Source organism: Wolffia australiana, chromosome 2 (genome assembly GCF_029677425.1).
Source record: "Wolffia australiana isolate 7733 chromosome 2, ASM2967742v1".
Taxonomy (NCBI): domain Eukaryota; kingdom Viridiplantae; phylum Streptophyta; class Magnoliopsida; order Alismatales; family Araceae; genus Wolffia; species Wolffia australiana.
The window spans coordinates 23413755-23556843 of record NC_135836.1 but is presented as its reverse complement, the minus strand read 5'-3'; the positions used below and the strand labels follow the sequence as shown (position 1 = coordinate 23556843).

General features: G+C 40.1%; 9 protein-coding genes and 1 long non-coding RNA gene across 15 annotated transcripts; 3 read left to right on the top strand and 7 right to left on the bottom strand.

Moving 5' to 3' along the window:
- Window positions 1-5412: 5412 nt before the first annotated feature.
- LOC144700156 (uncharacterized) lies at window positions 5413-7947 on the bottom strand. 2 transcript variants are annotated; one of them, XR_013580677.1, is made up of 4 exons: window positions 7740-7947; window positions 6044-6408; window positions 5718-5948; window positions 5413-5624 (listed from the first exon to the last, which is right to left on the bottom strand). It is a non-coding gene; the product is annotated as an uncharacterized LOC144700156 (long non-coding RNA). The 2 variants fall into 2 exon arrangements; XR_013580676.1 differs by having other exon boundaries at window positions 5413-5948; window positions 7740-7938.
- A 484-nt stretch (window positions 7948-8431) lies between these two features.
- Window positions 8432-12621, top strand: LOC144700154 (RNA-binding KH domain-containing protein). The gene is made up of 12 exons (XM_078571570.1): window positions 8432-8677; window positions 8854-8930; window positions 9559-9669; window positions 9985-10053; window positions 10795-10851; window positions 10953-10991; window positions 11079-11183; window positions 11277-11359; window positions 11463-11544; window positions 11640-11783; window positions 11878-11952; window positions 12346-12621. The coding sequence occupies exons 1-12, from the start codon at window positions 8476-8478 to the stop codon at window positions 12460-12462; spliced, it is 1161 nt and encodes a 386-aa protein (XP_078427696.1). The 5' UTR covers window positions 8432-8475; the 3' UTR covers window positions 12463-12621.
- A 301-nt stretch (window positions 12622-12922) lies between these two features.
- LOC144700155 (Heavy metal transport/detoxification superfamily protein) lies at window positions 12923-14664 on the bottom strand. The gene is made up of 4 exons (XM_078571571.1): window positions 14345-14664; window positions 14170-14223; window positions 14024-14083; window positions 12923-13178 (listed from the first exon to the last, which is right to left on the bottom strand). The coding sequence occupies exons 1-4, from the start codon at window positions 14588-14590 to the stop codon at window positions 13053-13055; spliced, it is 486 nt and encodes a 161-aa protein (XP_078427697.1). The 5' UTR covers window positions 14591-14664; the 3' UTR covers window positions 12923-13052.
- Window positions 14665-19096: 4432 nt separating this feature from the next.
- LOC144700152 (uncharacterized) lies at window positions 19097-28323 on the bottom strand. 2 transcript variants are annotated; one of them, XM_078571568.1, is made up of 9 exons: window positions 27861-28323; window positions 26721-26879; window positions 24686-24733; window positions 23261-23350; window positions 20625-20717; window positions 20406-20549; window positions 19663-19770; window positions 19354-19405; window positions 19097-19273 (listed from the first exon to the last, which is right to left on the bottom strand). In XM_078571568.1, exons 1-9 carry the CDS (start codon window positions 27954-27956, stop codon window positions 19239-19241), a joined length of 825 nt encoding a protein of 274 aa, XP_078427694.1. In that variant the 5' UTR covers window positions 27957-28323; the 3' UTR covers window positions 19097-19238. The 2 variants fall into 2 exon arrangements, with proteins under 2 accessions (XP_078427694.1, XP_078427695.1); XM_078571569.1 differs by having other exon boundaries at window positions 24686-24730.
- An 11145-nt stretch (window positions 28324-39468) lies between these two features.
- Window positions 39469-42936, bottom strand: LOC144700151 (pentatricopeptide repeat-containing protein At3g57430, chloroplastic-like). Its single transcript, XM_078571567.1, has one exon. It carries the CDS (start codon window positions 42155-42157, stop codon window positions 40613-40615), a length of 1545 nt encoding a protein of 514 aa, XP_078427693.1. The 5' UTR covers window positions 42158-42936; the 3' UTR covers window positions 39469-40612.
- Window positions 42937-47649: 4713 nt separating this feature from the next.
- LOC144700150 (uncharacterized) lies at window positions 47650-50443 on the top strand. Its single transcript, XM_078571566.1, has 4 exons — window positions 47650-47812; window positions 47949-48028; window positions 48415-48559; window positions 50247-50443. The coding sequence occupies exons 1-4, from the start codon at window positions 47680-47682 to the stop codon at window positions 50303-50305; spliced, it is 417 nt and encodes a 138-aa protein (XP_078427692.1). The 5' UTR covers window positions 47650-47679; the 3' UTR covers window positions 50306-50443.
- On the bottom strand, window positions 50119-89230 carry LOC144700149 (DENN (AEX-3) domain-containing protein). 4 transcript variants are annotated; one of them, XM_078571563.1, is made up of 20 exons: window positions 89015-89230; window positions 88503-88829; window positions 86891-87088; window positions 57880-57963; window positions 57664-57723; window positions 57405-57449; window positions 55656-55852; window positions 55074-55568; window positions 54860-54956; window positions 54584-54778; window positions 54398-54487; window positions 52594-52656; window positions 52420-52494; window positions 51762-51812; window positions 51559-51636; window positions 51322-51456; window positions 51097-51204; window positions 50964-51029; window positions 50636-50761; window positions 50119-50445 (listed from the first exon to the last, which is right to left on the bottom strand). In XM_078571563.1, the coding sequence occupies exons 2-19, from the start codon at window positions 88731-88733 to the stop codon at window positions 50687-50689; spliced, it is 2343 nt and encodes a 780-aa protein (XP_078427689.1). In that variant the 5' UTR covers window positions 88734-88829; window positions 89015-89230; the 3' UTR covers window positions 50119-50445; window positions 50636-50686. The 4 variants fall into 4 exon arrangements, with proteins under 4 accessions (XP_078427689.1, XP_078427691.1, XP_078427690.1 ...); XM_078571565.1 differs by lacking the exon at window positions 57405-57449; XM_078571564.1 differs by lacking the exon at window positions 89015-89230 and having other exon boundaries at window positions 88503-88981.
- A 476-nt stretch (window positions 89231-89706) lies between these two features.
- On the top strand, window positions 89707-106415 carry LOC144700147 (myosin-6-like). The gene is made up of 39 exons (XM_078571559.1): window positions 89707-90147; window positions 90708-90836; window positions 91092-91235; window positions 91372-91517; window positions 91600-91756; window positions 91841-91899; window positions 91988-92147; window positions 93365-93514; window positions 93622-93758; window positions 93843-93989; window positions 94082-94183; window positions 94981-95038; window positions 95131-95232; window positions 96268-96305; window positions 96384-96510; window positions 96604-96771; window positions 96864-96995; window positions 97080-97189; window positions 97311-97371; window positions 97712-97889; window positions 97991-98196; window positions 98450-98569; window positions 99211-99309; window positions 99758-99970; window positions 100144-100283; window positions 100367-100490; window positions 100562-100600; window positions 100906-100989; window positions 101080-101250; window positions 104021-104176; window positions 104435-104623; window positions 104706-104837; window positions 104937-105007; window positions 105075-105174; window positions 105261-105317; window positions 105421-105477; window positions 105620-105700; window positions 105842-105927; window positions 106027-106415. The coding sequence occupies exons 1-39, from the start codon at window positions 90145-90147 to the stop codon at window positions 106139-106141; spliced, it is 4548 nt and encodes a 1515-aa protein (XP_078427685.1). The 5' UTR covers window positions 89707-90144; the 3' UTR covers window positions 106142-106415.
- A 143-nt stretch (window positions 106416-106558) lies between these two features.
- On the bottom strand, window positions 106559-111065 carry LOC144700148 (3'-5' exonuclease-like). The gene is made up of 6 exons (XM_078571561.1): window positions 110633-111065; window positions 109791-109970; window positions 109393-109523; window positions 108922-109083; window positions 106912-107022; window positions 106559-106714 (listed from the first exon to the last, which is right to left on the bottom strand). The coding sequence occupies exons 1-6, from the start codon at window positions 110940-110942 to the stop codon at window positions 106655-106657; spliced, it is 954 nt and encodes a 317-aa protein (XP_078427687.1). The 5' UTR covers window positions 110943-111065; the 3' UTR covers window positions 106559-106654.
- Window positions 111066-114803: 3738 nt separating this feature from the next.
- LOC144700146 (peroxisomal OPC-8:0-CoA ligase 1-like) lies at window positions 114804-118619 on the bottom strand. The gene is made up of 5 exons (XM_078571558.1): window positions 117603-118619; window positions 117182-117514; window positions 115698-115765; window positions 115534-115636; window positions 114804-115409 (listed from the first exon to the last, which is right to left on the bottom strand). The coding sequence occupies exons 1-5, from the start codon at window positions 118554-118556 to the stop codon at window positions 115272-115274; spliced, it is 1596 nt and encodes a 531-aa protein (XP_078427684.1). The 5' UTR covers window positions 118557-118619; the 3' UTR covers window positions 114804-115271.
- Between the last annotated feature and the right edge of the window lie 24470 nt (window positions 118620-143089).

Below are 143089 nucleotides of genomic sequence, written 5' to 3'. Positions count from 1 at the left end.
GAGAAAGGTACCCCTCCCAAAACCAAAGATTATGTTCTTGAAAGTAGTTTCCTTTTTATGATCGTTGCCCATGCATCCCACAAACGTATCATAGAGATTTTCTCGTTTGGGAAATACACGTCAGAGACCTAAGTGGTCAGTTTGGTCAAGATAAGACTATGGCATCAGTCGAGTATCAGTTCTGTTAGCCTACCTTGAAGCAGGATGTAGCAAATATTGTATCTCAATGTCAAGTGTGTGCATTAGCCAAGCAGGTGAAACAGAATACTGGACTGTATACTCCTCTCCCTGTCCCTCATAGATCGTGGGATGACATGAGCATCGACTTTCTTTGGGGCTTCTCCGCACTCTTAGGCATCATGATTCCATCATGGTTGATGTAGATCATCTTTATAAAATGGCCCATTTCATTCCATGCTCTAAAACTTCTGACACTTGTGTTGCCCAACTTAGTTGTCCATCTTCATGGTTTTTCAAAGAGTATAGTATCAGACAGAGATGTTCACTTCACTAGTTATTTTTGGAGAACTCTTTGGCATCTTTTCGGGACTAAAATCAAGTTTTATGCTGCTTTTCACCCACAAACTGACAGTCAAACTGAGGTTGTCAATAGGAGTGTAGGCAATTTTTTATGATCTTTGGTTGGGGATAACCTCAAATCTTGAGGAAGTATCATTCCACACGCCGAGTTTGCCTACAACGCATCTATCAATCATACCACCGGCATGAGTCATTTTGAAATTATACATGGTCATTCCCCGCGAAACCTACGGATTTGATCCCCATGTCACCGCATGCTAGAGTCTCAGACGATGCAAAGCATATTAGACATCTGCATGTGGAAATTCATCATCGCATCATGAGTATTAATGCATCATATAAACAGATCGTAGGTTTGCACTGCTTTTTTGAGAATTTAATGACGGTGATATGGTGATGGTGAGGGTAAGGCCGGAGAGATTCTCTCTCAAGGGGGATACTAAGCTTCATGCTCGTAGTGCCGGGCCATTCCCGATCCTCAAACAAGTAGGAGAAAATGCCTATAGCGTTGGCATACCCTCTTTTCATCAGGGATAAGCTCCATTTTCAATATTTTGAATTTGGTTCTTTACAAAGCCCCACCTCTCTCATCTAATGACCTGTCCTTACCCATAGCCTTTCTGGTGAGCGAGTCTAAGTTGTCCACTCCCCCCGCATTACCTTCCGACTAACATGAAAACATCGAGGACATACTAGATGAAGTAATCAATTGGTAGGCCAAACCATCAACAAACGATTCATGGATCATGCAAGAAGAATTGGTGAGACTACACCCAGATTTTCTAATTCCACTCAAACTCCCTAATGCCAACTCATCAGAATCGAGTTCTTCTGTTCCTGGGGGAATTGGTGGCGCACACGACAACACACCCTCACCTAACATGACATCACTACCACAAGACACGTCCGGTGTCATGACACACCGCCAACACCAACTTCGAACCTGGGATCCGATCGTTAGTTAAAATTAGATTTGATTTTTGTAGTCAATTTATATTTATATTTCCTCCGAGGCCTATAAATACGATGCTTATAATGAAGTCCACGAATACATGATCAGACTTAGTGAATTATGATGACACTGTAATGCGGAGATCACTAGTCTTTAAACATTCATTCATAATACTCCTTTTCAAAGGATTCAACATATCGAGGATCGCGTGCACACATGAGCAGCTCGACTTGTCTTGGTCACGGATCTAAGAAGTCATGGATGCAATCTGTGCACATATGCTTCGTTTCATATTTTTGTTGATGTTGTTATAATTCCATTTTAATTCTTCTTCTGCATGGAATCCTTGTGTTTATCCAAATCAAGGCCTCCAAGACCCAACATGTATAAGATCATGTAATATATTATTCCTTACAGTCCACATTTTAGGTTTAGAATACATGAATAGGAGTTCATACTAACATCATTTTTTTTTATGTATTCAACCATTTGAAGAGGCTATTTTAATCCTTTAAAATCACCTTTTAGTTTATTTCGAGGAGCAAAACTCCATTTTTGGCTTTAAAAAAGTCCTTTGTCATGCACATCAATATTAATCTTGATGACTCATTGAATGTTTGATTATGGTCATTGATTTATATTTTGGGAAATGAAAATACAAAGGAAGAAATCAATTTGGATCAACGTGGATGGAAATAAAACCTAGAGTTGTATTGAGGTACTGCAAAGAAACTATCTTTATTATATGAAGATATTTTACCTTTCACCAAATGGAAATTAAATTAAAGAATTACAATTTTATGCTGTTCATCTGTCAATTTTTTTATCAATCAAGCTTTATTTGACCAGTCAAAATGTCAATGTCAATAATTTGATTCATCTTCAAAATCAGTTTTATAGATTCACAGGGCGAAGTAAAAATTATGGTATTTACAGAGTTCTATATGAATATTTTGAATTCATTCCAAAGGAAATAAATGTTAATTCCATGATTTTGAATGTTATTTTGGGGTGGTTCAATGTTTTAAAATATGAAGTAAAACAATATGTCATTATGTTTGGCTACCAAATACAAAGATCCATCTATTTTGTTTAGTCAGCAAAGAGAAAGATACCAAAATGGGCATGTCAGTTAAATCTAGAGGGGTAAATATGTCATTATGATTGGGGGATATGAAAGGGGTAAAAGGATAATGCTTGGGCGATTGAGATTAATCTTCATTGCCAATGAGACAATGGATGGGCATCAACTTTCACTGACTTTGCTGAGTTATCAAAGTTTTATTGATTTGAAAAACCATTAAATTGGAGAAGAAGGGAAACCAACTCTTGTCATTTATCTCTCTCTCTCTCTCTCTCTCTCTCTCTCTCTCTCTCTCTCTCTCTCTCTCTCTCTCTCTCTCTCTCTCTCTCTCTCTCTCTCTCTCTCTCTCTCTCTCTCTCTCTCTCTCTCTCTCTCTCTCTCTCTCTCTCTCTCTCCCTCCCTCCCTCCCTCTCTCTCTCTCTCTCTCTCTCCCTCTCTCTCTCTCTCCCTCCCTCTCTCTCTCTCTCTCTCCTCCTCGTTTTCTTAATACCAGGCACTCTCTCTCCCACCAAGTGCAAGCTGCCACAAAATACTTTCTGAATATCCATTTCTATAGAACAAATTATTAGAGTCCTAGATTGCATCAAACAAAGATAAAAAGAACTTATATTCTTATTTTTAAGTGGATATTTTTTTAGCATTTGGGAGCAGAGATCATGAACATACAATGAAAATTGTGATTTCCTTAAAAATACTGGATCATCATATATTTTGATTATGTTCCTCCTGTTCTGTCCCATTTCATCTCTCTGTCCCATTCCGTCCCTTCCCATCTCGGATGAGGAGAGGAAAGGCTAATTTTTTAGAATACTCTTGGGAACAGATCCTATGGAGATCGGGTGGCGCTATGAATCACGGTGTCGGGGGTTTGAATCTCTCCTCGCCCACAACTGGTCCAAAAGCATAGAAACCTTTCCAGTCCCATTCAATTTTGTCTTGTCCCCTCTTGTGCCGTCACATTCCATTCCAACCCACAATAATATCAGAAGTAAATGAAAATTCAATAAATATAACAGTAAATGAAAGAATACTATATAGTGTTACACTTAATTAGGACTAACAAATCTCACTAACACATTACAACATCTATATTTTCACCCTTTTCTGTCATGTCCCGTCCCGTCCCGCGATCTACTCTAGGTTATAGTGCAGGGATGCAGACGGGACGGTTTTTTTGTCACAGCATGAAAAAATCATCCCATCCACGAGAATAGACAAAAACCAGGATGGAAATTCATCCTCGAAAGAACAGATGCGATGATTTTCCTATTGTTGGACAAAAAAACTGTCCCGTATGGATGTCTCAAACCATGAACAGTAAGGGATGGACGAAAATCCGTCAGATTTGCTTCTGACGGTTAAGATCTTGCCACGTGGTATCACTTAATAAATTCACTGACATTTTGCATCAAAGTCCTTACTTTTTTGCACGCGCCAACTGACGTTATTGAAAAGTAATTGTACATACTAGTGGGGCCCGCTCGCAATGCTTGCTTCCAGTGGAGAGAGAGAAGATAGAAAGCCGGGCCGCACTCATTCTGGGAGATAAGAAAAAATCCCATCTTCAGCAACTCAAACGATCCACACAGATCTAAAGCTCGTAGACAGATGAATGAGAGGGAAAAAAACGAAGGCTCTTTCGTCTGGATTACATGCTGGGGTAGCATAGACGACGGGTGGCAGAGCAGACCTCACCTGGTCCCTATGTGACAACTTCGCCCATTCCTTCTTTGCATCGACACTTCTCGCCTCTGCAGCCACCAATGAAATTCTGTAATTCGGATCTCCCGAGATAATTATCCGGCTGTTACGATAAGAAAAATAATTCGAAATAAAGTAGAGTATAATATTACGTTTTGTATCATGTGTAATTAGTGTCTTAATTTAGCAAATGTTTCTCACTCGTGGTCGTGAGGTTTCCTTGGCTGCAGGTGGAGGAAGGCGGGGCGAGAGAGGATCTCGGTACTTAAATATCAAGATGCATGTCGCATCTTGGCAGCGACACAGTTGCACAGCCGCTCATCTCTGGTGGCTTCACTGGATGACAAATGGCAGAGGACGAAGCAGAAGCTCTTTTTCTGAAGGAAGAATGTAACGGAGATGGTGCCCTGGTAGGGAAAGATCAGATTATATATATAGAGAGAGAGGATGAGGGGGAAAAGGTAAGGGAGGAGTTGCTTGCCTCGTTGCCCATGAAGTCCATGGTGCTGCATTGGGACGGTGGAGAAGCTTAGATGGCGGAGATAATTTTGCAGGCTTCCTCTCAGCCACACAACCAGGAGGATTCCACCATCTGTTGGCTCACCACGATGCAATCCCTAAATTTTTCTTGGAAATTCTGATAGTGATTCAGAAGTTGTTATCCATACAGTTTGACGTCGTTTGCTCCAAGATTGAAGCTACACAATTGCTGAAATTCCAAGGTTTGACGTCATTGACATTGTACATTTAGTTTTCCACTATTCTGGTCATTTCTCTCTTTCTAATTTAGTCTTCGTTGTTACTCCACACCCGAAGTCAACGGTTGGCACGCATTATTATATTGCTCCTGAGGTATTAAAGAAGTGATAGTAGGACGGGAAGGTAAATTTATATTTTCCAGAATAAAATATTGTAAATTGCCGTAAAAAGTACGAATTATTTTTAATATGTCCTTCTACACCTCTATTGTATGAGTAATGAAATTTTATATCCCCCATATTATTTTTGACTTATTTTAAGTATTGAATATGCCCTTCGTCGCCGCCAAGATGTTGGTGCATCTCGATATTAACGCCTACCGTCTCTGGTACACCCTCAATCTTCCCATCTCTCTTCTCATCGCAAAAATACCCCAAAACTAACATCCCTTTAATTTCAGCTTCCAGGGAGCCGTTCTAACAACCGCGCTGCACTTAACTAATCATCATCATCATTGTCGACATCGTCATCATCATCGTCGTCGGGGCAGAAGATCCACCCCGTGAAAGAGGGCCAGGCCAAGGCGTTCTTCATCATCGTGAGCCAACAGATGGTGGAATCCTCCTGGTTGTGTGGCTGAGAGGAAGCCTGCAAAATTATCTCCGCCATCTAAGCTTCTCCACCGTCCCAATGCAGCACCATGGACTTCATGGGCAACGAGGCAAGCAACTCCTCCCTTACCTTTTCCCCCTCATCCTCTCTCTCTATATATATAATCTGATCTTTCCCTACCAGGGCACCATCTCCGTTACATTCTTCCTTCAGAAAAAGAGCTTCTGCTTCGTCCTCTGCCATTTGTCATCCAGTGAAGCCACCAGAGATGAGCGGCTGTGCAACTGTGTCGCTGCCAAGATGCGACATGCATCTTGATATTTAAGTACCAAGATCCTCTCTCGCCCCGCCTTCCTCCACCTGCAGCCAAGGAAACCTCACGACCACGAGTGAGAAACATTTGCTAAATTAAGACACTAATTACACATGATACAAAACGTAATATTATACTCTACTTTATTTCGAATTATTTTTCTTATCGTAACAGCCGGATAATTATCTCGAGAGATCCGAATTACAGAATTTCATTGGTGGCTGCAGAGGCGAGAAGTGTCGATGCAAAGAAGGAATGGGCGAAGTTGTCACATAGGGACCAGGTGAGGTCTGCTCTGCCACCCGTCGTCTATGCTACCCCAGCATGTAATCCAGACGAAAGAGCCTTCGTTTTTTTCCCTCTCATTCATCTGTCTACGAGCTTTAGATCTGTGTGGATCGTTTGAGTTGCTGAAGATGGGATTTTTTCTTATCTCCCAGAATGAGTGCGGCCCGGCTTTCTATCTCCTCTCTCTCCACTGGAAGCAAGCATTGCAAGCGGGCCCCACTAGTCATTAATAAATACACGAATCAACAATGCAGACATCCGTCGCTAGAACCCTCAAAAATCGAAAAACTGAAATCTTAATTAACAATTATTGGACAGATAGTGTGACCAATCGACCCACGAATTAGATCGGAGACTATGAGATAGATAGTTTACTCCATTTGAAAAACAACGTGTAAGAAAATCATAATTGATCGATACTGCGTGAGAAAGAAAAAGGATCTTGATCGCAGATATGGATAATAACGATGAAAGTGGAATTTATTTCCCATCTACAGACAACAGAAAAAAAATTCTAGAATATCGTTCTAAAACGAATCATTAGTTAATACACGAATCAACAATGCAGACGTCCGTCGCTAGAACCCTCAGAAATCGAAAAACTGAAGGTGCATTGCATTTTTCGCAGAAATCGAGCCACAGAACATCTCCATGAAAGCAATCGATCTCGAACAAAAAATTCAACGGATACCTTAATCCGACAGATATAGATTATATATATATTATAGTCTAAACTCCAGACAGATCAAGGAGAGAAACCGTAGCGATGGGAAGGAAATGAGAAAAAGAAAATGCAGCGAAAAAACACACAGATCGCAACGTGTCCGATCATAATTGATCACAACGTGTAAAAAAAATCATAATTGATCAGATACTGCGTGAGAAAAAAAAAACGCAGATATGGATAATCTAAGTTCTTGATCGCAGATATGGATAATATCGATGAAGCAACATCCATAAAAAAATCAAAGAACTCAAAAAATTCAGATTTAGTAAACTCGGATTCCTTTTCAACGGCTGATGTCGACGGAGCCTATGCAGGCCCTCCCCGCTCGTTTAACTCGGTAACGAACAGGGAGATCAGAGATAAAGAAAACTCAAAGAACTCACAGATTTGAAGCGAGTAAAAAAAAGCGAGTAATTGATCGCAACGTGTAAAACGGAAAAATGAGCATTGATTGGATACTGCGTGAGAAAAAAATAAATCTTGATCGCAGTTATGGATAATAACGATAAAGCACAGATTTGAACCGATCAATTACTCACAAATATGGATACCCAGGATATTGATCGCAGATAATAATCCATATCTGCAATCAATATCAAATATCAGGTATGGATAATATCGCAGATAATAATAAAAATTTGCGCTGATCGCAGCGTGTCCGATCGCAACGCGTAAAAAGGAAAAATGAGCATTGATTGGATACTGCGTGAGAAAAAAAGATCTTGATCGTAGATATGGATACCTAGGATATTGATCGCAGATATTGATCACAGATTATAAGAGAGAGATGTCATGAGACAGATAAAAAACTCAAAGAACTCACAGATTTGAACCGAGGAGAGTGAGATAAGAACTCATAGATTCACTGGCAGCATCGCCATCCTATCCGCATTCTACAGCTGGTCCGTCTATGTAACCGTTTTCTGTAAAACAGTTTTCTGTAATCGGGTGCTGCTTCTCTCTCTCCGCTCTCTCATTCTCTCTCTTCTCTCACACTCTCTCTCTTCTCTCTCACTCTCTTTTCAGCCAATCAGAGGCCAGAAGGGTACACCAATTCCTATTATAGTATTATTCTTATTATTATAGAAGAATAGATGTCCCTCCGCTTTCTCTCTCCTCCTTATTTCCCTAAAAACATAGAAAAGTATATTAAAAATTTTAAACGTGATATTTTTTCATCCGGGACGAGGGACTGAACCGTTTTTCTCCGGACAGAATGAAACTGGCAAAGTCGGGACGCGGACGATTTTTTTCTTCAATGGACAAAGTTGAAATATCCGGACGTCGGACGGGATGATTTTCGTCCCGTCCCGTCAATCGTCCACGTCCCAGGCGATCCGGAACTATACTCTTTGTTTCCCGTTCCGTTCTGTCCCGTTCCGTCCCGTTACGTCCCGTGATTTACTCTAGGTGTCCGATTTGTTTGATATATTTCTTTATAGATTATATTACTTGGGGTTTTTAGTTAATTGAAGAAAAAAAATTGTTATCTTATAAGAGACCTAGAACTCGCAGATTTCATAATTCTGGAAGAAGTTGCAGACGAAGCTCAGCGGCAAATGGAGACGTCGGGCTCGGGCGATGGAGGCGCAGTGGAGGAGAAGAAGAAGGGGAAGCACAAAGGGAAGCACGACAAGCCCAAGCCCTGGGACGACGACCCGAACATCGACCACTGGAAGGTTGAAAAGTTCGATCCCTCCTGGAACGAAGGCGGGATGCTCGAAGTCAGCTCCTTCTCCACCCTTTTCCCCCAATACCGAGGTTACTAGTTTTTTTCTCTCTTTTTTTCTGTTCTTGGCTTAGTTTTCTTCCACAATTTTTGGTCTTTTTGTGCCCCGAATTTCAAACTATCTTTCTAATCGGTGTTGAAATTATTTTTTGTGGTATTCGTATTCGTCGGTTCAATGGGTTGCTGACTGGGCGCTGATTTTGTGCAGAAAAGTACTTACAGGAAGTTTGGCCCAACGTCAAGCGTGCTCTTAGCGAATATGGAATTTCCGGTGAACTTAATTTGGTATGTGGTTGGAGGTTTTGAGTTCAGCTACTTATTGGCACCGCATACTGATTTGCATTCTTTGGAGAATTATCCTAAACATATTTGGCTTCCTCTCGCCATTTTCGTTTTTTGATCAGCTATTTCAAAAAGTTTCTTTTCCGTCGCCTTCCCTTCTCTTAAAGAGGTGATCCCGGGAGGTATTTCTTTCAAATTTTATGGAATGCCACTTCACGACGCTCGAAATTACTGAAGACGCTCGGGAAAAAAAAGACAAGACGATGCTTGTCATTTTAAAGTAAAGAGGAGAGAAAATGTCATCTTTTAACTTAATTTTGGTTCAGTATTCCACATATTTTCTTACATCAATCGAGTCCATTCACAATGATGCGTCTGTAATGTATCCGTGTTCCAGTATTTGCATTAACTCTTATGTCTAAGGGTCAGGTGACTTCCCAGGGAAATATTCACCAATAAGGTTAATGATTTTGTTCCTAGGGATCATATGAAAAGTCTTATTTGTCTGTTCTGTTATCATTCATATGTTTGATTTGTTTAAAAAATGTGTTTTTGCAATTATGTTTTATGGCAAATATACATATTTGGCGCATTGGTCATAGTCTGATGATTTTGCAAATCTCTGCCTCAGGTCGAGGGGTCGATGACGGTTTCAACGACAAGGAAAACACGCGATCCATTTATTATCGTTAAAGCAAGAGATCTCATAAAACTTCTCTCAAGAAGCGTTCCTGCACCTCAGGTAGCTAATTTCGTGCTTCAAGTAATGCATCGACTTCTAGAAAGTCGTCGAAATCATGCAAGAAGCTGTGAAAGCACTTATTTCTATCGGTTACTCTCTAGTATCTAAACATGGCTCAATGTCATCTGAATTGAATAATGAGTTTTTGCTTTGAATCTATATTTCACGACCTAACTAATTATGTTCTCTGAGGAAAAACAATTCAAGACTCTGGAACCTATTGCTCATATGATTATTTGTAACGTGCACAGTGTATTTCGCTTAGCTTGTGAAATTTCTATGCTCAAATCACTCACAAGGAAATGATGTTTGCAGGCGTTGAAGATATTGAATGATGAGATGCAATGCGATGTGATAAAGATTGGTAACCTGACCCGTAATAAGGTAGTTTTTAATGCTTTATCCGGTTCTCTCCTAATACGTTCTGAATTCTCGACTCTGTCGTCGGTTATGTATAAGCCTTTCATGGCACGAATCTGATCTTTCGTTTGTCAAAACATAGCAGTTATTGTGAGGTTCTAATTGCATGGGTGGCCATTTTGTTGAACCATGAAATATCGTATGAGATGAATATTTACTTGAATAATAACTTCATGGTTCGTTTTTTGGATGCCATTCTTTGTTGGATAGAAACTTTGCAACATTTTTATCGTCTGTATTATTCTAGTTCTGCCAGCAATACTAGCTTTTTGAATCAATCTCTGGTGTGTTTTCTTGAACTCTTCAATAGACATCCTTGGGAAATATATTAATGTTAGGTGCGTTAATTTTTTTATTGTTTCTCTTTGCAATTTATTTTGTGGACGTAAATTATTCATTATGTCAATGTGCGTCTAGCCCCTTGGAATCCTTTGATCAAAGGATCGAGAGGAAGAAATCCAAGGTAGAAGAAAAGAAAACGGCTAGGGTTTTCAGACGAGCTTAGAAAACACGAGTTATATGTCATATTGGGCCGGATTAATGATGGCTGTTTGCCTAGGGATATATTACCCATTAAGTGTGTGCAAATACGTGCTGGCATGTACCACGCCATAACACATTCGTTTGGGCATCAAATATGCCTTCTGCTTGACTATTCTTATCTCATATTCGTATCTCATATTCTTCAAATGCTATTTCATGCAGGAGAGATTTGTTAAACGGAGGCAACGACTCATAGGTCCCAATTCCTCCACACTTAAGGTGAATAATACGTTTAAAAATTAATTCGTCTGTTCTAGTTTTCTTCTATGTTTTGAAGGCATGCTTGACTTCTTACTAATTTTTTCCTGAGCGCTTCACAGGCAATTGAAATTTTGACTGGCTGCTATGTCCTAGTCCAGGTAACAGATGACCTGCTTTAGTGGCTTATTTTTTTTCTTTATTTTCTATGATAATCGGTCAGCTGATTTTTTTTTTTACTTCTCTAGGGAAATACAGTAGCCGCCATGGGTTCATTCAAAGGTTTGAAGCAGGTTCGGAGAATTGTTGAAGATTGCATTCAGAACGTCCAGCACCCAATTTATCATATCAAGGTGGAATTATCCATACTAATTTTAAATGCATTTACGTTTTTTTTATCATGTCATTTTTCAACGGCTCCACACTAACCGCGGTTCTTGCTGCAGACCCTGCTCATGAAACGTGAGTTGGCCAAGAATCCAGCCCTTGCAAACGAGAGCTGGGATAGATTTCTTCCGAACTTTAAAAAGTAAATCCCAACGTTCATTATTTTTTAAAAAAATATTTTTTGTGCTTAGTTTGGGTAAAGAGAAATTTTTTTACAATGTTTGGACGCTGTTTCGCGTTTGCAGGAAAAATGTCAAACAAAAGAAGGCAGCGCCAAAGGAGAAGAAGCCATATACGCCTTTCCCACCTCCTCAGCAGCCTAGTAAGGTAAAGTTAAAACAGAAGTTATAATATTTAATTGTTTCGATGATTTTTGGGATTTCTAAATAGTTATAATATTTAATTGTTTTGCAAATTTTTAGATTGACCTTCAGTTAGAAAGCGGAGAATACTTTTTAAGCGAACAGAAGAAATCGGCAAAGACTTGGCGAGAGAAGCAGGAGAAGCAAGCAGAAAAGGCGGCGGAAAACAAGAGGAAGAGGGATGCTGCGTTTGTTCCACCGAAGGTCATATATTTTTAACTGTGATTGGTGGCAATCTTTGATTTTTGAAAAACCCCATCTCACCTGTTTTTGTTCATCTTTTGGAAATTTATTGCAGGAGACTCTAAAAGATACTCCTGAATCTAGTAAGGCGCAAGGTGAAGATGTGATTGCATTGGCGAAGTCATTAAAGGTACTTTATATACTGTCATTACATGTTCTTTCAAACTCATATATAGAGAATTATGTTGGTACATGTTTGCACGCAATGAAAAAATTTGGTCTTCATTTATTGTTATTTATTTGGATCGGTATTAAATTTCTTCCAGGACTTAAAACAAATTTGATCTCCACAATATCCAGTAGATAGAAGATTTTCAGGAACAAATAAATCATAGTAAATTTTATCTTCACTCGCGAGCACCCTGAAATGGATCGTAACGGTTTAAGCTTCTGCTATATTACTCATTATGCCCCTTTTAATTTATGATTTGAGATTTTTATTTTCTTTTAAAGGTCTTTCATTTGACAAATGTTATGAAAATGGCAACTTCCATGCGTTCTAAAGATTTTCGTGTAATTGCAGAAAAAAACGAAGGAATTCGGCAGTCATAGTGAGAGCAAGAACATCAATCCAGAATCATATATTGCAGAATCTGGGGAGAAGCCAGCCAAAAAGAAATCCAAGAAAAACCGAACTTGATTTGCGGCGAGGCTCTCAGCTTGCTTTGAAGGGTGTCTTTTTCTTGACCTAAAACCAGTCTCAGGGCTGCATCTCTTCCATTTGGATGATTTCCCTCTAATTTCCAAATCAGGAAATGAATGCTCTAATCTAAGTCTAAGGTATTTGGCATCCTATAAAGCTTAGGGTTGGCAATATTCATCATCATCAACCATGGACATTGCTAAAGTTGTTGCCAAGAAACATTCATCATCGTCTTCGGCAATTCACTAACCCTACTCTGAAAAATCTCTTCTGTGGGATGAGCAACAAATGTTGCGATGTGATCGATTAACGACGAGGACGACGATTTCATCATCCACAGATGGACGACCATGACAAATCATCATCATCATTGCCCACTCGTCGCTGCCATTGCCGGCGTTAACGAGCTGTGGACGAGGACATGTATACACAAGATGTCATGATAAAGAGGAGCAGAGGAAAAAAAGGCAAGAGCAATGCAAATATCATTTGATGAATCGTTCCAAGCAATTCCCCATTTTCTTCTCAGATAAAAACAGATACAAAAACATGGACCCTCACCCTCTCCAAGCCAAGGGGGTTTCCATTTATACCGCATCTTCTTCATCTTCAAAGCTCAAATGTAGTGTCTGCAGCTTAAACCCAGAACCCTGGATGATCTCTACCAGGTTGGAAGCCACTCCAGTGGCCTGAACTGTAGTTTGCTTGGCCAGCTGCAAAAACCCAATAAAAATCAGTGAATGTAAACATTAATGAGGCAAAAACCAGTATTGAATGAAAAAATTTAACTCTAACATACTTGAGAGATGTTGGAAAATTGTGTAAATTAATTCAATAATTTGCCATTTAATTAAACAGGGATAGAGTTAATTTTTACTAATCTTTGAACCAGCTTATTTCTAAAAAAAATGGCAATCGATGTACAAATCTCCAGAGTTCAAGCCAAAGGCTCGGAACATTCGGACTACGAAATATGTCAGTATTGTTTTAGGATGAAGAATTAAGCATTTTAGATGCGAGGGATAGAAGATGAAAAACAGTAAATTTCCTTGAGTCCCATTTCTTATTTAGATTTTAGGTCAAGCGTATGATTTAAATCTCATCCATGAAAACCATTTAATCAGGATAATGGATTAATTACCAAGTAAACCTTGGATAGAAAGGAGTCCTTAATGATGAAAGAAACATGGAAGAAAAAACATTAAAATGGGCTGAAACATCCTTTCTTAAAACTAGGTTTGTAGTCCAATCATCTGACTAAAAACTCATCCATGACAATATTTAATAGGATAATTACGATCAATTCAAGCAAGAGACAACCAAGTAATCCATTTGTTACTGAACAACCACCACAAAAGGAAAAATTCCTTAACAACACCGATATTTTGGCTTTGGCAAATCCTTATCTATTCAGAAACCGTAGCTCAACAATTGGTTAAAAAAAATCAAAGAAACCTTTAGTCTCTACTTAAGTGCATCATACGACAACTAATATCTACACATTCTCAATAATGTTAATTATGTGAGTGCATTCATTCTATCTAGGAAATATGTGTACCTCAACGCTGGCAATGCCTTCAAGAACACGGACTTTCAAGTCGCTGACGCCCTCCAAACCCTGCGGCCCAATCCAGAGAAATGTTCACAATTTCGTTTCATAACATAAACAAAACAAATACACGAGAAACTAAAAGAGAAACCCACCACCAGATTACTAGTCACATTCCCGATCGCCGACTCCTCCATGGTCCCTTCGGCCTTCAAATTCCAAAAAAAAAACCATCAAACTCGTGAAATCAAACCCCCCAAAAAATCAAACCGGCAGATTTAGAAACCGGGTTTTAAAGAACAATTCAGGGACGGATTCGAGAGGCCTCGCCTTGAAGAACATGGTGAGGACGTCGGAAGGGGAGACGGGAACGGAGACGGGCTGCTCCGCCTCAGCTGCTTCTTCTGCGACGGCTCCGATGCGAATTCCCCTCTTCTCCAACGATGGGAAGCCTCTCTTCTGTGAATTGAGAAGAGGGATTGCAAAACTAGAGCGAGATTGGAGTCCCGCAGAAGAGCTTCTTCTACAGACGCGGCATGAGAGTGGGGATTGGAGAGCGGAGATTGACGAGGCCATTGCTGAGCTTCCTCTTCACCGCCCCTCGCTAAGTCTCTCTTCCTTTCTCTGCTGTGGGGGATTGGGATATAACGCTGGGAGCTACTTCTAAAGATAAGTTGGGGTACCGTCACTCGACGGTGAGCTTAACCGCCGTTCAGTTATATTTCCGGATCGTCCCGGACGTGGACGACGGACGGGATGGGACGTTTTTCGTCCCGTCCTACATCCGATGCTAGCTCAGTGACGAAGGACGGGACGGTTTTTTGTCCACCGACAAAAAACCGTCCCGTCCAATAATCTTGAGACGGTTTTTCATCCCGTCCAGTCCTCCGATGACAAATTTTCGTCCCGAAACTCGTCCTGGACAAAAACAACATTTTATATCTTTAATATATTATAATAGATTATAATATATTATAAATTGTCCTAGCGAGGCCACGTGGCAACATCTCAACCGTCGGATGTGAATCCGGTGGTTTTCCGTCCAGATTCGTCCGTCCATTTTCCGGAGACCTCCAGATGGACAATTTTTTCATCCTATGTGACGAAAACCGTCCCGTCCGGTGGTCCCCCGACGAATTTTCGTCCCGAAATTCATCTGTATCCTCGGAGGGGATGATTTTTTTGTCCCGGACAATAAAATCGTCCTGTCCGCGTCCCTGCATTATAAGTTCAGTTGTGAAGATTGGGGAGAGATGTATTTGGGCATTTTATGTGCTTTAATAGGTTGATGAAACCATCAGTCTTATCTGGAGTTCCCTATCAGAAGTCCTTGCCAGGATGACGATGACGATGAAGATGATGAAATCATTAGTGTTAACAATTTTCTATTGGTAAGACAACAGATGATATGCAAGTGCTTGTTTCACCAGGATGACAATGACGACGATGATGATGAAATCATCATTATTGTCAGTTTATTTATTTTTCAGACAAATGATGAAATGCAGGAGTTTGTTTTGCCAGGATGACGATGACAATGATGATGAAATCGTCCTTAGTGTCAATTGTGTACTGTTACATCCACAAACAAAAAGCAAGAGTTTGTCTTTCCAGGAGGATGATGACAATGAAGATGAAGATGATGATGATGATGAAAAAATCATCATTATTGTCAATTGTCTATTGTTAGAAGAACAGATGAAATCCGAGAGCTTGTTTTGCCACGATGAAGATGCGAGATATGATGATGGCTTTTGTCTCATCATAAGCCTTCATTATCATTTCTTTGATGTCTCACTGGGAACAGGAGTGACAATGGGGAAATTAAATACATCTTTTGTTGATAGTGGGACGGTGACAATGAAACTGATATCATCATTTAACCTGAGAATTATGGTGATGGCATGTTTTTTTTATGGCAATGATGATTTTTGTAAATTGAAACTCAAAAATAATCACATGACATTTAAGTTTATTTTCATGCAATTGAGAAAGTGAAAATCCAATTTTCCTGTTACAAAGTGGATAATATTGGAGTGTTGATCTTATACTAGCAAAGATATGATTCATGATATCAAATCTAATGAGATGGACATATAAGTAATGATACTATATTTTTCAGTAAACTTATCAATCAACTAAAGTCAACAACCCTATAAATGAGGGATTATACCATCATTTGGTATTTTTATTTTTTTCTCAAATAGAAGGGTAAAACCTTCATTAGCTAAAGGATCTCATCACCATCTGGATTTTGAGAGATAAAGAGAAGAAAAGAGAGGGAACCCATGTATGTTTTGCATGGGAATTAAAAAAGGTGCCCCTTATTTATACTCCCTAAATTTTTTTCATAAAAGAACCTAAAATTTTGAGTATATTCATCAACATCAAGAAACATTGTGTGTGGACCTATAGGTTCCTTTAACAATCTAAGAAAAGGCTCTAATGGATCAATAACCTTTATTGGTCAAACTTATTAATTAACTATTTCAACATAGGGGTTAATTAATCAAGGATCAATCTAACCTAAGAATTACACTGAGTGTGCAAACTGTGACTTGCAAAGCCAAACCTTGTTCTCTGTATTATACAAATGGAGTGAGTTAAATCCATTGAGAAACATTTACCATCATCAGTTGTGTATGTGTACTTCATATGCGTGAGACTTGAGAATGACTTAAAAGTATGGTTACATATCAAACTCTAATTGCACATCCTATTTTTTTATTGATGCACGGTGAAAATCATTGGAAAACACCTCTGATATTTTGACTACTTTCGCCTAGGATTGGACTGCATAATGTTCCTTTATTCTATATCCTCTTCCACCAAGGGGAGACAATTCCATCTTAACCTCACAATCCCCTTTGTAGACTTATTACCGTATCTGAGCTAATATAGTTTAGAATTATGCAATATTTTATTCAAAAAACAACCATCCATCCACAAGGTGTATTTTGTTTCTCAGATCTAAGGATGACTTACACAAATGTGATATAAATCAACCTTATTGAAGTTATGTAAAAAAACATTCAGGAATTCATACAGATCAATTCAGTATATTATTTCCCCAAACACAACCCCACTACCTGTCCTTATAATCTCCACATTAATGGCTAAGAAATCAACCATATTCATAATATGAGAGGGACTAGATAGTGTTATTCTATCTGGATATTTTGATGTCCATCTTTAAGTATCCCTCAACTAGGAATATTTAGAAAAACAATTAAAGACCGGTGATCATTGTAATGTGATTTCATTACAATTAACTCTATTCATTATTTGTATTCAAGGGATTCATTAAAAACATCACAAAAGAATAATAATGAATATTTTTATGTTGGTGAACATAAATGAGATTGGCTTGAATGCCACATAAATGAGACATTTTCTACTCATGTTTTCCATCACAGTCTAACAAGAAAAAAGGGACAGAACTAGTGTTGATCTATGGATCTCCTTCATATGTCTCGTGAGCCAAACAATACAAAGTTGATGTCTCTTAGAAAAAATTATATGATTGCCCAGCCTGGATGGCTAGTATTCATCCTAACAGCATAGTAACATTGACATAATGCTTTATTTGAATCTAGTGTAAATATTATTCGACATCTTTTTGATTTTGGCCAGCTGATTGAAAATAGTAGAACTTTTCTATCAAACTCAACTTTCTTCATAATCATGACAATAGATAATTATAATTGCATTTTTTGTTATTGTTCATTTATAAGTTATAATACATTATAAGACAGTCTATAAAGATTTTTCCTAATCCATGGTTGACCTTGTTCATACTTCATCAGCAGATGAACACTCCTTGTCGGACACTAGATAATAAAGCATAACTTGAATATTCATTGTGAAATTAATTATGTATTGTAAGTTCAATTCCTGTGCTTCAATATTCAAACTCAATAATTTTGAAATTTTATATTTTTTTATTGAGGACTATATAAATGCAGGTAGCATTGAATCTAACAGATATTTTTGTCCTTTGAAAAAACATCGAATGATAATGGTTCCCCCTCAATATGGTCACCAAAACCTGAGAAATCTTCCGTCTCACATACCCATAATTGACCTAACAGTGTTTAATCATCTTAGGGGAATACATCTGATTGTTTTTCATGTGTGCCATTATGTTGTTTAGGTCTATTATGGCATCATCAATTTTCTTAGGCTCTATATGAGATGTGAAGACCACATCTACTAAGCTCTAAGATGTGCACTATAACTATCTCAAAGATCATGTATTATATCCTAAATAGCAAATTTACTCAATAATGTTCTCAATTTCATGATTTTCTATGTATTTATCTTCAGATGTACTAGATTCTCACAATCATTATTATGGTCTTAGGGATTATCTCGAAACGATCATCAAAGTCATCTCTATCATCATTAAATACGACAGATCTCACAAAAGCTGATTATCTATCATCTTTTTTAGAGACCTTATCGTATGATCTAGAAATCTCTGCATATCCCATCATAAGTTTTGCATAGTTTGATGAATCAAATTCTCCTAGATTTTGCCAAACGACATTTAAGATGTAGATTTAAAAAATCCTAAGTACCCTATAATGTGTTTCGTCCCCTTAGAATCTTAAATGGTGTCTTTTTCGTGCAGAGCCTAATTGGAACTCTATGATGAATACCGAAATACATTGATATAAAAATGTATTTTTTTATGTACCACATAAATTTTGCTTCCAATATAGGTATCACCCATAGATAAAATCTCTAGACTGGCAATGCAATATCTCAATTTAATATTTAGATTTACAATATAATTTATTTTAAATATTAATCTAAAGAGATAAGAAAAATTGTCTATCAACTAAAAATTGAACTTCAAGTTACGCTAAGATAAAAGTTTTGAGCGGTCAAAGTTTTTTGATTACCTGACCCAAACAAATATCTTACGAGAGGAGATTTAGGACCAAAATAACATTTCATTCAAAACTACTTAAATAATTTATTTTTTTAAGGCCTTGATCATCAAGATATTCAAATTATCAGCTGTCAACAGTTAATCCAAGATCTCTAATTGATCTATTGACAACAATTTAGCCAAGATGCATTGACAATAATTTTGTAAAAGTATCACCACCATACAACTTCGGCTCATGTATGGTTACAACAGACATGCATGGAGAATTTGTTATGAACCTTCCCAAAAAAAACAAAATAGGGTATAAGCCAAATGCGAGGTCCGAACCTAGCCTGCGGAGTGCGAGTCATAAACTTCACCAACTGAAATAAAAGTATTTTCATTGTATCATCATCATTAGTTGAACCAATGAAAAATAAGTCACATGATGACCATAACATACTGGCAAGATGAATGGCTAGGTTTGCCTCCCTATCGGCATCAGAATTGAACTCCTGCACAATAGAAGCAGAGACAACAATTTCTGCTAAGAACAATGACATCCAAGAAATTCCTAGTCATGGAGCATCATGTTTATATTAGTATAGAACTGATCAAATGCAATAAATAAATAAAATAAGTCAAGAATGTTAATTTATAAATCATAAAACCATCTGATATTTGTCTTCCCCGGTCAATAGTAGATGGGAAATTAATGAAATTCATTTGAAAAGAGGATTTGATGTTCCAAGTGATAGGGTTGAGAGCTTACCCTTTCAACATGACAGATCATACAGCTATCAAACCTATCTTTCAGCTCTTTTGCTTCTTTGCACAGACTTAGAAGGTTAGGATGCTTCGTTTGCCATCGGCCTAATACCTATTCCGTTTCAAACAGAAGTTTTCATCAGCCATATCTTACTCAAAGGAGCTGGTAAATGATAAGAAAATATCAACAACAAACCTGCATTTTGATGTATCCTATTCGTAGAAAAAGAAATAATGAAGCAAAAAATAGACGCAGAATACAGATGTTTTCATATTATTGAAAGTTTATTTTTATTCATAAAAGAACATCAAAATTAGAGCCGTTAAAAGAAACTCGCTCCATTCGCAAAATGAAATACATGAGCTGGACAGTGTGGCTGTCTGGTTCGAGAAGCTCATTATCATTTGAGTTAATACTAGTGGAAATGATACTAGTTGAGGAATGATATCTGGATTTACTAATTTTTGTGTTTTTTTCTGGGTCAAGATATTTGAAATTTAGAGTAATTAGGAAGGGACAGTAATAAGAAAAATGTCTTCGCAAGTGAATTGCTACATTTTAGCACCAGCGAAAATGTGATAATACTCTGGAAGTTACCGAGAGATGATAAATAAGAAACGTCAAGTCAGGCTACAGTCAATAACTTAAAGAAGAAAAATCGAAATCAATTGAATTGATCGTACAAAAAATTTTCCAGGAAGCATATAATCAAAACAAGACGTAAATTATCTTTGAAGTACTCCAACCTGGTTGCACACAAGTTGGGAGTCTCCTACCACACGAATGTGCGTGAAGCCCTTCTGAAGGGCAAGCCGCATTCCTAATATTATAGCTCTGTATTCAGCGACGTTATTTGTTGCCACGCCTAAGCCTTCACGCAATCTAGCGAGCTTCATAAATTTTCTGAATAAATTAAAATATAGATAGGGAATTTAACGCAATGGCGAATTCAGATAAATACACACTATAGTTCCATCCTCCAGTCGGATGATTGCTCCAGCACCCGCTTTTCCAGGGTTTCCTTTTGAAGCCCCATCAAACTCCACGATACAAGATACCTGTGAGCATGTGTTACAGAAAAGTATACTTTCAGAAGGCCAATATGCAACCGCATTGTAGAAATAATCCATCATAATCAGGCGTTCAAAATCACTTTCACAAAAAAGATTTGTTGATGCTGGAAATCTAAGAATCCAATCCATCAAATATGAGAGTGTCACAGTGAAGATTATTTTGGACGATAGGGTTTGAGGTATTCATTGAATTTCTAAGTTTTGCTCATGGAATTATCATTGCTAAAATTTAACATCAGAGTATTAGTTTTTTTTTTCAAGTCTCCTTTCAATTTATAACACATGTGCTTACTATGCATGATCAATTGACGATCACCAGTCTATGTCATGTTATTTCTGCTTTGTAGTTGGATAAGTGATTAGAGAGAGTAGTTGCTTGATCCAGCGCTGAAACCATAGCTATGGCCCTTTATATAAGTAAAGCGCATTGGATAAAGATCATCATGAATAACTTAAGGATTCCTTGGAAAGGATCGATCGCACTCTTCTATGGTAATCAAGAACCCATTAGCACAGAACATGATCAAGTCCATAATGATAAGACAAAACATAAATAATTTTTTATTAAGGAGAAGTTGGGTTCATGCATTTTTTACATAAATAATGTTGTCGGAAGATGATACGATCCTCCACCCCAAAAGGGTATCTTAGGAATTTTAGCCCACTAGGGCATTTTAGTCATTTCATGTTTAGGGTAGATTGCTTCCTTTTCTTATAAATATGTGTAGCCCTTCCTTGAGGAGGGCAGTCAAGACTAATGGTAAGATAGGCCTCTTGGCTCACTGTCTCGATTCCTCCCTGTCTCGGTCCCGTCCCCTTGACCCTCCAGCAATCCCCAATCCCCGTGGTCGTCTCACCGGATCTTCAGCCGGCTCCCCTCCAATCCGATCCCTACCCTTGCCGTTCGGTTCTTGTTAGGTCATGGAGGATACTTAGTAGGGTTTAAGCTAACTAATGGGCCCGAGGCCTTGTACTCTGTAATAGCCTAACCCTAGGAGATATTAATAAAAATAACTACTTCAGGCCCAACATGGGCACTAACTTCCACTAAGGGCCCATTAAGGGCCCATTAGTGTAGGCCCCGTGGGGCCCATATATTAGGCCCAGTAGGGCCTATATATGTTGGGCCTGACCACAGTCAGGCCCAACTCTCCAACGGCTGAAACCCAGCCGTTGGAGAGTCCAGCTGCTTTAAAAGCAGCTGGACCTCTCTGTTTCAAACAGTCATATATTCAAAATATATGACCGTTGGAAACAGGGAATATTCCTTAGGAATATTCCCTTTCTAACAAGTGAAGTTTTTCTTCTATAAAAGGGGGCCCAGTTCAGCAATAAAAATTATTCCTTCTTGCCCCAAATTCTTCTCTCTTCTTTTTTCTCTTTCCATTAATCACAGTTCTCTTCTAGTCTCCAACGATCCCCGTCCCCACGATCATCAACCCTTCACCGCGTCATCAGCCGGCTCGTCCTCAGCCGATCCCTACCCCCTCTTCTCGGCCTCCTCCTGATCCTTCCCATTTCACCTCTCCACCAGGACGTCTACCTCGCCTCGCCCTCTACCCTCCATCAGATACAAACCTAGACTGAGGTTCTTATCAATATGAACCCAGTCAGGGTTCATATTGGAACCTTGATAAGACTGAGGTTCTTATCAATAGGGAATTCCGATATGAACCTCAGCTTGCCATCATTCTGGCCCAAAGTGTCTTTGGAACTGTTTTTTTTTCAAACTATTGCTGAAATGCACTCTCCATCTTTAGGGTGAGTGTTGTGCTAGGATTCTCTCTAATGCTTATGTATTTCCTTCAGTTCCAACAACTGGACTTCGCATATTCATCCCCTATTGAGCCTAATTCTGTAAGTCAGTACTTACCTGGCTGTAAACCAGGCCGTAAGCTATGAAGTCTATTGATGTTTCTTGATCTTCTCTAGGTCTCCAGCAGGCTCATGTATAAACTGTCCTTGACATTGTTGGCAAGACCCGAGACTGTATAAGTGTGGGTGGCTGCAGCAGAGACAACATGGCAGCGGCAGAGATAGTTGTCAATATTTTCACGAAATTGTCCAAAATAGAGGCACTCTTGATGGCTAAAAGTTGGATTCGGACAACAAGTCATCTCTTGTGAGTGCCAAAAAAAGACTAGCCCAGATTTCATCTTCGTAAGAACCCATATGTAGAGCACAAGTTTTAAAATTTTATTATTTTTCATTTAAAACTGTAATGGATAGAGGATGGAAAGTTCACTGGATGGTAGACTCTATGTCAAGAAAGAAAATATCAGCTAATCGAGTGTGCCTTGAATCAAAAATTTTAGTAAATTCTTTTGAAATTGCTTACACATGAGCATCGGAAATGAATTTCACTAACAAGACAGTGTTTAAATTTCTAGTTCATAAAAGGCAATGTTATCACATATGAAATGAGTCATCTCATGCGCAAACTGAACATAATTTTGAAAAACTTGTGCTCTCCAGCCAGAAAAGAATTTAAATTTCACATACTAATCAGTAGGAATCAGATAACTTACACGGCTCAAACTCAAGGACTTTCCTTTGACAGGATCTTCCAACTTAACTAGTTTTTTTGGAATGTCTTCTGTTTGCCGCCCCATTGCTTCCTGTGATGACAGAAAAAATGAAAGAAAACCTCAGATATCATTTTTTTCCTGTTGCGCACGGAATTCAGTATATAGAACGCAGATTACTTTTCAAAATACAGGTTAATTTAGAATTTTTTAATGTCCCACTGGTTGTCCTGTGATGGCAACTGTTCTTCTCCAACCTTTTGGAACAGCCACCCAGAGTCGAGATATAAGGGGGAGGACACCCGTTGCCACCAGTATAGAGTGCAGGTTATCCTGTCTCTGCAGGCATTTACTGAGACTGTGCTGAGGATTCTACTATGTGATGAATATCCGCCCCCAACAAGCCATTCCTTGAATGCTGAAAACTAGCTGTCATGTACGATTTCAGAGCTTCATGAGGCTCAGGGTTTAAACTTAAGTAGAAAATTGAAATGGAGGAGACGGATGTTCACAGTCATCATTCAAATTCTTCCCAATACTTGTGTTTTTCCCTGCCACAATGTTGACCATGGATCTGACTTTGGTCTGGGGTAGACTGTATCAGCCAAGGAGGGTATTTGTGCGTTCTATGTTATTTTGTTTATTTTCCCTATATTTGTGCGTTCTATGTTATATAAGTGCCTTAATGCGGCTCACGTGTTAGGGTCCCTTTAATAATTCAGTAAGGACTATTCAATATGGGTGGCCCACATTGTAACACGACGTAATTGTGCAGGGGACCCTTTTCAATGAATGAAAAAGTATATCGTTGTTTTTCTACCTCTCCAGCAAGGGTTTCTGCAGGTGGCACCAATAGAACCAGTACCAGCGGTGCTGCTGCCAACAAATTGGCTGGGTTGAAACAATCTTAGGCCGTCTTAAATGGGTAACCAGCCAAGCTGACCTGAGTGGATCAGACAGTTGACTAAGTTTGATCCATTGGATTGATGCCAGGCTAGGGCAACCCAGCGGACTGAACAGCATGGGTTGAATTTCCACTTGACGAAGGTTTTTCAATAGACCTATCAATGTACAAAACCTCTAATCTCACAATGCACTGATAGATCCTTAATGATATTTCTCGTGGCCTCATATCCGCTGTACTCACAGGAACAATCATTTTTTTTTTCCAGAATTAATTCAAAAAAATATTTTTTCCAGAAACATTGATGGGAGAAAGTGGGAAAGTATCATACTGCCAGATTATCAAGGGCTTCTGAAACTCATCTCGCAAAAGAAAAGGGCCTAATCGGAAAGTCTCTAAGTAACAGTACATTTAATGGTAGTGATATCTCCCTTATAACTCTTAATTCACATAAGGTAAAAATCATAGTGAAAGAAGTATGAAGCTTTCAAATACTGACATCAAATGAGAAGTCAAGGTTTTACCTCATTAAATGGCCTTTTTCGTGAGGCAGAAATTCTCTCATCTGGCTGCTGGAAATGGAGAAAATAGAATCGCTTATTTGTCAGGGATATAATAATGCACATTATTGTGATTCCATAAAAATGTTTAACCAATTTTTAAATCATAAAGACGATGAAGAAGTCATCGGAAGTAAGCACATTCTTTTCAACATCACCAAAATTCAGGTATCCAACAATACAGTTCAAAGCTTGCGATTTCCTGATACCAAACCTGAGCGTCTCAGGGTATTATTTTATTAAATTTCTCAGGTTTTCCCCTGAAACTCTTGGAGCACTTCCTTGGGAGGGCATCCTGAACCAATATGGGATGTACCTCTATGTAGTGTTCCATGAATTAATACCCCAACCCCCCCCCAAACGAAGTTCATGCCACCAGCATCCTCTCCTCTCTGTGTGATGTCCACTCTGCCTTCACCACCTCCGGACAACGTCCACTTTGCCCTCACCTCTACGACAATGTCCAATCCACTGACTCTCTCTTCTCTCATCACCTTCTCATTCCTCTTTCACCCAAATAAGAATGGAGGATATTATTATTTCCCCAAATGTAAACTAATTAATGGATAAATCTCTCAGCAAAAAAATATGACCAGATACAACAATAGAACAAAAATAATCCAATAATTTCTTGAATAAATAACAGATAAGGCCACCAAGTTAAGCAAATAATTGAGAGCAACAATTGATGCCCAAGTTTTCAAACAACATTGACGATAAAAACGTTGGCACAGGATGGAATATGGCAAGTTAATATTACAAAAAGGATGAGTATTCACCACCTCACAAAAAGGAAAATTACCCTATAGCTTATCCTATAACTACCAAAAAACGATCCCAATAAAAGATTATCACACGATGCCTTGTCCAACACAAGGAAGAACAAGAGACACAGACGGTAATGATCCCCCTTCGAGCATGTATCCACAAGAAGAATAAGAAGAGGACAGGTGCCACATAAACGGTAATGGTCACACTGGCCACATCACAATATATATGAGGGAGAGCTGCCACAAGAAATGGTTGGGAAGAAGTATTGAAGTCGGTGGCTTGCCTGGGTACCAGAGTTAGTGATTTGGTCCAATGACTTGTTTCTGGGTTTTATAAGTTCTCTTGATTTCCCTTCTTTTTTAATCGCTCTCCCTCTATACTATTCCGTTGGAATTTTTTTTTGAGTATACCATTGGCGAGATCATGTTATCGACCCACATGAAACAATAATAACGCACATGGCGATATGGCAACAAATATAGAAGAACTAAAGAGAACAGAAACGTCACTAGTTTTCTCAGAGATTCTCTTTTAGTATGTTGCAATCTGATCTAACCCTCACATTTCCGTTTTCTCGTAAAATTAGTTATCTGCTAAAGTAGTACCAATCTAGGGTGAGCATTTTTGACTGAGCCATTTGTCAGTGTCAGATCTTTTTCTCCTCCAGCAGGTGGACGACCTGGTAGCAGAATGCTGCACAGCTAGGGTTTTTCAACAAAACGAGTAACCACTTAACTAAATGGTCGGCCCCATCTTTTATGGGGTTACAAAGTGGGCCCAATATAGTGGGCCAAGTGTACAAACAAAAGAAGGGTTCCCAACCCAATAAAGTAATAAATATATAACATGGTGTTGAGGCTGCGTCTGACAATCAGAACAGTTGGTCATTTTGTATTCATAGTTGCATCAATGCTACACAGCTCCAGCTCAACATCGGTAGAGTACACCATTCTCCAGTCGATGCACAACTTGACAAATTCCTGCCACTGCATAGCTAATTCGTGCCTCTATAACGCAATCGTAAAAAAGAATTTGTTACAACGAACATCCAGATGCCCACTACAAATTCACATGGAATTTCAGTACTTAAAATCCACGCTGCAACAAAAGCGAAATTTATCTTATTTTCAAGAAGCAATAGAAAAAAAGACACTAAAATGTGAACAAAAATCCTGGCATCTGAGAATTTTTATGGCTTTATATTTAGCACAGTGGCTTTCAAATTTACCTCGACAGAACATGGAACAAGCTCTCCAAATAAATCATCCTTGAGATCTGCAGCATTAATGACGTAGGATGGATTCCTTAATCCACGAGCAGAAAGATAAACTTCTGTCTCCTTATGTAAAGAGTGACCTTTGTAAATGCTCACGGCAGGATCAGACACCTATAAATGGAGATCAAATGTGGAAGAAGAATGATGGACCCTATCATCGATTTGCTTTTACAGACAACAGATCTCAGTGACAAAAGATCGTACGAGCTAGTATAATTTTCTAAAGTGCAATGGTAGACATGAATGGAGAAATTAACTAAAAACTGAAATGCAAATTTTACCCGTTCAAGACAAACACAAGTTATGATCTCCAAGTCCATAGGGAAAATGATAATCGGCCGGCAAGAAAAAATAAAATTGTATAAAAACCGATGTGAACTGAAAAAGGAATCTGCTTTTCTAGGATCGTCGCCTTGACATTCACAGAGAAATAGAAGGTGGGGTAAATACAAGTGACAACGTTAATAACTCACTGGTGAATAACATCACCCATAACTACAAACGATTCTCGAGGACAGGGGGAGGCATGGATGTGATCTAATGTACAGTATATTATTCAAAGTAAATAACCCAAGGGAAAATGCAGAATCAGCAATTAATTAGCAAATCGTCGGTTGCATGTCGCCTGTGCGGAAATTTATCCCGGAAGTTCTCCCATCAGATCTCCTACAGCAAATCGGCTTCCATAATTTTCATCGCAGAGATTTCCCTATGGATCTCTGGTAGACCGATCCGATCTTGACGGTTTTAGTGGTTGAATAACATCAGGTCTCTACCGATTATTTCCGCGAACTGTGAAATTGGTTGTCCAATTAGGGCCCAAGTTAAGGAATACGTGATGGAGATGACTGATGGAGGCCTTAAAAAAATGATCCTTCCAGCGAAAAAACGTCGGAGAATAACCAAAATAGGAATTTTTGTATAATCGCCCAGACGGAAAGTTGAGTATAACCGGTGTTACTGAGTCCAAAAAATGCCCATCCAGCAACATTTTAGATGAAGCAAACGATCACGGACCATGAACAAAGGAATAGTCGCGTTGTGAAACTGGTAGCAAAATACTAGCAGCGCAACAAAAAGCAAAAGATTTACCGAAGTACTAAGTTGATCCTGGCAGTCACTGAAATTCTTGTAAACACCAACAATGTCTCCCTTCCGCACAACATAAAAAGCGTTATTCTCCTCCATCGATCGCTTCGTCTCCACTCTTCGTTAAAAAAAATCACGACATTCCTCAAGTAAAGTTTTTTCCGCAACTTTGAATCAACCAAAACAAAATGTGTTCCTCGTTTAGCAACGTAAACGAAAATCACCACAATCCAACAGCTGAAAAACCAAGCGTCCCCAGTGTTGTCAAACTTGAAGCTTAAATGATCATGCACAGGAGCATTTCCAAAAACAGTTGCTGATCAGAAAAGAAGGCGATACAGATCCAAAACACCAGTGCATCACGGAAAACGAAAATCTGCAATTCTGAAGATGATCTCGAGCAGAACAGTCTTAATCCCCTCCAAATATGTTTAAAAAAGATCTGACGGAAGACAGACAGTGAAAAAGAGAGAATTGCTTGTTTAAATAGCCCGCTCACGGAAGAGGTCTGTTTCTTGATGGGCCTCCTACCAGATCCGATAAGAAAACCCGGCCCATTATCCAACGCGTGGTCAACGAAGTCAACGGGTAGAAGGTTCGCACAGATCGTTGACTGTGATTCGGCTGTGACCAGTTGACTTGGTCAACGACATTTCTCTCGCATCTTCTCCCTCAAATCCCCCCACCCAGATCTAATTAGAAATCCGTGACATTGACCAACGGCTAGTCAACGAGGTCAACAAATGGAAAGTCCATTGAGATCATTGACTGAGAAGAATTGGTTTGGTCAACGACCTTACCCTCAGGTCCACCTAGGGATCTAATTGAACTAGGGAATGACGGTGTCGGTCTCAGTATCTTTTTTTGCAAAAACCTAAACTTTGGTACGGTCTCGGTTTGGTTTGGTAAAACCTGTAGTTCGGTCATGAGTACCACCTAAAAATCAAGATCAAAGTTAAAAAATTAAAATCAAAATTTAGGTAAAATGATTAATTAAAAAAGTGAATCAATCACTTTATGTAATTAAAACATTTTCACTATTGATTCACCACATGACCAAAGAAAATTCATGTAAGAGTTTTCTATTTCAAAACTTCGTAAGGAAAAAAGTACAACAGAAAGATAAGTTATTGAGTTGTTAAATATGCTAAGTTTTTTTTCTAAGAGATCCCACAACATGTGGCTCCTTATCTTTGCTTGCTCCTACATTTTCTTGCTTTGACTCTAATGTGATATTAACTCACTTCGAATCACGCATCATGATCTATCTTCTCAACCTGTAAAAATCATACAAAAGTGTCATAATATACGAGTAAGTGGACACAAATCACAATAATATTTTAAAAAAATATAAGAATGCCACTATAGCTGTAGAACAAATGACTGATGGTCATCCATTTGTGCAAAATCTGTCATCCGTCATTGTCCGGAGCGACGGATGGATGACTGAACGAATAGCTTTCAGTCATCAGTCGTCCTTCATCTGTGATGGATGACCGCGACAATGTGATTTTCCATCACCCAACACTGCAAAAAATGTGGCACCCCATCGCAATGACGGTGAGCAGGCGGTGGGGATTGAGAATGATAATAGGAACTGCCCTCGAGGAAGCCACCTAGAGCAAAAATCTCCATCACAGCAAAAATATCATCGTTGTTGAATCGATCAAGGACATTGTTCAATTGATCTGATATAGTCTCGATCACAACAAGCACCATAGTTGCAGTGCAAACTTTGAACTACTTATGAAGTTAGTTGCCTCAAGAAATACCGATAATATGTTGTAAAATTCCTCCAACATCATCCCCTCTTCAACCTCTAAGTTGTAATTCTTCACGCTTGTCGAGATGAGTGCACGCGCCATTTGATCAAGAACATCTTGCTTATTTATGGCACCACGCAGCATAGTGTATGTCAAGTTCCACCTTGTTGGGCAATCTAGAAGCACTTTGTTGTCACTTGGCTTTGCAAGAACTTTGCATTTCTCCTTGTAGTTTGCCCTCTTTTGAGGTGAACGGGAGTTAGCCTTCACAAGTTCGCGAACTTAGACCACTGCCTCCCCAAGGTAGGTCTTGCAACATCGGTATGATGTGTCAATTGGATCTCTGACATCATCAAACACAAAAGGCTCTACTTCCTTTGGTGTCATGCAAAGGCTTTTTAGCCTCGTTTGCGCAATCAAGTGCAATACATGTACCACACATGGCAAATGTCAATCAGTACTAAATTTTGGATTCATAGGTTGCAATCTTCTCGCCAGAAAGTACATCATTGTTGTGTTATTTGGAGCGCTATCGATGGTGACAGTAGAGATATGCATGTTAGTGGAAATTTAGATATTTAGATACTGATTAAAAAAATATCGGTAGTGACAGGTTTCTACTGGAATGAAAATGTTGATTACACCTTCAACTGAAAGTTGAAATATTCTATGATCTCAGCAACGAGACCGCTCATTGTCTCCCCATCATGCTTGTCTTGGATATGACACGAGCCAAACATTTGCTCTTAAATCTTCCATTCTGCATCAAGCCAATGGCCGGTTACTCCTAAGAGGGAATAAGCGTTTAGAGTAGTCCAAGCATCCATCGTGAGGACCACGCGGTATACATCATTGAACCTAACTGCAATAGCTGCCTTTAGCTAAGTGTGCACAACCATGTCGGTCTCCTTAATGGCCCATCGTTCATGTATCTTTATGGCCCATTGTCCTTAATGGACTGTGCTCTAAATCGCCATGCTCATTGGAATTCTTCTACATCAGCAAATGACCATGGCAATGCACTATGGATGATAACGCGGAGAATTTCTTATTTCTCCGCCTTCGGAGTGACAACAGTTAAGTCTTATTTTGTCGAGGACACGTTGGGAAACACTTCTGTAAAAAATTTTGCGAAGACGTTATACATTCGAGTTCATCATGTACCTTTTGATCAACTACTAGTAAATGTCACCAAAAAATATTTGTGCTCCCATCCTTAGGTCATTGTAAGTAGAGTTTGCTTGCGGAGTTAATACAATGGCATAGTTCACATACATACTTCAAGTCATCCACTACCGTGAAGTAGTCGAAGATTTTTGCTCTAGGTGGCTTCCTCAAACTGTGACTCTAACCTTGAGGGAAGTTCCTATTATCATTCTCAATCCCCACTACCTGCTCACTGTCACTGTTGCGATGGGGTGCCACATTGTCCGTACTGTCGGGTTCAGTGCCTTGGTTCATCCATAGAAAACATGTTTCCATGGATTCAGAAGCATGTCAATCAATTCATAATCGATCTTTAAAATCAACATCAAATGTACCGTTTGGGGAACTTGTTCCACCCTTGACCTGGCCGCTCTAAGATCGTTCTGAAGTTGTTCATGTGTCCGGCCTCTAGAAGTATCCACGCGATCACTCGGCGCTTGGATCTCCACGTCTTCTTCTTCAACTCTTCTTGAAAATCTAGAAGATCTTCTCACCATTAAGACACTCTCCTTTGATGAGTGGAGAAGGAGAGTGGAGAAAGTGAGGGGCTCTCAAATCTGGCTTACATGGGTGCTTAAAATGAGAGCCCTTTCCCTCTTTATATTTCACTTAAGATTTTTCTCAAAAACCCTAAAAGTAAAATATATTCACCAATGCCCTTATGACCTTGTGCGTGTGACCCTCTAGGCCTATGTATCGTTCTAGTGAATAACTTTAATGGCCCAATAATAATTATTGACCAACCCTATTAATTAACTATATCAACATATAGATTAATTAAATAAAGATTGATTAAACCCAATCAGTAGGTTAAGTTTCTAGCCCGTCGGGTGCCAAGCTACACCTCGTGCTCTCGAAGATACTGAGTAATGTAAAAATCTCTCATGGAACCTTTATCGTCATTGGTTACTGTATATGTATATTCTATCATCAGCGCGCGACTCTCGAACGACTTAGGGTATGGTTTATCGTCAAAGCCTAATCCTTCATTCGATTAGTACTGATGCGTAACTGAGATCATTGGAGAACGCCTTCTCCAATATCCTTACTACCCTGGTCAAGGACTATTATGCATCGTCTTCCTTGAGTCGATTTCCTCTTATACCGAGGGCGGATGATCCCATCTTGACCACTCAATCATCTTCGTGAGCTTCTCACTATATCCGAGCTATGACTTGTTTGGATCCCATGATTAGAGGCTCATAATTCGTAGTCAAATGTAGTCTTCCATTCATGAGATGTCCTTGGTGTCTCAGGTCAGTGGATCACTTAAACGACCGTGACATGAATCAACCTGATTGATGTTTAGGTATAATACCATTCAGGGATTTCTGCGGATCAATTCAATGAACTCTTTCTCCAAAAAGTCTGTCCTTAGTTTTGCCACACTAATAGCAACATGATCAGCTATACTTATCATACACGTAGGATCAACTAGTGTTATTATATTCTGATAATTCGATGTCTGTCTCGACTATCCATCGAACAGGGATATTTGGAACAAATGTTAAAAGACTAATGATCACTATATTATGATCTCATTATAATTCACTAAGTCATTGTACGTATTCATGGACTTCATTATAAACATCACATGGAATAATAATAAATGTAAATATTTTATTCAATGAACTTAAATAAACATGGTAGTGTGATTGGATTGACGACCACATAATATCCATCACGCACTAAACTCCATAATAATCTTAAATTGATCGGGAAATATTTTTTCCTAGAAAAATAGCCACCTTACTCTAAGTTAAAAAAATGCCAAATAATAACACTTTTTATAAAAAATAACTTAAGAATAAAATATTTCTAGATCCGTTCGCATGGGAATTCAACTAGGCAATGAAACATAATTCATTCATGATAAAATGCATGTATCAAATTCGTAAATTTTGTATTAAACATTGACCTGTATGCGAAACATTGCCCTGTGTGAACAATGGTTAAAAGTGAACGATAAGAACATCTACAAAGTTTGATGAATTTTATGTTCTAAAGTGTACCTCTAAAAAATGCTAAAAAGAATTATAATGGCACAAAGAATGTGATGTAACACGAAGAGCACTGAGGTTGGTCGACTCGTGTTACAACACATGAGGGACGGTCAATGAGTTGTGATTAATGCGATGAGTGAGAAGTATAGTGAAAATTAATGAGAACGGCATGACAGTTGCTGACTAAGATGACGATTGATTAAGGATCGAAAATGGACTAGTCCTTGTTCAGACTTCCAATGACCCAATCTGACTAACTAGACATCCTAGGTAGTGAGGAACACGAGCTGTCCACATGCATCCTCAACCTTCACTACTAGGGGCCTGAGCTGATATCTCAATAGAATCACTATCACTCGACAAGTAAGTGGCTAGTTCTATAAACCAACGTATATCCTAGTGTCATGCGGTCAAATCCCGAGCTAGGACAAATGCTTGAATTTGGTGCGTGTCAGCCTCAATGCTTGGAGCAGAACACAAAGCAGCCTTGATCTCCCGCAATGGAAGTCTTTGTAATAGCTTAAGTATGCATAGTCTAGACGCAACCCCATTAGGGAATAGGGTCATTGCATTAATATCATAAAGAGGTTACATCATAGTCGAGAGCATTACAAGGAGGAAGACGAGGGATGGTACTAAAGTAACGAGACGAGGCGCAACATGCTTTAGTTGTGTCGCTCTTGCGCCTTGAGACCCGCCGCTCTGCGCATGCGCCCCCCCTAGCCCCCTAGCTACGCGTGTACCCCCGGGCTAGGCGCCGAGAGCCCATGGGCTTGGCAATCACACATGCCACTCCAGCCTTGGTGATCACACATGCCATCGGCACCCGCGCTAACACCTATCGCGCGGTCCGCTCGAATTCCACCATGCTCGGTGTGGCAAGCTAGGCGTTGCATGCCCAGCACTACTCGTAGGGCCGTCACGCACCCGCAGTCTTGGTGCTCTCTGAGCGCCAATGCCTTAGACTCCTGGGGGGATGACTATCCTCAGCCACCTTGGAATACCTTCGGCCACCACCGGCCGCCACAGCCTCCTCGGTGGCTATAAGGCCCCTTGGCCACCCTCATGGGCAGCCTCTGGCTGTCTTGGCCGTATCCGACCGGTCTTGGTCGCTTCTGGCCTCCCTCCGGCCGCCTACCGGCCGCCTCGTGTCGCCTTCGGCCGCCCTCGACGACGTCTCCGGCCCTCTTGGCCGCCTACCTGCTAGGCCATCTAGCCCGCGTCGGGTCGCCGCGGGCACCATGGCCGCCTCCGACTTGCCTAAGGCCAGTTTTGACCATCACTCGGCCACCCGACCGACCTCGGCTGCGTCAATTGCTGCAGCCGCTTTGGCCGATCACGGCCTCGGACATGTGCGGCGCTTGGCGCCAACGCGCGCACTCTCAACGGCCCACGAACCCAGCACGCGCAGGCCTTCCCTAATCCTTCGTGCTTGAGCATGGACGGGCGCCCGCACCTTAAGGGCGATGGCCTAAAAGATCGAGGTTGGGCGTCACCACACACAGTGCGTGTTTGTAGTAGCTCGCACTAAAGGCCTTAGTCTCCAAATCGTGAGTCCAGCACACGGACATGTCCCCACAGTTAGCACGCAGGCCTTTCTGTGGGAATGCCACATTCGTTGGAGCCTTACACCTTGGCAAAGGAGCAATTCAAGATGGCACTAAAAGAAGTAATAATACTGCAAATTAAAGAGGGGAAAACGATTAAAATTGAGGGGGAAGAATCCCATAAGTCCGCGATGAAGGGGATCACCGTCGTCGTTGACGTGTGGTTTGAGTACACGGTCAGAGCTTGATCGATGGAGGCCCACGAATCGTCCTCGGGCAAGCATAGTTTGGGGTTCTCAGCCCGTGAGATCACACAGCCGGGGTTGTCAGAATCGATGTAGGCAGTGAAGGGTAGAGACATGTGGAAGCGCACACACAACTCATTGCACGGGCGCGGGGGTGAGTGAACTTGCATGCACAGCATTGGCTGCAGCCTTCGACGCAGGCATATGCTGGGGTGCGCACAGCGAGGCTATTGCACGGCAAGACGATGCTGCTAAGCCTAGGCATGCGTGGGTGGATCACCGGCCGAGCGACGCTCGGGGGCTGGCTCGGCAAATGCGCGCACGCGGTTGATCGGTCGATCAGGTTCGACCATGTGGCTAGAGCGCGGGCGTAGCGCAGAACACGCTGGGTAGTGTGCAGGACACCGGTGTAGGCCACATGGGTGACACATCACGGTAATGAGGCACGCGCACGTCTGGTGGCAGAGGCAGGCTGGCACGTGGGCACAGTTGGCAATTGTGACGTCCAGGAAATGAACCAAGGACAATTCATTAAGTCATTTCTTGAGTCATGGAAGGCCCAAGAAATGGTGAGGTAAGGCAGATGGAATCGGTCGTTTGAGGTCGACAACACCAAATCGACTGGCAAGTGGGAGACCAAAGTTCTTACAGGCGACGATAGAGAGTGGCGGGCAAGAAGAGGTCAAGACATGGCTTCTTGCTGGCAAGGGCAATCGAGGATGCACTTCGTGGAGACACTCCAAGAAACGATGTCAAAGGTGGGTAGCGACGACAATGGGCAGTTCTTCCACTTAGTGATCTCGACGTGGTGAACTGGCATTGCGTCGTGGCAGTTCCTACGTTCTACTCTAAGAAAATGGTAAAGGTAATCACAAAGGGAGGAGGATGGGATTCCAAGATGAAGACAACTTCAACTCAAATTTCAAACTGAACTCCAAGGCTTCCTTGGGCATGCCATCCCTTTATATCGAGTAGGGTGGATGCCCAAGTGTGCCAAAATAGGGGAAATTGGCTCATGACAAGAGATTTCCCCTAGAACGTACAACAAGCATAAACGTAAAAACAGTTGATGAGGCCAAAACACGCTGGCCCATCCTAACATTCAGAAAATTAAAATACAAAAAAGTAAAATAAATCAATGCTCACGTATGTTGCTAGGCCGTGTACTTGAAGTTGGGGTCATGAGTGTCGGCTCGAGCTTCCCCGCAAGGTTGTTAGCAACACGTGGCCTTGCTGGTGAGATTATCCCCCATCAGAATGTACCTGACAATTGTATAAAAATGACTAATTGAAGTGAGATCCTATTCCAAATCAAATCGTAATAGTTCCAATTTCTCAGATTTCTTCTACAAACTCAGATATTTGTTTCCCTACAACTGTCAAACGCCACAATTTTACCTTCAACTAGTGGGAGAGATTGCAGTCAAAAAGAGAGACCAAGAGAAAAAGCAGATAGGCAGATGAATTTTTCTAATTCAAGAGTTCCACAATAATATGGAAAGCACATGTATTTTGACACCATGGTTTGATAAGATACCCATCTGTGATTCTCCTAGAAACATTATCTGCGTAAAAACAGTGAGAGAGAAAGATGGATGGAGAATAATAAGAGAGAGATAGAGAGAGAGGAAATCTGAGAAGAATCATTTATCTCTACTAAAGAATACATGTTCATGATTATCATGGCATTTTATGAGCATATGACATATGTTTAAAACCAGATATAATCTGAATGAGCGACTGCCAAGTAAAATTTTCAAGAGAGAAATTTTCCATAATAGTACTTTAACTTGCATAGGACAAGAAGTGATGGTATAGTCATAACCAATTAAATGATAATAATTTTTAAAAATATTATTAAATTATTTAAGGAAGAATAAATTGAGAGGGAGAGGAGAACTCTAAGAGATAAAGAGAAAGAGAGGAGAATTGTAAGAGAGAAATAACTGTAGTCCATGAGGAGGTTAACAGCGTCTACATGAGGCACCTTGATAGAGCCAGAGAAGAAACAAATAAAGGCCACCTAGAAGAATATGTGAGACAGAGAGCACAAAAAACTCTAAGTGAGAGAGAGAGAAATGGAGAACAATATGAGAAAGAGAGGTAACTCTAATAGAGAGCCACATAGAGATGGAGAACAATATTAGAAGGAAAGGAGAACTCTACGAGAAATAGTGAGAGATGGAGAACAATATGAGAGAGAAAGGAAAACTGCGCATCTGCACAAGATGTCTTGGTTTTTACCTCAATGGTGTGGCGGGGAACCGTGCTTGGTGGGCTGCAGATAGCGGAAGGGGTATTTAGGGAGACTAGATGAGAGGTTTTAGTTTTAAGAGAGAATTTATCATTTTTGAAGGGAAAAATTATACAGTTCTACTAATATTTTTAGAAAAGCTGTCGTTCCATCCTCCATTTCTCTGTTATCCATTCTGTTTTCTGTAACAAGCGAATGACGGAATGAAACTTATAACGGAGTTGGGATGGTGAAAAAATCCAGACGGATGACGAAATTGAGGAACTGAAGTGTTCTGGATGAATGACTGAACGGAAGTTCGTTCAGTCCCGTTCTGTCCATCCAAAACCGTCATACATCATACATCGAACAGCTCTAAATGCCACCTGAAACAAATAAAAATAAGACTCATTTAAGTTCCTCTACATCATCATCTGCTTCGAATTCTATGACCTTGTCGTCCACATGGTCATCAAATTTTGTAGTCATCAAAATTGATATTCTTTCTTCTGATAACCTTCCTCGATTCAATGTCACCATTCTTCCCCTACAGAAAAAAGATGCTTCGATGGAGAGCTTGATGCACATATTGATAAGAATTGTTTTGCAAGGATAGCAAGACGTGGGTATTTTTTAGATCCAATATGATGCCACCATTAAATTGAATCATCCTCAGCACCAATGTGAGGTTCACTTAGATAACCATCCACTTCATCTCTAGTAGATATTGGTATAGTTGTAGTGTTTGTTTGCTTTGGCTCCATCAATGCAATAATGACCTTTGATCGTTTAGCACTTGAAACAGGTCTATCTTCAATAAGTGAATGTAGATTTGAGGTCAACAAAGTATTTTAACTTGGAACAGGTCTATCTTCAATAAAACTTTGGACAGACTGAATCATAGAATTCTGCTCACTTATTGAAATAAATGCAAACTTCATTTTTAGTAGAGCATTGTAGCAATATACAACATAGGCAACATATGCACTTTTATGGGACCATGATTATTCAAAGCTTAGGGGTACCCTTACTTCACTTTGAAGAGGGTTGTCCAAGCCTTAATTTATGCTTGCAATTTACTTGATAGAAATTCATAAGCTCTCAAAACTGTTGATGATGTAACAGACTTGGACTTCGAAATTACCTTAGTTATGTCATGAAAAGCTTGAATTTCACCTGAAAAAAGCTTTAGGAGATCCCACTCTTCATCAGTGATGGAAAAGTTCACTTTTCTAGTGTTGAGATAGTCGTTTGCTCTGGTGTCCTACCTGTAAATTCTGTTGTTGTGTGAAAATACTTAGATACAGGTTTCAGACTAGATGAAGGCTCAAATTTCAAATGAACTATGGCGTAAAACTTTTTCAAGTGTGTCCATAACCTCATTGTGTTGCATGTCTTATCTTTTTTTACAATCAACTCCTTCGCCTCACAAAGCTTGCATCAATAATCTCCATCACTCTTTCTTATGTTGCATTTTGAGACAGGTGAAACTCTCTCACGTGATAATTCTCATCTTCAGTCATTCGCAAATTAGTTTCAATTTGTGCATGATTTGATGGGACCTATGCAGTGAAAAATACTACCAACATTCAATATCAATAAAATTGAATAAATAAGAAATATGGCATATACCTTGTCTCCACTCAAATCCATTGACAAAAGTTGGTGATACTTTGAAGGATGGGCAACAAGAGGATGTGACAAGAGATTTCATAATGATGGCGGCACTATTGTAAGCGGCGACAACTAGTGGCGGCAACAGAAAATGCAAGCAGTGATGGTGAGCAATGACCCGCACAAGATCCTCCCTTAGAAGCCAAAAAGGTGGGAAACCGTTTCCTCTCGAATCTTCAATTTGAATAAATTTAAATTTATATGATTATATATTTTACTTATTTAACTTCTTCATAGAAGTGCTATGGCGGAGTTGGTGGTTGGGTAGAGGAGACTAGGGCTCAAATCCTTGTTCCAACAAAAAAAGCAATATTTTGCTTATTTATTTTTCGGTCTGTTTTCGGTTCTGTTTTTGGTCCGGTTTGCATCCGAACCGAAACCTGTACTGAACTTTTGGTAAAAATCGTGAAACACGAGCTGGTATTGGTTTGGACCGATTTTATTGAAAGTCAATAAAAAATGTCGAACCTTAACATCAACAAGGGTCGACGTCCTCTGTCATCATCATCTTCATCAAGTATAACTAGGGTTTGACAGTCTTAGTGCGGTCCAATTTTTAGCAAAGACCTGAATCTTACCTAAAGTTCAGTCTAGTTTCGGTCTGTTCTTGTTCAGTCTTGGTCTGGTCCGATCCAGTCCCTGCCTGGTCAGGTTGATTAATCAATGTCAAAGTCAAAGTAGAAAATTTATGTTGATGTTCATTGAATATCACCATAACAATCTTTAGAACCGCTAGCAGAATGTCCCTTCGCCCCATTTCTTTCTTTTCCCCATCTCTCTCAATCTCCCTCTCTTGGTCTTTCTCCCTCCATTCCTTCATGGAGAATTATCACAGCGAATAGAGAAGGAAGAAAAGTTCAGTTGAAGAAGAGGTTTTGATGGGTTATTGGAGCCCCATTGGAAGAACTCCTCTTTATTATGTGGGTTTTGATGGGCTATGTTGAGTTTAAAAATATTGAATAAATATATAACTTCAGGTTCCCGTCTGGTTTTACCCGTGAACCTAAACCTGCCTGAACAACCAGTCCATCCACAGATGGGTGGCATACAGTCCCAGTTCGATCTAACCGGTCTTCAGTCCTAAATGTCCAACCCTAAGTATAACAGTGTGGGTACCTCCTTTTCAGGGGCCAGTAGTGCCCATCACCCACACATCGCCCACTCCCAAAGCCATTGGCTACATCTTCGTCCCGCAGCAAAGACGATGTCATTGTTCCCAACCCACAGCCCGTCCTCGTCCTCGTCACACTGACCATTGACCGTCATCATCATCGTCACCAGTGGTCAACAAGGTCAACATTCAATAAAGATCATTGACTGAGATCCAGTTGCAAGGGGTGCACTTGGTCAACGCTCTGGCTCTCATTGTCTTCCTCAGACTCGCGTCGTCCGAGACGACATCACACAAACCATTGACTGCCATCATCATCATTGTCACCAGTGGTCAACGGGGTCAACAGTCAATAAAAATTGTTGACTGAGATCCAACTGCGACCGGTGGAATTGGTCAATGCCCTGGCTCTCCTCGTCGTCCTCAAACTGGCGTCGTTCGAGATGACATCACACTGACCATTGACCGTCTTCATCATCGTCACTAGTGGTGAACGGGGTCAACAGTCAATAAAGATCATTGACTGAGATCCAACTAAGACCGGAGGACTTGGTCAACGCCCTGGCTCTCCTCGTCTTCCTCAGACTCGTGTCGTCCCAGACGACATCACACAAACCATTGACCGACATCATCATCATCGTCACTAGTGGTCAAGGGGGTCAACAGTCAATAAAGATCATTGACTGAGATCCAGCTGAGACTGGTGGACTTAGTCAACACCCAGGCTCTCGTCGTCTTCATCAGACTTGCGTTGTCCGAGACGACATCACACAAACCATTGACCGTCATCATCATCATCGTCACCAGTGGTCAACGGGGTCAACAGTCAATAAAGATCGTTGACTGAGATCCAGCTGCGACCAGTTGACTTGGTCAACTCCCTGGCTCTGCTCTCCCGTTGTCCGAGACGACATCACACTGACCATTGACCGCCGTCATCATCATAGTCACCAGTGGCCAACGGGGTCAACAGTCAATAAAGATCGTTGACTGAGATCCAGCTGCGACCGGTGGACTTGGTCAACGCCCTGGCTCTCATCGTCTTCCTCAGACTGGCGGCGGCCTCCCATTTCTGAGAGGAGGCGAGCACGTTGGCTATGGCGGCCAAGGTCGAGGGATTCTCCACCTCCAGACGAAGAAGACGATCGCAGGCGAGATCTCGCGTCTTGGCATCGCCCAGAGAGACGGAGAACTCGAGCAGAGTCCCCCAAGAACTCGAAGAATTCGCCAATGGCGTCCGCTCGATGAATTCTAGGGCTCGTCGCAGCTCGCCCCCCCGGCAGAGCATGTCAACAACGCAGGATGAAATCTCCGCTGACGGATCGTCGATCAGAGAATCGTAGATCCGCAGACCTTCCTCGATCAATCCGCATCTCCCGCACGCGGAGAGAATTCCCATCCAGGCGATGCGATTTGTACCAATTCCTCGCTCGATCATCGTCTTGAACAAGGAAATCGCCTCCTCGCCTCTCCCGTGGAGGCCGCAGCTGAAGATCATACTGCTCCAGGAGATTTGATCTTTCCTCCAGTTCTTCAGCTCGAAGATCCGCCTCGCGGAGTCCAGATTACCGCATTTCGCGTACATGTCGATCAGAGCGTTGTTCAAGGAGGTTTCCGAGCTTGATCCGGCTCTAATGGCGACGCCGTGGATCTGCTTCCCCGAGCTCAATCTCGCGAGCGATCCAACCGCAGGGAGCACGCTGAGAAGCGTCACTCTGTTGCAAATTTCTCTCGATCTGCTCATCATCTTCCGGAAGATCGCGATCGCTTCCGCTGATTCTCCGCTCTGCGCGTAACCGGAGATCATGCTCGTCCAAACCACCACGTTCTTGGAGATGATCCCATCGAAGACGAATCTCCCGAGCTTCGAACTCCCGTTCTTCGAGTACATATCAACGAGACAACTGCCGACGAAAGAATCGTGCTCCGATCCCAATCCCAGGCCGCGCCTCAGCGCAAATCCGTGAATCTCTCTGCCGCGAGCGAAATCCGAGACGGGAAGAACAGCAGAAACGGTGAATCCGTCCGGCTGGAACCCCTCCTGGATCATCCGAAACAAGAGATCCCACGCCGAAGCTTCCGACGACGAAGAAATCATCAAATTCCAAGAACAAACCGTCTTCTCTTGCATCGCGAAGAACATTCTTCCGGCGTCGATCCGTTCCCCGCAACGAAGGTACATCGCGATGAGAGAATTGAGCAGGATCGCGTCGGCGGTAAACCCTAGACGGAGAGCTCGAGAGTGGGTGTTCTTGCCGGAGATCAAATCGCGGAGCTCGCCGGCGGCCTTGGCGGTGATGGCGAGGGTTTGGGCGTCGGGCGGGGAGTGGAGAATCATGCGACGGGAGAGGGAGAGGGCTTCGAGGAAGCGGCCATGGCGAGAGCAGGCGGCGAGGATGGAGTTCCATTGAAGAAGGTCGAGCTCGCTTTCATGGCGATCGATGCGATGGAAGAGGGCCGACGGCGAGGTTGAAGAAGCTCGGCGAGGCTGAAGAAGGCCAGGGAGTCTCAGTTGCATCTGAGAGCTTTCTTCTGTACAGGTTAGGGAAGAACTTGTTAAATACTCTTTCTTTTTATGCTAGGATGAAGGGGGAGAAAACAGGAGAGATGAAGAAATGAAGAACAGAGAAGAAACTACGATGCAGAATTGAAGAAAATAGTGAGGGAGAGAAGGGGAATAAAGTTCCGGATCGTCGGGGACGTGGATGATGGACGGGACGAGACGAAGTTCGTCCTGTCCTACATCCCATTTTTTAGAGTTTCGTCTAAATTGTCCCGTCCAGGGTTCGTCCCGTCCCATTTATTCGTCCACGACCCATCCAACGTCCTGGGACGAAACAGGGCGTTTGTCAGCATCAGACCGCTCAGAAATTGACACGTGGCACTGCACTGCGTCGGGCAGGTGGACCTGTCACGCGCATATTATACTCCCACAGGACGAAATAACCGTCCTGTTCCCCGTCCAAGGCCCCAGACGGGACGGTTATTTCGTCTGTGGACAAAGTAATCATCCCGTCTGGGGACGGGCAGACAATTCTTCGTCCCGTCAATCATCTGAAGTCCTGGACAGGACGATTTTTTGGTCCACAGACAAAATTACCGTCCCGTCCGCGTCCCTGCACTGTAAAGGGGAAAGAGAAGAAATGAACAAGTGGAAAACAGGGGAATGAAAAGGATGGAAAAGCTGTGAGAAAGAAAATAAATGAAGAATAACAGTGAAAGAGAAGAAAAAATATGGGAAGAATAAATAATGATGAGGATAGAGGAAGAACAAGAGAATAAAAGAGAAGACAAAATCTGTAGGGATGACGAATTGTAGATGCAAATAGGAAGAGGAGGAGGGAAATGGAAGAGGGGGAGGGGAGAAAAGAGAAGATGTGAAGAAATGATGAACAAAGAAGAAAAAAACAGAAAAATAAGGTGAGAAGAAACTATGATACAGACTCAAAGAATAAAAGAGGCAAAGAAAGAATAATAATAAGAAGAAGAAACAGAAATGGGGGAGGAGAAATGAAGAAATAAAGAGGAAATGAAAAGAGAACAAGAAAGAAATCCCCATGATCTCCACCCGTCCACAAATGGAATCATATATCGTCAGTTTTTTTTGTTTTTATAAAAATTTGGGCACAGCTTCACAACCACCCAACACAGGTAAATGGCTCTGTGATATTCACAGTGTGCTTTTTTCTGGGGGTGTGAGATGTGTGGTTTGAAAAATTGCACCACGCAGCACACCAGAATGAAATTTGCACAATCTCTCAATTTTAGCATGTCTAGCTGATGGTATCCCCATATCAAATGCTCGCATCAGACATGGGTTGCTATATAATATGAAGTGTTAACCTAAACTGTGATATCATAATAATATACAAATGTAATAATACCATCTCCCGGCCTTTACTAGGTAACACCTATGTACCTTTTTCTTTCCTGCAACATGGGAGTGGGTGAGTAGGGTCCGTGTGTAATTGGGACATGTACGCTCGCTCCACACCTAAAAATGATGAAAACACTACATTTTATAAATAAAGACCCCCTGGGTGGCGTCCAGGGCACTGATGGATCGGTCTACGGGCACAACTGCAGGGTTGGACGTACCCGGCACCATGATTTTGCCATTAAAAAAAATACAAATGTAATGAAAAATGATATAGAAAATGTTATATCCCAGCTCAACACCTAATATCGCCATCTGCAATTGCCTTCAAATTTGGGTACTGATATTGGATATTGGACTACACATCTAACAACGCAGATGAGAAGAGCCATCAAATTAAGATCGGTGTTTTACTGTGCAATTAAGCTTTGATCCCCCACAATCACAACTTAGACATGCTCCAACCCTCTGGCCTACGAGACAATTACACTTCTTTGTCTTCTTTACAGTCATTAAAATAAATTATGTTAATTAATATTCATGTGTGATGTCTATAATGGATTCCAAGAATATATGAAATGATCGGTGAATTGTAATTATAACACATTATAGTGATCACTTAAATTTTAACATATATAATAAAAAAATATCTGTGAGACATTTGACAAGGTCATCAAACTGTTTGTTCTTACTCATACGAGGAGTATGATTGATTAATCCTGTAACCATTAGTGTACAAAAATGAAGGAAAGATAGTAGGTGCTTTGTAGGGATCCCCATATTGAATGCTCATAAGGAAAGGAAAGATAGCAGGTCTAGCTGATGGTATCCCCATATCGAATGCTTGCATCGGATATGGGTTGCTATACTTCATAATATGAAGAATTAACCTAAACTGTGATATAATAATAACATACACGTGATGAAAATGATATAGAAAATGTGATATGGCAGATCAACACCTAATATCAACATCCATCATTATCTTCAGTTTTGGGGTACTGATATTGGATATCAGACTACAGGTCTAAGAGTATACATTTAACAACACGAATGAGAGGAGACATCAAAAATAAGATTATTGTTCTATTGTGTGATTATGCTTTGATCCCCCACATTTACAACTTAGACATGCTCCAATCCACTGGAATTTTATGGCCTAAGAGACAATTAGACATCTATGCCTTCACTACATTCATTAAAATAAATTATGTTAATTAATATTCATGTGTGATGTCTATAATGGATTCCAAGAATATACGAAATGATCGGTGAATTATAATTATAACACGTTATAGTGTTCACTTATATTTTAACATATATAGTAAAAAAAATATCTGTGTGATATTTGACAAGGTCAACAATACTGTTTGTTCTTACTCATACAAGGAGTATGATTAATCCTGTAACCATTAGTGTACAAAAACTAAGGAGATATAGTAGGTGCTTTGTGGGGAAATAGTTCACTAATTTTACTCATATGATTACATGAATGGTTATTCACACAAATGTTAATCAAGTTAATTCATTTCATGGTTTTGTAAGTGATCCTCACAAATGAGACACTAAACATATCTTATGGATGAACGATTATACAATGAGTGTGATTGAAAATAATGACTAAGCATAGGATTACAAAAAATCTTAGATTGGATGTAATGACAAGTTAGCATAGCTCAAGGAAGATGATGAGATAAAACTCTTGAAAGAGGTAGTCAAAATACAGAGAATAAGCTATTCGATGATTTTCTAATGCATCAGTCCTATATACTTTGGCCTATTAGTGTTTGATTGACCTGCCCTAAGGCATCCCAATATCTTTTAAACGTTGAAAGATTGTACACAGAGTATGCTGAAAAGGTTCCACGAAGGATTTATTGAATGAATTTATATCTTATGGAGCATGCAATGTAGCTCGACACCTCTTGTGTTTGTAACTTGACCTATCAATTGGGTTAAATAGATCAATAATTAATTAATCAGTGTATTAGATATAGTTAATTAAATGGTTTATTCGGTAAAGAGTTATTAAGTATACTGGTATATGGACAACAAAGGCTTAACAGTTTTATTGGACATTAGATGATATATCTCAAGTGCACGGTTTTTTATGAAAATTACCATTTAAATATAAAAGGAAAAAGACCCTATTGAAAACTACCCATGCAAGTTTCATAATGATGCCCCTTCTACTTGCTTATTCTGAAACATCCTCCCCACCTCCGAGAGAATGAAATGGTTAGTAGATCTTCACAAATCTTTAGCTGCATTATTTGAAAAGACAACAATGAGATTCAATATACTAAAGGTGGATAACTCTATGGCAAGACATCAATATGGATAGAGACTCTTTCAATGAATCAATCATTTGTTTCTTTGACTTTGTGCAAGGTGGTTAGATCATCATTCAATATTTAATTATAAAGAATAACTTTGATTTGTTTTATTTTGATGCGAATATCATATCGGATGGCCAATCACAGAAATGAGCCTTACACAGCAGTGGTAAATTGACAATGTCAAGTTAAAAAGTCTCTAGAACTTAGTTGATGACATTGGCTTATGTATACTATTAAATCATATTGTCCACGATAGTATACAATGGCAGATGTGCATTGGCAACATGCCAAAATGACTCGACATTGGTACTTGGTCTTACAACACATGCTAGCTTGCAGCACATCATGCAGTCTACTTGCCTACTTTGATCCTTTAACCCTAGGAAGAGCAAACTCTCTACTTGCCTACTCAAGATGTCCTCCTTGTGACCCCTCTTGATTTGTCTACATATGCACATCATTTGGAGGTCGTGGTTTGAGATACTACGCCTCTTTGCACAACACTTGCATCATATGAGATCAGCCATTTTTTTCCATAAATGACTGAGAATGGGGCCTCATATATCGTCTCCTGAGAGAAGGTTCAGCATTGCCACCCAAGGAGACCTGCTAGAGCACGCGCGAGATAGCCACCTGCCTAGAGCCAGTTTGGGAACCTTCTTGGCACAAACCACCACTAGAGCATATGTTACTGTACTATGTAGGCGGTTCCATCGCACATGCCAGTACTTGAGAATGTATAGCAAGTTGAAAAACTAATCATACACACTCCATTGTTGGCACTGTGTTGTGCACATGGTTGCACACATGGGCCTCTAGAGCTCCCAATTTTCCTCTAGTATGAATGCAATAAAACAGAAACTTTTCAAAATGGGCAATCCAATCTGGGTTCTGCCAAGAATTTTCATTCTGAGATACCAAATTCTTCATCCTTGTGTTTCATAAAAAAAATTTAGTGTAAAAAGGATAGAAAAAATCATCAGTTTTTGAAATCACAAGCAACACATCCTCCATATTAACTACCTACTTTTTCAATAAGATATCTCAGCCCAATTATCCAAAGCTTATTACTCAAGCATAATAGTGGGACTTTAATCCCAGGAAAAAAATCTCAAGGAAAAGAGATGAATTCCATTTTTTTGGGTTGATTATTTGAAAATTTTCAATATAGTTGTAGACTTATACTTAAGTATAGCACTACATCCTCAATATTAACTACCTATTTTTTCAATCAGATATCTCAGCCCAACTATCCAAAACCTTTTAGTCAAGCATAATAGTAGGACTTTAAAGGGACGAATTGCATTTTTCTGGGTTGATTTTTTGAAAATTTCAGTATAATAGTAGACTTATACTTAAGTATAGCACTACATCCTCAATATTAACTACCTATTTTTTCAATCAGATATCCCAGCCCAATTATCCATTAATTTTTACATAAGCATAATAGTAGGACATTAATCCCAGAAAAAAAATCTCAATGCAAAGGGACGCATTCCTTGTTTTTGGGATGATTTGTTGACATTTTTCTGTATAATTGTAGACTTATACTCAAGTAAAGCACTACATCCTCAAAATTAGCTACCTATTTTTTCAATCAGATATCTCAGCCCAATTATCCAAAACCTTTTACTCAAGCATAATACTAGGACTTTAATCCCAGAAAAAAAAATCATGGCAAAGGGACGAATTCCTTTTTTTTGGGTTGATTTGTTGACATTTTCCTGTATAATAGTAGACGTGTAATTAACAACACTAGCTAAAAATACTATATAATGACTAACCATCATTGATCGTAACTTCTTCTTTCTTCAGGTAGCAGAAATGGAGTCGAGGTCGAGATTCTCGTACAAGGGCGCCACCGTCGTTATGTGCTCAATCAACCTCTTCCTCTCGCTGCTTCTCCTCCGAGGATTCCTCGGCGTAGCACCTCCGCCGCCCCTGGAAGCCGATCCAGGTAGGGCTTCTTCTCCCAAGCTCGATCCAAGATCTTGCGGAAATCCAGGATTTCTAGTTTTTTCTTTCCATTTTAATCTGTATGATTTTTCAGGTATGTAGGGCTCTGAGAATTATTCTACTCAATTTTTTCATAGAAAAAGCCGAGGTTGAGAAATTTATAAAGGAATCGGAGGAGATGCGCCTGGCGATGGAGCCTGTGGAGCTGATCAACCGAGTAAGTTTTTCAATTTATCCTTTTGAAAAAGTTCGATCATGTTTTCAGAAGGTCGGATTTCGAGTTTTCCCCCTTTTTCCTGCCTCTGTTCTTCCGTGTTTTCTGTTGATCACCTTACAAACCACTCGATTGAAATGTTTCAATAGAAAAATCAATTAAACTAGAGTGACGGCAGTTCGTTTATCTTACAAACTCCATGAATTCGTGAACAATCATTCAGAAAAATAATTGTAAACAGTCATGCCATGCTACTAAAATTTCAAGCTTGGGGTGCTCTTCCCCCTTATTTCTCCTCAAAAGAATTAAAATTTCAAGCTATTGTCTTTCTGACAACAAGAGAGGATGCAAGCTTAGGTATTAAGACTTTTCATTAATGTGAATTATAGTTGAGAATGCTTGAACAAGAGCGAAATACGGAACCTGAAAACCTAAGCCAGAATGATCCAGGAAGAAATTCAAGAACAGCCGCCGCAGATCTGTCCAAGCGCCTGCATGATCTTCATACAGCTAATGATGCCAATGGCCATAAAGGTATGGAATTCATATATATATGTATATTATAATTAGTTGATTTTATTAAATATCGGTGAATATATTGCAAGTAAAATTCCTACAATCTGGGTCATAAGCGTTTGAGGGTCGTGGACGGATGACGATCATTCGTTCTTTCTTTACCGTCATCGTTCATCCGTCCTGATCGTGGAATAGAAACGGAATGAAAGCTTTTGTGTCTTCTTTTACGTTCCGTTCGTACTCACGGTATCAGGCACTCGTTCTTTACCGTCATCTGTTGTGACCGTGGAACGGAGACAGAACGAAAGCCTTCATGTCTTCCATTACATTCTGTTCCGTCTCATTCTGCCATTAGGTGCTCGTTCTGCGTTACATTCCGTTCCGTCTCATTCCCGCATCAGGTGCTCGTTCTTTACTGTCATCAGGCTTCCATCGTGCTCGTGGAACGGAAACAGGACAAAAGCCTTCGTGTCTTCCATTACTTTCCGTTCTGTCTCATTACGGTATCAGGCACTCATCCTTTACCGTCATCAGTCATCCGTTGCGAAAGTGGAACTGAAGCGGAACGAAAGCCTTCATGTCTTCCATTACATTCCATTGCGTCTCATTCCTGCATCAAGCGCACATTCTTTACCGTCATCAGTCTTACGTCGTGCCCGTGGAACAGTAACAGAACAAAAGTTTTCACGTCTTCCACTACTTTCCATTCTGTCTCATTCCAGTATCAGGCACTCGTCCTTTACCGTCATCAGTCTTCTGTCGTGCCTGTGGAACAGAAACAGAACAAATGTTTTCGCGTCTTGATAGGATCCTTGATAGGATCCTCAACCTATCTAGGGGTAGTTTCATCATGTTAGCCCAAAGGGGCATTTCAGTCATTTGGCTATTATGTATTTCCTTTAAATAGGGACCCTCCCTTTAGGAGGGCAGCCAAGAAGTAGATTGAACTAAGGTCTTCTTGTCTCCCCTCTCCTCGTAGAGTTCTGGTCTCCCTCTCTCCCTCAACGATCCCCGGCCCTCGTGATCGTCTCTACCTCACCGCGTCTTCAGGTGGCTCGTCCTCGCCCGATCCCTATCCCATCTGCCCGGCCTCCTCTCGGGTCCTTCGCGTTTTTCACCTCTCCTAACCCGGGAACCTCTACCTCGCCTCGTCCTCTACCCTCCTTCCGATGCGAACCTAGATCCAGGTTTGTATCAGTCTTCCATTACTTTCCGTTCTGTCTCATCCGGTATCAGGCACTCGTCCTTTACCGTCATCAGCCATCCGTCATGACCGTGGAACAGAAACAGACCAAAAGCCTTCATGTCTTCCATTACATTCCGTGCCATCTCATTCCCGCAGCCGTCATATAATCTATGTTTACAGCGGTCAGTCCGTCAAGTCAACCATCTCGTCAGACGAAAGCATAACGGAACTGCAGTCTGTGTGACGGATGACTGACCAAAATGGCATTCTGCCCAGCCCATCCGACCGTCCTGTTACGTCCTCCGCCATCCTTAATGTTTTAACATGTCCTGGATTTCGTCAATTAAATTAAATATCCCTCGAAAAAATCTGTGAATATTTTGCTAAAATATAGTGTTCATCATTTTTTTTTAAATCCTTTAAAAACCAAATATAAAATGTTACAGTCTGGATCAGACAGATTTTACAGTCATCTTACTGTTTTAAAGTGATATAAAATCTCTGACTCTTGCTTTCCAGCCGTTGAAGAGTGGCTCCGAAGAAAGATTGAGCGCGATCGGGCTCGTCAGCAACACTAGGCGCAAACTTGAGGTGCATGCAGGAATATTAGTTCCTTGATCTTTGAAAAAAAGTGATTCCTTGATCTTGCAGTCAGAAATTCTGTTTGTAATCCTGGATTACGTTTTTGAACCATTAAATACAATGCTGTTCCTTGATCCTACAATCAGAAATTCAGTTTCGTAATTAGCCTTGACTGATGATACATGTCAAAGAAATAAGCAACATTTAACATAAAAATATGGGTTAGGACTCAGGAAATAAAAGGATTCATTGAATAATTAGAACACAATTAAGAAAATATTTATGAGCAACACAATTTATTTTTCTAAATAATGTAAATGATTTACCAGGAGAAAGGATTGACAGCGAAGAAACTGTTGACTTAAAGGGTCAACGGATCAACCACCTTCGTTCTCGTATTGCAGGAGACGATAATCAGAGAGGACGGAAAACATCTGAGTGTCGACAAAGTGCTGTATGGACGGTGATTTTGTTAGAAAAAAATTATAAATTAAAATTTCAACTGAAAAATGAAAAACGCGTTCTCATCCCCATTAAATAAACAATTAAATTGAAGCTCTTGGAAGTTGACATACTGAAGACCAAAGTATATCAATAAATTTCCCAGAAAAAGGGTTTCTGACTAATTTTTCAATATAAAGAAAATTCAGCTACCTTTATAAAGGGACGCTCCCCATAAGGAAATGAATCGATGAAGCTTTCTTTGAGAAGGAGTGAGACCTGAAACAAGAAAAAAATATCTTTTACCGAGAAATGCAATAAAAATATTTGGATTTCCTTAACCGACCCTGTCATTGCTTGATTGAACATTCGTAATTGTATGCGAACGAAGATCCGAGCATAGTGATTCCAGGTAGTTCCTCAGTACGGTTAAAAATTCACGAGCAGCCTCAGCCTGCATCAGAAATGCCGAATGTCAACTTTTCCTACATTTTAATTCTAGATTAAAATGAATAATTTTTTTTTTTTTAAAGAAAGTTCAAATGAATAAATGTTTTAAATGAATTTATACCTGAACTTCGCTGCATCTGTACACGGGGTGTCGTTCGGCTAGCAAGCTTTCACATGAAAGTCTGGCGTGAATTGGGGTGAGTTCTGATACAAGCTCCCTCAGCCGAGGAAGTGGCGGCAAAGAACACATTTTCACCTGCATAATTTCGATAAATGATGATATTGACGAGCTGGAGTATGCGATAAAAAAATATTAGCAATGGTTTTAGGTCAAAAATCACTGTCCAATTATGCTTACTTGATCCTTACAGAGATCAACTCTCACAAGGTTTGAAGTCTTGATCTTCAAATCAGCTGGCTTGCGCTGGATGCCAACCTTAAAAATGGAAGCAATTGAAATGCATCAATCGCACAAATTAACATGTTAAAATATTAATCACAGTTTTTTTGTTCGACAAATATGAAAGTAGAAAGAAGTCTGAAAGGAAAGTGTACACTTACGATGTAGGGTACAGGGGCATCAAGAAAATCAAACATCTTTAGAGGTAGAACCTGATGAATAATTAGGAAGAGGGTAAGGCGAAGCTGATAGAGGTACGAAAAATTTTCAGCAAGATAAGAGGTAGAATTTGTGAGGAATGCCTTATCCTAACAAATCACCCAAGTGATAAAAGAAATAGTGTTATTTCTAGTTAACTAAACAAGTTTCCTAGATTCACCAAGGCTGTATGGATTAGGTTAATTTAGATAAACCTGCAGAAAGCCTAACCAAACCATTAGAAGTGTCTCTCCATTCTTCTTGGGAGGCATTAAAAGACCAAAAATTTAGAAAAATAAGAATATGAAATGAACGTGTAGCACCTTTTCTGTCTTCGCATTAAACAGGGAATAAGGTTACTAAAATTATAGAAGCTTTTTTAGCACACTTCTATGAAATGAACGTGTTGCATCTTTTCTGTGGTTTTTTTCTAACACTGTAAAATAGTAGTCTCCTTTTTTGAGACAAGGAAAAAAAATAGAAGAACTGCTGGTTTACTCAGTGGAAATTATCGAAATACAAAGTCATCTGAAGTATAATTCGCTTCCGCATTTTACGGAAGATATTTGGTATAGGCGTCAAATGGAAAAAAACCTATGTGATATTTGGATCATGACTCACAGGGAGTAGTAAGCTCTGCCACTCGAATGGACGAATCATAGGGACGAGCGAAAACACGATTGCAGAGAGAATTCCCTGGATAAATTTCTAGCAGTTAGAATACACTGGATAGCAGAGATTAATTCCAAAAAACACAACTAATCTTACAGATATTTTTTTAAATAGTGACTTTACCAAATTCGGACAAACGATGACGGTCTGCTTCTCCAGGAGCACGCCCTCAAACAAAGCCAAAATCTGCACGAGGGAAAAAGATTCAGACAGAGCTCAGATAGAGTAGACCTCACTGGACGTAAACTCTCTATACCAACCATTGACAAAGAAAATTGAAAATATTAATTTTGAGCTCCCTAAGATAAACTTGATAATTCAGGTCATTGTGCATAGAAAATAGATGAAATAAATGAAATGGGGAATGACATCCCATTTGAAATATTCATATCTCTTCTCACTCTAAGACAGTGATGAGAACCTTGAAGAGGCTATAAATAAGGAGCACGGAAGATGGGCATTGTAACTTGTTTTTCAAGAAAGTTGTTACACGACATAGCAGCTGAGGCTGAAGGCTGGGAGCAGGGTATCTGCGACCAGATGAGGGAGGGAGGTTGGATAAGCACTTTCTCATGTGTTCATCTTCCACATTTCTCTTTTCTTCTCATTTCTCACCGATTACTCGATAAACCGAGGTTTCTCTTCTCGGATCCATCTTTTGCTTGGGGAGTATCAGACTATTATCTTGAATTTGGATGAATTATTGAGTCATGAGACCTCAACGTATCACAATCATGAAGGATGATGATAGTTGAGGGAGAGACGGGACTTAAGAGGAGAGACGAGGGATTTCAACTTCATTCCTCTTGTCTGCCCTCCTAGAGGAAGGGCTACCCTATTTAAAGGAAATACAGAAGGGCCAAAGGACCAAAATGCACCTAGTGGGGTAACATGGAGAAACTAACCCTAAATATGATGAAGCTTCCTTCAGTAGACTTCATCTTCTTGAAACTCTTAGCTCTATTAGAGTATCAAACACTTGGTTCCATGAGATTCTGCTACAGTTTCTGATTAGGATCATTCTGTGATATCCTTGTTTTTCTTGGATTTGAGCAAATAATGTGTTGAGTTTACTGACAACTCTAATTAACAATCATTTTTCTTTGACGAAGAATAAATTACATGTCAACGCATTCAACTAAGACTTGGTTGAAGCATTCGATATTGAACTCTCGACATATTTTTAAATTTATTTAGATTCAGTAGACTGTCTGAGAAGTATGTCGTGTGGTCAGTGATGATCTGGCCATGTTAGCTTCTTGTGTTGTAACTTCTGATATGGACCTTGCTTTGGGTTTTTATTTGGAAGGGAAATAGAGGAGATACGAGTTAGATCTTCTGTGGGTCGGAACATAGATCTTTAATGATCAGAGTGGTTGAATGGACGAGGCAGGAATCGACCAGGGATGAGCCGCCTGAAGACGCGGTGCGGGGTTCATGATTGCGGGGATTCGAATTGTCAGAGACTACAAGAGAACTGATCGGCAGGGTTAGGGATTGGACTGGAGGGGAGCTGGCCCAAGATCCGGTGAGAGGATCCCTGGGTAGGGGATCACTAGACGGTCAAGGGGACAGGACCGAGACGTGGAGGATTGAGATAGTGAGCTAAGAGGCCAATCTTACCTTAATTATTTATTGCCCTCCTAAAGGAAGGGCTACATGTACTTATTGAGAAATGAAGCAATCTATCCTGAACATCAAATTACTAAAGTGCCCCTAATGGGCTTAAATGTCATAGATACCCATGGGGTTATAGGATTGTATCATCTCCCTGACGATCTCCTAAAATGCTTTCCTGGGATTCATAGGCCTACGTTAGCCTACTGAAGTTGTCATTGAAAAATAATGATCAGAATGAAAACAGTTTCTTGAAAATAAAAAAGAATGATAACAACAGAAGATAAAACCTGGAGCATTGGAAAATTACACTGTCAAGAGATAACGCACGACAAATTGTTGACGTTGACCACAATGATAGTGCAAGGGCTTCCTCCTCTGCTCCCAGTCTTGCATCGACCTAAGAAAAAATTATTAGTATCAAACAATCCATAGCAACAAAAGAAATAATGTAGTAGTAAGCATCAGAGTAGAACGTCCAAACAGTATTTCTTACTTCATTAACATCTGATGGATAAGAAATCTCAACATTCGAATAGGTTTCACTCAAGCCCAGAGCAGCAACTCCTGGTCGGATATATCTGAATGGTTGCAAGTGCTCTAAAGGTTGAAAAATTATCTCACTCCCCCTTGGAGGCACAGGAAGACTGTGGTAACGGCAGGCAATCCGCAAAGCTTCATTATTATTTTCCTGGAATGGGCCAGATATTCACAAAATTCAAATAAGGTTCCAAAGACAAAAAAATAGAAAGCAACTGTTTGAAAATGTTACCTTGGCCCATTCCATTACTTTTTCATCACTGATGACCCTTTCATCCTTTGAAAATGCATCATCATCATCACAATCTGATCGCGTACCTCTGACTGAACTGTCCAGATACATGAACTATATTAATGAATGCAGAACCACGGTCTGTATTATCAAGATTCAAATGCCACAGGGAGAGTTAGAAAATGTAGCTTGATATGTTCAGTCAAAATCCTACCTATTGATAGACTCCATGCTCTCAATGTGCTCTAACTTGCTATTAGAGGAATGGATTGTGGGCGACAGTAGGTCATTATCATACAATCCATTTGATCTATCAAAACTGTCACACCGTGATTCGGAGCTCTCAGAGGTAAGATCATCAGTATAAAGAGGACTTCTAGGTCCATCCTTGTCCAGCTCCTTGGTGTAAGTAAAATCTGAAGTTTCGCTGGTAACCCCACTTTCAGGGGATTCAGGTTCATGAATCTTGAATGAAAACGGAGAGAATTGTTTATCCATTGTTTTTCTTGATGATGGGGTTGTCTGGCCTGAAACTCCAGATTCTGTTAACACAGAATCCATCCATTCAGTGGACAACAAACACGTGCCCTGTGAGCTCACATCATTGATGACTTGAACATTAGAGTGAACTCCTCGTGGGACATAATCTGTCAACGACATGTTATTGGCAAACTGTACTATCCTCTCCAGTCGATCCTGTGATATGATACTGAGCTAGGAGAAAGAGAAACAGAATGAGGAACAGTTTAAAGTCAAAAAATTAAGTAAAACAAATAATCAAACAATGGAAAGTGACCTGTTCAGCATCTCAAAATGCAACTCGAAGAATGGAAATCTTGTAAGTAAACAATAACATCGCGGAGCAGAGACTAGGAACTGACTAGCCTTGCTTCCAGACAGAGGAGGCAGGATACCACATAAAATGCCAGGTGCTCTCTGCACTATTTCTTTCACATGTAAACAGACCCCGTATAACTTTTTAGTATCTGATGCCTGGAAAAATATTATGCCAAAGAATGAGAGGAAATAATGGCATCGCACAAAAAAATAACATTACTATTTAATTCAATAAAGATATCAAAATTGGTACTCTGCCTAAAGGAAACTGTTTGTTTCATAAAAAAAAGAATTTTACCCTGATATTCTTCTCAAACCATCATGTGCTACATGAAATATCATAAATCTTAAAATATATGAACTGTTTTAATCCATATTTACTATTCATGGTACTTTGGTTTTATATCCAATCAAATGGTAAGTAGACTTGTGGCTGTCCTGAGAAAAACCCAAGAATGTTGAGTGATAGTGTCAGCAGACGTCCACCTTTCTCTTTTCTTTATGTCCTTAAAGCCATGTATTTCTGTTATTAGATATCTACCCTTATAATTTGGATCCCTCATATCGGGTCCACGAGACCCGATAAGTGTAAAACCCAGCATAAATACTGGTTATGATGTAAAACCTAATGACTCATTATGGTTGGTTGAATATCGTTTTTCCTCTGGCGGCTAGGGTTTGGACAAGTGGAGAAGAAGCTTCTCCATTGCTTCTCTCCAAGATCAGCTGAAAGCTGACAGATAGATCATAAATCATAACGGGAGAACAGAGGGAAGGAAACAAGACAAGGTTTGGGGAAAGTGGATACAACAGAGTAGATTCTTCTTCCTCTTAATCACGGTGGCATTTATAAGGGCCATGTACAAAGAACAGAAAAACTCATTCCATCACCATGGGTGACACATCACAGAGAAGGCTCAGCAAACTTTGAAATTAGAAACCATGGACAAAGAGGGACACAAGCTTCTGAAATAGTGGGGTTTTCTTATGATAACACATCAAAATAGTGGAAGACCGACAGAAGAAAGTGACAAATTAGTGATGGCAAAACCTGTAAAAGGCAGAGAGAAATGGAGAAGTAGGATCCTTACTTTCCAAATAATATCTTTCCCTTATATCGAGAATGAAAATCCAAATGTGATTTGGAAGAACTCCTTAACACATAGATACAGAATGTTGACGAAATAGACAATCTTTACAGCCATTGGTAGAGGCCTGGGCATTGATATGATCTGGCATCAGGTTTACAAGCAGAATAAACCCCAACAGAAGAGCAGGTCCCACATGGAGGCTCAGCCCATTTTGTTGACTAGTTAAGCCCTTGCTCAAGAGAAGCAAGGCAGGAGTTGAGATGTAATTTACATTAGCTGCACTATCCTTTTCTCCAGTCTGGTTGTTATCCCTCTCCTTCGTGCTCGCAAGCTCGACACGTCCCCCAGACGAACGGCTACTAGATCCTTCCTGTTCTTCTCTTTCCCCCCCAAAATCTCTCCATCGCCTCTCCCTTCACCCTCATCGAGGACATGCAAAAACCGTTGAATTTGAGGCATTTATTTTATCATCTTCCATTAGTGCAGTAACTTTTGGTGTCTCCAATTTTACCAGAGAAGATTTAGTAATTTAGGTTCAGTCCAATTCTGAAAGCAACTCGAATAAAATGATTCAATTTATCTAAAATCCAAATTGTAAATATGATTATAAAACAAACCTTTAAGCTGAAGATGAATGACATATCATCTCTGGCTAGATGTCCCTACACAATAGAACCGTGAGTGACATAATTAATACTAAAGTGGATTTATCTTCCAATTGATTGTGTCAAAATATTCAGAAAATTATGAGTCGGTCAATCCAAACCATCATTTCATATCTGATGGAAATCACAACGAAGTCATACATATAATAGTATCCCTACATATGAAAATTAAAGTTATCACAGAAAAAAAATTTGAATAATTCTTACACACCTGACCAAATACTAGTTCGTTGAGATCACTCATTGACGGTGTCCTTTCCACCAGATTCACCTGCATCATTATGGAAAAAAAATATATTATTATGAATCATTCATCAAGTGGAAAAGTTTTGCGGCAGAAAAGAGATAAATTCTCATCTATTCTTCTATCAGAAAATGCAACTCACAACAAAAGGAAAATAAAAAGATACAGAGGCAAGACTATAACCTCAATGCCACTTGGAAAACAGAAATCAGATAAATCTTTCTCCATCCTAGCCGGCAGTCTTCCCGGTGGATATGTGAAGAGAACCTGACATGTAAAAACAGATCTCTAATCAACACATAAGAAAAGAACAATGTTATAAGCTTACAGCTCAAGAAAATAAAGATTATGGGGCAGCAAATAAATATATTAGTGTAATTTCATCCGGCTAGAAATAGTAAAGCAGAAACTGGGAGCATTTTTGAAATGCTGAAAGAAAGTGAAATTCAGCTTTCATCTAATGCACAAAAAAAATTCTCAAGAATGTAGAATAAGGGGCCCAAATATACCTCCGTAGGCTGTGAAATAAAGAATCCTTGACGAAGAAAAAGGGAGAGGAAAGAAACCAAGAAGCACAGAGGTGGTAAGGCAGGGTTCAAGATCCTGACCTGTCTTATCACTCGCCTTTGTGATGCCCTCCACTGTTGTCCCTTAGAAACAGTCTTAGCACAGGAACAGTGAAGAAACATGACTTGAATCCACAAACCTACCTCTACTTGAATCAGCCAACTACCGAATCTACAGAAATAGCCTCCAACCCTTGAGTCCACAAGGGGGTTGTGGTTGAGTTCACAAGCACTGGATCACTTTCTACAAGGAGAACACTCAGTGGGGAGAAAAGTATGTTTTTCATTGTTGACGAATATGGACCAGGCCCACAAAGAGTGCACATGGGGCCCCAAAGACATTACACGATTTGCCATTTAAGCAAATCGGGTAAGTAACGGCTAGTCAAACTAGTCGTTACAAACTTAGCCGTTACAGGCTAACTAGCCGTTATGGCCAATATATATATATAGAAGACTCATGTATGGATAATTTTAGAGTTGTTTTTGCTTCCTTCTATCTCTGCCTATCTACTCCATCTTCTTCTCCCTCTTCTTCTCTCTAAACATCAACATATTCCACACTCATCAAAGTACAATACTTCAATAATAATCCTTCAAGGTTACACCGGGGCATTATCTAGGCCACTAAGGGTTCAGGGATGTCCAAAATGACAGTAACCTTGAAAAGACAGCTTAAAACATTGGGAAAAATGCAGATGTCAAGTTTTTTAAACCTAAAGAGAATTAGAAGAGTGATTAACTTCTGAAGAGCTTGGACGAATGCTGCAGGCGGTGCTGCAGCCAGGATGGTGGCCAGCAGAGACAGCGCCGCCAGCGGAGATGACGCGATGGCCGATCGCCAGATGGGTTAGAGAGATTCAGCAGCGGCGATGGGATCCACGATGAGACGAGTTCTTCATCCCTCTTCACAAATCGGGGGCGTTCCTCGACACAGCCACCATGCCTGTGGACAGATGGTCAGCCAATGCCGGCAGCGGCATGATAGGATCCTAAGAGGATCCTAAACCTATCTAGGGGTAGTTTCGTCATTTAGCCCATAGGGCATTTTGCTCATTTGATATTATGCATTTCCCTTTAAATAGGGATGCCCTCCCTTTAGGAGGGCAGCCAAGAAAGAAGAAGAAGAATGAAGTAGTGCCTTGTCCCCCCCCTCTCCAAGTCCAGGTCTGGTCTCTCTCTCCCCTTCTACGATCCCCGTCCTCGCGATCGTCTCCTCTTCACCGCGTCTCCAGGCGGCTCGTCCTTGGTCGATCCCTACCTCCTCAGCTCGGCCCGTCCTCTACCATTCCCGTTTCACCTATATACCCCCGGAACTTCTACCCTATCCTCGTCCTCTACCCTCCCTCCAATACGATCCGAGATCAAGGAATGTATCACGGCAGCGAAGGGGATGGCTCCTGTGATGTCGTTTCCCCTCTTCCTCTCTTGAGGACGGTATTAGAGTTCTGGAGGAGGAAGAAGAGGCAGAGCCGCTGATGGATTCACTGGAGGTGGAGACGCTGGAGGCCAACAACGAAGAAGACGGAGAGGAGGATGGGTTGGCACCTTCTCAGGAAAAGATGATTTTCATGGTGACGGTGTAGAGGAGGACAGCCATGAGGAGCTTGAAAAAACCGAAGAAGAGAAGCCTGAGTATTATTCATAATGCATTGACCAGTAAATGAGACTCAGGGGGCGGAGATCAAGGTCAGGGAAAAGGGTATTGGAAGATTTCAGGTTGAATGGGGGTTGATCACCTGACTTGTCAATGAAAATGGCAAAGAATGCAGGGGATTTTGCACTTCCAAAGAGATTCTTGATGTGATTCCGACGGATCTGCACGATCAGCTCGATCTTGCCAGGAAGATCACATCCATGGTGATCCGAGGGATTGATGAACGGATGTTTGCCCTAAACCAGAATATCTTATCTCAGATGAAGATTTTGTCGCAAAGGAGTCCTCTGCGATCCAGCTGCCACTGAAGAATGGCAAAGGCTTCGGAGATTGTAGTCTCCATGAGATGGACGCAGGATCGAAGAAGAAGAGTTCCATCACTTCATCTCATGAGAAAATCATGGACGGTGGTGATGCCAGAGTCCGTCCTCTGGCCAAGACTTTTCTTCCGTTAATCTCACGGGCGCCAAAGATTCTCTCCTCCGCTATCAGAAAGTGCCGCTTGGAGGAGGATGAATCTGCGGTGGAGTTTCTCTCAAAGTATTGACTTGTGCTGGACTTGTGAAATCTCCAGGAGGTTTGACTTTCCAGAGCCAATATTATAGGCCTGTATGTGGTTGTGTTCAGTTTCAGAAGCACTGTTTTTCCTATATGTAGAGAAGGCATTTTTTTATTTTCAAAGTGTGCGCTGGATGAATGCCTTTTGAGACAGAGGACTTGCAACTCTGACAGAAAAGATGAAGAATTTTTTGAGGCTCTTTCTAGCTGTTTAAGCCAATTTTCTTCATTACATCTGGAGCAAAACATTTCCTGTTCATGCAGATGTGTCCACGGAAGTATTTCTTTCTTTTCATGCGTTGATGCTTTGGGTTATGTGTGCAACCAGTTGGATAAGTATGTCACTGTAGCTTGGGAGGATTTGATATTTGATGGGATAACTCTGCATTCTGCGGACATTAAATATGCTCACAAGGCACTTTATGGGTTTTGTGTTATTATCCTCAGTAAAATAAATGATAAGTATTAGAAATTGCCCTCCTGTCTCCTTCTACTTCAGCTAGGGTTTCCAAGGGAAAAACAGAAAACAAACAAATTTCGATTTCTCATAGAGCTGGTTTAAATACCAGCTAGCACATTTTAAATGGGCTGGGCCCATTACCTTTAGGTCACTTATTCTCTCATGTGAGAAAATAAGTGACTTGTGCACGTGGCTCCACTTATAGCACATGGCCCACTTACAGATAGAAAAAGACAAAAAAAATAATAAGAGTAAAATAGAAAGGTAACAGAAATGAGATAAAGATGGCTGGCTAAATATGCTCCCAAGGCACTTTATGGGTTTTGTGTTAATATCCTCAGTAAAATTAATGATAAGGATGAAAAGGAAAGACTTTCTTGATGGACAAACAGAAGTTCATCCTACCACCCCGAGACTGATGGACAAACAGAAGTGACTAACAGAAGTTTGGAATGTTATTTGAGGTGTTTCTCCTCGGAACAACCTAAGCACTGGGCGAAATGGCTATCCTGGGCAGACTATAGCTATAACACGTCATTCCACACGGCCATCAAAATGACGCCATTTAGAGCTGTGTATGGCAGAGATCCTCCACATTTGATTAAATACAGAAGCCCAGCGTCCCCAGTAGATTCATTGGACAGTCTTTTACAAGAAAGAGACCGGATTTTAACACTGCTTAAGTCTCATATGGCCAAGGCCCAGCAAAATATGAAGAGACAAGCTGACAAACACAGACGCGAGTTGTCATTTCAATGAGATTGGGTGTATTTGAAAGTTAGACCATATCGCATGAAGTCGCTAGCGAAAGTTCCTGTGAAAAATTAGCTCCACGCTATTTTGGCCCTTATAAAATTACGGAGAAATTAGGATCGGTGGCGTACAAACTGGACCTTCCAAAAACGTGTAGAATTCATCCAGTTTTTCATGTTTCTAAGCTTAAAAAAGCAATTGGCAACAATTCTGCTACCATTGATATTCCAACTAACCTGTCTGATGATTTGGAATGGCAGGTCTACCCTGATTGCATTTTATCATATTGATTCAACAGAGATGGGATGCAAGTGCTTGTAAAATGGAAAAATCTCCCTAACTTTGAGGCCACATGGGAAGATGTCAACTCCCTTCAACGCCAATTCCCCAGTTTTCCAATTGGGGATCAATTGGTTTTCGGAGATGGAAGTAATGATAAGCGCCCTTTGCGCACTTATATGTCAAGAAAGAGAAAGGCAAACAACCTTTCACGTGTGGAGTAAGCCGCACGTGCAAGAATTTGAATAAAGGCGGGTCTTTGGATGGCGGGAAAGAGATATAAATAGAGAAGAGGCTGGCAAGAGGGGGCATCGATCATTCTGCGGAAACTCACGGTCGCTTCAGGAGATTCTCCTGTGCCAGGACCGCCGATCCGGCCGTCCAAGTTCGTCAATCTCGAATCTATCACTCCGAGATATTATCCTCAATCTCTACTCTCATCTTGTATTTCTCTCTCGAACTGGATTTTCTGTGACCATTCTTGATAAAACCTCGCATACTGCGAGTATTCCTGTTGAATCTGCGGTTATTGTCGTATCACTGATTTCAGTCGTGGAATCATCAAGTGGATTATATTCCGTGATTGTTGAATTGTTTAGGGTTCCTAACAATCCCCTACAACATACAATGTACGACAGGGTCTCCAGACAAAATTTATCTCCCAGGCCAAAGCAAAAGTATGGTCCCTCAAGAGGGTCCATTTCTTTCTTCGTGGGGCCTTGCTGGCAGGATACACCACATTGATTGGCTGGAAGCAAGTAGTCGTCAGGGAAGCGCTGGTGAGGTGCGCTGGATTCTTCCAAGTGACAGATTATTAAGGGGACTGAATCTCACACATATATAGAAGCTCCGGGCATTCCAATGGGGTACAGGATCAGACTGGCCCTGGAGGCTTTGGTCAGACCTTTAGGCATACTCAAACATATTGTCTCATATGGCTTGGAGTCGCAGGACCCAAACATAGTGTTGCTGGAGGTGGAGGGTATCCAGGAAGCCATGCGGCCGCTTATCCTTACCTTTTGGGGCATGGAAGGAACTTACGAGATTCGCCTTGCCACAAAATCGCCACTGCCGCCACCACCAGCTAAGAGACAATGCACTGCAAGAGACAGGCAAATAGTTAACAACTTCCTCTGGGGGGGTTTGTCAGCATCCAGAACGAAGATGGTTGCACTAGACGGGAGAAGACAACAACTAGCCATCATTTCACAGATGGAGGACAACCCCAAAGAGATCCCGTAGGGCGAAGGGGACACAGCGCGTTTAAGCCAGCAAAATTAATACAAGAGACATCTGCTGCGAAGGAGACACAAGCGGTAGACATAAGGGAGGAGGGAGGTCCCACGAGTCAAGAGACTGTGCACAGAATGGAGACCCACGCACTAGAAGGGAGACTGTTAGTGAAGGCGAATGGCTTGTATACAAATGAAAGAAGCTAGGCATCCATCATGAGCGGAGAATAGTTGCGCGACAATCTGTTGTTAGCGGCCGAGTGCAAGGCATGCGGTAGCACTAGAGAGGACCAAGGTCTTAAAGGGCCAACTGACCCACAGGGAAAATGCTAGGAGATCCTATGCGCTCCCAACCGTGATGCAACGGAGCCGAATGACTAACAAACTGACATGGAGGGCCCGGTGATAAATAGATTGCACCGAAGGCCAGACTGAAGCTGGCATAGGGCAGTGAAGGGGGAGAAGATTGTTCCCCATGAAATAAATCTCAGAGAATGTTCACAGACTTCGTGACAAAAATAGGTGCGGAGTTGTGGGAAGATATGGGGAGCAACAATGGCGTGTCTTCAGGAAACCATGCTAGAAAAGTGTGAGTCAAGGGAGTGGAATGCAGGGGGAAGAGACTTCCGAGAGGGCTTTCTGGTAGTTAATGAAGTAGGGAGGTTCGGGGGTTTCGTGGTGGCACGGAACGAAGCAATATTCTAAAAAATGGAAACGTGGATGGGTCAGTTTGCTGCTGTAGTCAAGCTGAAACATATGAACGACAACCTTTGAGATGGTGTTAGGCCCCTAACTAGGCGGCATTCCCTGCCCAGAGGCCTGAGTGCCTATTGGGAGGGCGTGTCCGCGTTTGAGACTCACGATATTTAACGACCGAGTCATCTATGGGTAGTGATGCCCAAACCTGATCTTTCAGGCCATTACCCCTGTATGTGGTGATACACTACAGAGGGTGCGTGTGCCCGTTCATGCCCAAGGCGAGACGGATCAGGTGAAGTCCGTGTGTGTTGGACACGCGGGCTGACCAGCGTGAGCGCGCGCACGCCAAGCGCCGCGCGTCAGCGCCAAGCGCCGCGCAGGAGCGAGAAGTGCTGCGCGCGGGCGCGGGACGCGCAAGCCGGGCGGCGTGTCCAGGGTGCAGTGCGCGGAGTTATACGGGGTGCCGCGCAGCGGCCCGTGAGCCGCTGTGCGGGGCGTGGGGTAGGGAGATATCCTGCCAAGAGACTAAGGCATGTGGCATAGTGAGAGCGCCGAGGCGGCATAGAGGGCGCGTAGCGCTCCCGCGGGTAGAGCTTGAGGCGTCGAATGTGTCGGCGTCGCGCAGACTGTGCGCGAAGGTGTCAGCGCGGGTGCTGGTGGCGTGTGTGATCGTCAAGGCACGGGTGGCGTGTGTGATCGCCACGCCCGTGGGTGCGCGGCGCCCAGCCCGGGGGCACATGTGTAGCAACAGAGCGGATGCGCGAGCGCGGAGCGGCGGCCTCAAGGTGGAGAGGCGACAATACCTTGGCGCAATGCGCCTCGTCTTGTTCGTTTGTAACACCCCTCGTCTTCCCCCATGTAATTGTCCCAACTACGATATAACCTTTCATGATATGAATGCAATGACCCTATTCCCTGATGGGGCTGCGTCCCCACGATCTCTTCTAACCCCTTCAATGCGATCTTAAGCAATTGCAAAGACTTCCGCTGCAAGAGATCAAGGCTGCTCAGTGTTTTGCTCCGAGCACTGAGGCCAGCACATGTCAGATTGGAGCAAGAGACCTAGCTCAGGATCTGACCGTGTGACAGATGGTCATAGCCTCGATCTACGTTCCAGTAAATGTCACACGGAGATGTGATCTATGGAGAGAGTTGGCTGATCTAGTGGGCACATCCCACGAGTGACCATTCCTGATGGGAGGAGGCTTTAATGTGCCGTTAGAAGTAAGGGTTCGACCAAACGGTGCTGGAGGGAGAGGCGCCGACTCGGAGGTTTTTTGGGCTTTCATTTCATAGTCATCACTGCATGAAATGGGGCCCACCAATTGCACTTATACATGGAGAAGCACAATGGGCCACAACAAGATGTCGAGATTAGACTGAATTTTGTGTTGGGTAGAGCTGACAGAACAGTTCCCATTAGCGGACGTGAGATCACTCCCACAACCACTATCAGATCATACCCCAATTGTATGGGCTGGAGACGAAGTGGTCAGAAGGCCCACCTACTTCAAGCTAGACAGGTCATGGCTGCAGGTGGCTGAGTTCAAGGAAGAGGTAGAGAGAAAGTGGTCAGCACAAACCCAACTCGGATCCAAAATGGAAACACTAGCCGCCAGAATTCACGGGCAGAGCATCACCTTGTGGAGGTCCGCAAGCACATACAAGAGAACATAAAGCAGACAAGATGCCTTGCGTAGGATTATAGAATTGGATGACCTGGAAGATACTCAGTTTTTGGAAGAAGATGAAGCAAAGGAGCAAAGGAAGTGGAGGGGTGTGGTTGCAGAGGAAGACAAGAAGCTCGAGATGGACTAGAGACAAAGGTCCAAACAACTATGGCTAACTGAGATTCTTCCATCTGGCAGCAAACGAGAGGCAACAAATCAACTCCGTTCAGAAACTGAAGGTGGGAGGTCACGAACATGTCGAGTCACAGTCGATGGGCTGTGCCACTACAGAACACTTCTGCTCTTCTTATAAGAAAGGGTGACGTAACCAGTGGATGTGGTGCGGTAGGGGTGCACAAACGTTGGATCTGGTTCACAAAGCAGAGTTGATCCACCATTTCTCATCGGAAAAGACCAAGAAGGCAAATATAGGACTCAATGGCGAAGGGGCGCCAAGCTCGGATGGTCTACTGGTGTTCTTCTACAAAGAGTTTTGGGAATTGGTGAGGCTAAACGTGATGACCATGTTTGAAGAATTTTGCCAAGGGATCGGCAGTAGGAGAGAATTAATCGGGGATACCTATTTCTCCTACCAAAGCTACAAGATGCTGAAAAAAGCTACAGGATGCTAAAAGAATTGAGAATTTCAGACCAATTTTGCTATCCAACTCCATTTACCTAACTATTGCTCAGGTCTTGGCAAATAATTTGAGGGCAGTGATTGGGGAGCTTGTCGGACCCTCTCAATCAACGTTTACACCGGGCCGTTTATTGGTTGATAGCACAGTCGCGTCGGGAGAGATTTAGCTTCATGGAGAAGGCAAGGGACCAGGAGCTTCATGTGGAAGGTCGGCTTTGCCAAGGCCTACGACACACAAGACTGGAGTTTCTTGTGAGCATCAATGAAGAGGAGGGGTTCCTTGTAGGAATGGATCACATGGGTGAAGAGATGTAAAACATTGCACTCCTTCTCAGCATTGGTGAAAAGGAAGCCAAAAGGCGGGTGTATACAACTACAAAAGATGGTAAGGCAAAGATGCCTCTTTTCCCCTCTACTTTTCTTCCTAGCTGCAGATACACTCACCACATGCACCAATCTAACATGTTCCCATGGTGTCTTGAAGGGATACCAGACAACAAGCTATTCCACTACTGTAGTATGCTGATGACACCACCTTTTTTATAGATGGCTCTGTGGAGGAGGCGGAAAACTTGTCCACCTTACTTGACCTATTTGGAGACTTTTCTGCCTTACAAATCAATCTTGCTAAGTCAGCATTTGTGAGCAGCGGCCTTTCCCAAGAGGTGGAGACGCAACGTGCAGAGACATTGGGTATATTGCTCGGAAGTCAACCTATGAGATACTTGGGCCTACCATTGACCTCAGGGAAGATGACTACGATAGATTGGCAGCCGATAGTAGAGAAGGTCGAGAGATGACTGGAAGGATGGCAAGCCAAGGTACTCTCTAGAGGAGGTCGATTAGTGCTAGTCAGGTCAGTTTTGTCGCCAATTTCCATCTTCCACCTCTCAACGTTCAAGATGCCAGCAAGAATCAGTCAGAGACTCAAAGGCTCAATGCGTCGTTTCTTGTGGAAATGCACCGTTGAGGGCTGGCACTGGTGGCATGGGATATTGTCTATAGACCTACCAAATAAGGAGGCTTAGACGTCCTACACTTACAAAACATGAACCCAACGTTATTAACAAAGTGGGTGACATGTCTCATGCAACCTAGCAGGAACTAGTCATCGAAATTCTGCGGGACAGCTACGGTCGGGTTTAAATTGGGATGAGAAAGCGGCCCCAGGCAGAGGGACATCGCCTTTCAGACAGGGCTTTAGACAGATTTTCCCCCAAGTTGGAGACTTCTTCTCCGCCCGACCAGGAGACGGCTCCCTATTTCGTTTTTGGAAGGATCAATGGTCTTTGGGTGGTATTCCCTCAGCTCTATGCGGTGGCTAGATGCCCTGATGCATAATGGGGGAGTGTTGGGACAACACATGGAATCCAAGGGTAGACGGTGCCTTGTCAGAACAGAGGGTGGGTCATTTCTTGGGCATGCAAGAAGCCTTAATTCAGTGCCGGCCAAGCCATGGAGAATAAGACGGATGGGTTTGGATAGACACTCCAACTTCAGTTCAGAAGGCCTACACGAGAATTTGCCAAGGAAATGAGGACCAATCAATTATCCAAGCATGTCGTGCCATTTGGTGCCTAAAGGTCCTGTTAAAGGTAACGATCTTTTAATGGCTCTTACTGCACAAGAGACTATTGAGACATGTCTTCCACAAACGGATGTATCCAGATCCATCCACGGCATGCGCTTTAAGCACAAGAGGCAACAATAACTGCAACCTTTAATTCTTCGAGTGCCACTTCGTCGGCTTGATTTGGGTCACCCAAGCGCAGCTGGCGGTAAGCGCGACATCGGAGGTGGTTTTTTGGGAGATCATTATGAGAGGGGGCCCTAGGAGGAGGGAAGAGGGGGCCCGAGCGATGACAGTGCTATGGGCAATATGGCTACATCGTAATGAGGGACTATCTAGGGGACTCCTAGAGTACAAGGACAGGCTCGCCCACGAGGTCGAGGGCCTCATGGCATCATAGTTCCCTCGAGGTGTAAACAGATATGGGTGGAGTTGACCATGTAAGAGGAGAGTTATCCTTGAAGACTGGCCCCACACCAACAATACTTTGATGTGTGGCGTTTGTTCACAAGCACCACCTAAGGGATTTGTTTTTTGAAACAAACCACCTAATGGATAAATTCAGCTCTATGGTGGTTGACTGTGTATTTGTGAGATACCCTCAAATCCAGAAAGACTATAAATGCTTCCACCTTATGACAAGAAGGTTCTTTATTTATACAGATGTCACGTTCCATGGAGTGAAATTCTTCTCCACCCAGAAGGGTCCTACCAACATGTTCCCACAATCCAAGTGCATTTATCCAAGTACATGCAATCCTCCAGACCGGTTCCGGGAAAGTGGTGGACAAACAATAACAGTTGATAACTCAAGTGACTCAGAAGATTCTACTATCAGTTGAGACTCAGACTCAATTTTGTTCTAACCATTAAGTTGACATGGAATGTGAAAACCAAGAGGAAGAAGTGGATGATGTTAACGAACCGGAAGTTGCTGGAGATGAAAATGACAGAAGATGGCCTATTGCTTTGACAAAAGGGAAGAGACCTTGTACTCAAAAAGGAAAATATTCCATGTCAAATTTCATTAATACATAGGCATTACACCAGGGTATCGTTCCTTATTAATGGCACTAAACTCTATGACAATACCATATTTGTGACTGTGTGCCATAAAAGATGACAACTGGAAGAGAGCTCTGGATGAAGAAATGGATGCATTGTTGAAGAATGGTACATGTGAGATTTTTAGTGCCCCCCAGGGTAAACAGTGAAGTATCATGCAGATGGATCCATGGAGAGATAAAAGGCCGGCTATTAGCAAAGGTTGCACACGGTCCTATGGAATAGACTACGAAGAAACATTTGCACCAGTTGCAAAGCTCATCACTGTGCGTATCTTAATCGCCTTGGCCGCCAGTCTGGAGTGGAATCTGTATCATTGTGATGTGAAGAATGCCTCCCTCCATGGGGATCTTGATTAATACATTTACATGGAACTGCCACCTTGATATTATGAACAAGAATCTGGACACGGTGTGTAAATTTAAAAAGGCCTTGTACGACTTATAGCAGTAACCACGTGCCTGGTTTGGTAAGCTTTCTTAAAGTATGAGAAACATGGGATACCATCAAGTAATGCTCATTATAAAGTGTTTGTGACGAATTCAGAGGTAGGCAAGGTTTCCATCACGATTGGGTATGTATATCACTTAATTATTTCCGGTGATGATGAACTTAAGAATCACCGATAAAGAGTTAAACTTTCTCAGATATTCGAGATAAAGTCCTTAGGATGACTGAGATATTTTTAGGGCATAGGGATTGCCAATTCAAAGGGTGGAATTTTCATTTCTCAACGTAAGTATGTGGTTGATCTGTTGAGCGAGATGAAGATGGTTGAGTGCAAGCAGTCGTCTGTACCAATTGATCCCAATATCAAATAGGGGCTTTCTGAAGAAGATTCGCCAGTTGACAGAGAAGAATATCAGAGGTTAGTTGACAGACTTATCTACCAGAATCATACACGGATTGGCAAGCCGCATTAAGGTTCTTTCGTGTCTGAAAGGGGCTGTGTCTTTGATACGTACTTTTCAAGAAAATATAAAAGAAGGAGGCTTAACAGCACTGGCCCTATAAGTAAAGACCTGGAGCAGCCCACGAGGACAAGCCATATTTTTCAAGAAGTCGTCGAGGCCCGTCAGCGCGCGGGAAAGGCTGGAGAGCAGGAGAACCCAACGTCCAGAAGGGGATCGAGAGATCCTGGTTCGATACTTTCTTCTATATTCTCTATGATTGTATGCTACATTGTACTAATTGGTGGAATGCTATCATGATCTATCTGACATTTGATCTGATCTGGAATATTCTGACTCTCATCGATACAAAGAGAGTCTCGTTCGATTTTGATTTCTCTTGGATCCCATCAAATGGTATCAGAGCATTGATCCTGCGACATTGACCGCAAAAGAAATTCAGACCGATTATTTTCTCCGAAGAAAACTTCATATCGATTGGCTGACAGTTTCAAGAAAACATATCCTCACTTCCTTACTTTCGATGAATCACCATATCATTTCATCAAGATACAATTGATAGAGTTCGAGAAATATTTGTAGCAAAAGATAACTGGTTCTTGGTTTTTCAAGAAAACGACATCAGCTCATCCATATTTTTCGTGCATCATTATAACTGTCCCTTGAAGGATTCCAAGAAAGATCAGAGGGAAGTAACTGTTTCTTGATTCTAGTATCTTACTACACTCGACGGTGATGGTGCATAAATTCATACTCGTCTGATTCTACTTCAATTCTGCCTTTGATTTGGCATCATGGAAGGGTCAATTGACAAGAAAAAGGGTTTACTAACATAACAACCTGACACTGCTGATATTCTTTCAAACATTTTAGTATAATTGCAGTCGATGAATTCCAAATTGAAAGGTGCAACTCAAGCTCTGATACGATCCTGTACCCCCAAGGGTATCCTAGGCATTTTAGCCTACTAGGGGCACTTTAATCATCTCATGTTTAGGGTAGATTGCTTCCTTCTCTTATAAATATGTATAACCCTCCCTTGAGGAGGGCAGTCAAGAATTAAGGTAAGATCGGCCCCTTGGCTCATTATCTCGGTCCTCCTTGTCTCGGTCCCATCCCCTTGACCGTCCAACGATCCTTTATCCCTGTGATCGTCTCACCGGATCTTCAGCCGGCTCTTCTCCTCTATCCCTGTGATCGTCTCACCGGATCTTCAGCCGGTTCTTCTCCAATCCGATCCCTACCTCTGCCGTTCAGTTCCCTTCTAGACTCCGACGATCCCCGTCCCCGCGATCATCAATCCTTCATCGTGGCATCAGGCGGCTCATCCTTGGTCGATCCCAGCCTCCTCTGTTCGACCCCTCCTATCCTTCCCGTTTCAACTCTCCTACACTGGGAACATCTACCTCGCCTCGCCCTCTGCTCTCCTTCCGATACAAACCTAGACTGAGGTTCTTATCAAGCTCCAACTAGACAAGCAGAAGAACCCAGGAGAAGATGCACACGAGTACCAATTTATCAAGAAGCACGTACAGAAGGAAAATCAGAATTCAGGAAAGGAGATTTGCCATACTTTAATGGTGCAAATGCTCAGCGCTGGTTGAATTGCGAAGAGAGGTTTTTTAAGGTACACCGCATACCTGATTCTGAAAAACTTCATCTAGTGTCGCTGCACATGGAAGGCCCTGCATAGGGTTGGTTTATATATACGGAAGAAAATTTTGGGTTTGACCATTGGGTGGTGTTTGGACAATATTTTGAGAAGAGGTACAAGCTTTCTACCAAATCACTTTATGAACATTTTATGAATCTTCAGCAGACAGGATCAGTATCAGAATACAGATCCGAGTTTGAAGATCTAGCTGCATTTCTTTCACATCTACCTACGGATGTTCATAAGACTGCATATCTTAGAGGGTTACAACCCGACCTTCGAGCTGAACTAAATAAATACAGGCCCTATGGAATACAGGAGATAATGAATTTTTCTTTAGAAGCTGAAAGTAACTTGCAGATTCTAGACAATTGACCTTCAAGAAGGATGATCACTGGGAGCAGTTCTACTTCAAATACTAACTTCTGACAAGGCACCTCATATACTCAATCAGGAAAATATCAGAATAATACTCTGGCGCGAACAGCTGTTTCAACTCTAGTATTAGACCAAATGAATAAACAAGGAAAGAAGAAGTTCACACGGTTATCAACAGAAGAATTTTTACAGAGAAAAGGGAAAGTTTTCCGCTATTAATTGCAATGACTTGTACACACCAGGCCACAAATGTCAGAAGAAAGTGAGCATTTATCTGCTACAAGAAGAAGACGAGGAAGAATTTCAACGCGTTCCAGAAGAAGACCTCATGCAATTAGATGAAGATCCGACGAGTTACAGAATTCTTATGGCAGTGCAGCCACAATCCAACTTTGTTCTTTAAAGATATGGGGATTTCTTAGAGGCCAAAGGGTGAGGAAATTGATTGATGGAGGGGCTACTTTCAACTGCATCTGCAACAAGTTAATCGCCCAGATGAATATTCCAGTACAGACTTATCATAAAATTCTAGTCGTATTAGCTGATGGGTCATTCGGACAGACCACAGGACTCTGCACCAACATACCGTTACAATTCCAGGGACTTTCCATCAAACAGAATATGATCCCTTTCGAATTGGGAAACTTTGATATCATTCCGGGGGTGTTAGCCGATGCCCACTTTCCTATTTCCCTATTTCTCTATTTCGAATTTCCTATTTCTCTCTTTCTATTTCTTACTGTGAGATCGGGAGATCAGAGGGAGAGAAAGATATCGTAAACAAAGATAAACTCGTATATTCATCCATCGAAAAACACATGTTGTACATTAGCTTTTATAGCCGTTTAGACAAGAGGGAAAAATACCCGTTGGACTCCAACGGTCATCTCATGACCATGGGAGTTCAACGGTCACATTAGTAGTCCCATGTGAGCCCAATGGGCCAGTGGAGCTAACACCCCCCCTCAAGTTGGGTATAGATGTTGAACATGCTCAACTTGGACACCAATGCTTGAAAGTGAGGGCCCGGAAGGCCCTTGGTGAGAACGTCGGCAACTTGCTCCAGAGTAGGAATATAGTGTGGGACAATAAACCCATCATCAATATTTTTCTTGATGTAATGGCGGGCTACTCTGGCATGCTTGGTCCGTTCATGTTGGACTGGATTCTTGGCCATGGCAATGGCCGATTTACTGTCAGAATAGAGATGTATCCCTGTTCCAGGGAATAGATGTAAGTCCTGTAAAATGTCTTTGAGCCACATGCCCTCACACACGCCCTTCTTCAAGGCACGGAGTTCAGCCTCAGCACTTGAGAGGGAGACTTCTTTCTGTTTCTGGCTGCGCCAGGTAGCCAGGTTACCTCCAAGAAAGCTGCAATAACCCAAGGTGGATCGGCTGTCCTCAAACGAGCCAGCATAATCCGAATCGGTGTAGAGAACGACACTAGGTTCTCCGCCCCTTCGAAACAATAAGCCTTGCCCAATAGTACCTTTAAGATAAGCAAGAATGCGATCAGCCGCTCTTTGGTGTGACTCCCGGGGGTCACTCATAAACTGACTCAGGGAGTTAACTGCAAATGCGATATCAGGACGAGTATGGTTGAGATATAATAATCTGCCAATAAGTCTCTGAAACGACGTCTTGTTTACGGGAGCATCTTTGTCATGCTGTTCAGTTTTCAGCTTAACATTGATGTCAACAGGGGTAGCAGCTGGACGACAATCTAATTTACCAGTTTCCCACAATAAATCCAAGATATATTTGTGTTGTGACAATAAAATCCCTGTCTTAGAATATGCCACTTCGATACCCAAGAAATAGGTAAGGAGACCAAGAGCCTTAATATCAAATGAGCCAGTGAGATATGTCTCAAGGCGCTGAATTTCATCCGCATCATTTCCCGTGATTATAATATCGTCAACATAGACAATAAGAATAGATATCTTTCCTTGCGCACTATGCTTGATGAATAAAGTATGGTCGCCTTCACTCTGAAAGAATCCAGCAGATAGCATGGTTTTGGAAAATTTTCCAAACCAGGCACAAGGAGATTGTTTGAGACCATATAGAGATTTCTTGAGATGACATACATCCCCCAAGTTTGTGCCTAAAGAATACCCAGGAGGAGGGGACATATATACCTCCTCTTCCAACTCCCCATGTAAGAAAGCATTCTTAACATCATATTGATACAACTTCCAATCAAATAATGCTGCCAAAGCAATTAAGACTCGAATAGTATTTAACTTGGCGACAGGAGCGAATGTTTCATGATAATCAATACCGTATGACTGAGTATATCCCCGGGCAACTAGACGAGCCTTATACCTTGCAATGGAACCATCCGAATGATATTTAATAGTAAAGACCCATCTGCTGCCGACCAGTTTTTTTCCAGCTGGGAGAGGACCCATTACCCATGTGCCATTTCTCTCAAGGGTTTCCATTTCCTCATCCATAGCATTCTTCCATTCGTTGGACGACATAGCTTCTTTAACAGACTGTGGAACCGACACGGTCATTAGAGCTTGAATTATTTTATTATACTCAGGGGAAATCTGAGTATAGGAAACATAGTTGCTAATTGGATACCGCTTTGTCTGTGTACATGCCCGAACACCTTTGCTAATAGCAATAGACCAGCCATGATTGCCGGGTATATATTCATCAACTGCTTCATCAATTCTCGGAGTACTTTCTGAGACAGCTAGAGGTTCCTCACCTTGAGTATGAGTTAAAAAAGGTTCTGCCATATGCTGCTGACTCACGTTGGACGGTACAGAGATCTCTTGACTCCCATTGTCGCCGAGCTCCTGAACCATTGGGTCAAGATTGCTGTCCAACCGGCTTTCGGAATCATAAAACATCCTTGCCTCATCGAAGGAGGCGTCTGCTGTGACATAGAGGCGTTTTGAGCTGGGATGATAACATCGGTATCCCTTTTGAGTAGAAGAATAACCCAGGAGTAAGCACTTTAGCGCCCTGGGATCCAATTTTCCTGCATGATGAGCATGTACATACACAATACAACCAAATATCTTGGCTGGCAGATTAGTCCTTAAACATAAATGAGGAAATTCAGAAGACATAAGATCAATCGGGGCAGAAAAATTCAAAGTTCTAGAAGCAGTGCGATTTATGAGATGTGTAGCCGTTGCAACTGCTTCACTCCAGTATTGTTTAGGACAATTGCCTTGAAATAAAAGGGCTCTGGCTGCAGACATGATATGGCCAATTTTTCTCTCAGCGAGACCATTCTGTTGAGGAGTATTCACACATGATGACTGGTGCGCAATTCCCCTATCGCCTAGATACGTGTTTACTTCTCCGGAGAAGTATTCTTTAGCATTATCGGTCCTTATCTGTCGCACCTTTCTTCCAAACTGAGTATGTATCATTTCGCAAAAAAGGATAACGACTGATGGAACTTCAGATTTGGATTTCAGTAGATAGACCCACGTATGTCTGGTGAAATCATCCACAAACAAAATAAACCATCTGTGCTGGAAGAGGCCAGTGGTGGAACAAGGTCCCCATACATCACTATGAACACATTCAAATGCAGCGGAAGATCTATGATTTGAAACAGGAAAAACGGTTCTTTTATGTTTAGCAAATTGACAAGACTCACAAATCAGATCGTCAATGATAATCCCCTTAAACAGGTTGGGGTATACATGTTTCAAAAGGGAAAATGAAGGATGTCCTAGTCTCCGATGGAGGAGGATGAACCGTTCAGCGCTCTTGGTATTGTAGACCACCCTGTGGTTATCATCCTCCTCTAGGTCGTCTAGTAGGAGAAGTCCCCCTTCCTGTCTAACAGACGAAATCTTCTTCCCGGTGTCCTTTATGCACAAAAAACAAGAATCGGAGTCGAGGGTAAATCTCCATCCAGTGTCAACAACCAACTGTGTTAAGGAAAGTAAGTTTGCTTTTAATTCAGGTACGTGTAAAACATCCTTTAGTATTACTCCTTTGATAAAAACTGTCCCTCTTCCTTCAACCCTTAAAATCCCATCATTTGCGGTAAAAACCTTATGATTGCTGGAAACCGAGTCATATGATTGAAAAAGGGATCTTTGGGGTGACATGTGACCTGTCGCCCCTGAATCCAAAATCCAAGATGATGATATAGGACTAACATTATTGTAAGTAGTGAAAGCAAAGTGCTCACCTGATCTGGCTAATGAAGTGGAGCTTATCTTCTGTAGAATCTTGCTCATCTCGGATTGGATGAGTTTTTGAATTTCTCCCCCATCATTGCTCTTCTTGGTGGAGGGTTCTCCCCCTTCACTTGCAACATATGCCTTTTTCTGGTCTCTTGGCACCCAGAGACCTTTTCGGATCTGCTCCTCCTTCCAGGCCAGTTTTCTGCAGTCCTTTTTTACGTGGCCTTCCTTCCTGCAATAGCCGCAAACGAGTGGTTCTGGAGGATTACCTTCCTTTGGAGTTACTTTAGGAATCTGTGGAGAAGGCGCCCAAGAGCTTGAATTATTTCGTGGCTCACCCCTTTTGGCTAGGTGAGCTACCGAGGTCGGAGTAGTAGAGTCTTCATCTTTAAGCGTCAATTTTCTCCGCCGTTCTGCTCCTTGCAGTTCGGAGATAGCTTCTGCTAGTGTTGGAAATCTTTCTCGATGAAGAAGTTGGCTTCGTAAATTTTCGTATTCGGGGTTTAAACCCATCAAAAAGGTGAGTGTTCTGAACTTGACCTCTCGGAGATAAGATAGTGAATTCTTATCTCCAGTGGGCCAGAGAAGATCTAGTTCTCTCCAAATAGCTTTGAGCTTTGCTGAATATGAGGATATGGACATACTGCCTTGCTTCAGTGTTCTCTCCTGTTCCCGGAGGTCAAAAACACGAAAGTCGCTGTGGGTCTCTACACATGATTTATTAATTTCTTCCCAAAGATCTCGAACGCAGTCTATAAGAATATAGTCATCTCATTGTTCTTCTTCCATATTCCGGATCATCCAATTCACAATAAAGGCCTCCTCCGACTCCCAAATATATAATTTTGGATCCTCCTCTGAAGGGGCATCCTCCGTTAGATGTTTGCCCAAGTACGCAGCTTTGAGAGACCTTTGAGCAAGGGTAACCCATTTCTGCCCATTGAGCCCATTATATTTCATATCCAGATCAGGTAGTATCAACCTGTTCTGGGTTGTAATATCTGTCTCTTTGATAGTAGAAGTTGACGTCTCTAATTCCCTTTCCAACGTCTTGGACCGAGATTTGCCTCCCATGGAATCTAAGCAATTGGTAAATAAAGTGGGGTAGATGAAGAGTTACCGGTCAAAGACAGTTGACGATGGTTGCTCGAAGAAGACGCGTGCGCCGAATGAATACGGCCCGAAGTAAGTAAAAATAGCCGAATGGGTACGGCAACAGCTGAGAAAAAGAACTGCAGAACACCGTCAGGCACAGCTTCCCGTCCGAAATAAGGTGACTGCCCAAAATAGAAGAAAAATCGCCGACTGGATACGGCACCAGGTGAGGAAAAACTGCAGAGCACGGTTGAGAAAGATTCTACGGCCGAAATCTGGCTATTTTCCGTCCGAAAGCTGCCGAAAAACTGCCGAGAGCAGATCTACAACCGAAATCTGGCTTCACAGGTTCGTTGATAACGATTTCCGTAGGCACAGGAGGTTACGAACGCAGAGCTCCGCCGAGAATAGCTCAACGGATGGGAACAGGTACGATTTCAGGACGACAGAAACACGTCGTAGGGTTGACGAGATCGATTTCCTTCGGAGAGTAGGGTTCCGCGAGAAAGCTTCCAAATTCTCACGGTCTTTCAATCTTTCGAAGCAAAAGAAAATTTTTTGGATTCGCTCTGATACCATGTGAGATCGGGAGATCAGAGGGAGAGAAAGATATCGTAAACAAAGATAAACTCGTATATTCATCCATCGAAAAACACATGTTGTACATTAGCTTTTATAGCCGTTTAGACAAGAGGGAAAAATACCCGTTGGACTCCAACGGTCATCTCATGACCGTGGGAGTTCAACGGTCACATTAGTAGTCCCATGTGAGCCCAATGGGCCAGTGGAGCTAACACTTACTATTCCCTATTTCTATTTCTTACTATTTCCTGTTTCTCTCATTGCAGGATCTGTATTTATACAGATTCTGCAAGTTAATGAGATGAGGCTTTTTGTCTTCCTCTTCTTCCAAACCCTAGCCGCCAGGAGTGAGAGAGGGAGATTACAGGTTCCAGAAGGGATCCTGACATGGTATCAGAGCCCTAATCCGGGGCATTCTGCTGTGTTCACCTGCAGTGATTTTGGCCTGCTTGGAACAAGGAGCGCCTGGTCATGGCCAACGCGGAGATGAGCCAAGTTTCATCAGGAAAGATGGTGTCTCTTCAAGACCATGAGAGAGCTCCACAGATTACTTTTCCCAAAGTTCCTGAGTCGGTGAAGTATGATGGCTTAAACCTACTTCACTGGAGTCAGTATGTCGAGTTGATTCTTGATGGACTGGGACTCCTTGACCACCTCACTAGGGTGGTCGATTCTGAAGATCCAAACTACAGAGTTTGGAAGCAAGAGGACTCACTGGTTCATGCTTGGCTCTTGGGCAGCATGGCTGGGGAAAGATTCAAGAAATTTCTGTTCCTGAAGACTGCAAAAGGAATATGGGACCATGCACAGAGGAGTAGCTCTAATTGAGGCATTGACTGGCGCATCTACAGCTTAGTTACTCGTGCTACTAACTTGGTGCAGGGAGAGGGGTCCGTGGACGAATATTCAACTGAATTAATAGCCCTTTGGCGGGAGATCGACCACTGCAGGCCAATTCTGAATCCTGAGTCACCAGAATGGCAGTATGTGATGAAGGATCGTCTCTACAAGTTTCTCATGGGCCTCAACATGGAGTATGAGGCGTTGAGGAGCCAGATCTTGCACAGAGAGAGAGTTCCAAATCTTGAAGAGGCAATCAGTATCGTTCTAGATGAAGAGATGAGGCTACAACAGCTGGTGGAGCCTGGAAAGGGAGAGACTACAGCCTTCTTGACTAAGAAAAAAGATGGAGTTCTTCCACGCCCTACTGTACCAGAGACTAAAAACAGCAACTCCAACCAGCAGGGTAACCAATTCAAAACTCAGCAGGGACATGTGAAGAAAGGAGATGAGAAGGATGATCTATTCTGCACCTACTGCAAGCGCTGGCGACATACTCAAGACATGAGCTGGAAGCTGCATGGGAAACCAACTCAACAGGGGAAGGCTTATACAACCACTCATTCGCAAACTGAACCCCAAAAATCTTCAGCAGCCGAGTGTGTGAAGCCTACTTCCTCAGGCCAACTGGGCGAGCTGGAGAAGTTGGAGGAGGATTTTGAAAAACTGAAGAGCATGTTGAGCTCCGCGTCACTCGTCCACTCCGGTGAGGCTAAGGCCTACTTTGGTGATGCACATATTTTTTCTAAGTCAAGAAGGACATTATGGGTCATTGACTGTGGGGCAACAGATCATAGGCCCCCAATGTTTCTAAATTTCTTAACTATAGACCTATTGATGGTCAAAGGAGGGTGTTAACAGCTGGAGGAGAAGCATTGCAGGTTACAGGTATCGGTGATCTAGAGGTTCATCCTCTAGGAAGGCTAAGGAATGTATTACATGTTCCACTGCTGAAGGCACACTGAATTTCACCTCAGCGTTTAGTAAAAGAGCTTCCTTACAGATTTATACTTGACAATGATGACTGTTATTTCTATGATAAGGTGGTGGGCCAGAAGACTGGACGTGTTAAGGCTAAGGATGGATTGCTGTTTTTTGAAGAAGAAGGAGCAACGTGTTTCTCCACTCTGCAGTCTGTCTGGGATGGAAGGGGGAGAGCACATGAAGCTGCTCAAATCTTGCTTTATCATTCCAGTTTTGGCCATCCTTCTTTTGGCTTGTTAAAGACCTGGTTTCCTTCTCTATTTAAGGATGTTAAGGTTGAAAAATTATCTTGCGATGCCTGTCAACTGGCAAAACATAAAAGAACCTCATTAAATCATATTGGGAGGAGTGATACCCCACTTTATCGCATTCATAGTGATGTATGGGGTCCGAGACCAATAACAAGTATATCTGGTCACCGGTGGTTTCTTATATTTGTGGATGATGCCACAAGATTTACGTGGGTGTATTTGCTCAAGTCCAAGATGGAAGTTGGTCAGACTGTTAAAATCTTTATGGAAATGATAAAGAATCAATTTGGGGTCACTGTGAAAAGATTCAGATCTGATAATGCATGTGATTACTTTAACATGTTTTTGTCCCACTATTTTCAACAGAATGGGATCATTCATGAATCCTCCTGCGTTAACACCCCCCAGAAGAATGGTCTAGCAGAGAGACGTATAGGCCATATTTTGGGAATGGCAAGGACATTATTGCTTCATAATCATGTTCTCACCTCAGTCCACCTGATAAACCGGACCCCTTCAAAAGGGCTTCTTTATCGAAGTCCACTGGAACTTCTTTCAGGGATGTTTGAGCAGGTTGATCTGAAGACAGGACTCAAGCCCAGAGTCTTTGGGTCGGTGGCATTTGTTCATGTCCACAATCAAGGGTGAGGAAAATTTGACCCAAGGGCCATTAAATGTGCTATGGTTGGCTACTCATTCTCTCAGAAGGGGTACAAATGTTTTCATCCCACAACTGATAAATTCTTTATTTCAGCAGATGTAACCTTCGATGAGATCCAGTCATATTTCCACAAGAGCAACCCGAAGCCATCAGGAAGTGACAGTACATGGTTAGAATGGATGCCCTCAAGTGTTGAAGCAGAGAGCCCCCAGTCAGGCACAAGTACATCTGAGAAACCAAGCTTGTCAGAAACCGAAGCTGATATTGGCCAGATTGAACCTGTTGAGATTACTTCGGTGGACACGGAATCAGAGAAGTTGAAGAAGGTAACTATAATACACAACCTGAGCCTGAGAAAGCAAGTGATCAAACAACTCCAGCAGATCAGTATTATTGGCCTATAGCCCTTCGAAAGGGTGTAAGAAGCTGTACCAAGAAGACTATTTACCCAATGTCCAATTACTTGGCCTATAACAGATTGTCACCTCAGTACCAGACTTTCCAGAGTAACCTGGTGGATGTGGTGATCCCACGATCTGTAGAGGAGGCCTTGTCTATGCCAGAATGGAAAGCAGCAATGGACCTCGAAATGCAGGCCTTGGGAGACAACCACACATGGGATCTAGTACATTTACCTGCGGGAAAGAAAGTTGTGAGATGCAAATGGGTGTATTCACCAAAGTACAACTCTGATGGAACATTGGAGAGGTATAAGGCTCGGCTGGTGGCAAAAGGCTTTACTCAGTCATATGGGATAGACTATTTTGATACATTTGCATCAGTGGCAAAATTGAATGCAGTCAGGATACTATTGCACTGGCAGCTCATTTCAGCTGGGGAATATTTCAGTATGATATGAAGAATGCATTCCTGCATGGTGAACTTGATGAAGAGGTGTATATGTCCCCTCCACCTGGATATAATCTGTCTACTGATGGACAAATGGTGTGTAAACTGAAGAAGGCTCTATATGGACTAAAACAGCCACCTCGAGCTTGGTTTGGGAAGTTTACAAGGTCTATGAAGCAGCTGGGATATCTTCAAAGTAATGCAGATCACACTATGTTTTTCAAGCACAGTAAAGATGGAAAATTGACTATTCTACTAGTCTATGTTGATGATATCATAGTCACTGGCAGTGACATAGAAGAGACTAGAAGACTGGGTCGATGTCTATCTCAGGAATTCGCAATTAAATCACTTCGGACCCTACGTTATTTCCTGGGAATAGAAGTGGCTCACTCCAAGGAAGGTATCTGCCTTTCACAACACAAGTACATACTCGACTTGTTGAAGGAAACAGGCAAGACTGCCTGCAAACCAGCAGCTAATCCCATTGACCCCAATGTGAAACTTGGAAGAGGAGAGGACAGTGCACCTGTTAATCGAGAAGCTTATCAAAGACTTATTGGGAAGATGATTTATCTCAATCACACTCGCCCAGATATTGCCTTCGCTGTGGGAGTATTGAGTCAGCATATGAATGATCCAAGAGAGATTCACCTACAGGCAGCTCATCGAGTCTTGGCATACCTGACGAGGACAGTGGGGCAAGGACTTCTATTCCGACGGACTGGTAATATATCAGTAAATATCTATACAGATGCAGATTTTGCAGGGTCAGTGATTGATCGAAGGTCAACTTCTGGTTATTGTTCTTTTATTGTGAAGTCTGGTAACATGGAGAAGTAAGAAACAACAGGTTGTTGCGAGATCAAGTGCAGAGTCAGAACTCTGAGCACTTGCCCAGGGCATATGTGAAGGACTGTGGATTAAGTGCATCTTGACAGAGCTACGAATCAAGGAAGAAGACCCAATTAAAGTGTATTGTGATAATAAGTCAGCAATTGCCATTGTTAAGAACCCTGTCCAACATGAGAAGACCAAACATATTGAGATTGATCGACATTTTATAAAGGAGAAGATTGAAGCTGGTATTGTTACTATTGACTATGTTGGATCTGCTGATCAAGTAGCAGACATCTTTACTAATGGACTACCTGGCCCGGGAGTACACAGGCTAGCCACCAAGCTGGGCATGACTAACATACATACCCAACTTGCGGGGGGGTGTTAGCCGATGCCCTCTTTCCTATTTCCCTATTTCTCTATTTCGAAATTCCTATTTCTTCCTTTCTATTTCTTACTATTTCCTGTTTCTCTCATTACTGGGCCTGGCCCATTACGAATGTAACTGTTACTGGATCTGTATTTATACAGATCCTGCAAGTTAATGAGATGAGGCTTTTTGTCTTCCTCTTCTTCCAAACCCTAGCCGCCAGGAGTGAGAGAGGGAGATTACGGGTTCCAGAAGGGATCCTGACATAGGCATTCCTTGGCTCAGGTCTTTGAGTTGGTTTCATTCCAACTACGATCATCTTATGTTGAAGATTTTCTAGCAAGGGCAGATTATCACCATTAAGTCAGACCCAGAATTAAATGGGAAGAGGCACTCTTCCTTTGAAGATGAAAGGGCTAATGAGGACTGGATAAATTCCATTCGACATGTGCATTGGATAAATCAACAACATCTTATTGCCACTACTGAGGTAAACTCTCTCAACATAGCTTCATATCTGCATGGGTTTCACTCGAAATTCTCATCAGTATTTGAAAAACCCCGAGAGTTACCACCTTCTAGAGAATGTGATCATAAAATTCACCTAATCCCTGGATCAACACCAGTCAACATGAGACCCTATAGATATTCTTATCTACACAAAAATGTCTTAGAAGTTTTGAAACAAGAACTGCTAGACATGAACATCATCAAACCCTCGAATAGCTGTTTCTCAAGTCCAGCATTGTTGGTAATAAAGAAAGAGGGAGGTTATAGATTATTCATTGATTATAGAGCTCTAAACAAGATGACAGTTCCTAATCGTTTTCCAATACCAATTGTGGATGAATTGCTGGAAGAGTTACATGGAATGTCCGTTTTCTCAAAATTGGATCTCAGATCTGGTTATTATCAAGTGAGAATGGATCCCTCAGACATCCATAAAACTGCTTTCAGAACACATCAGGGTCATTATGAATTCAATGTCACGCCTTTTGGACTTTCTAATGCCCCGGCTACTTTCCAATCTCTCATGAATACAATTTTTAAAAAGTATCCACGATATCCTGATATACAGTCGAGATATCAATCAGCATGAAGAACATTTATCAACAGTTTTTGAAATATTAGCCCAAAATAGCCTACACGTCAAACCTGAGAAATGTCAATTTGGGCGAACATATGTGGAGTATTTGGGGCACGGGATTTCGATTGCGGGAGTTTCCACTGATCCATCAAAAATAGAAGCCATTTCACAAGGGCAGTCGCCCACAACAATAAAACACTTAAGGGGTTTTCTGGGTTTAACAGGTTACTACAGAAGGTTTGCACATAAATATGCTGAAATAGCTCATTCACTTACTGCATTACTGAAAAAGAATTCATTTAGATGGTCAGATGAAGCAGAAATCACATTTCAGAATTTAAAGACAGCTTTGTCATCAGCTCCAGTACTTCAGCGACCAGATTTTTCTCTACCTTTTTCATTAGAGACTGATGCATCTGGTCAAGCAGTGGGGGCGGTTTTACAACAAAAATCTCATCCAATTGCATATTTCAGTAAAATTCTTTCTCCAAGAGCTAAATCCAAGTCTGCATACAAAGAGAGTTAATTGTTGTGGTATGGGCTACCCAAAAATGGAAGCACTATCTTATGTTCCAGAAATTTTCTACATAGACCAAGCAATTCAGTTTGAGATTTCTATCTGAACAAAAAGAAGTTCCTTTGCACTACCATAAGTGGTTATCTAAACTCCTTGGTTTTAATTTTGATATTCACTAGAAGGCAGGAAAGAAGATTGTGGTAGCAGATGCCCTTTTCAGATCTATAATCGAAGAAGAGGGTGTGTGTTGCTCACTTACAGTCATACACTGGTATGACAAGTCCACCGTCGAACATGAAATCCGTCAGGATCCAAGGTTCTCTAAAATCAAGAGTACACTATCTAGCAAGATCCAGAAGCTGTTCTTAATTACTCTATTTGTCAGGGACTCCCTTGTTACAAAAATCGCATTATGCTTACTGAAAAATCATCTTTAATACCCTTGGTATTGAAAGAATTTCATGATTTGAGAATAGGAGGGCATGGGGATTTCGGAGGACTATTAAAAGGCCATCTCAACAAGTATTCTGGAAGGGAATGAGGAAGGTGACCAAGACATATGTCAACCAGTGTCACATATGTCAACAACGCAAAGCATCAACACTATCACCATGGGGCCTTCTGCAACCACTTCCTATTCCAAATCAGATATGGGAAGATATTTCTATGAATTTGCACATCGTCCGATTTTCGCACCGACCCCTGTGCGGTGGGCGGTGCGGTGTGCGAAAATCGTGTGCGAAAATGCGCACAACCGCATTGCACATGCGCCCAACCGCACGAGCGCGATCCGCTCGCACGGTTTGGCGCATGTCTACACTGTTTTTCCTCAGAGAATCCAAAAAAATGGAGCCAGTGGCTTCATTGGGCAGAATATAACTACAACACTTCCTTCCATACATCCATCGGTACATCCCCATTCAAGGTGGTCTACGGAAGGGATCCTCCCTCATTACCCAGATATGGGTCTCCAGCATCCCCATTCGACTCTATTGATCAATTATTAATAGACAAGAGATTTAATGCTCACAAATCTCAAGACACATTTGACTAAATCCCAATCTAGAATGAAAGCACATGCTGATGAACATAGAAGAGATGAATCCTTTAAAGAAGATGAGTTGGTTTATCTGAAATTTCGACCTTTACAAAATGAAGACTTTAGCAAGGAAGGCTTTTAAAAAGTTAGGCCCAAAATATTTTGGCCCATACAAAATCCTTAAAAAGATTGGTCAGGTTGCATATCGCCTAGATCTACCGTCATCATCAACATTGCATCCAGTATTTCATGCATCGTTACTAAAATGAGAACTGGGAGATTCACATATAGCACAACCTCTTCCTTCTTTTCTAACTTCAGAGCTGGGATGGCAGGTTTTTCCAGAGGAAATTCTTCAAACCAGACAAACTTCGTGTGGGCTGGAAGTGTTAGTAAAGTGGTCCAACTTATCACAATGCGAAGCAACATCAATGAGAGGGAGCACAATTACTTCACAATTCCTTTCCTCAATTCAAGCTTGAGGACAAGCTTAAAGTCCATGGAGGGAGTATTGATAAGTACTTTTCAAGAAAATATAAAAGAAAGAGGCTTAACAGCATTGGCCATGCCACGTCAGCCTGTGGACACTAATAGGGTCAACGACCCTATAAGTAAAGACCTGGAGCAGCCCACGAGGACAAGCCATATTTTTCAAGAAGTCGTCGAGGCCCGTCAGCGCGCGGGAAAGGCTGGAGAGCAGGAGAACCCAACGTCCAGAAGGGGATCGAGAGATCCTGGTTCGATACTTTCTTCTATATTCTCTATGATTGTATGCTACATTGTACTAATTGGTGGAATGCTATCATGATCTATCTGACATTTGATCTGATCTGGAATATTCTGACTCTCAATTTTCTTTTCTCCTGGATCCTATCAGTCTTGGACTCTTCTTCGGCTAAGGTGGAGGAACCTATTTGGAGATATTCATGGATGCAGATTATGTACGATCTGTGGTCAATCAACAACCTACTACAGGGAATAATGCTTTTCTCGGTGAAAAGTTAGTCATATGGAGGAGAAAAAAACAGCCGTAGTTGCATGTTCAAGTGCAGAAACAGAGTATAGATTAGTGGCAAAAGGAATGTGTGAAGCTATTTGGGTCAGGAGTCTGCTTGAAGAAGATGGAATCTCTCTCACAGGTCCAGCTTCTACGTATTGTGATAGCAAGGCAGCAGTTGATATTGCACATAATCCTGCAGCATGATAGAACCACACATGTTGAAATTGATAGGCATTTTTTCATAAAACAAAATAATCAGGGAACATCCAGTTGGAGCATGTGAAGTCGATAGACCAGGTGGCAGATATGCTGAGCAAAAGGCTGCCTGGAACAGTATTCAGTCAGCTCAGTGACAAGATGGACATCTGAAGAATCTATGCACCAGCTTGAAGGAGGTATCAGTCAATTAACATGTTTTTATTTACATACCCTGTATTTCATCTATTTGCATAAATACCCTTATGAGGGTCACATGTTAGGTCTTCTTAGAAGGCCCACTGAGGATCACTTGGTAAGTGGCCCGCATTGTAACCTTACATAATAAGTAGGGAAACCTCTTTTTTTAGGGTTAGTCAGAACATGTTGTTTTCCCTTGACGTCCAACGTTAGGATTTCTGGAGAACCACTCCCTTTGTGACAGGGTTCCCATTGGATCCCACTGATGTGGAGCCTGCCTTGCCAGAAGGGGTTCAACAAAATCCAAACGGAAACTCGTAGACAACTGAAAAGTTTTAAGCAAGTTTGCAAGAGGCAAGCGAGAGATTATCAATAAATATGGAAGAAATAAAAATCATCAATCTTTAACAGAAAATATACCTGGGGATCAAGCATAGGTGGACGTCCATGATATGGAGACTTCTTCAGACTGCAAGCTTCCGATCTCGAAGTCCGGGCCTCCCATGCCTTCTTTTGGGCAAACATATCCTCAACACTTTCGAGTTTTGAACATGAATGAAGACCAATGACTAATAAATGTTCAAAAAGTGATACAGGATTCTTCTCTTGCTTATATTCCTGACGATGCATAAAAAAGTAGGAAAATGAAAAATAAGCGATTGTAAAAAGATTTAAACAATAAATTACTCAGTAAAACTAAATTAAACATTAAATTACTCTCCAAAGTTGAATAGGAAAATTTGGTAACTATGTGAGAACTGGATATCGATTAGGTCGATTGAAAGCCATGGTATTTAGAGTGCCAGAAAAACTAGCATCGTTCAAGGAGACTCTGAATAGTTTTGATAAGCACAGCCTTCTGAACAGTTTGATGATAAAATATTGCAAAAGAGACAATGGTTTCCCAGATTAAAATCCACTGCTAAATCTAGACGCCAGAGGTCAGCAGCTCAACAGTCATACCTTGAAACTATAAACAACCTTGTAATGGTCTAGTTACGATGTGGCTTTTCTTACAGTAATGCATCTCCCAGGGCGGCGACTCTGCCCTTCGCCCCTGCCCATTTTCTGTATCTTTGTTCATCATATTTCTCTCTCACTCATCTGGCCCTAATGCCTTCATGCTCAAGGATTGTGAGATGCCATTCGATCCCCTTTTTTATTTCCATCTTTTTCTGAATCTTCTTGGCATCTTACGTTTAATAATAAATTATAATTGTTAAGACCTGGATAGGAATCACATCGAAAATTGAACAAAATTTGGTGAAATCAACAGATGTTTGATTGCGATGCCTGTTGTGCCTTGTGCATTAAATGATTCTAACCAGCATCCTACAAGAAAGTTCTAACCAGAAACCTTGTTCTGCCCACAAAGAAGTGCTTCATGTCAGGATTTTTTAGATATCCAGTTCATGCGAGGCCAGCTCATGTAAATCAAGTAGTACACCGTCAAAACGAAGCAAAATTTTATAACCTCGTATTTTTGGCTCAACATACCTTAGAAACATAACTAGCTTCCTACAAGCTTAATCCAAGAAATAAAAATAAAATCAACCAAAATATCTGCCGCGTCGAAAAGCCAGATAGGTCGGCCAGATTTGGCGTTCTCACAGACTTTGCATAATAAATATCTTCAAATTTTCGGTAGTAACATAACAATATTTCACTGTATTGACAAAGCTCTGCTGCTAATCATCAGTAAAGCACAAGAGTAAGTTTCCCTCATGATCGATATACTTATTAGGCCAAAAAACGAGGCAATGGTAGAACTTCAGCATTGAGCTCGAAGATTTTAGGCCACGATTATGAAGGTCAGAAACATCCGATGTATAAAGCCAAAGACATCGATCAGGGCTAAGGTTTGTCTGCCTTTAATCCACGACGTTTTTGAACTACTATGCAGAACTGAGGCACTGACACCAGATATAAGGAGGACAACACCCGAACTTCACTCTATCCAGCCTTCTAACTCCGTAGGTCATTCCATTGCTATTGCAAATGCTTGAAGGAAGATTAAAAAATCTTCGCTTACCTGAGAGTGGGAATGGATTTGATACCACTGCCGCTTCTGATTCGCCATAGCTTCCAAGTTCACGTTCGCTCTAGAGCCCTGATCCCGTGAACTGACCGGAGCCTTCTTCCACACTCGCTGCATTTGCCTTATGAATCTCTGAACACTTTTACTGCGATGCTGCTCTACCTGTTTTCTTCGCGGCGATGATGCTTCTCCGCTAGCCCTAACCGTGACCTCGTCAGAATCCATCTCTAACTTCGAAGCCGGCAGCAATCTACGAGAGTTACGAGAGCAGCGGGAGACTACCAAATAACATGACAGAAATTGAAGATATCCGTTACAATCCTGAAACGGAAACAAAGAAGATCACTCAGAACCGAAGTCTAGACAATACGGCAACCGCATTCATAGAAAAAACGTTCGTGGAAACTGATTCATCACAGGATTGAATTCCAAACGATGAAATCTAGTAACATAAATGAAGTTTCGGTATTCTTCAACGGATTTTTAGAGCTAGGGCTGGACGTTACTCCAAGAACAATGCGATACAGCGAAGATCGCAGCTGTCGCCGCTTGTCCGGAGGCTTCTGCGTGAAAAAAATTGACAGCAAACTACGTCTATGACTCTTTCCGGAGGACTGATGGACCGTAAATTGTCCAAAACTCGTGAAGATTTACTGAAGGTTTGGCGACTCCGCAAGATCGAACTACTGTGCTCTCCGCGAGTCGGGGACAACGACAGGGAAAGAGGGAGAAACGTATTTATAGTGGTCGAGAAGAACGCGGGAACGAACCAACGACACAAGTCACAGAACCGATAGCATGACCTTTTATCATTAATTTCTGATTAAACAGAAGAAAATAAAAAACCAATCGATCTAGACCGTTCGATTAGAGATTCTTTTCTCCTGATGACGCGTGGGGTCCGACGTGGCGTGTTCGTGCGGTCTGAACTGATCCTTGCCACGTAAGCGTCCAGCTTGGCGGCTCGGCTTTCGGTGGCGCGTTAGCAAACCTTTTTCACCCCCCGAACTATTTATAAATGCCGATTTGTCCCTTTAAAGCCGCACGTGACATAAACCCCAAAATTCTGAAAAAGAATATTCGGGAGGACTTTTAATTTCGCATTTCCGTATTATCAATTTTATCGGATTTTCCTATTAATGGGTAATGAAACGAGGGAAATAAAATGTAATTAAACGGACGACTTTAATGTTTTGTGAGAGTTGGCGTTCTGTTATAGAGAGAAAGAGGTGACATTAGGAAGGGGGAAGGGAGGAGAGAGGAAGCGGATGTAGGAGCTGAGAGGAAGACCAGAGAAGGGGGCCGTAGAAGAGCAGTTTCTGGCTTGTGATCAGCTCCTTGATCGTCAGCTCTTTCCTTCTCCGGCGAGAAGAACGCGATTATTTGATGCACGCTCTTCGATTTTGCCGTAATCTGGTGTTTTTGATTGTGAGTTGAAGATCGTGGTGTTTGTTCAGAGGTGGAAGGGCAAAGAGATCCGGGAAGGAGACGCGGAGAAAGGAAAATTTGGGGGCTGGAAATTGGGGAAAAGTGAATGCGAATAATTTGCGGGATCTAGCGACTCTCTGTCTGTTGGCTTGCGGTATACACGGATTGTGGAGCTTCGTCTTGGGTTCTTCCGGATCGAGCTTCCGATATGGTATGCCTCCTTTGGAAATTTTGTTGTCTTTGAGTTCTTATAGCGTTTTTGTGTTATTTGTCTCTTTTTTATGCCGGAACAAAGTTTGAAACCTAAATTTGAAACGTGAATGGATAGATGTTTCACACATTATATGTCTGCTTTTCTCTCGATTTTCATCGTACCTTTGGTTATTTGATCTCTTCGTATTCATGTGTAAGATGGAAAGCAGAAACGTCTGATTTGAAATTTTCTTGTACACTGGAGCGTCTTTGCCGTTAAAATTTTAAATCCCTCTCTGCTGACTAAAACCTTAGCCATCCAGATAAAGTATAGCTGAAATCTTACTTCTAGACATCTGGCCTACTTCGTGTGTTTCAGAAGTAAGCTTTTATTCTTCGTTCTCATTCATAGGTTCATCTTACACACGCCTGAATTGACATATACATCATTAACTGAATTCATAGTATCTTTTCGATGACGAAAAATAATTTCTCTTGGAAAAGTTACATTTTGGTGTTTTATCTCGACAAATGCTTTAACTTTATGATTCTACTTCGCTGGAATTTATCCATGAACAGGAAACACCTATACCTACAACTGTTGGCTCACATGTCTGGGTGGAGGACCCGTACGAATCCTGGATAGATGGGGAAGTTTTAGAGGTTTCAGGCGACAAGGTCAAAGTCAGTTGCTCATCTGGGAAGACTGTGAGTATTCTCATTTCACATCTTTTAATATCATGAATTTTTTCTCAGGTTTCAATCCATTGTGGATCTCTTTCCCCATTTCATGGATTTCATTTTTCATTGGTTTAATATAATTTCCTTAGGTGACTTTTTTGGTCGGCTTGCATTGAATGCTTGCTTTTCAACCTTTTGTGTTTTATCTTTGGTTCCTTTCGTTTATTAATTTCTTTTGGTTTCTACTTTTCTAAACTCTGTTCGTTATTATGCTTCTCCCAGATCACAGCAAATATAACCAGAGTATATCCCAAGGATTCTGAAGCATCGCCTTGTGGGGTTGATGATATGACAAAATTAGCATATTTACATGAACCGGGGGTGTTACAAAACCTGAAATCCAGATACGAGATGAATGAGATTTATGTGAGACTCAGTCCAAACCTTCTTTCTCTAGCTTCATAAGTCAAATGCTGAGTTACTTTTATGGTCTTTTGCACTCTAAATCTATGGTGACCGATCAATATTCATTTAAGTTTTATTTTATTATTCCTTTTACCAGACATATACAGGAGGAATATTAATTGCTGTGAATCCTTTTCGGAGACTTCCTCATCTGTATGACAGCCATATGATGCAACAGTACAAAGGTGCTGCGTTTGGGGAACTAAGTCCTCATCCATTTGCTGTTGCAGATACTGCCTATAGGTAAGTGTACCATATGGTTTAGCAGATGCCAGAAAGCCACCTGGTTTAGTTTGAGGTGAAATATTAATCCTATATTTTTCAGATTAATGATTAATGAGCAGCGAAGTCAATCCATACTTGTTAGTGGAGAGAGCGGAGCAGGTAAAACAGAAAGCACTAAGTTGCTTATGCGATATCTTGCTTACATGGGAGGAAGATCAGGTGGAGATAACCGTACTGTAGAACAGCAAGTTTTGCAGGTTCTTTTTCATTATTTATGGCCTAAAAATTTCGAGTGTTTTCTGGCATCGCCTTTGTAAACTGCTATGAGTCTATCTTTACAGTCAAATCCAGTTCTGGAAGCTTTTGGAAATGCAAAAACCGTGAGAAATAATAACTCAAGGTAAGAACTTAATCTCAATAGCCCAAATAAAATACTGAAATCCTGTTAGTCAAACCCATCCTGGATGACAAGTAATTTGTCTATGTAGTCGATTCGGAAAGTTTGTGGAGATCCAATTTGATCAGAATGCAAAGATTTCTGGAGCAGCTGTGCGGACGTATCTTCTTGAAAGGTCTCGTGTATGTCAAGTGTCAGATCCGGAGAGAAATTATCATTGCTTTTACATGCTTTGTGCGGCACCACCTGAGGTAAAAATTGGCCTCTGCTGTATTTATCATCTCTAAACCTTCCATTTTCTCATCTTCTAAGGATCAGGTTTAATTTAGTTTGCATATTAGAAGATGAATCAGAGCTGATTGTTCTTTTCCTTTATATTGACACGATTTTTTTGCAATAGAAGATATAAACAAAGTAATTGTCCTTTTAACATTGATGGACCCTGCTTGAAAAGGATTTGACTATGTTCAGGCATTCCATTATGTCGACGTGCGACCTTCCCAAAAACCTTGGTTGCCTGAACAAGGAAGTAAAAGAAACCTCGATGAATAGATTCAAAAACATGCCCGGCCTGTCCATGCAGGTTAAAGGCGTGAAGCCCTGTTGGGAGCATCCTGATTTTACTCAATATGAAGATCCATTTAGAATCAGATCTCATTAGGGTATTCTTACAATATGATAAGTAATATTTTTAGAATAAAGCAAAAACATAAAGCTAGGATTCTGTACGCTGACAGATTATGATGAACCTAATCAATTGATTCCAGTCGCTACTTTGGAGATTTGTGACATTTGTGCCTGCCAGGAAACTCCATAGCATATTTAATATACCTAATGCTTTCCGTTGAAATATACAGGCTTTTTTTAATAGTTACTACAGTCAGAAAATTTCCAATGTGTAACATGCAATCTTAAAATCTAAGTAAATCTAAAAAAAGTCTATGGTTAGGTATGTGGTCTGGTATTCTGATCTCAAATTTGATGTCACCTATCCTTGAAAAAAATGAAATGAGTTTCTGATGTTAAAATTTTCAATATGGATGGCATGTTGGTCGTGTGGAATCTTTAGAAAGGTGTTGGTAGCAACAAACCATGTATCATTTTGAATGGATTTCAATAGAGAAGATTTAGAAATATTTTTTCTTTTTACCTGGCATTGTAGGCTGACGGTAGTGGTCATGTTTCGGAGATAGGAACTCAAAGTCAACCAATTCTGATAATCTGTTGTTGTTTTCTCTTCATATCTTAGCTACAAACCATTGGGGCACACCTATTATATTCGTTTTCGTCTTTATTCAGGTGGGGGATGTACGGCTGAGCCATATGCTCGAAAATATTTACTGGATCTAAAATACAGAATAGATCTTTAAATTTGGAAATCTGTGTAAAATATTAAGTACTTCGCTTTCATTCCTTGAATTTTTATGCCACTTGCATTTGGAGTGTGTGACAGTGTCATTGCTGACAGGATATTGCTCGGTACAAGCTGGGAAACCCTAAATCGTTTCATTACCTCAATCAGTCCAACTGCTTTAAGCTGGACGAGATAGATGATTCTAAGGAGTACCTTGAGACAAGAAAGGCAATGGAAATAGTCGGCATTGATACTGAAGAACAGGCATTAACCATAACCATCATTGCTCCATAAATATTTTCAGAAGTCTCTTGTTATTTATTATTTGATCTGTAACCCTTCTTTGAGTTCCTCCATTATGTCTCCTGTAGGATGCGATTTTTCGTGTTGTGGCTGCCATTCTTCATTTGGGAAATATTGAATTCTCCAAAGGAAAAGATGCAGACTCCTCTGTGCCAAGAGATGAAAGGTCCTTGTTTCATCTGAACACTGCTGCTGAATTGCTAATGTGAGTCATTCTACTTGGTTTTAAAGCGTTAGTGTATAAAATATTCTGAATATTTAACGGGGTTACTGTGTGCACTTTGTCTAGGTGCGACCCAAAAGCACTTGAGAATTCGTTATGTAAACGTGTTATAGTCACACGTGATGAAACAATTACCAAAGATCTCGATCCTCAGTCTGCAAGCCTTAGTAGAGATGCCTTTGCAAAAATTATCTATTCTCGGTTATTTGATTGGTTAGTATTGTCTTCTTTTTCTTATCGTGCAGTTTTTTTTTTTTTTTTTCATTGATTTATGTACTTACTTTTCAATGTTACTTTTTCTGCAGGCTAGTCAATAAGATCAATAGGTCCATTGGACAAGATCCTACATCAAAGTTATTGATCGGAGTTCTTGACATCTATGGGTTTGAAAGTTTCAAAACAAACAGGTGCTTGGCTTGTTTGCACTTTTAAGTAATTCTTTAGCAGATGGAAGAATCATTTCAAAAGAAATTTGTGCATATCTTGAAGATGTGAAATACTTTATGGGATTCCTAGTGGGTCGCATAATTTCTAAGGTTTTTGCGGCTGGTTCAAAATAATGGCCAATATGTAGTGTTTTAATCAAAATATACTTAGTCTCTGTGAGATGGAGCTATATACGAAGCGGAGGGATTTAAGGCGATATGGATCACAGGGGGGGTCAGGAGGACAGGGGAGACCCGGAGTATGGGTGGTGAAAAGATGACGAGACCTTAAGGTCATGATGGGATATTCACCGATTAGTCGGGTGGTCATCCCTTTTACTGTTCAAAAAAAAACTTAGTCTCTGTGATTTTTAATGAACTTAGTCGTAGGACAAGGTGATTTAGATGAGGGAAGAAGGCTTTTTAAATGAGATGATTTCTAATGAACTAATTCGTAGGAAAAGTTAATAAAAAAGTCGTAAAGTTTTCTGGATTTTTTGGCGTTGAGGTCAATTATAGCTTATTTATTCTAGTTTTGATGTTAGTCTTATATTTCTCTGAATGATGAGAATGATTGTAGTAGCCATTTTTTCTTCAAATTTTTTTAATAGCCATTTTATTGTTGAAGTTACTGTCTTGGCCATGCATGAATAAGAAATACCTCATTTGTCTCTACTCTAACAATGATATTTTACTGCCTACGATGTTGCCGTGCTCACATTTGCAGTTTATCTCTTTCTGGTTTTCGTGCATTTTCTTATTTATGCCTTTCGTCTCAGCTTTGAACAGTTTTGTATCAACCTCACAAATGAGAAACTACAACAACATTTTAATCAGGTAAAATAATTATTTTTTAAATCAGGTAAAATAATGATGAGACTTAGACAATGCATTTTATTTTGGAGAAAATTAATCTCTTAATTTTGCAGCATGTGTTCAAAATGGAGCAAGAGGAATATACAAAAGAGGAAATTGACTGGAGCTACATCGATTTTGTTGATAATAAAGATGTCCTTGACCTTATTGAGAAGGTTTCTTGCTTCTCCTCTCTTTTCTTTCTTTCATCTCGGATTCAAAGTTCGACTTGGTTAAGAACCATTTTTGTATTTTTTTTTAAGAAAATAAGAAATATCATCCAAGAACAGTGATCAACCTGATGCTACTAATTTATATGGATGTTAAATACCCTGGATGACCCGAACACCACTACCTTCACTTCCCTCTAAACCAATATGAAACAAGGCTCTCCACGTACTTGCATGGTTCAAAGAAAGAATGATCTAGCTTCGGAGTCCTGCTGCCTATAGATTTCCATGAATACCATTGATGCTCCCGCAAGCAGAGCCTTTCCCTCTTAACCCTTTCGCTGATGTTGCCTCTCAATATAGAGAAGTATGGGGCTGTTGCTCCCTCTGGAGAATGGGAAAAATCCATACTAGGTCCTCACCTCCTGTTCCCGCAGGTTGAGGGTCTTCTTGGGTTTGACGCACCATACCCACAATCTCTATTAGGTCAGTAGTGCTGCCGTAGCAGACTGCACCCTTAGACAGGCCTTGAACCTAACCAGCACTGTCGTTTTGTATTCTCCAATCATCTCCGCCTCCAATTTCGCCATGTTGGGTCCCTGGACGCTAATCCTATCAAGATGAGCTGGAAGAGTCTCACAAACACTCTGGACACAGCTTCCATCACCTGCCATACCCTACATCCCATTGGAACCACTCTGGCTTCCATAACAACTACTGCTCACACTCCGCCGAGGGGTCTGTTTGTCAGGAGAGCCCAACGCCATCATAGCTCCACTCTCCCATTGTTCCTCTGTGTCCAGCCACACCACAACATATGCCACCGTTGGGGCTCCTCCTGTGAAGAAGGCCACTGTATCTAGCCACCATTTTATTATTTTAAGGAACTGATAACTCCTAGACATGAAAATATATTTTCTAATTTTATAGAATTTGTTTGCTTTTTGCTTTTTCAGCATGTGGAATAGTTGGATATCAATCTTTCAGGGTAGACACATCTCTTTATTTTCTCATTTTCATCATAAATTTTTGCTCTTTCAGAAACCTGGCGGGATTATTTCTCTGCTCGATGAAGCTTGGTATGTATGGTACATTTTATAAGTACTTAAAAGATGGATTATTTGTTGTCTCTTTAACCTTAGCCTGGTATTCTGTAGCATGTTGCCGAGGACAACTCATGAAACGTTCGCACAAAAACTATACCAAGCTTATAAAAATCACTCACGGTTCAGCAAGCCAAAATTGTCTCCCACTGACTTCACGATTTCTCACTATGCTGGAGATGTAGGCATTATTTTCTCAATTTGGTTACATATCCATCATATGCTGCTACTTTCTTTCAGTTTCCCTCCTAAGATTTCCTGTTTGACTGTTCAGGTTACTTACCAGACACTCTATTTCTTAGACAAGAACAAGGATTATGTTATTGCTGAGCATCAGGCTCTTTTGAGTGCGTCTCGCTGTGCGTTTATAGCGAGGTTGTTCCCAGCTTTGGATGATTCGTCCAAATCTTCAAAATTTTCATCTATAGGGTCACGATTTAAGGTACATTGATGTTTATTTTATGAGGGATCCATACCAATACATATGAGCTCTGTATTTGGGGTTTTGTAAAATACTTTATGACACATGTGCAGCAACAACTTCAATCATTGATGGAGACCCTGAGTGTTACAGAACCACATTATATCCGCTGCGTGAAGCCAAATAATCTTCTCAAGCCAGCGATTTTTGAAAATAGTAATGTTCTTCAACAGCTTCGATGTGGCGTGAGTTCCTTTTTATATCTTTAAATACCTATTATTCTACTCATTATTTTCATAAGCAAAATAAATACTTGGATGATAATTTAGGGTGTGATGGAGGCCATTCGGATCAGCTGTGCTGGGTATCCAACAAGGCGAACATTTGATGAATTTGTTGACCGTTTTGGTCTTCTGGCCCCCGAGGTCCTGAATGGCAGGTGGTTTCTGTTCTTTTCTATTGTTCTAAATTTTCAAAAAAAAAAATTCTAAATTTCTTGAAAGCTTTTCCATATAATGTGCTTTTACACTCAAGCGATAGCAATGGTTTCTTTCTTACAGCTATGATGAGGTAACTGCCTCAAAGATAATCCTTGAGAAAATGAATGTAAAAGGATATCAGGTACTTGGTCATTTTTTTAAAACTTTTAGTTCTATTGTTTATTTCAGATAATATAGATCTTACTGTGAGGTTTACGTTTCCTAAATCTGTCGCCTATGGTATCTTCTTAAGTGAAGCTTGGCCTAAACCGGCATTTGCTTAAGTGAGTCCATTAAGGGTCCTGTGAGCTCGCTTAATAGGCGAAGGAAACAGAAAAGGCGCAAATATAGATGTATGAAAAGAGCAGTCTAGCATTGTCGGTTCTGACTGACATGCTGAGTCAAAGCCTGTGTTTCCTATCCCTAAAGCATATTCATAGTCAAGAATTACAATCTCTTGGTATTTTGATTCTTGTTTCCAGATTGGAAAGTCAAAAGTATTTCTACGGGCGGGGCAGATGGCTGAGTTGGACACACTAAGGGCAGAAGTTCTGGGAAAATCTGCCAGCGTAATTCAGAGGAAAGTGCGGGCTTATTTGGCTCGCCGGCATTTCATTTCACTTCAGAAATCGATCGTTCTTATTCAAGCTATCTGCAGAGGTGAGGAAATGATGGAACTACGCTGTGTTGATTTTGCTGTCTTTTCTCTTTTTTTTTCTTATCCTCATTTGAAGCCAAACATTTTTATTTATTTATGGCAGGGGATATTGCTCGTAGGGTCTATGATACTCTCCGAAGAGAAGCTGCTTGCCTTCGGATCCAGGCATTCATCAGGATGTATATTGCTAGGAAAGCTTACAAACAGTTGGTTTATTCATCTATTGTCATTCAAAATGCCATGCGTGCTATGGCCGCCTTCAGGGAACTTCAATTCAAAAGACAAACAAAAGCTGCTATAATAATTCAGGTCTGTTGGATTATGTCTGAACCTTTTTCTTATCATCACTTATTTATATCATATTTCTCTAAGTTCCCAGTAGTTTTATTTTTTAAAAAAAGTTCCCTGTAGTTTTCTAGAAATCTGTTTGAGATGAACGGATTTTACATTGACTGAGTTTCGTTGTCGTCTTAAGCCCAATTTTTTTTATTTTTCTTTTAAAACCGTGGAATTTTCTTTATGGAGAGCTAAATTTGGATACTGAAACATATGTTTATCCCAGAGTCATTGCCGCCGATACTTGGCCCATCTACATTTCATGCGGATCAAGAGAGCTGCAATCATTACCCAATGTGCCTGGAGAGGAAAAGTTGCCAGAAAAGAGCTCAAAAAACTTAAAATGGTAAGTTTACCTTTTTACTCTTTTGCGGTTGGCGTCCTATTTCCTACCAAGCTTATACGATGTTATCTTTGTCTTTTTCTTATTGTCAACATAGTATAAATTTAATATGTGAACTGATGGCTCTCAAGATAACAACGTAACTTAATCATGTAATATAAAGGCCTGATCGCACATAATGAAAGAAGAAATGGTAGAGAGAGCTTTTTGGGGTCCAGGAGGACAAGTGGGCCCCAATATGTTGTATATTTTCAAATGTTTATTGATGCTATCCAACGAACGAGATCAAACAAGTCTGAAGTTCGCTAGAAATGTGGTGATTGCTGTGTAATCAGACATATCTTCTGTTATTAGTTCAAACATAATTCCATACCTTCAACATTTATACTAATTCTTTTTTTGGAAGAATGCGTTTATACTAATGAAGTCGTGTTGTATGAAAATTCGGTTCCTATATGCATTTTCTTCTCATAAATTTACGGGTTACAGATCATTAGTATAAATCCTTTTAAAAAAAAAATCATTTCCACGAAAATGTTGGAGGGTTCTCATAAGACTCGTGAATTTGGATATTTCTCATATATTCACAAGTGGAAGGTTGTTATGCTGTGTCTGGTATCTAACTGTATTTATTTCATTTGCAGGCTGCAAGGGAAACGGGTGCACTTCAGGCAGCCAAAAATAAGTTGGAGAAGCAGGTTGAGGAGCTGACATGGCGACTGCAGCTGGAGAAGCGCATGAGGGTACCCCATCTTTTCCTTCTTCGATATTAAAGTTTATCCAATATTTTTTTTGAAGAAAAGAATGAAGATCACTCATAATCGGTGATCAACCCGAAATGAATATATATGATCATGAAAAATACATACCGGCCTTCACTCCGATATTATATTCTTCTAGCATCTCAATCATGTCCAAAAATTCTTAATTGTGGATTTTAAAGTCGTTTGTGTTTCACTCTTAGATGGCACTTAAGAATGTTAGTTTGATGCCGGTAAATTTTGCATCTGATTGATCAGTTCTCCTATTCAACAGCAACTTTATGCCTTAAGTTTCTATTAATTTTGGTGCAAGCTTTGATGATTGATTATTATTTTTATTCAGATTGTCACATAAAATTTCATGATACACAATATAATCAAATGTATACTTGCTGGCCTTTTTCTAATTGTGTCCCTGTCATTTTTTTAGATCGACATAGAGGAAAGCAAAACACAAGAAAATGCAAAATTACAAAGCGCTCTGCAGGAGGCACAGATTCAGTTAAAGGAATCAAGAGCCATGGTAGTTAAAGAGAGAGAAGCTGCAAAGAAGGCTTCTGAGGAATCATCTCTTATCCAGAAGGTCCCTGTCATTGACACTGCGCTTGTGGACAAACTCACCTCAGAAAATGAGAAGCTGAAGGTTTGTTAATAAATTTCATGCAATATCCATTTATAGAATCGTGAAGGAAATCGGGTTGACCACCAAGTTTCGGGTGGGCTTCCCTCTTTTAATTTTCAAAAAAAAAAGAATCGTGAAGGAAAACTAGTGTTTGCTAGTAAGAGCTCTGCTGAATCATTTTTTTCTAATTTTAGGCTTTAGTTGGTTCTTTGGAGAAGAAGATTGAAGAGACAGAGAAGAAATTCGAGGAAACTAGCAAGGAGAGCGAAGAACGGTTGAGAAAAGCCATGGAAGCTGAAAACGTGATACTTCGCTTAAGTGCAGATATGCAAAGGTTTCAGGCTATTCAGATTATTCCATATTCAATTTATTCCATTGATTTTCTTGTTTTTTTTTAACTTTGGAGTTTCTAAATAGGCTTCAAGTAAAGCTTTCTAATATGGAATCTGAGGATCAGATTCTCCGTCAGAAGGCTTTGCCCAACTCTCCTGTCAAACGAGTGTCAGAAAATTTTGATTATCCTAAATCGCCACCAAAGATGGTACGCGGGAGGGCTTATTGTGTTTTCTACTACTTAACCTGGATTAATTTTCTTTTTTTAACTTTCCCCAGATTTTGGAAAACGGTCGCATTAGTATTGGTGAAGTAAAGGTAATTCTACATCTCTTAATCATATTTTCACCGTTTATGTAGACTTCAGGAACCACTGAATCTTCTTCAAGTCTGAATTGTCATAATTCTTCACTAGAAAAAATAGTCTGAATTACCATAATTCTTCAAAAGAAAAAATATTCTGAATTGCCAGAGCAAATCGATGGAATAGCCCAAAACTTATAGTAGATGAAGAAATCTCATCTTTCCCCACTTGCCGACTGTCACCTCATCAAATGATTAGATATCTAAGACTTCCTGTTTCGTTTTTCTTCGTTGCATACTGAAAGCATGCATCTTTTTAGGAACCCCAAAGTGCACCCCCAGCTGTCAAAGACTATGGAACTTCTGACCATAGACTTAGAAGGTCTTATATCGAGAGACAGCATGTAAGTTATTATTTTCTAGCTGTGAAGAGCCTGTGTTCTGAGATATAGACTTACATTATGTTCATTCACTTTTTATGTTCATAAATGCAGGAGAGCGTTGATGCTTTGATAAATTGTATCGTTCAGAATGTTGGTTTTAGCAACGGGAAACCGGTGGCTGCATTCACCATCTATAAGTGCCTTTTGCACTGGAAATCGTTTGAAGCAGAAAAAACCAGTGTTTTTGACCATCTTATTCAAACAATTGGTTCTGCTATAGAGGTAATTGCTCCAATTTTTCTGTTTAATTATTCCTTTTTCTCCCAGCTTAATTTGCTCAGTGATGTGGCTGGAGATCCGTTAGCCACTCTTTAGATGCCAACGCTGCCAAGAATAATGAAAACGCCTCATTAATAGAAACTCTTTAGATGCTCCAATCTTCTTATTTTGACTGTTGTGTGCTGTCTATGATATGACTAACATGGATCTTGGGTTAATGTCTATCGTACTTGGTATTGTTTGTCATCCTCGATGACAATGATGAGAGGATGATGAGTCTTCATCTTCCTCATCATTTGTCAGGACCAGAACGATGATGAAGGACTCGTCATCATCAGTTGGCGACCAGGATGAAGATGACTGAAGCATAATTGTCATCTTGAAGAATGCACGAAGCTTGCGGCAGCAGGCAAAGAAGGGAATTAGTCCCTCCGTCATCATCATCATCGTATTGTCCTAATTATATTGCAGCCAGTGCTCGGCACATTCCCCATATTCTACCTTTTGGTATCGAAGCTACCTGCAAGTGTTGACAGGTGCCTGGAAGGCTTAATGAGGAGATTTCTATGGAAAAGTTCAGGGTCGGATGAAGGAAGGGGGAGGGTCCCAGTATGTTAGGATGCAGTTTACAGACTGGCCAGGGTTGTAGGGTTGTAGCAGCTACAAGACAAGAACCTTGCCCTCTTGGTCAAGTAGGTGGGCCAACTTATATGACCAGAGACGGTTATGGTTACAAAGTTCTTGAAGGACAATTACAAACGGTGGATGGTCTGGGAGCGACTGGTTGCCCTAGTCAAAGAGGCATTGGCATTCTGGCTGGAGCTGAGGCAAGCGTTCCCTCAAAACAAAGACTCTCCACTGCCAAAAGTGGTTGGCTGACTCTCCACTGGCATTTCACTACCAGCTGGACGACTTGTTGGTCTGGGTACCTACGAGTGAAGAGTTCCAACACTTATTTGCACTTGCCGTAGAATCCACTTTTTTGTCAGGAGCTTGTCAGACCAGAGGGTGGAGGACTATAAGAGGATGCAGCAGTCCCCACTGCATCTGAGACCGTAGAGCCAGTCATGGTGCACAATGTGCACATACGAGATCAAAACCAGACATCTAGAGGATTTGAGGGTCCATCCAGGTGTGCCGAGCCATTTTGAAACACGAAATCCCTGTAAGTCCAGTTGTTTGGTTGGTTGCTTCTCAGATGAGGACTGGTGAGTACTCTCTGTGCACAGAGGGCAAAGAGGACTGCTCCCGCCTCTTCCCTGAATGCCTGTTAGCCTGGGCAGTATGTGCCAGCCAACCAACCACAGGGTGGATGTCTCATCATCACAGCCTTCTGGGACTCTCTATAAGGGGGTTTATCGAGAAAGCATGAGAATGGAGAATGTATTTTTGTGGTGCTCTGGGTAGTATGGCTGCATCGCTACAAGGTTATTTTCAAGGGGAGGGAGATGTTGCTGGATGGTGTCGTGGCGACTCTAGCCTCTGTTTGGTTTATAGAGACATGAATGGAGGCAGTGGGGACCTTCAGGTCATGTGTATATTTATATATCGGGAGGATCATCGATCTGGGTGATCTTCCTATCATTACTAACAAAAATCATCATCTTCATAGTCCGCAAAGAGTAGAAACTTTTAAGGGAGATAGCATTTTCAGGGAAGTAGCATTCTACATCCGCAAAGAACTTAGTAAGATTTAGACCAACCATTTATCATTGAGATTCTTGGCTCAGCAATCGAGGCATGTTTATTAGCCTTTGCCGGAAATTCATAAGTACATTTGATGTGAAAATAAGTAGGCATCACAGAGATTTTTTATTGCCCCAGAAGCTCATTTTCAGGACTCCCTAGGTTTTCAGGAAATTTTACAGACTCTACCTTTCAATCTCAAGTAGATATTCTTAGTTGCTATTTGACACGACATTAAATACTTTTTCATGTGTTATTTTGGACGGATGAAGAACTCATTCTCATCATTTTATGTGCAGTATGTCAAAACATAAGGTGTTGTCTAGCCTACTATTTCTATAAACATTTTTCCACCAACTTCTTATGTTTATTTATTTCAAAACCACAATTGCTTATGATGTCCCTGCTCTCGTTAGCTTACTGGTTTTTCTCTAAATGATAATAAATGATATGAATCCCAACCCGCCTGGGGGCAGTGCCATCTTTTGGCCTCTAAGGCATCTATATCTTTCCCTTATCATGTTCCGTTTAAATAGGGCGGCCCCTCCCTTCAAAAGGGCAGGCTGGAATTAGTACAAGTTTCTCCTTGTCTCTGCTTCCCTCATCATCCAGGTCTTGTCTCTCCCTCTCTCTCTTTCTCTTTCTCTCTCCCTCCCTCCCTATGCCTCCCTCTCTCTCTCTCCCTCTGACCCCATCCCTCCCTATGTTTTCATGCGGCTCGTTGCCGGTCGATCCCTACAGCTCTGTTCGACCTCTCCTCTGATCATTCCCGTTCTCTCCTCCATCTCAGGAATTCTCTTACTCTCATCTCTGCTGGAATTAGGAACAATATATCTCATAGATATCTGTTGGATTACAAGGAACACGGTTCCCAATGGAAACATATCAGCATACCCTGTCCATGATCTAAGCGATATTAATGTAATCTATTTTATGTCTCCCAGTTTTTTTCGTTGGAATTAATCTGGAGGCTTTTCTCTTCAATGATGATTTGTTTATGTAAACTGATTCCTGGATTTAAATTTTATTTTTTCATGGATTTTTTGTGAGCCAGGCATGCGTAAATAATTTTTTGTTTGCCCCACAGAATGAGGAGGACAACGTGCAGTTAGCGTACTGGCTTTCAAATACTTCTACACTTCTGCTCTTATTGCAACGAAGTCTTAAAGCTTCTGGCACAGCTGGCGCCGCCCCCCGCAAGAAACCGCCACCCCCCACATCATTATTTGGTCGAATGACTCAGGTAAACCCTAATGCCCAGGCCTAAACACTTGAATCCTCTATCATTTTCAAGAAATAGGTTGTTTGCAAAAGGAATACTAGGTATATGATATCTCATGAGCTAATTAATGGGAGAAATTAAACAAAAAGACCAAGGGACATATTATATAGTCTAGTCTAAGAAAAGATAGAGTAAAATATAAACTCAGTGAATTAGTGCAACTTTCTTGCAGATTAAAGGTACTTATTTACATTTAATGACGTCAGAACTTTGTAACAGGGATTCCGCTCTTCGGCTTCTAGCGCGAATTTGGAATTCGAGGGTGGAGATGTAGTCCGCCAGGTTGAGGCTAAGTATCCCGCATTGCTTTTCAAGCAGCAATTGACTGCCTACGTGGAGAAGATCTACGGCATGATCCGTGATAATCAGAAGAGGGATTTGACCTCTCTACTAGCGCAATGCATTCACGTAAACTGAATTAAATTTATCGCAGAATTTGTAAGACTCTAAAAGTTTATTTTACTTAAATTTGACTATTTTTGACTCACAGGCCCCACGATCGACTCGGGGTAGCTCGATGAGAAATTCTGGCCGGTCATTTGGAGGTCAAGGTTCGACTGGTCCTTGGCAGAGCATAATTGAAAACCTGGATTCTCTTCTCACAACTCTCCAAGAGAATTTTGTAAGTCTTATTTTATTATATTCGCATTTTAATGTTAAATATAAAAATATATATATATCGCCTTCTAGCATACCTTGCTGAATTGGAATATTTCTCTAGGTGCCTTCAATTCTTGTACAGAAGATATTTACGCAGATATTCTCATATGTCAACGTCCAACTCTTCAACAGGTCTGAAGCCTTTTCCTGTTTTTTTCATCTTTTGGCCTCGTTGCTGACTTAAAACACTTCTCTTCAGTCTTCTTCTGCGAAGAGAATGTTGCTCTTTCACTAATGGCGAGTATGTGAAATCGGGGATTGCGGAACTTGAGCTGTGGTGTGCGAAAGCAAAACCAGAGGTTAATATTCTTTTTAACTGTCTTCTATTGTTTAGTTTTTTCTGTCATTTAATTATTTTACGACTTTATTATTTCTTGTATTTCAGTGGGCAGGATCTGCTTGGGAGGAGCTTAAGCACATCAGGCAGGCCGTGGGATTTTTGGTATTTTTTTTCATTTGTATTTTCCATTGCAGTTTTCTCTACTAAAGTAACCAAAAAAACTCTACTCGAATTCCCATTATCTCATTTTTAATCGTTGTCACAGGTCATCTTTCAGAAGTATCGTATCTCATATGACGAAATCGTCAACGATCTTTGCCCGGTACCTGCAAAATCTTTTTTTTTTATTGACCATTACTCTCCATCTCTTTCTCTCTGGACATCTACACAGAGAACAAACAAGTTAAAGAAGATGCTTAGAATAATTGTTTATATTTTCATTCTTAAACGTCTGGCCTCTGCAGGTATTGAGCGTCCAGCAATTGTATAGAATCTGTACGCAATACTGGGATGATAAATACAACACCCACAGCGTGTCTCCAAATGTAAGTTTCAATCTCAGTCTGAGAAATATACTGCCCTTAGATCTAAGTTTTTTATCAGTGATATCTAGTTCTCTAAGATAACATCGTACAAAGTTTCCCCCTAAATTTCCTGATAGAATGTATGATATTGTTGATGTGCAGGTTCTCTCAAACATGAGAGTACTAATGACATCAGAAGATTCCAGTAATCCGGTCGGCAATTCTTTCCTGTTGGACGATAATTCCAGGTAAAGGAAACACAAATGAAAAAATAAATGGGTTTTTTTAAAATCTCAATTACTAACTTGGGCTGTTCAATTTTGAAATCGTCGGTGGGTTTATCGCAGCATCCCGTTCTCAGTGGACGATATATCCAGTTCTATACAAGACAAGGACTTCACCGATGTCAAACCGGCAGAGGAGCTGCTCAACAATCCCTCCTTCCAATTTTTGCAGGACTGAGGCTTTGAAAGGGTATCATCCTCTCCCACTTATTTTTCATATTCAGCCTACAAATTCATGCCCGATTCGCCAGGAACTGTAAATCCACCCATTTATTTCCCTGTGCGGTGTTTGTAAAATTATTTATTCTTATTTTCCCTCTGGAATTTGTAAAACTTTAGCGCCCCCCGGGTAGGGTTTCTGTTTTTTCTTTTTGGGTGGGCAGCATTATTCTTTGTAGTTAAAGAAGAATCATGGATATAAAAGAAATCCATGTTTTTCAGGGTTTATCTAAGATTTTTTCTCCTCACTCCTTCCGAGCACAAACATGTGCTAAAGTAGTAGTTCTTACATTTTTTTCAGATGAAAAACATTGCATCCCACTAAGGAATTTCATAAAAATGTTCTAACCAAGGGTATTATTGGACATCCCCCATATTTTCAAACTTTTGGTATGGAATAATCAAGCAATAGGTTTTAATAATTATAAAAATGAGGACTAGATATTTTTGAGATATGGAATACCATCAGCCTTCATTTGTAAGGTTGAGCATCTCCATCTCTTGAAATTCTCTCAGGAAAGCTTTTTAAGGCCTACAAAAGATGAAAGTTGTTGGAGGAGGAGGATATAGAGAAAAAAGAAGAAATTATGGAGGAAGAATATTTAAAAGCCGAACTTTAGTAGAGAAACACGAATATTAAGGGATAGAAAATGAACAACTGATTGAAGAGGCAAAAAATAGGATACTCGTGTAGAACATCCAGGAGAAGGGAGTTTTGGACGAATATACCTCATACAAAAACCAAGAAGCAAAAGCGTCTGTAGCTGCGTAGTGGACCTGCGGCTCAGTCAGCACTTTTGCTTCCCAGTTCCCCATCCTAATCCTCGGGGGCTTTGCCAGCTGGAACGTTGTTATATTATCATCATTTGGATAAATTACGTATACCATAAACAGACATAAATAGATGTAATAAGGTAAGTGAGGAGTAAAACAATAAGTACATTACAACTTAAATGAAAAGAATAGTTGATGAAATGAATACTCAACCCAACCTACCCAAAAAGCCCAAAAAAGGAGGCCAGGGGTCAGGTTGGTTCAGCCATGGATTGAGTAGGCCTGACCAGGATCACCCAACCCATGGGCTGACTTATGATAAGATCCCTTGGCTGCGTGAAGGGCATTATCGTCATTTTGCTATGTTTCCTTTCCCTCTATGTTCCCTTTAAATAGCACAGCCCTCCTTGGAGGAGGGCAGACAGAATGTTCTCTTAAGTGAATGTTGGTCCTCTCTCCTCTCTCGTCTCTTCTTACATCCGTGCTCTGTCCCCATCTACAATCCCCATCCCGTCCTCAGGCGGCTCGTCCCCGGCCGATCCCTACCCCCCCTTTGCTCGACCCCCCTCTCCTATCCTTCCCGTTTCACCTCTCTACCCCGGGAATTTCTGCCTCACCTTGTCCTCCACTTTCTTCCGATACGAGCCTAGATAAAAGTTTGTATCAACTTACCACACCAACCAATCATGGGTTGACTAAATCTAGCTGCAGAAGAGGGTAGGTATAGGGGAGGGGTTATCCAAGGGTCAGGTCAGATCGGCCAAACCAACTGCTGAGTTATCTAAACTGAAGGGTCAGGTCAAATTTGGATCAGATAGGCCATTCAATCACCAGGACCTGTGGGCTGACTAACCAGACCAGCCCAAGAGGGCCGGTTGGGGGCTCGGGCAGAGTGCCCAGCCAACGCGTTGGGGGACTGAGTCAGCTGACCCATCCAAGAGCTGAGGCCAGGGGTCAGGTTGACTTTGGATCAGATCTATGTGCTATCCGAACCCAACCATTAGACCCTCAACAGAGTTGACAAGAGGGTGTGCTGGGGGTATAGTGCAGGGATGCGGACGGGACGATTTTTTTTGTCCTGGGACGAAAACATCGTCCCGTTCGAGGAATAAGGACAAATTTAGGGACGAAAATTCGTCCTGGGGACCTCCGGACGGAACGGTTTTGTCCCGTGGGACGAAAAAATTGTCCGTCCGGAGATCTCTGGATGATGGACGGACAAATCTGGACGGAAAATCGCTGGATTCACATCTGAAGGTTGAGATGTTGCCACGTGGCCTCGCTAGGACAATTTATGATATATTATAATATATTATTCTATTATAATATATTAAAAATATAAAATGTGTTTTTTCGTCCGGGACGAATTTTGGGACGAAAATTCATCCCGGGAGGACTGGACGGGACGAAAAATCGTCCCGAGATTATTGGACGGACGGTTTTCATTGTCGGTGGACGAAAAACCATCTCGTCCTTCGTCCCTGAGCTAACATCGGATGTAGGACGGGACAAAATTCGTCCCGTCCCGTCCTTCGTCCACGTCCGGGACGATCTGGAACTATAGTTAGGGGACGGGTCAGCCCGGCTGACCTGAGGGTGGACTGAGTCAGCTGACCCATCCAAGAGGCAAAGCCAGAGGGTCAGGTTGACTTTAGATCCGGTCAACCGGCCATCCAAACCTAATCAACCAACCCTCACCACGGTTGCATGCAGGTGGGTTGGGGGTCGGGTCGCCCAGACAACACGTGCAAGGGGTCAGATTGACTTTGGATCAGATCTATGCGCCATCTGAAGTCAACCACTAGACCCTTATTAGGGTTAATAAGTTTTTCAAACATGCCTTTGAAACCATCCAACATGAATTTTCCTGATCAAGGTCTTTAAGCACGGATTCAAGGGAAAATGCCGATGATATTAGAGCAGGCGTATGAGTGAGAGAAGGGAATAAATAGGAAAAGAGATTACTTGTTTGCAGGCAATTGTTTCGGTCAGAGAAGAAAGGCCCCACTGCTTTGGAGGACAACCAAGTTTGAGATTAGCGAATTCAGATAAATCATGCCAAGGAGAAACTTCCGTGTTATAATCTCTCATAATTTTTGCAGCATCTCCTGCTATTGCGACTCCAACCTACACCAAGTCAACGGATGGTCAAAATCTGAGACAATGGTAATACATTCTTCATCGTCATAAATTTTATATGAGAAGAGAAAAGTGTGTTAATTAGAGATGTACCCCCTTCGTATCATAGGTTAGAAAATACATCATTATAAGAACAAAAGAGGCCATAGAACAGGGGTTTTAACATAGCTGCAAAACTTATTTGTAAAAATAGGTAATTTTTAAAAAATATGAAAAATGACGAAAAAATGAAAAAAGTAGAAAACGTAATCACATATTAAAAGGAGTAAAATATTTTAAAATGAAAAGAAGAACGACCTTGATGAAAGAGCTATCGGCTAGAAATGCTCTTAAAGTTGGAGGAATTCCAGAGTGAAATATGTGCATCACAAAGCAATGGTTGGTATCCACACATATCTGCATCACTGCAGCTTTTGTCGGTGGTTCCCCTGCATGTTCAAGAATTCCAAAGTCAAGCTTCACAGATTTACTGATATTAATGACCATTCTGTTAATATTTAACTTATGTTCTCTAATGTTTCGTTCTAAACTTATGTTAGGCATCTGTAAATTGGGCGGCGGATAGTAATAGCCTTGCCATTACATATTGAGTAATACCTTGAAATAATAATATTCTTTTGTAGGCCGATAATGTAAATCATAATTCAAGGTTGAATAAGACAGAAAATTTTTGTTCGATGGTAAGTGACACTGACCTTTTACGAATGTGGGTTTCCATTCGATGTCAAAACCTAATGGAATTCTGTGGGCGCCCTCTTTCTTTGCTTTGACGATTTTCGTCAGCTCCGAAGCGGCCTTCTCCACCTCTAAATATGTTCTTGCATACACGATGCGCCCTCCAAAAGACATCAGAGGGTACTTCATCTTATAGTCAGCTGCAATAGCAAAATAAGTTAATTGAAGGTAAGATTCATGAATAAAGACGCAATTGATCCATAAGTAATGGGATATTACTTCAACAAAAACGACATTACAGTTAATGGCATAGCATTATGTCCAAAAAAGTGGAGATTGGAACCATTTGAATCAGACACGTGATCTTATAAGTATAAACTTGATGTATTTTTTATTTATTTCGGAAAGAGTACTTGGGATTTCGATGGACAAAATCTGTAAAGATGTAGAACTGAAAATTAAACGATTAGTGGGAGTGAAATCACGATTAATCTGACAAAGGACATCAAAACGACGAACGATTGAGATAAACAGTAACTGATGGATCGTGGAAGAATCATCGACTATAATCAAATTCAAACGGCAAACTTTTAGTGACAAATATATCACAGAAACCAACACTATCACTGAAGAATAATCATCGGTTGGGAAGAAAAAAGGGAGAAATTCATCAGCAACTTGAGCAAATTGATTTTGAATGACAACCTTGGCGGAATGACACAGGCAGGAATGAGATTATCTCGAATAAAAGTTTATTAAGAAACGTACCACAGAAACTAACACCAGCATTGTACGTTAATTATACGTAGAAAAAACAGATAGTTTCATCAAGAACTTGAAGGAGTCGATTGCGATTATCAACCTTGGCGGCATGACGGAGGCGAAAACGCCGGCCACTGTCTATCGCCGATCGCTTCTCTTCCAATATCAACCACATCAATCGTTTGGGAAGACGATGCTCCGGCATTTGCAGATTTTCCCCAATTTGGTAACCGACGGCCGTTCGACTGACGATCCAAAGCGCGATTCCAATTGACGTGTTCGTGGGCGTGTTCTTCAAGAACATCGGTGGCGCTCTCCATTACTCGCCTCTTGCGAGAAGATTGAGAGAATGCAGTAGACGCCGCTCGGATTGCGGCTTCGATCTGTTCGTCGTCTACGAGGTCTGCCATTCCTGTAAACTCCTCTAAATATTAGAAAAAGAGAGAGAGAGAGAGAGAGAGAGAGAGAGAGAGAGGGAAGCAAGAGAAAGAGAGAGAAGTAAGAGAAAGAGAGAGCAGAAAGAGAGAAAGAGAGAAGTAAGAGAAAGAGAGAAGCAAGAGAGAGAGAAGAAAGAGAAAGACAGAAATAATACAAGAGATCAAACAAGAGAGAGATAGAAAGAGAAAGTAAGAGAGAGAAAGGACAGAGACCTTAAATAAGAGAGAGATTTGAATTTCCCGCCAAAGAAAAGATAAATTTGAAATAGCTACTCTACAAATTTAGGATTTCCATTTAGATCCTCTGGTGTAGAGTCTCAATTAGGGAACGCCACGTTCGGGATGTGACGCCCTGGACATGACGGAACGGATGAAGAAATGTGACGGACGGTGATGTGACGAAACTTTCGTCACATCCCTGTCCCGTCACGCGTCCCAGCATATGTAAAAATAGCCATCATGTTCCCGTCACCGTCCCTCCATTGGGCTCCCATCACGTCCCCATCACCGTGACGGTGTCACTGTCACCGGTGACATGAATAAAACCCTACTTGAACGGAGGAGTATCTCCAATTATTTATAGGCGGCGTCGGTTTATGCACACAAAAAAAAACAGGGACTTCTGCGCAAAATGCCTGGAAATCGAAATGGCCACATCACGTGGCGACGTCTCAGCCGTTGAAAAGATTAAAAATAATGATTTTTATATGTATTTCTGTCCGTTTTAACTTTTCAAAAATTCCGTCATGGCCGTCATCCGTGACGGCCATTCCGTCATGTCACGCGACCTGGGCACCCCGTCACCTTCACGTCCCCTTCACAAACACTTTGTCATCCGTCACCGTCATGGACCCCTAAAACCATCACTGTCACGTTTCCGTCATGGTGACGCGTGAAGTGACGGATGACGCATGCCGATCCCTAGTCACAACTATACATCTTAAACGGACTTGTCATGGATATTCCTAAAAAAACAATTGTGGATAGTTACTCTATAAATTTATTTTATCTCATTGAGATCCTCAAAAGAAGGATAATGACGAATATGTACCTTTAAGGGGTTACCCTAAAATTGTGTGTTTTCTTATTTGTATTCTCCTTATAAGGATATTGGCATATATGTGTAGATATTTCACAAAAAACTATTGTGGAATAATTTCTTTATATTTTTAACGTCATTATTGGCATTTATACACATGAATAGTTTGTTATTGGTATTCGTCGAAAAAAAAATTGTAGGAGAGAGAAAGGGGGGAGATTTGGATGCACAAGAAACCTAACCCTTCATCTTTAGAGAGAGAGAGGTGATAATCAGGAAAGTCTCTCAATTTTAATACCAAATCCATCTTCCACATAAAAACAATAAAGAAAAATCACAAAGTGGGGGTCTCCAATTTTGGTACCACATCAGGAGAAACATAATTATTAAATGCATTCAGCTACATAACAATACAGCCGATCAGAGCCATCTGCACTATATATACATATAAACATATAATTTCAAGAGATGGGTTAAAACAATTTGGTGTCACATCATGAGCGAGTGAAAACCAGAACTGCGACCCTTCTTTTCACCAAGAATGTGTAGGGATCAGCTAGAGCCATCTCAAATTTATTTCAAAAATTCTGGAGAGAAACCGGGAGTATTATAGTGTTGGTACCTCATCAAGAGAGCTTATTAGAAGAGGGGCACTTATGTTTATACCAATAGAGTTGGAACCAGTCAGATCCGTTTTTTATTTACTTCAAAAAAGTACAAAAAATTATTGAGAGAATATTTAAATTATAGTACCATATATTTAGAGATATATCGATAGACTTGGACCCCTCCATCATGTGGATGTATGACATGAGAGTAGGAATCTACCTGACTTATGTTGGATGAACTTCAAAAAAACACCACAAACCTCTAGAGAGAGATTGAATACTTTGAAAACAGCATCACAATTTAGGTTCCAAATCTAGGGAGAGAGAGAAAGATACCATCATAACAGATAATCATCGCCAAGAGAGTTGGAAAAGATAACACATAACTCCATTTTTTCTGAAAATGTATAAAGCATATAGAGAGAGAGCGTTCCAACTTTGGTACTGAAACTATACCTTGTGTCTATTAGGATATAGCCGATCAGACTCATCTTTGATCGAGTTAAAAACACAATTGCTATTGAGGGGAAACATAATAAATAAATCATCCAATTTCCAACTAGTTCAATCACATGAACAGCAACATGAGTAAAAGTCTAAAGGTATGCAAAAGTATACATGTTACGGCTAACATAAAGGTGAGTACAAGTTTAGTGATTGGTGAGTGTGAACTCATCACAGCTAACATATTATCAATTTTTACAATTATGTACAAGTAGGTAGAGAATAAGTTGGTAAGAGATCATATAGAATCTCATAAGAGAAGGCCAAACCACTTCTATTGTCAAACTTCCAGATTATCATTCATGTCAGTGGTCTCACCTCTTGGTTTCAACATTTCCATTTTCTCTTTGAGCAGGATCCACACATTTAGATGTTGATTGTACCTGAATCCCCACAAAGTGACATAAAAAACTGGGGGGTCGATGGCCTAGGAGGGTTTGGATTTTCAAAATAACGTTCATATCAGATTTAAAACCCTTTATATATCTCTCTATATTTCGATGTCGCTTTATGAATTGTTTTATCAATATCTTTTAGCATTACTCTGTTGGGGTCAGGTGCTTGCACCAGGACTGGTCAACCTTTTCTATAGTTAACCTGGCCCATGATCTTCTCCTTTTGGGCTGGTTGCCTCACTTCTCAGGTTGACACACATTTAACTAGGTCAACTTCAACACTGTTAGCACAGTTTTTTATGTCACTTTGTGGGGATTCAGGGCCCCCACCCCCCATAGGATGATGAGAGTTATAAATCTCAGCAGAAAAAAAGGCATTAAGGATGGGTGAATACACATATGTGTGATAACATGGAGAAATAACATTAACACTACATAGATGGAAAAACAAAATATCTCCATTTCTCAAATCCAAATAGAATAACATTGTCTAGTGCCACTCATTTAATGAGTATGGTCAATCTATGGACTTTAGTGTGGAGACACTAATAACACGTAGTGAGTGCTCTTTGGAAAAAGATTTCACTAAATCTATCTATATGCATCCCATAATATTTTTATAACTAAGTATTAATTATATTGATTCATACCTCAGCTGTTTAAGTAGGCCTTACGCTTGAGACACTGAAGGCATCTTATGGATGGATGTATTTTTAGTGATTCATATGAGTGTGTAACAAATGATTCCAAACAGTTAATGGAGGTGATTGTGTGATAAATATGGGTTTGTTAACCCATATTATAAGAGGAGATAGCTCAAGAAAGATGACTTGAAGAAGTCTTTAGCCAAGGTAATGGACTATCAGAGAAGTAGTTCTCCCATGACTTCCTAAACACATTAGTATTAACTGGAATGACTGACTAGGTTTTGATAGTGGACCATACCCTAAGTTTGTCCTAGGGCATGATGAACCATACCGAATGGGAATTATTTTCTTATTTTTAGATGTGAATAAGTTAGTATTATTTTTTAAAAAATATATCAATTGATGTATTATATTAATTTATTATGATTGTATTTTCTTGAATTATTAATATTAAGGGAAGTTAAGGGGATGTACATCTCAATGTTCTTCCAACATTAATTTTTGAATTACACTGGTTTTCTTCAAAATTAGTAAACTCTACCCTAATAGTTCATCTATATTCTTAAAATTAAGCCCTCTACTTTTATGAACCATCCCAGAATATCTCATAACTAATGAACCTTTTAAAAGATATAAACAATAAAAAAAGGCAACACCCATATCTCTTGAAAAGAATTTGTTATTACAAGACAAACAGTACTCTTGGACTGCACATTGTATTTCCCAATCGCAAACTCTATAACTGGAAAGCTTCATTCAAGAACCTTGAAGGGAGTTAATGAAGTTATTGACATTCAAGAAGATCCAAAACATCAAGATCCACCAAGCAATGGGAACACAACATCACTGATGGGACATTGCATTCAACTATTTTCAAGGCGGTTCTAAGAATTCTTTGCTCCCTAGAATATTCCCCTCCAATACAGGCAGAAGGGATGTCCATAATATGCTGCAAATTGGTATTCTTTCAACTGTGTGATTTCCATAAGTGGCATTATTCAGGAAACTTAACTGACCCTATCTAAGATTTTTTTTGGTTTGAAAATAAGCCCTGGCAAGTAATTGAGATTCTCCAACTCCCATGCAGTAAGTACACTGGTAATATTATTTCACAGCCTTGGAGAAATCTCCAGATATTGACCTTTGATAATTGCCTCTCTCAGCCGCCGGCGGAGGATCTTCCCAGAGGCTAATCTTGGGATAAAGTCTACGAATCGCACTCCCCTTACCTTCTTGTGAGGCGCCACCTGAGTTTCAACAAATCTCAACGTCATCTCAAGCACTGAAAGAGTAATAAACTTAATCTTTGATATTATCGATATAATCCTCGTAGTTTGCGTAATTATAAGGTAGCTTTCTATAGAGAAGAACCTTGGCGGCGACAAAGGAGATGATCTCGGCCGCGTTGACGGAGATGCCTTCTCGGCGGACGATGCAGGCAATGGGAATTTCTCCGGCTTCCTTGCTTGGGTAACTATCATCGTGTTCTTAGTTAGGGTTCTTCGTTAAAGATGAAATTAGGGGGATAAACTTACGGCACGACAGCGGCGTCGGCGACGGCCGGGTGGCTGCGGAGGATCTCCTCCAGCTCCGCCGGAGCAACCTTAAATAAAAACAAGATTATCATGATTATGACATGATGATGATGTTGATGATGATAATGGGGTGAAATACGGTGAAGAAGATGGACATGAAAATCTAGAAGCTAATAATGGCGAGAAAAAAGTGGGGGAAGTTGATCATAATCCGTGGAGAAAACGAGTTCTTGCTACCGACGATAGTAATACTTGAATTAATGATGTAATCGTAGTTATAGTGATAATGGTGAAGGCAATGATCATGGTCATTGTGGATAATGAAAGCGAGAATAATTATGGTAGTGGTATTGATAATTATGGATAACGATAATGATATTAATAATGGTAATGGTAGCGAGCGTGATAATGATGTCGATAACGGTGTAGCTAATGAAGAAAGAATAATATGATGATAGTGTTGAAAAAATAATGGAAATGACGGTGGTGATGATGATAATGAAGATAGAAAATTCGTAATGATGAAAGAATAATGACAATGATGACGCTGATGAGGCTGATAACGAAGAAAAAAAATTAATAATGATAATGATGATGCTGATAATGAAAAAAGAAAATTGACAATGATCAAGAATAATGACAATGATGATGCTGATAATGAAGAAATAATAACGATAATGATGAAAGGATAACGATGATGATGATCCTGCTGATGATGATAATGAAGAAAGCATAACGATGATGATGATGATAATGATAAAAGAATAGTAGTAATGATGATCCTGCTGATGACGATAATGAAGAAAGCATAACGATAATGATGATGATAATGATAAAAGAATAATAGTAATGATGATCCTGCTGATGACGATAATGAAGAAAGCATAACGATAATGATGATGATAATGATAAAAGAATAATAATAATAATGATGATCCTGCTGATGATGATAATGAAGAAAGCATAATGATAATGATGATGATAATGATGATCCTGCTGATGATGATAATGAAGAAAGCATAACGATAATGATGATCCTGCTGATGATGATAACGATGAAAGAATAACGATAACGATGATCCTGCTGATGATGATAATGACGAAATAATAATGATAATGATGACGGATAATGATAATGATATGTGATAATGATGACGGATAATGATAATGATATGTGATAATGATGACGGATAATGATAATGATATGTGATAATGATGACGGATAATGATAATGATATGTGATAATGGTGACGGATAATGATAATGATATGTGATAATGATGACGGATAGTGATAATGATATGTGATAATGATGACGGATAATGATAAGTGAAAATTGTACTGATAATGATGACCACAAATGATGACGATTAGTGAAAACGATACTGATAGTGATCAGGGATAATGTTACTAATGGGAAAAAAAAACCCGATGGGCATTGCAAAAAAATAACAAATCATCAGGAATAAAAAATATATCCCGCACCTGGTAGGCCTTGTACTTGATCAGCTCCTTCATCCTGTCCACAATGTAGACGAGCCCACCTGCATCGATATAGCAAAGGTCGCCGGTGTGGAACCAGCCTTCTTCATCAAAGGCCTGCGCCGTGGCCTGCGGGTTGCCCAAGTACCCGGCCATCACCGGCGGCCCTCTCAAGCAAAGCTCACCAATCTCGTTCGGCGGCAGCGCCCGCCGCGACACAACGTCGCAGATCTTCGCCTCCATCGTCCGTGCCAACCTCCCAATCGACGAGTGCACCTTCCCCGCCATCCCATCGCACAGCGTTATCGGCCCGTTCGTCTCCGTCAATCCATAACACTGCCCACAAAACGATAATCTCAGTTCATCCCAAGCCCCAGCTGAACGGAACGGAACGTCACCCCGTCCGTCAATCTCCTCTACTGACCTGAGAGAGAGTAATCTCGGGGAAGCACCGGTGAAACCTGCCTCGGACCTCGCCGGGAAGCGGCGCGCCGGAGCAGATAACCTCCTCGAGCGAGCCCAGATCGAGCTTCTTCGCCAGGCCGGCGTGGTCCGCTAGCTGGCTCACGATAGGCGGCACTGCGGGGAAGCGCGTGACCTTGTGCGCTGCAACCGCCGCCAGCGTCGCCTCTAAGGAGAACCGGCGGAGCACCACAACCTTCGCGCCGACCGCCATCGCGCCCAAGACAAACACAGACAACCCGAACATGTGAAACAGCGGCACCGCGCAGAGGTACACGTCACCGGCGCCGCGTGCCGACCACGCGCGGCGGAGAATACCGCTCATGGCGAGGAGGTTGCCGTGCGTTCCGACCACGGCCTTGCTCTTCCCCGTCGTGCCGGAGGAGTACATTAACACCGCCGTCTCCTCCGCCGCGGGTTCAATCGTTGTACCCGCGGGCGTCGCCCTGGCGAGGTCCTTAACCAGTACCAGCGGCCCGGCGATGAGACCCGCCAGCTTCTCCCGGAACTCCGCCGTAGTGATGGCTAGCACCGGATTAGAGTCCTTAACTTGCGCCTCCAGCTCTTCTCTGGTGTTCAAGAAGTTGGCGGTGCTGAAGACCGCGCCTATGTACATAATTCCGAGGACTACGGCCGGGAAATCTATCGAGTTCGCTGAGACGAAGAAGACCACGTCGCCCCTTCTCACCCCATATTCTAACAGCGCCCCGGCAACGGCTCTTACTCGCCTTTGTAACTCGCCGTAGGTTACGCTAACCCCGGAAGCCGCCTCCACGAAGGCCGTCTTCTCTGGCGGAGCCGCCGTGAAGAGGACACTCTGAAGCGATCTCGCGCTGCCGTGAACTGCAGACGTGGCGTTGTCCCATTGGCTGCGGTATATGCCAGTTGAGGGGGAGAACCCGCTTTCCGTCGCCATCTCCGTCGTCTTCTTCCTCTCCAACGTAGGATAATACGAGAGAAGAGGATCGCCGGGTTCCCCTCTGAAGGCTCGCCAAGAGCTTTTTATTGAGGCTACGGTTTGAGCATTTAATAACGGGAAAATGGAGACGCGTATCCTCTCCCACTGCTAACTGATTTTTCCACTGCTGCACTGAGTTCTCGTGCTTCTCGTTGATGTTCGCCAGCTCAAAACCCAGCCACCTGTTGAGTCTGAATTAACCCATCTTCTCGGTATCATCTCTAAAGTGAATAATGTGGTAAATAATCAACGCCGTTATTAATATTAGAATCTGACGACAGCGAAGTTGGAGCTCACTAAAGATAACAAAGCAATAATCGACGTCTTCAGAATAAAGACTCGCTATAAAAAGCTTTCATTCATTGGACTTGATCATTCTACCTTTGTTCGAGTGTACCTGCAAAAGGTTGATGTTAGATGTGGCCATAGTTACGGTGCATACGGCGTCATGGTTGTATCCATTAATGAGGAATACGTCATTGTGCCGTTGTCTCAAGGTTAGAGTACAGAACGTACGTGAATATCAGAGCCATATATTTTTTTCCATTTAGTTGGACGTGGGTGAAGAGAAGAAGGAAAGTAGTAATAGATTAGCGCCTTAAATCAAGAATGAGAGTCAGGTCACATGGCGTGTGCACCTTTTTTTCTTTGGTCAGTAGTATTCCGTGAGATATCATGGGAAAACAAAACTTTTTGTGTCTTTTCGTTGACTCAAGATGGCGTCAAAAATTTTCCTCAGGAAATCAAGATATCTTGCGTTATTACTGGGGACAAGGCAAGCAATATATTATCTTTAATCGTGGCTGATTATTTGAGAATCTCAAATAATTATGAAAGGGATTGAGGGGTTGACCCAGGACTTGCCGCAGTCAGGTTTCAGATCCTAAAAGATGGGAACTCGACAATTTTGTATCTGTGCCGATTTTAAGCCCATGCGTCCCCATCTTTTTCTATCCTGCCTTTTAGAGATTTATTTGAAGGTTCTTGAAATGACACACTCTCTCTCTCTCTCTCTCTCTCTCTCTCTCTCTCTCTCTCTCTCTCTCTCTCTCTCTCTCTCTCTCTCTCTCTATCTATCTATCTATCTATCTATATATCTATCTATCTATCTATATCTATCTATCTATCTATCTATCTATCTATATATCTATCTATCTATCTATATCTATCTATCTATCTATCTATATCTATCTATCTATCTATCTATCTATCCATCTATCCATCTATCTATCTATCTATATATCTATCTATCTGTCTCCCATTGGTGCCAAGTATGTTCTCTGGAAGGTGACGATGCAAAGACGTGACGAGGTAGATGATTACATCTCGGGTATTCTCCTTGCATTGGTTCATGGATAATCCTCATTATCTTTTTTGATTCATTCACGCCAATATACACTTCTGCAAGTGTTTCTTCTCTACAAATGGTATCAGAGATACATATTAGTTTGGATGTATGACAGCTCACAAAATGACCACTTCCATTAGTTCTTGAGATGATGTTTATAAATTAGGGAGTTCAGTCGACTTCAGTCTATAGGAGCAAAAGATAAAAGATATATTGATTGATGAGGATGTTATCAAGGTGTTAGATGATTTGAAGCATGAAGGTATTAATGATGTTGATTGTAAAGAGATGCAAATGAAGGCCACAAGTACTATTCATCAATGCATACCATGTTCTTATCTTGAAGATCTTACCTAGATGTAGAAGAATTTGTCTGAAAAATATGTGGGGAAGATGTTTATGAGCAAGGCAGCTTTATTGAAGAATAAGATAGTTGGGCTCCAAATGGCCAAAATACCAATATCATGCTCCTATTAATCATTTCAAAAATATGTGTTAAATTAAAAAAAATGATAATGACTTTCTGAAGAGAGTAAGACAATCACCATGTTGATTTGTTTAACCAACAAAGAACGAAAAACCTCATAAAGATTATCCTTCACGTGACAAACATACCTAGTCTTGCTGATGAAGTTTCTACTTTGATGGAGTTTGGCTGGAGATGATATACATCCGTTGGTATTCAAAAGTCAAAGTTTTTTCCTCCAAGGTGGACAAGAAAGAGAGGAGAAAGTACTATGAGAAGAAGGGTGGGTCCAAGTCTAGAGCCAACTGGTTAAAAAATAAAGAATGCTCTGGGCCAGTTATAATTATCCAAGTATGTCATAAGTGCCATGCAAAGGGGCACTTTAGACAGGATTATCAGAAGCTCAAAGGTGGGAAGGCAGCAGTCAGAGAGTTGAATTCAGTTAACATTGCCAAGGTGGAGAGCAGTGATGAAGTTGAAGACTATTATGCCCTAGACGTGTCTGTAGAGTTGGCAAACACATACTTGGATCCTTGATTTTACGTGCTCTTATCATATGTGTCAATGTGCTACCTAATTTGACTATAATAGTAATTTGAATGGACAATTTACATGGGAAAAAATTCTATGAGAAAAGTTGTTGGCATGGGAGACATGAATATTCAAATGTTTGATGGCGTGGTGAGAGGGTTGGAGAATGTGCGGCATTTACTGGTTTTATGTCAGAATTTGACTTTCCTTGGTGTACCTTGAGGCAAATATATGTTTGTATCAGGTAAAAACACAAGGTGCTCAAGATTTGTAAAGGTTCACTTTTCATTATGAAGATGCATTGACATTGAGCGAAGATTTATAGATTTGAAGAAGTATTGTTATAGATGGAGGAGTAACCACAACAACACCTAATGAGCTTCTAAAGGGTGACAACTTATTGTGGCACTTTCAAGTAAGTCATACAGGTGAGAAAGATATTCAACCGCTTCATGAATGCAGGCTGCTTCTTGGAATTATATCTTATAAACTAGAATTTTGTAAGTATTTTGTATCGAGCAAGCAGTATAGGGTACGTTGGGATTTTGGGGGGCTCAATTGATATGATTCAAACTCAATTGTACTGCAGAATATTGAATCGAAGACTGATTTAAAAACCATAAACATAAAAAAAGTCATCCCCTTTGCACAGATTGAATCCATTATTTTTGGGTTCCTAAAGGGATTGTCTTCTAGTCATTCACATGTCTGGACTCTAGGTGTATATATGAAATCTTAAGAGAGTTGGATATCCTTCTCAAACTGGGCTGACACAAATATGACTTCATCTCCATCCATTCTCTACTAGAAGCAGAACTCAAGAAATATGAAGAGAAGAAAGATGGCGGCACTTAATAGCACACAAATTATTTTTATGCATTGAAATAATTATATATTCATGTTATCAAGCTTAAACTAACTAATATCCTTTTTAGAGTGAAATTCTGATTTGTGTAAATTCAATGGTATTTTAAGTTTTTTTTTACATTAAATTATTAAATAAATTCATTTTGTGATCCAGGTTATACTTTGAATGAATTTTTTGACATTATATTTATTGAGTTATTAATTTTCTAAGTCATAAAAGATATTTATTATATGTTTAAGATTTAAGATTTATTTTATAAAAGTTAAATTACATATTTCTGATTTTTAAATAGTGCCCCTGTAGTCACCATTCAATTTGATTGAGTAGCAACCAATCAAGAGCTTGGCAATGATTAGATGCACTAATTACTGTGAAAAGGTGAAATTATTGGATAAAAAATTGTGATGCCAAAATTCCCAATGATTGCTGACCCATCTTTTCAGTTTTTATTTTGGATTATGTGGGCCATTAGAAAAAAGACCATATTTAAATAGCTATTATTGTGATTCAAAGATCAAGAGAAAAATGGTTAAAAAAACACTGTGTGTGCCACGTGTAGCACCACAATTGATTAAAATTAGAATGACCTACGCAATCTTTAACTATAAATTACTACCATATTAAATTAACATATGACCTACGCAATCTTTAACTAGTAATTTTCATGTTCTACTGTTAATAACACCTAATACATAATGCTCCTAAAATTTTTAACATAATATCTTATGTTCTACAACCTCTACATATATATATTTCTACCAGATTAAATTAACATATGACCTACTCAACCCCTACCTGATAATGTTCATGTTCTACTACTAATAGCAGCTAATGAGTAATGTTCCTAATCTTTATAACATAATGTCCTAAGTCTTACAACCTCACAATGATTATTTAATTATTGTGATGTCCCCATATCACATGATCATTGAATTATTTTTTGTTTCTGTAACGTGAATAATATGTGTCAGTGTGTCATTTAGTATAAAAAGAAGAAACATAAAAAGTTGTGATGCACCACAACATCACAATGATATTTAAATCATAAAAGTTCATTTTGTCTTCTTCCTCAACGCTGGAACACATATCACTCTTGGAGCACGAGGTGATCGTGTCAATTTAAATATGACTGTTTAATACTGTAACCGTCAACAAAAAATGAGGATGAGACATTATTGATTATAAGAGAACAGAAAATTGGATATCCAGGACTTCTCCAACTTTAAAGTTTGATATCTCATAATCCAAAAGGTTGATTGAGCTGAGATTGTTTTGGGCTGTTTTATCTTCATTCCCTCTTTTCATTGATCTCCTCTTTTATATCAATAGAGATACGGATCCTTGTTAAATTCATCCTTAAACTTTTTTTCCTATATTTGTAGGCTGACTGAAATATAGTGAGTTTTTGAGACCCATCAAGCTTGTTCTTTGTGTCTTGGGTGTGTGAGGAGAAACAAGAGACTTGTAGGTCATAATCAAAACACAATAGTCTGTCCACAAGGTGTCTTGGGTGTCTCAGGTCTAACGACCACTAGCACAATCGTGACATGAATCAACCTGATTTACGATAGGTATATCTCCCAGCTCCCTAATGGGCGATTGAAAGCATTCACACCTTTGAATGGCGCAACTTTCAAACTTACGACCAGACAGTTAACAGCCGACCGCTCTACCACTGAGCTATTGAGGAAGGCAGACTACAAGGTTGACATCAGCCGCGGAGCGGCCTCCCCTCAAAAACAGTCACCGGAACTATGCCTATTCCCTGCAGCGATACCGAGGCTGGTTTTTCATCCCAACTGGCTCCTTCTAAAATTGAAAGAAGAACCTCCTTTACTTTGTAACGTTGGATAACCTCAGAACCTGCCATGAAGGTGCGTAGTGCTAATCATTTTTTCCAAATAACATGAAATTTCTCATAAAAAATCAATCAAAACAAAGAAAACACCAGCTGTCATGACCCGACTGGTTCTTTGGTAGTCCAAACATATCCATTGCGCGGATAACCTTCGGAACCTTAGAAACACTAAGGTTCTGAAAGAACGTTTGTTGAGCATTTCTAAGTTTCCATTGAGTACTTTGATCAAACGTGGAGTCTTTGTTCAACTTCGAGCTCTAACACAGTTCTTGAAGAACCTCCACCGCTCCTATTGCCTTCCCCGAGGCATCACACTTAACCTACAAAAACAAAAACTTTGTTAGTGATTTTCTCTTTTCAGTAGCTCGAAGCTACGCCCCTCTTCCTCCAGTACAAAGCCAGACCCGAGGCGTGACTTTAGGAGCGTAGAAAAGTTAGGTTTCAAAATGGAAACTTCATACCGTAATCCGCAAGCGCCTTCATAGCCGTCTCAATTACTCTTGCTTGGACTGGTCTCTCTTCAATCCTTCTCGAGATCAACAGTATACGAGTTCCCCACTCGTAAACTTGCGCCTCACTCTTTTCCAAGTTGACCTCATCCAACACGCTCCTAAAGTCACGCCTCGGCCTAAAAAATCCAAACAAAGGTTTTATTCCTTCATTATTTCATAACCTCATTCATCAGTCAGGTACTCGGTGCGTGCATTGGTGAGACAGAATGGCATCACGAGCCACTCACTCATGCCCGCCTTTGTGCTGAACGCCGTCTTCTCTCCCCAAAGAAAGATTAGTTTATGTTTACATAATATAATCATAATCAATGCTCTACTCTTATCGCAGCAGCTCCCATCAAGCACACGGAGGCTTTAAGCAAAGCCGTTGTGTGTGCTTCAAATTCCCTCCATCAGCTGCAAAACGTCATAGGCGCCTCACCTGTTAGTACTGTCGAAGCGGTAGTCTGCTCTCTGCTTGCAGCTCGTTCCGTGCTTATGCACTCAACTCGCAGCCTACTCCACTCGTTACCACTGAACGACAAAGCCAGGAGCGGAAGGAGGGACTTGAACCTCAACCTCAGCATTGGCAAGGCTATGCTCTACCATTAAGCTATTTCTGCCAACTTTTTTTATGAAAGAAAGCACTAGTGAGCAATTCATGTATCACTTGATACATACGACTTATCTGTCGGACCGCACCGAACTCCGATCGAGCTACGAGCACGAGTAGGTAGACGGCTGCTAGGGTGACGATAGGGCTGGGAAGGTGATGAGAATTTTTTGAGTTTCACGCCAGATGAGATGATGATTAGTAGGTCAGGGAAGTTTGTTTGTGTACTCTTTATCACGTTCATAAAAGGGTTGCGCTGGCTGCTTCAAAAAGTGTTCAGCTTCTTTTGGTTCTTATTTATCAGAATCGGATAACCTTCTGATAACCTTCGAGTAACCTGCTCCACCTTTCAATGGTGCGAGTTGTAAGGAGTGAAGGAAGGGGTGGGATGCTTTCAATCCTACAAGTGAATTTTATCAAACTGATGTTATAGCGATTTCTTTTCTAATTTCTAATGCATTCATATTAATGTTAGGAGATATATATGTATTATCAAAAATGATTAAAGATCTAGCTAGATCAGTTTCATGACAGTGTAAGATCCCTGATCTATAAATCCTGCCATAGAAATCTATAAAAGCGGGTACCCTTCAGATATTCATACGAATCAATTCAGTGAACTCTTTCTCCAAAATCACATGCTATACATCTTAAATATCTCCACACTAATGGCTACAGGATCGGTCATACACATCATACGAGTTTGACTGGACAGTACTATTCTATTCAGACTTATTCATGTCCTTCTCAAGTATCCTTAAAATAGGAATGTTTAGAAAACAATGTTAACGACTAATGATCAAAGCATTATGATCTTATCATGATTCACTTGATCATTGTACATATTCATGGAGTTCAATATTAAGCATCAGATGTGCTTTAAAATGAATATATATTGTATCAATAAAGGTGGGACAAGACGTGGAATGTTCAATTTGCTTGCAAGCCTCATATATCTCCAACATTAAGCCCATTGGTAATGTCGCTAGCATCTAGAGTTGTGGTTGAATGCAGACATGCATTCACATAAGACTACGTAGCTCCAAGTTTGGGCTAGTAGTCAGTCACCATCGTCAAACTATTGATCCATCTTTTTTTAGAACAACGATTTTCAACACATAAATTTTTCATCTATTTACTCAATAGGAAATAAGGTGAAATGTATGAGAAAATGAGGTGAATTGTGAGACAAAAAGTATGAAATCTGGAATTTTACACTCTAAAATTTATAAAACATAAATCACAAAAATTAATTGATTTTATTTAATTTATATGATATGAATACAATAGAATATATAGATAAATTAAATTTTAATTTGTTATAAAGAAAATTATGTAATTTAATCAATATTAGATATTTGGTTCAAAGTACTTTTAATAAATTTATATAATCTAAATGGTATTTGATTTAAAGTAATTCGTGTAAATTAATTGAAAAGAAGTAAACTATATAAACTAAATAATAATGTGATATTAATCAAATGATAATTGTATATAAATAAACTATTGTTGATAGTTATGAAGTCAAATTTTGGGTTTTAATATGCTCTTAAAAAGATGATTAGCTAGTAATGATCTAAAGGTCATCTCAATAGGTTTCTATGTTTAGGAATTGATTACTTTTAAAATGTACATTTAGGGGTGAGAAGATATATTTTATATGAAAAAAATATGGTGATATGAGAAGGTGCTGATATACTAGGAAAAATGAGAAAATATGTGGCATATAGATATAGTTGATAGGGAGGGATAGACTTCAGAATATATAGCCAACTGTTTATATGTGGAATAAGTGGGTGCAGTGGATGCTGGTGAAAAATGAATTGGATGTGGGTGGATGATATGGATGGATAAATGTGGACAGATGAAAAGAAATTGGTGTATCTGAAGTGATAGATATGGAAGGATGGATGGACAGATGGATGTATGAATGTATGTTGAGAAGAAGATGACGAAGTAAATGCTAGGAAATCACCATAGATCATTATTTTCTTCCAATGTCAAGGAAGTATGTAGCTTCGGGAGAGGCCCTCCACTTCTCTTGTCTTCAAAGTTAATCAATGATTTACAGAACCAAATCTTGACAGATCATGAAATCACTTTCATTCACTCGACCTACTAATGTAGGATCAGATCTAGGATACTTTTGTAGGGATAAAATTTATATTTATAAACCAAACAATATGGATGAAAACATGAGAAAGAGAGAGAGAGAGAGAGAGAGAGAGAGAGAAGGTTGACACCAAGATTTTAGCATGAAATTGCTTCTGGATTGTTAGATATTGCATTCTAAAGTTGGGTCATTCTTCAAAAATGTATCCTCATTTTCTCCTATTGACCACTCCCATTTCACTATGTCCACGCTCTTCCAAATTTTCAACTTCAGTTTATTACAATTTTAATCTCCCTAATTTCAACCAGCAAGCATCGTTATTTCTCATAATTATAAAAATGTGTCAAACTCATTGATTATGAAATGTGTATATTGTGAATAAAATCAGTTTTTTTTTTCTTGAAGCCCCATGTTTGTTTCCATTAAACAAAAAAAGTGTCATCCCATGGTTGGCCCATTATGGCATCACAATTTGTGATGAAATAATGACACATTGCACAATCATTCTAAATCTAATCATTAATAAAAATCATGATAGGTTGTCATATGTATAAATCAAATGGCAACATGTAACGGAGCATGTTCAATAGCAAAAAATCAATTTAAGATATAATTATCTCCGGAAAAATTATTCTGTCTAAAAATTTGATATGTAGGAATGCAATATCAGAAATTAGTACAAAAAATCTAGAAAAGTAAGAACATAACTTTAATGACTTTATGCTCGATAATATGAATGCATGATCATTCTTATGCAAATAAGCATGTAACCTCGTGATATTAATCTAATAATTGTGTATTAGTATATCTACAATAAATAATTTTAAGTAAATGATAATTTGATACAAGTTAATAAATAAATGAATAGGTAACTTTGTGCCAAGTAATTGACACAGCGTGAATGATAAATTGAAAGAAGTCAATAATAATTTGATATGGAGGAAATGATAAAATAAAATGATAATTTGATATAAATAGTATTGTTTGAATTATTTAAATACAAAATATAAATTAATTTTTCATTTGAAAGAGAGAGGGAGATGACAAGATAGAGAGGCAAAAGAAAGAGAAGAGTGCATCAAAAAAGAGAGGGAAAGACATTGAGAACTAGAGACATCGATAAATATGGATAGTGAGAAAGAGACTAAGGGGAGGAAAAGAGAAAGGTCCACAGACAAATATAGAGAGAAATAAAGAGAATTAGAAAAGAGAGAGGAAGAGAGGGACAAATAATTGGAGATACATGAGAGGGTAATGAAACTGATGGGTAGATAAAATAGGAAGAGAGAGCGAGATGGAGAGAGAGATGAAAGGGAATCGATAGAAAAAGGAAGATAGAAACGTATTGGGAGAGATGTAGAGAATTAGAGAGAGAAGCAGGAAAAAGATGTAGAGATGACTGAGGAAGCAACGAGAGAGATAAAAAGGGGAGGGAGAGATATAATTAGAAAGAGAGAGGGAGATAAGTGGAAGGAGAGACAGATGAAAAGGCTACAAAAGATAAAGGTGGATTGAAAAAGAGATAAAGATAGAGGGAGAGGAGCAGATATTTATAAAAATGAAGAGATACAGATGAGAGGGAAGAAACAAAATGTTATATAGAAAGAGAGGGAGAATTATACACATGAAATGGGTTTCAAACAATCGAAATGATGCCAATGGAAGAAGATCATGCAAAAGAATCATTAATCCAAAGATGGAAAAACATTAAAACGTTTAATACGAGGTAAATAATAAATAAATACAAAAAATGATGTTCAACTTAAAATACAAATATAAACAAAGAAAAATAAAAAATTGTTTACATAAGGCTGAACATACAGAAAACAAGTGAAACTACATTACCAAAATAACACACATGTTAAGTTTGTAGAGAGAGGGAGAGTATGTACTACCCATGGTCCATTGGCTGTATGTTCCCCAGATTGCACCACTGCCACACTGTTCAAACTGCCACGAAACATGCTGGTCGCCCACCACTTTGGATAAAATGATTTCGGGCTGAACGCTAAGGCCCGTAACAACCCAATCACCTTCATCCTTTTTTGGTTGTTGTATTTGTGTAAAGTTAACTAGTTTTTCATTAAGATTTCCACTTTCATCAGAGATAATTCCACAAACAATGAATAGATGATGATGTTACATGTGACGCCCTTGTGTTGAACATCATCGCCTAAGTTGCCTTGAGGTTATTTTGTGTTGTAGTGATGGTGCCTAACCCTCAGGTTTGGAAAGTGGACAAGAATAGGGGTGGGACATTAGACAATGATACAATGGTACTATGGAGGGGGTTGTAGTCTGTGATGTAGAAAATGCTGCATAAAAGGCAGCATTGATGATTTAGACAACCTTGTCGAGGCTGAAGCAACAAGGTCGACATTGTGGTTTTATACCCTAACCATATCTTGGGGAATATTATCAGTCAACTAAGGTCCTTGGTCACAACTATTCCTAGCATCAACCTAGAAATGTCATCAATATGCAAAGACATGCAAATATATGCAGTAAAAAGAACCACAACCTGATCTCTCTTGATTGTCCACCACAGTGGAATAACACTCATGAAATAGGGAATCCCATATTAAAGAATGATGAAACTATTATTTTGGTTGGTGCTATGATGTATAAGGACATGAGAGTCTTCCATGATGATTAGATATTTCTAATGTCAGTAACATCCCATGGCCTTTTTACAAAATGAAAAACAAATTTAGTGGCATGAAGACAATGAGAATAGTGTAAGTTCTCCACTTTTTGAAAGCATCGGTTACGAATCTTGATACCTTTATGCAATTATTTGTCACCCCTACAACCTTCAGCTCAGGATAAAGTTAACCCTTAGGCAAGTTGTGACAATCCAACATGCATATGAGAGTATCAAGAATAGTCTATTGAAGTATGAAACAATAATAATAAAGAATTAGAAGGCCATCACATCTGCCACTCTTGGCCCTTTCAACAAGGGCTCATCCCTAGATCTCCGTCCATCAGCAGTGATACCTTGGCATTTGTGCATTGCCTGATATCCCTTCACAGGAACATAGATATAGGCATGATTGGCTTTGAAGAAGAACATTGGCTTATTGAATTTCAGCAAAGGGAATGATTAGCCTCCATACCAACCAAATAATTAGATACCTACTGAAAACACACAAACTATTGGTTCAATCCTATGCAATATACATACATAGAGAATAAAAATAATTATATATGTGTGTTATCAAGATAAAAATGATTAAATCCATTTTTTTAGGGCTATTCTTGTTTTCCTTTTTTTGTCTTTAATGGAATTTTTCCAACATCATATTCTTAATGGAAATATAGTTTTGAGTGAAAATAAAATTTTTCCTGAATTTCTTTCCTTTAAATTCACAAAGATATAATGTTTTTATGAGTCATAAACTATATGTATTTATATTGTTGTCCTTATATTTAATTTTATATGGATCCATGAAGGAAATTAAATATGTATTATTGGGGTGCCATGTGTCACCATTTGACTCACTAAATGACAGCCAATCAATAATTTCTGGAATTATTACCACAGCTAGTCATTTCAAAATGGTTTCATTATGACATCTAAATTGGAATGCTATAATGGACAATCATTGACTGATGTCTTTTTATTTTTTATTCCATAAGGGTAACATGGACCAATAGAAAAAATAATGGATTTTAATCGCAATCAATGTGATGCAAATATTGAGATAACCAAATGATAAAAATACAATTATTTAGAGCCTGAAAATTAAAATGTTGCATTGGTACACGTGGCCCGGAGTGTAACACCAGCATTAGTTAACAGCTAAAGTGATACTAACGTGGTGTGCGGAAATGTGTCATCATATCATGCAATCATTTGGGAGTGTTTTTATTTTCTGATATGAATGACAAACATCAACATGTCATTTAATAACAAAAAAAATTATTGATGTGGCATGTGTGATGCATTACCACATCACACAATGATTAATTAATAAAAAACAGAACTTTTGTCTTCTTTCTCTACCTAGGGACATGTGGTGCTCTCGAAGGTGGTGTTTTTGGAAGATGAGGAAATCCCACCAAACATTATAAAAGGAATAATTAGTATTTTCAACCACCAACAAAAAACAAGGAAGCAATAGTGCCGCTGACAAGGAGAAAAAAAATGAACATCCATGATTTCTCTAACTTTTGAGCTTAATATTTAACAATCTAGGAGATAATTTCATATTTATTCCCTTATTTACGTCCATGATCTCTGATATGTAAAATAAGTTTTCTATGTATGTAAAATCATCCTTAAACATAATTCATATGTGTATGAGCTAATTGAAAGATAATGAGTTTGTTGTATCCATCACGCTCATTATTGGTGTTCTAGATCATTTAGAAGAGGCAATAGAGAAGAGGGGTGCTTACCTAGACCCCACAAATTATTGTGATCGTGGTAGAATGGAAGGATCTATGGAAATGATCGACACCTTACATTGGTTATTTTGATCATCATTGTTAGTCTTCATCTAACTCTTCATCTAGTTATACCATCACATTACATTTGTGCATATTTCAATAAAATCTTACACATTTAACATCACCATCTCCTCATCATCTCCCCCATCATTCCCCTTCTTGGAACCATTCTATTCATCGCATCACTCCCGTCTATTTACTCTCTTATCTTGTTATTATCACCCATTTCTCGTTCTCACTTGTTCTTCTAATATCCTCATTATCGGTATATACTATCTGATATAATCATCTAAATTTTTATCAATAATTATCACCGTCTCACATTATATTTTATCATCTCTCGACCTTTTATTTTTATATGTATCTCATCTCATCCCATAAATCACTATTTAAAGAAAATTAAATCCCTAGTTTTCATAAATCATTACTTTCTTCTCATAATTAACTATATTTACAAAAGTGCGTACATGTTTATATTTTTACTTAATAAAAGTAAATAACTGACCAAAAATTAAAACCCTAATTTTGAATTTATCACTTACCTCTAGATCACAAATAAGAAGGGAAATGATATAATGATGGGATGGTGGAGCATCACTGGAACATTAACCTATTGTTGGTTATTTGCATTTACATAAAAGTTCTTTTTGTTTGTGAGACTAGTGCCCTAGTTGAATACTTGTTCTTTATCGCAGTTGTGGTTTTCACGTTCAAAAGGATGCATCTTAGAGCAGAAACATATGAGCTTCTTTACATAATAAAGTGTTAGTTGTGTGCCAAGAATACACCAATTCATGATGTTGATGATGCAAAGTGGGTTTTTAGTGACAAGTAGTGCACAATTTGACTCGTCATCTAAAATTTGCGTATAGCTCTGGTTAATTTAATTGGGATCAACCTAGAGACATTTTAGGGTATGATGAGATGTATTCTAGAGGCCTTAATCTGGATAACCATAATGATTCCATGCAGCAAAAGACTTGTAACAGAATCGTAACGACATCAACAAAGGATGAAATGATTCACTTATGCACATATCGCATCCATGATTTGTTGGATCCTGGAGAGAGACGAGTTGATTAACTCATGAGTGCAACCTCTAGATGCATCCACACGGTCCATGGCAAGTTGAATCTCCTCCTTTGCCTTGACGAGCTCCATTCACCCTCCGTCGTCATAGTTAGGCTATCTTCATCGCATCGGGAGTGGAGTGCAAATGTGAGGAGAAGGGAGAAGAAGGGAAAGGCCCCTGAATGGGCTTGGGAAAATTTTGTTCCAGGTCTTCCCCTATTTATATTAAGTGAGTATTGTCACAAAAATCCCCAAACTTAAGTATAGCTTCTGACCTTAAAAGACAATTTATGCCCAAAGACAAATTATGACCATCTAGGCCTATGTATAAGTCTAGTTAACAACTCTAGCAGCCAATAACCTTTATTCTTTTTTGAATTAATTAACTATATCATTATATAGATTAATTTCAAATCATTTTAACCCAATCGATAGGTTGAGTGTCTAACCCGTGGGATGCCAAGCTATCACTTGTGCTCTATAAGATACAAAGGAATGTGTGTTGCCTGCTCCTGGAACATGTTCACCATCGGTTACCATGTTGTTAACACCCTAAATTCGATCTTTATTTCATGCTATTAGCACAATTTTATGCATTTAATGAGCATAAAATGGGGTTGTTATCATCTATTTACATAAATTTAATGTTTCCAAGTGATTTCTGATTTTTCCCTAATTTTCTGTTAATTTTATGAATTTCTGAGATTTATTTGAGCTTGAAATAATTATTTTTAAATGAATATGGCAGGTTTAAAATTTAATTTTGAGCTTAATTATTATGGGGATGAAATACTGAATTTTCTAGAATTTTCTAGAATTTATTTAGGATTTAATTGGATTTTTTAGATTTATTTAAGTGAGAAATGAATTTTTAAAGAGGAAAAGGATATATTTATAATGAGAAAATGAGTTTTACAGCAATTTCTACTCTTCTAGGGGCTTTTCGTAAATTTCAGTCGCAATTATGCCCATAAAAACAGCTCTCGGTCGTGTATGCAGGTTTATTTAAATAGTTACAGGCTTTTATTACAATTATTTACCATTTTTTAATGGTTTTTATGATAAATCAGGGGAGAGAGAATGCGCAAGGGGCATATACACAATTATTTTTGGGCGGCGTTCAGCAGCAATTCTAAGCTTTCAAAAGGACTTTTCCACAAAAAGGAGAATTCAAAATGCGCCCGCCAATGAGAGGGCGACACATCATGGCATGTTAAAAAAAGAAATGAATAAATAAATGAATTTAAATCCAATGGCTTAAATTGGTTTAAAAGTTATTTATTAATAACTTTTGATCCTGAAGTCCGATTGAGATGCTTTTTTATGAATTTGCTCGTCTTGATCCCCTCTTTCTATCTGTACAGTTGGATCATTCAGATAAAGTCTACATTGATAGATAAAAATTAATTACTAAACGGAGGTAAAATGGTGATTTTGACCATGTAACCTAAGTATAAAAGCTAAATTTCGAGAGGGGGGAGCTCATTCTTGATGGTGCTCTATCACAGCTGCAAGACAGAGTGGAGCTCCAGCTTGGATCAACATATTTGGTACTTTTTCCTTCTTTGTATTTAAACTTTTGGTGTATTTTGGATGTTGTTAGTTGAATTTCTTAATCTTTCTTCTTGATCCCTGTCTGAACTTCTAAATCGCTTGGCTTGAGCGGAATGTACAAGCCCTGACTAGGATTGAGAGGAGAAATTGAGAGATTTCCTAGCTATTCCAAGTGCATATAAAGAAAACTATAAAAAAACTTATAACATTCTAGGATATTAAATTTTCCATTTCATTATCCAATAGAGTAGTTATTACTGAATTGTCAAACCTAAAGAACCAACCAAAACATGTCTAAATCTTTTTCTTAATCTCTCTAATTGAATTCTTTGATCCTTTCAATTGGATCAATTAATTCAACTTAGAGGCCCTTATTTCATCTACTCCTCTCATCTCTTCTACCCCCCTTTCCAAATTTCTCATCTAATTAGGGTGATTTAATCTTCGTTGAAGATTAAATTAACCCCAATTAGGTTCAAATTATTCAAGAATAACATCAATTGGATTCCTTACTAGCTTCCCTTGGACGACACTCGTACTTATCACTACACATCTTAAGTAGAGTTTTTATAAATTTTATTGTATAAGCTAAAATTGGCAACGGCAAGGGTTTAAAATTGCATAAAATTTACCCCTATTTTTGGCTTATCACATGTACATGTAGTCCCTCGTCCACTTGATACTCATAGGATGACTTAGAGTGTGGTTAACTGTCAAATCCTAATCGGTCATCCGAGTTAGTATTGATGTGTTCGAAAATCATCGAAGAATTCTTCTCTAATATTTCACTACCTTGGACAAGGATTCATTGCATCGTCATCCTTGACCTGTATCCTCTTGTACTAAGGGTGGTCGATCCCATCTTGCCCACTCAATCATCTTTGTGAACTTCTTGATGCACCCAAACTAGAACCATTTATAATCCCATGATTAGAGACACGTAGGTCATAGTCAAAATACAATTGTCTGACTATAAGATGTCTTTGGTGTCCATGTCTAAGGACCGCTTACACAACCATGACGTGAATCAACCTTATTGAGAGTTTGGTATTGTACCATTTAGGAATTTGTACTGATTAATTTAATGAACTCTTTGCACAAAGAGCACCCACTATCTATTCTTATTCTCTCCACACTAATGGCCACGGGACCGGCCATACTCATCATATGAGTGAGGTTAGATAGTGATATTATGTTAGGATACTCCGATGTCCTTCTCGAGTGTGCTTTGAATAGGAATATTTAGAGCAGATACTTAAAGATTAGTGGTCTCCATATTATAATATCATTATAATTCACTAAGTCTGATGATGTATTCATGGACTTCATTATAGGCATTACACATGCACTATAATGAATGTGTTATATTAATGAATATGGAACAATCTATGAAATATTTAATTGGCTTTTCAATCACATATATTTTCATCATGATGTCCACATCACCATCACATAAATAAGGGGTATGTGAAAGCCTTAAAGAGGGGAAATTTTTAACTTATTTCATGGTTTTTTGAAACTAACAAGTGGCTTGGTGTTAGATTCCCAAAAACTATATTGGTATTTTTTATTCATTAACATGGCATAAAACATCAGTAATAAATTAATGGCACCAATGTTTTTTATCATGGAGAAGTAGATTTTTAATTATAACACAAATGTAATATATGTGGAGTTTGAGATGTGAGAAAGGGAGGGGTAGTAGGGTGATGCATGCAAGAGTGGGGAGCTGCGGTGGTACAGATGCGAGAGATCATGATGGAAGGCTCAGAGGCAAGGGACTAGAGTATGTAAGGGCAAGGTTTTCTAGATGGTTTCTAGGAAGTGAATGTGATGGGACAACTTGGAGGTCACGTTGTCACATGACAAGATGGTTTTCTCTAAAGAGGGTGAGTGGACGAGGAAATTTTGTGGCTGTGGTTAAGCTGATTATATTAGAATGCGGTTTAGTTTAAAGAACTTTAAGAGCTTTTCTGTGCGAGAGCTATATGGAGTAATAGCTTCCTTCCCAAGGCTTCTGTTATTGTTTAGGGGGATTTCGATGTCATTCTACAAACATGGGACTAACCCAATGGTGTTGGTGGCCGAGACCTTGGGTGGGAGAAGAATTTTTAATCTTTCATTTCAATTTCTGGACTGCAAGAAATCAAACCAGGAGAATGTTCTTACACGTGGAGGAGTGATAAGCCTAAAAATGTGTGTAAAAATGTCATTGATTTGACATTTAGACTTATACAAAAAAATTTATAAATACTCTTAATCACTAAATATGGAATATAGATCAAGCAAGGGGTCTAACCACAAGGGGGCAGCAATCGAGAATTTTAATCCAATTTTTAATGAATTAATTCAAGGATGAATTAATTTTTCAATAAATAATCCTTAATTATACTTAATAATGTTATTAATTAATCAATATTAAGTAAAAACTTAACTTTGATTTGAAATATTTCAGTCAAAAAGCTCAAGATAGAATAATTTCAATTATAAGATCAGATTAATTCGGAGTATTAATTTCCCAATTATTATAAAATTTTAAGACAATTTTTATGATAAAAATTGGGAATTTAATAATCAAGAAAGGGATTTTGAAATTGGAGTTCAAGATGGATGAATTTATGGATGAAATTTTATATTTAGGGTTTTTATATATTTATTTAAATATCCAAACAATAATTTTTGAAATATAGAGAGAGAAACTAGACGAAGTAACCTAGAGAGAGAAAATGAAGAATTTGGGGAAAATGTGAAGTCCAACCTTAAATTAAAAATCTAAAATTACAGAATTGTTCCAAATCTATTTAAAACTAAATATTAACAATCAGATATTGAATCAGACTCAAAATTCAATGATAATTTCATTAAAAACAACTTCTAGGGCATGTACATTTCGCCCATGCCAAGGCGTTTTAGAATCTCTCAAGAAGAAGTCTAAAATACAAATAATAAACCTACAAATTTGAGTGCAGAATCAATAACTGTTGACTTCCAAAGCAACTCATGTGTCGTTCCCAGCTAAATCCTTGGGGAGAGCATCAAAAAGTAAATTTTGCCCTTTTCCACACCTCTATGTAAAGATCCAACAGTCTGGATGTAGAGGGAGAAAAAACAAACATGCCCTCAAAATTTCAGCCCAATCGGACATCTAGATCTCAAGATATCGTCGTTTTACTGAGGATTAATCTTAGCCTTTGGATTAATTTATCTCTCCTCCAAGAAGCTTGCAAATGGCGCTTTTTGATTGGTTGCTGCAATTTTCCTCATTTCCCCCCTTCGCGGATCGCTTTCTGACACTTAGTTGTCCGCGTCTGTAGAGCGCAATCATTGGAGATTAATGTCCTATTTAAAGGGCCCAAAAAATGCCATGTCGCCCTTCGTTTTATTTTTTTCTGGAAAATAGGCAGAAAAAGAAAAAATGAGTCGCAATATTTGACACACGCGTCGTCAATTTCTGCGTGCATTTAATGCACGCGACGAATCGACGTCGCATGCACCTTGAGTCACGTGTGTCGGTTAGCGTGTGCATTAAATGCACGCGGCTAATTGATTCACGTACAAAGAATCATCATATAAAGCACGTGTGTCAGTTTCCGCGTGCATTTAATGCACGCGGCTAACTGACGAGGTATTTATTAAAAAAAAAGAAAACATACCTTTCTCGCTGACCACTCTGACTTTTTGTCTTTTCCACCTAATAATTTTCTCATTATGGCATCGCGATTTGTGATGCCATAATGAGCTAATAATGCTCTTCTTATTAATATATATATATATATTTAATTATAAAAATGCCACATAAATAGCATGTGTATTATTTAAATAAGAAAAAAGCTTTTCTTGGCTATAGAATGGTCAGAAAATTCTATAAAAATATGGGAAAGATTCTAAAAAAATAGGAAATCCCTTACCAACCTTTAGCCAAGCATTTAAGGCCCTGTAAAAAATATTTCTTCAATGAAATTAGGTTAAATATCATATAAAAAATGATAAAAATTAGAACTAACAGTAAAATCAAAGTGTAAGTCATTTATCTTCATTTAAATATAATAACATGCAAATATGATCATTAAAACACATAAATATAATGTAAAATTCATCAATTAATTATGTTAATGTGCAAGTTATCAAGGAGCATGAAGATGCACAAAACATGATCTCAGTTTGATATATTTCTACACTCACTGAAGCACTCGGAATGATTCTCCATGACGGATGTGCACTCACTCTTGCGCCCCCTATCTAACCATTAATTTTATCTAACTCCAAGCCAAAATATGATATTGAAGTTTGTATCCTAGTTCAACCTCTTTGAGGAATTTTGGCGTATGCCTATTAGGCACCAAAAACGATTTTATGCAATTTTAACCCAGTTTTATCTTATAAAAAAGTACTTGTTAAATATATGTGGAAATATAAGTTGTATTCTAATATTATAAACTACCCCTCACCATAAAATAATATAGTAATGCACCTCAAGAACTCTTATTGTTAGTTTAGGTGGCCAAGGAATAGCCGAAGAGGGGGGTGAATTAGGTTCTCTATTTATATTTTATTTTTATTTTTATTAGCTTAGGATTTTTCTACTTAAACAATGAGGTAGGGGAAATGGAAGATACGATTATTATTTTAGACAGCTTAGGCTAATCCTTAATGTTGTTCAGGGGAAATTGTCCTGAGGTGATTATGTGCCCTAACCAAGTTTGTATGAATGCCCCCCAAGCAAATCACTTGGAAATAGGGCTGAACAAGGATACCAAGAAAAAAGAAAAAATCGATGAAGCTTTGTCGTCCTCAACCCTCAAAGGCTTCCACAGAATGACGTTGCTTAATCTACTTCAACTTATCCCCCAGAGCCTTCTTCTTATTGCCCCCAAAGCCTTAACCTGAGTGATCACAAAGATCTAGCAATAACAGTATATTTCTGAATAATATGTTCTCCTCAACAGCACTTTGTATTGATGGCTACTCAGAACACTATTCAAGACAATGATCAATTTTATGTATTTCAACAAGAAACCTTCTATGTCAAAATTTTATTATTTCAGAGATAAAGATTCATAAATATAACTATGACTTCCTTTCAGTAATACCTCTTTTTTTGTAGTTGTTCTTTCTTCAGTTCTTTTCTCCTCCATGTTTTTATTTGGATAACATTCTCGATTCGCGTTCGACCTTTGATGCTTAAAATTCTAATATCTTTTTCAATCCTGCACCTAATTCAATGATTCTACCTGTGACAGTTTTCTAACACAATTGTTCACAACTGTTATCTCAGACCAAGTATTCAAAAACAAATCAGAGAAATCTCCAGAGATCCATCTTTCAACGTTCTTTAGTTACCGCTCGATTCCTCCGTGTCCAACTTCAACTACTGTAACTCTTTACCAACTCAACCAAATGATGCGATTTAAATTTCTTTGGTTCTGTATGGATGTTAGAAACAATTCATACGCTGGAAAAAAGCTCAAAATCAGTATAAAAAATACGCTAACAATTATAAACTTATCATAAGGTCGAAGATGTGCGAAGTTCAGATCCCAGCCTTCTTTTCTTTGAATATTGAATTACCCTGCACCAAAACCACGATTCTAAGTTCTATGGAGTTGGATTGATATTAGCAACAAATGAGCTCCTCAAAGAATGCTAAAAAACTGCTTGAAAATTGCTCCAGAACTTGAGAGATCTCTCTAGCTTTTTGACTGCGATTTTCAAAGTTCAAGGATAAGGGGGTTTGAAATTAGGGATCAAAACTGCATATATGGACTTAGAAATATGAAGGGGCATAATGGTAAGCTGTCAAAAGTCCAACAGTCATATTCATTGATTATGATTAAATAATATAAAGTAATAATCATTTTAATATCAATTTTTCATATTCATAATTTTGTCATCAATTCAAAATACCTTTCAAGAGTTAAGAGCAAAAACTAGCCATTATGCCAAGGACTTGAGATTTAAAATAATATTAACCTTTAGATATGCTTATCACAACATTTAAATAAAGATATCACCATTGGGTAATAGTATCTTGATGTAATTAATTTTCATTAAATCATCAATAAATTCAGCTTTAAATACTCAAAGGTAGTAATTAAGATATTGAACAAATTATTCAACAACTCAAATGAAGACAAATTCACACAAATACCTGCATAGTTGTAAAAACTATGTTTATATTCATTTCATAAATTTACAAGCCCTAAATACACGGTTTGACTTGTTCAGTGTATGGTCAAACTAAGTATCCTTTTAATATATCTAAGCTCTTATTTTATCTTCACATACAATCAGTCAACTACTTGATTGAGGGCCTATTGTGCTTTGATCACAACCCATATTGAGGCATGCATCACTTTGAACATTCATCAAAACACACTTCAAATCATTAAAAGTTAATCTTCATTTTTTAATCCTAAATATACTCTCTTATCCTCTCCCACTCTATCTCATTAATTAATATCCCTTGAAAATTAAAATATTTTCTATTTTTTCTCTAATTATTATACTCCTATCTTGTATATAATCACCTCACCAAAGTAATATATATTTATATATTATTCAATATTATTTTTCTTACTTTCATTAATATTTTCATCCCCTCTCTTCTTCATCTTTCCTATTATATATTTCTAAAATAAATACTTCTAATTAATTAACTTCATACATATTCATCATTCTTCCAATACAATATCTAGCTATCTTATCCTACATATAACCTAACTAACGCTTGAATAAACGAACATGTTAAATATATCTCCAACTCAGGATAGTATCCTTACTGACCTCTCCTTACATAATTTCTATTATATCTTTATTAAAATATAAAATTCTTAAAATAATTATTCCAATATTTGTCTTAATATCCTCTTTTATTATAATAATACAGTCAATTTCAATATCCTATGTAATTACTATCTCTAATATCCATAAAAATATTTCCCTAATAATATGTAATATCCTTTATTGTATATTTCTTTTCACAGTTCTCTCTAACGCCATCTACTAGTACATATTAAACTATATTAAATTATATATTCCTTTACCTACCTCCTTCCACTTATTGCTTATATTACACAATTTCAACATCTACATTTTTGTTACTTTATCATATTACCTGAACTCAATTATTATACCGATCTTTAAAGGTCAGTCCCTATGGAGACAACCACACTCTTGTTATACTTATTTCAATGAGTTTATGTAAAAACTAAATTAATTGATTGAGGTAAATTATATTTACAGGGACATTAAAATCAGAAACCTAATTTGCCTTCGTCAACTTGGTATTATTTTTGTGTACCTTAGAGTGGTATTAATTCTGTGATGTTAATACCACTCTAACATTTTGATGTTTAATTATCTTAACATTTTGAAATTCTTCTTGTTTTGCAGGGTCTCCCATGCAATTACTAGATATTATGCAATGGGCCAAACTATGGGTACAACGCAAGCATCACCTCATACCACCCTTCCGTTGTAGTTTCGCCCTTACGTGTGATCTTCTTCGCACTGGTGGCATTCCGGTGACCTTGACCCCCATCACCACTCAGTTATAGATTCTCCATTGGCACCCACCGCCAATCGGCTCTCTAAAGTTAAATGTGGATGGTGCGGTCAAAGGAAACCCAGGCTCCGCCCGCGGAGGTAGCTTTCTTTGTGATCACTCAAGGAGTATCCTTTTCACTTTTTCCTATTTTTATGGAGTCCAAACTAACACATCAGCCGAGGTTATGGCAATACGTGATGTCTTGCTCCTCTGTGATTAGCAAAACCTCCATAATATTGCCATAGAATCGAACCCACAGTTGTTACTCGATATGCTCCATGCATGTACATGCTCCTAGTGGCATCTCCAGTTCGTCATCAATTACGCGAGGGGAACCAGACGATAGACACCCTTGCTAAATATGGGGTATGTTCTCGTAACCCTTCCTCCCTATTTCTTACTTGGAAGGATCTCCTCTAGGTGGCTTGCGGTTGACATCCCGTTGAGCTCCTCATGCTATCTTCTCTCTGCACGTGTCGCACCCTATCAAAAGATGGCCCCCTCGAGTGGCATGTAGCATGGAGCATTAGAGGCGGGCCCGCTTGCCCTCTCGCCTAATTGTTGTACCCGATGTGCACCTCAACAGAGACATCCGCTGAAGGCGGGCAGATCACGCGCACTCCATGCACCACCATTGCTCCGGGGCACCGGCACGTTGTGGGTGCCAAGCAGTCTCCTCCCAGAACTACCTAGGTATCGCTATTGTATCATTTCTTTTCCTACATCATGGATGTGGGCGAGTAGGATCCATGTGTAATTGTGATACACTGATACACACTACACTTTATATATAAAATCCCCCTGGTGGCAACCACAACATGGCTGGATTGGTTTATGAGCACAACCGTAACGTTGGACGTATCTAGCAGCATGTATTTTGCCAAAAAAAACATTTGTGATGTTAATATAATTTGATATTATTTTTGCCAGGAACTAGCATCCCTTAGAGTGGATTTATTTTTGTTTCAGTATTATTCCTTTTATATTTTTGGTATTATTTATCTTTCTTGATCTTAACATCACCATGAATTCATATTATACCAAAACTAATTAGGAGGAATGTGAGGAGATTGATCACGAATATTGAAGGCATCATTCTTGTAGCGCACAAGAAGATGGACAAGAGAATGTAGGAGATCACTTTTGAAGAGAACAAAGTCAAATTTAGGAAATGTTTTGAGGATCTTGAAGTCAATTAATTTGGGGATGAATCAGAATTTGTCCATAATCGTACATAGAGGATCTCTTAAGAGAAAAAGAAGGATTAGACAAGTTGATTAAACCTCCACTTCATGAGGCGATTGATGGAGGCCCCATCATGCTCATTAATGAAAAAGGTGTATATAATCTGGATTATCATACATGTAGAGGAGCAAACACATGTTCAGAATCCCATTGTGTTACATAAAAAAAATCAACCATGAGAAGATGTATGATTAGACTTGGTGATCGAACCTCCACTTCATGAGGAGATTGAAGGAGGTCCCATCATGATCATTGATGAAAAAGAAAGTGCATAGAAGGTTGATGATCATAAATGTAGAGGAGCAAACACATGTTTAGACTCCCCGTGTGTT

Excerpts from the sequence above, each read along its gene's own strand:
- LOC144700154 (XM_078571570.1), top strand. The coding sequence starts at position 8,476 with ATGGAGACGTCGGGCTCGGGCGATGGAGGCGCAGTGGAGGAGAAGAAG. Across the intron at positions 10,054-10,794 it reads GTAACCTGACCCGTAATAAG|GAGAGATTTGTTAAACGGAG; the intron begins GTAGTTTTTAAT and ends TATTTCATGCAG. Across the intron at positions 11,360-11,462 it reads TTTCTTCCGAACTTTAAAAA|GAAAAATGTCAAACAAAAGA; the intron begins GTAAATCCCAAC and ends TCGCGTTTGCAG.
- LOC144700155 (XM_078571571.1), bottom strand. The coding sequence starts at position 14,590 with ATGGCCTCGTCAATCTCCGCTCTCCAATCCCCACTCTCATGCCGCGTC. Across the intron at positions 14,224-14,344 it reads TCCTCACCATGTTCTTCAAG|GCCGAAGGGACCATGGAGGA; the intron begins GCGAGGCCTCTC and ends TGGAATTTGAAG. Across the intron at positions 14,084-14,169 it reads ATGTGACTAGTAATCTGGTG|GGTTTGGAGGGCGTCAGCGA; the intron begins GTGGGTTTCTCT and ends ATTGGGCCGCAG.
- LOC144700152 (XM_078571568.1), bottom strand. The coding sequence starts at position 27,956 with ATGGAGGAGAATAACGCTTTTTATGTTGTGCGGAAGGGAGACATTGTT. Across the intron at positions 23,351-24,685 it reads GAAAAAGGCCATTTAATGAG|GAAGCAATGGGGCGGCAAAC; the intron begins GTAAAACCTTGA and ends CTGTCATCACAG. Across the intron at positions 19,274-19,353 it reads CCTAGCCATTCATCTTGCCA|TTGGTGAAGTTTATGACTCG; the intron begins GTATGTTATGGT and ends CTTTTATTTCAG.
- LOC144700151 (XM_078571567.1), bottom strand. The coding sequence starts at position 42,157 with ATGCAACTGAGACTCCCTGGCCTTCTTCAGCCTCGCCGAGCTTCTTCA.
- LOC144700150 (XM_078571566.1), top strand. The coding sequence starts at position 47,680 with ATGGAGTCGAGGTCGAGATTCTCGTACAAGGGCGCCACCGTCGTTATG. Across the intron at positions 47,813-47,948 it reads GCCCCTGGAAGCCGATCCAG|AAAAAGCCGAGGTTGAGAAA; the intron begins GTAGGGCTTCTT and ends ATTTTTTCATAG. Across the intron at positions 48,029-48,414 it reads CTGTGGAGCTGATCAACCGA|TTGAGAATGCTTGAACAAGA; the intron begins GTAAGTTTTTCA and ends TGTGAATTATAG.
- LOC144700149 (XM_078571562.1), bottom strand. The coding sequence starts at position 76,601 with ATGTCCATATCCTCATATTCAGCAAAGCTCAAAGCTATTTGGAGAGAA.
- LOC144700147 (XM_078571559.1), top strand. Across the intron at positions 96,772-96,863 it reads CTATAGGGTCACGATTTAAG|CAACAACTTCAATCATTGAT; the intron begins GTACATTGATGT and ends ACACATGTGCAG. Across the intron at positions 100,284-100,366 it reads TTAAGTGCAGATATGCAAAG|GCTTCAAGTAAAGCTTTCTA; the intron begins GTTTCAGGCTAT and ends GTTTCTAAATAG.
- LOC144700148 (XM_078571561.1), bottom strand. The coding sequence starts at position 110,942 with ATGGCAGACCTCGTAGACGACGAACAGATCGAAGCCGCAATCCGAGCG. Across the intron at positions 109,084-109,392 it reads CCGATAGCTCTTTCATCAAG|GTTGGAGTCGCAATAGCAGG; the intron begins GTCGTTCTTCTT and ends GACTTGGTGTAG. Across the intron at positions 106,715-106,911 it reads CTTCTTGGTTTTTGTATGAG|GCCTTAAAAAGCTTTCCTGA; the intron begins GTATATTCGTCC and ends CATCTTTTGTAG.
- LOC144700146 (XM_078571558.1), bottom strand. The coding sequence starts at position 118,556 with ATGGCGACGGAAAGCGGGTTCTCCCCCTCAACTGGCATATACCGCAGC. Across the intron at positions 115,637-115,697 it reads GCCGACGCCGCTGTCGTGCC|TTACCCAAGCAAGGAAGCCG; the intron begins GTAAGTTTATCC and ends ACACGATGATAG. Across the intron at positions 115,410-115,533 it reads TCTCCTTTGTCGCCGCCAAG|GTGGCGCCTCACAAGAAGGT; the intron begins GTTCTTCTCTAT and ends GTTGAAACTCAG.